The sequence below is a fragment of the Lathamus discolor genome, chromosome 1, assembly GCF_037157495.1.
Source record: "Lathamus discolor isolate bLatDis1 chromosome 1, bLatDis1.hap1, whole genome shotgun sequence".
In the NCBI taxonomy this organism is placed as follows: Eukaryota; Metazoa; Chordata; class Aves; order Psittaciformes; family Psittacidae; genus Lathamus; species Lathamus discolor.
Genome location: NC_088884.1, coordinates 3,321,047 through 3,465,225, shown reverse-complemented (window position 1 = coordinate 3,465,225; position 144,179 = coordinate 3,321,047). Strand labels below are relative to the sequence as shown.

Here is a 144,179-nt window from a genome sequence, read left to right as displayed (position 1 = left end):
ATATTAGATCTGTCCATTTTATATTGCTTTTGTGGCATCTCTCTTTTTCTCTCCTATATCTGAAACAAAAGCAGCAATGAAAGATTCATAGCATAGAGGATCCAGGGAGCAGATAGCATGAAGGCAGCTCTCTTCAGTTCAATAGTGTAATGGTCTGGACATATTTGGTCCAGTTTTGGTCCCTGGACTCTTCAGGATCACTTCAGCTAAGAAATCCTATGAGTTCCTCTCTGTTCTGAAAATAAGCCCAGTCAAAGGTGATTTGAATCAAACCTAATATTTGAAAGCAATAGAGGAAAAAGCAACCAGGAGATGGACTAATTTGGGGGGTTTTATCAGGTGATACCTGCAAAACTTTTGTTGTTATAGATATCTTAGTATGAGAGTCAGATTTCTCTATTGGCTTTTATACTGGCTATCGGATTGATTTTTACATGGGCTTGTGTATGTATGAACAGGGTTTTTCTTCAGCAGTGCCATTCATTTTAGGTGGAGGGCGCTCTTTATTAAGAAGGAAGAATTCTTTCTTAGGTTGACAAGAGAAATTGTCTAGATTGGAACAGTGCATACCTTGACATACACTCACACTTCTCTAGCTGGAGCAGCTGTGGCACCCTGTTTGTATTGCACCACCTCCCAGTTTTCAGTCTGTTCAATTGCTCTCAGAGTTTACAGCATACAGATTAAAATAGGAGTTAGGGAGAAGTGGCTCTGTAAAGCAAAAGCACTACAACCAGCCACATGTGCCTTGCTCTGGGGCACACTTGGGGATGGAGAGGAAGGCAGGGAAAAGCCAGTTGGCTCTGCAGCCCTGCAATGAGAGGAAATAAAGTGTTTGATTTTTAGGCAGCCAAAGTATTCCTTTTACCATCTTTTTCCCAGAAGCATGAAGCTTTCTATGGCAGAAATCCTTCGCTTTTTGTGTTCCATCTGCAGTAGCACACAGTGTTTTTGTATCACCTCCAAGGATCTGCAGTCTAAGTGTACATTCATCGGGGAGATCAGCACAGTGGAGCAGGATTATAAAACCTGTACAAACTCTTCTGCAATTACTTGCATTTGAAAAAGTACACATGAACTGAATTGGTTATCCAAGGCAACCACAGTGTGTGCTTTATATGTGCAGTGGTTTTGAACAGAAACCCCACACTGAAATCCATTGATGTTTCTTTATCGTGTTCCAAAATCTGTTCCTTTTCCTTGTACTTGTTTGGTGAGTGGGCTTGCTGGAGTGCAGAGGAAGCTCCCATGTAACAGCATCTGACTTCCCTCCAACAAAGTCTATGGCTCACACAGCTCAGCATTTGAGGAGAGGCAGGTGGAGGCTGTGCTTTGATTTGCAAACTCCTGCATGCAGCATTTGATTTAATAGTTTAATAATTAATTATTAAATTAAGGGAGGGAAGAAAGAAGGTATTTACAAAGGGCTGATAGGAAATTGATGGCTGGGAAAGCACATCGCTTCTCAGGGAGAAATAAGGACTGCATCACATTGGGCTGAGAAATACAAACCCTTGTATATGTAGAAAGAATGAAAGTATCCAGTCTCAGTTAGGAAAGGCCTATGGCTTTTTACCTTTGCAAGGAGGAGTGGCTGAAAACCTTTCTGGCTTCGTGAGGTGAAAAGAGGAGGCCATTTGGTTCTTTAGTGCCCTGCCAGCTAGTGCCAGAGGGGAGGCATGGCCGAGGTGTTCCTCTCCCATGACTTTCTCATCCTCCTTTTTGTGCTTGGTGTCCTCATAGACTGTTCTTTCCCAGGGATCCCATAAAGCAGGTTTCTTTAGAAGAGAAGGAAGACATATTCAGTATCTTCAGGAAAAGGATTATATAGAATCATAGAATAGTTAGGGTTGGAAAGGACCTTAAGATCATCCAGTTGCAATCCGCTGTCATGGTCAGGGATGCCTCACATTAGATGACGTTGCCCAAGGCTCTGTCCAATCTGGCCTTACTGCCTGTTTGTGCGCAAACCACAGACAAACCTCTCTAAACCAAATCTTTGCACAATTTGGAGAAGAAATTATTAATGAATGTAATTTAAAAAGATTACCCACAAACACAAAAGAAATGTCTTTATAATGTGTTCTGGCTTCTTTGCACAGAGAAAATGTGTTTATCTGACTCATTTGAGCATCTTCAGCTGCCTCTTGGACTGAAAAAAAAAACTGATATTGATTGTGGTTATGTAATTTTATCTATTTATTTTGCAGGTTTTCCTTCTAGTGGCACTTTTTGTGGTTAAACAGCAGCCAATGAAGAGAACACAAGAAGCAGTACCCTGGATTCACTGTCATTTGAATAAGACACCCAGCAGTCCATAGGCAAAAAAAAAAAAAGAAGCACCAAACTGTTAATTGATTTTTAAAGGAGAATTATGATGCTTTTAACAAGACACTTATCTTGCTAAGCTTTGTTAGGGTAGTAGTGTATGTTCCACTGAAATGGCTGTTCCACAATGTGAGTCCCTAATTGCTTATAAAGCACACTGTTTATTGAGTATTACCTCTGGCATAGTTGTTTATTACAGGAGTGTATTGCTTAATGCTTGTAAAAAGCCATCTAACTTAAATATGCTCTGCCTTGTCTCTTACCCTCTGATTCCCTCATGAGCACATGCTCTTCATCGCTAAGTTTGAAGAGAGGAAAAGTATTAGCAGCACCGTGCAGAGCTGGAGGAGGTTGCCTGGTAACTGTGAAGAAAGGAGTCAGCCTTGAGAGTGTATTGACTATATATTATCTCCTGCGCTCTGCCTACAATTAATAGGTCACTGACCCAATGAAACATTTCAGATGAAGTCAAACTATTAGCTGGACAAATGTGTCTCAAGTACCGCTGTATGCTGGTTCCATATGATTACGATACATTATGTGCGGGCAAAGTAAGCATGAATCATTAATACACTCAGCTGAGCCCACTGCATCCTGCAGCAGAACAGTCTTTCTGGTCCTGAGTGATGTCCTGCATTATCCTCATAAGACATGAAGCCTTCAGTTAGTGTGATCTACAGGGCAGTTAGTTTGCAGCAGGGATGCATTCGCTTTTCTCTTTCATGGGCATTTGTCATTCCTCTTAGTGAGATAGGTTGAATTTTTTCTAGGAGAGGGAAGGAAATGCTGGGAGAGGGGAGACAAGGGGACAGATATACTGATATCTGTTTGGTTATAGCTCCTGTTTTAGAGGAGGAATGACTTCTCTAATATGCTACTCTTGTGAGAAGTGAGTAGGTAGATTTACTGTCCCTTAGATTCTCCTATACAACTGAAGAAGGCAGATAGGAGGATGACCAAGTATGACACTCAGCTTCTGATTTCTCCTGTCCCATAAAGTTAGAAAAAACCTCTTCTTGTCAAAAGAACTGCCTGAACTGTAGGAGCAGCTAGAGAAGCGTTTTCTGGGTTCAACTGAGATTAGTAAATGGTGGTGTGGAATTTGCAGTGTGTGAACTCTGTAACATGTCTCAATTTGAAACCAAGACGTAACTCTTGCAATCGTATCTTGCTGCACCACTTGGTTGGTTTTCCTGAACTCCAGAATCAACTTGCATTGTGGCTGCGGTGTTCCCTACCAACGACTATATTCCAAAGCTCTTCAAAAGGGGATGTGGTCAGTCCCTAGTTGTATCAGATAGAGAGTGTCTTGCAGCACTTGATGAAAGAATGTGCAGTCGAGACAGATCCTTTCCTGTGATGGTCATGATGGAACAGGAAACAACTCTAGAGTGAAATGGAATTGATTTGCCAGTGCACAATCGAGTATTTTCCCACTGGAAATAATAAAAGTAATAGAGAAGGGATATCTTAATTTTAAAATCTGATTGCTCTAAAGTCAAACAGAAATGCTGAAATGCTGCTAACCTACCAGTGACTTGAACTCAGGAGTCTGGCATATGAATTTTGCACCTTAACATGAACTATATGCTTCTTGGAAATAGAGTTTCTCAATTCTTCTGTCCAATGAAGCTATTATACTACTTTGTTGGGAAAGAGAATGTGAGAATGATATATCAGATTCAGATTTAGAGGCATGAAAGTGGGGTTTGCAGTAGAGATTTCTGCTGTTGGAGATCTGGTCAGATCTTTGTTGATGAGCTGGATAAATTCTTACTCTATCATAGCAGCCTTCCAGTACCTGAAGGGGGCCTATAGGGATGCTGGGGAGGGACTCTTTGTCAGGGACTGTAGTGACAGGACAAGGGGTAATGGGTTAAAACTTAAACAGGGGAAGTTTAGATTGGATATAAGGAGGAAATTCTTTCCTGTTAGGGTGGTGAGACACTGGAATCGGTTGCCCAGGGAGGTTGTGAGTGCTCCATCCCTGGCAGTGTTCAAGGCCAGGTTGGATGAAGCCTTGTGTTGGATGGTTTAGTGAGAGGTGTCCCTGTCCATGGCAGGGGGTTGGAACTAGATGATCTTGAGGTCCTTTCCAACCCTAACCATTCTATGATTCTATGATTCTATGATATTCGAGTGCAAGATTTCCCTCTATGCTTAATCTCTCCAGCACTTTACTTATTTAGCAGCAGAAAATAATATCATGTTCCTTCATAGTAGTCTCCAGGGCTTTGTGAATCCTCTGAAAGATCTTTAAAATTAGAAATTACCAGCAAACCTCATACCACCAAAGATGTGTAACAGCCAGTTCCTGCCTGTCTGAAATTAAATACCATTGCCCCACTTATTGCCATGATTTGGATAAGTTGATTTCCAATGGAGCTCAGGAAGCCACAGCAACTTATTTCTAAGTAAAAGTCACTCTGATGGAGACTATTTGGGATTTCAAATGGCCTTAAATGGAAAAATCCAAATCACAGTAAAACTAAACAGGAAAGTCTCTGGAGATCATGGGTTTCAATGAGCTTCACTCAATAAGCTTATTAAGAAGAATGTCTGCAAATACGACACTGAAAAATCCACAGTGTATTTCTGCTGGTATCAAAAATTCTACAGTCCGAGACTACATGCTCTCTATTTGTATCAACTGTTAATTAAATTACACAGTATTAATTTAACTCACTGGGAAAGGTTTTCCTTTAGTATTAATATTTGAATTAAATGCTATGATTGCACCATAGAAGAAGCCAGATTACATCATTTATATACATACAGATACATATTTAGCTTTAGGTATATATAATATTTCACACTGCTATGACTGTGCTAGCTCAATAAACTGTGTTAAACTAAATGTCATCTTGCAGATAGATACCAATTCTTGATGCTGAAATATTAGCAGCATCATTTCAAGCACTTTATAAACCAAAACCCCAAGTATATGATAAGAACATGCACTCCCCAAACCCTACCTTTCAAACTTTCTAGTATTTATTTACACCTTTGCAATTTAAAGTTGTTAAATGTCTGTTCATTGATCTGAAATGCTTTGCAAGTTAGGCTGAATATGCAATCAGCCTGGAGCAGACACATCTGTCTCAATCAAGATGCTTCTTCCAGTACCTGCAACCAAACTAGTTGTCCAGACTACCTTTATAGTCATGGGAGGAAATAAACACTTTCAGAACATCTCATTGTAAAATAATTGCTTAAAATCAGTCACTTTAATTCTATACTAAAAATGTCAATTTATCTCTATTGAACTAAATGGGAGCAGACGGTCAACAGCTCAAATGGCAAATATTGCTATCCATAGGTGGAAGTTATGTAACCCTTACGTAACCCACTTAGCTTGTATATCTGATCAGATAAGCTTAAATCTATACCACCTGCAGCCACTGAAAAACAATGGCCTTCTTCATAGACAATCAAGTCACCATCTGCTGATGCAATTGCAGGTTGTTGCCTTGGCGGTTTAGGTCTGAAAGAGGAAAAGTAACATAAGAAAACAGTGAGTTATCTTATTGCTTGTCTCTTTTGTGTACTCTGGCCCTTATGCAGTCGGAGCAGTCCCAGGCACAGCTACGGATTGGGCAGAGAAGAGATTCAGAGCAGCCCTGCGGGGAAGGACTTGGGGGTGCTGGTCGATGAGAAAATGAACATGAGCCGGCTGCAGTGTGTGCTCGCAGCCCAGAAAGCAACCGTATCCTGGGCTGCATCAAAAGGAGCGTGACCAGCAGGGCAAAGGAGGTGATCCTGCCCCTCCACTCTGCTCTTGTGAGACCTCACCTGGAGCATTGTGCGCAGTTCTGGTGTCCTCAACATAAAAAGGACATGGAACTGCTGGAACAAGTCCAGAGGAGGCCACAAGGATGATCAGGGGACTGGAGCACCTCCCGTATGGAGACAGGCTGAGGAAGTTGGGGCTGTTCAGCCTGGAGAAGAGAAGGCTGCGTGAAGACCTCATAGCAGCCTTCCAGTACCTGAAGGGGGCCTATAGGGATGCTGGGGAGGGACTCTTCCTCAGGGACTGTAGTGACAGGACAAGGGGTAATTGATTAACACTTAAACAGGGGAAGTTTAGATTGGATATAAGGAGGAAATTCTTTCCTGTTAGGGTGCTGAGGCACTGGAATGGGTTGCCCAGGGAGGTTGTGAATGCTCCATCCCTGGCAGTGTTCAAGGCCGGGTTGGATGAAGCCTTGGGTGGGATGGTTTAGTGTGAGGTGTCCCTGTCCATGGCAGGGGGGTTGGAACTAGATGATCTTGAGGTCCTTTCCAACCCTAACTATTCTATGATTCTATGATCTGTACTGACAGAATCACTAAAGGCTTCTGAAGTGCAACTTAGATAAGCTTAAGAAGCTGCATAGTTGAAAGCATGTAACTACAAGAGTATTTATTTGTCATTAGTTAAGATTTTTTGTGATTAGATCAATTCCCCAGCTGCAAAGATATAAACAGCTACTAAAATACCTGGCTTTGCAGGTTATTGTCTGTGTTTTCTGAGTAACATTCTGCATTATTCCCAATGTCAAATACCTCCAGAATAACTTATCCTCATTACTTCTGCCACCCCCATCTCTTGTCCTCAGCTCCTTTTTCTGGACAAATCTTTGCTTGGACCCTGCAGTCATGTTTTGCTCTGAAGACGTAAACTGTCCCTGACTAGAACCTTCAATGAGATCACGAGTTAGGAAGGAAAAGGACATTTTAAGCCATTTTGCTTGCATTCAACCCAGTAGAATTGATCTGTCATTCTGTTTTGTGTAAGGGTGAGCTGAGGGAAAGAGGTCAAGAAATACGTGTTCTGTGGATTCAGATCAAGAAACACTCTAAGTTTGTGTAACATTGATAACATTAGTGCAATTACCCTTACATACATAATCAGAATCAGATGAGCAGGCAATTACTGGCAAAAAAAAATTGAATTACATAGATTTATTTGAGATATGGTCATAATGAACACTGCTATGTGATATGATTTAGAAAAAAAACATTACCTTAACAATGATGAATTAGTATGGGATACAGATGCCTACAGACAAAATAGGTTGAAATTATCTTCTCTCTGGATCTTACAACTGTAGAGTACCTGCAGCTTCTCAGTGGAGCCCTCAAAGTTACTATAAATGTTAGGAGCCCATGAAGTTTCTTGGTAAGCAAAGGAACATCTTTGTATGACATAAATATAATGGCAAGCTCAGAGGTAGGTACCATTTCATCTATATGTTCATGTTTTATTTCAGTGCATGGCAATACTATAACATAATACATTTCTAGTACTATCAGGCTCCAAACAACCTCTTCTCAAACAAATTCCTCTGTTCTGCAAGGTCTTCATGCAATGGAGCCTCCAGCCAAGCCTTTCCTTCTCATGTCTCATAACAAGTTGATAAAATAACTTGTTTAGCAAGTCTGTTGTCAAAATTGTGCTTTGATCTGTATTTTACTCTGCAGAGTTTGTATGGATGTAATCAATTTGCAAGAAGGTAATCATACTGCTTTCATTCTTTTCCTAAGGCTATGGTAGATCAACATATTCATACTTTGTGATAGCAATCTTGGAACTGTTTCTAATCCAGTATTAACTCTCCCACTGACCCCTTAGTAGTATTATTTGTAGTTTTCAAAAGGAGATGTTGAAGCCCAAATTACTATTACTTTCAGAAATGGCTGCCTAAATCCAGACAGGCACATCACTGAGAAGACCATGTGGTGGTCAGTGGAATTGGTCACAGCACAGGAAGGAGCAGTGGAATGAACACAGTGAAAGATGACACATATGTAGAAAAAATAAACCAAAAAACCCCACAACCCCATGCACACCCAATACATGGGCATTTTTAGATGCTCGCAGAACAAGTGGTAGGAAGGAAAGGACGCCTCCTGAACAGATCTCCAGCTCGCAAAATATGGTAGAGCCATCCTGAAGCAGCTGACACCATCTGAAATGTTGTCCCTATGCACTCATTTGTGTTTAAAGCCAGAAGAAAACTTTCGATTTACAAATAACAACTTTTATAAACACACTTCTCCAGTGATGGCTATTTTATTGTCTGACTGATGCACTGTGGGCAACGCAGTTCCAAGGTTTCCTGCAGGCTACATTTTTATGTTGCAGTCAGATGTCACGATAAAATTATGTAAGAAGAAATGATGATACAAATAAGACACTAGAGTGAGAAAAAATAATCAGCTCAGGGAGGAGGAAAACACATTTCAGCCTCCAAAACATCAGCAGAAACTCTTACACTTCCATTATGAAAATAGATGACATTCTTAATGTAAAGGCATCTCTGATATACTCTGTAATATTATATTGTCCTGCATATAGTTATTTTGTGAGAAAGCTGTATTTTAAATATTCTCCTGCTAAGTCTTTCCTACTATAACCTTATAAATAACTGGGATCTATTTGCAACTCAGTAGCTGTTTCGCTTAGCGTTGACGCATTTGGAGGAAAAATACCAGAAGAGTTCTTTATTCTCCATCATATTTGAGGGGTGACTTTTAAGTGTTCATCACATATAAAGGGAAATGCAGCCAAATTACTGAAATTCAAAGGAACTGCTAACCCACAGCATTAGGAAGGTGGAGTGCTTTTGGCTTACCATGTGATACTTAAACTACTTCAGTCCTAAGAACGAGACATTAACACTATCAAGTTATTAATCTTGACTTTTTACTTTGATTTCCAAGTATTCTATGAAGACATGAACACTAACTATCGAAAAGTGTGGAAAAAAATCACATCGAAATATGACATAATTTGCCTGAAAGTGTACAGGGGCAGAAGAAGACAACAGGTTTCCTGAAGTCTCATCTCTATTTCACCAGGAGAAAAGCATTGCCCAGCAGAAGCCTCCAAGAGCTACAGGAGGAACAAAGCAAGGCATAGGCTGCAAACTGAATACTGTTTGTGTGACAACAGAAATTGCTGAACCGTTTCAAAGGAAACATGGTTTCACCCTAGAGACCTTTGCAAAGCCAACATGATGGCACCTATTTGCTTGTATTCCAGCAGCAAGGTGGGAGACCAGCATTCAATTTCCTTGAACTGCAGGGCTTTGAAATCACATTCTTTGTCTCTTAATGAAAAGGATGACAAGTAACACAGGGAAGAGTGTTGCTCTCTACTCTTGGAGCCCTACCACATGTGTGAATTTCTTCACTTTAAATTTGCTCAAGGGAAGAAAATTACACATCTTGATAAGTAGCGTTCTGGAGCCGTGGACCTTGTGCCCCTGTGCAAAGCAAGTCTCGTGCTTCAGCAATACTTGTATGCTCCTACAGGCAAAGCCAGCCTGCCAGAGGGAACTACTGGAGGACGTACTGTCCCTTGGTGCTCAGGAGTCACTGCTCTCAATAGCATGTCTCTAGCCCCTCTCTAATGCATGTTTGAGCATTATAGACAAAGCAGAGAGATGCAAGTAGGAGAGACTGAGAAAAAGCAGATGCAGAACATAACCAAGTGTTTGCATCCTCCCAAGCAGAGACAAGCAGTGGACAACACCCAAGACTTTTGTAGTCTCCAAAACCTGAGCATATTTACACTAAGCTGGTCCCCTTCCTCCATGTATGAAGGACATGTATTTCCTATTGTTACAAATTACGAAGTTAGAAATAAAACACTTTGAGTGAAGCATTTCTGACAATTCATAGGAAAGTTTTGTTAGGTGCCCTCCAACCCTCTGGAGTTTATTTTTGCTATGAAATAAATAAATTATTTCCATCTTGAGTCAAGTTGAGCTGGATGTTTGTATTATCTTTAATTTTGAGGGAGGACAAGGGGTCAGCCCCCAGGCAGTTACTCATTCATTACAGTTATTCAGTAACAGGCACCTGGCATGAGTTTATAAACCAAAACAGTGGAGGCAGGTTATTGCGAGCCCTGTGTGAAAACCTGCTCTGAAAGAGAAAACACACATTCTACTCAATAAAAGAATAATAAAGTGTCAGGTAGGAAATAAATATTGAAACTAATTTTCCACCATGGAAATCTCTTTGCAGTAACTAATTTAGATGGAGAATAAAACAAAAAGGCCCTATATCTCAACCTGGCAATAACCTGTCACTTCTTGTCTGTGCTCAGACCGGATGCCTGGATATGAGAAGAAGAGGTGACAACTGCCTTGCTGTTTCCTTTATAAATCAAATCAAATAAACCATGCACAAAAAAAGTTTCTTGCAAAATAATAACAGTGCATTAGGGTCGCCTGGACAGTCTTGAACAGCAAAGAAAAGAAGTTAACGCAAGGTTTCTCCTCAAAATGCTGTCAGTAAATTGCATGAGATACTACTGCAAGTGAAGAGGTTGCTTTGGTATTTCATCAAGAACTCAAAATGACTGCTGCTGCTCAACCCAGGACACATGGTGAAGACAGAGACTTTCCATTGCTGGTGGTGGGTTGCTTCTTTAAACTTCTCTGAAGAGTAAAACCTCCATCACTGTATAAGTCCTCCTAGGATCCCTGAGATGAGCAACGTGATGCTGATGGCACAGACGGATAGAAGACATTCACTTTTGAAGCAATAGTCAGAGGCTAGGAAGGATACAGTGGGGAATCATTGATAGTGATTGGCACGTGTTTATATGCTTGAATATTGTGTTGACTATATTTTCTTTAAGATATTAACAAAAATATCCATATACAAATAAAATAATAATATTACTATCTTGATAAAAATATTAATATCCTTATAAAACAGCTTCTTGCAGATGATGCATGCCTAGGTTTCCACAGACAAAGAACAAAGCATATCCATCCAATTTGAGATAATTTATCTCTCTACAGCCTGAAACACCATTACGGAAAGTCAGGGTGCTCTGGAAGGGGAGGAAAGTAATTCTATTGTACAGGATGCAGCAGCCCAGAAGCGTCTATGAATGTACATGGAAACACCTACACTGGAGCTAGTCATCCAGGGAGCAATTCCACCACCTTAGAGTCCTGTGCCCCAGTGAACAGCCCTTTACATTCTTGAGCAAGCCACACGTGGTTGATAGCTATGCCATCAGCGACCATGGGAAATGGGGAATTAGAAATAGAGTATAATACATCTCATTGATTTTAAACATCTGAACTAAAGCAGGATAAATCATTCTATTGGAATGGCTGCATCTCTCCAGTGATGTTAAAGGAGTAGAAATATCCCTACCAAGAAGAACATGTCCTGTTCACTGGCAACTTCTTGAAGTCTAAGAGGTAATGCATGGCAAAAACAGTTCTCACTACCCTCGCAACACCTGGAGTGTGAGATTCATTCATCACGTTTGTCTTGTTCTGGCATCTCATCACTATCTCAACCTACAGGTACCCAGCATAAGGAAACTTGTCTTCCTGCCACACCTGTAAACCAACATGTAATTTTATGTGAATAGTGTATTAAAATAAATAACTGTATGTTTCTATGTCTAAAGGTCTCAAGTCCAGAAAATAAATCGCCCATCTCACTTTACAGCTTCAACATTGGCACCTTGAAGAAGTAGCTCATTAATGAGTGAAGGAGGATGCAGAAGGGGGGAAAATCCAATTTCTAGCTTGCAGTATTTTGCTAAAAATGTTGAGAACAATTTCTGCTATTAGTCTCTGTCAGAAATGCCACAGTCATTAATGAAACAGTGTGGCCAGAGGGCACCCTACATCACAGCTCACTGCAGAGGCTGAAACCTTTGAATAAACATTATAAAGCACAGCAAAACTGTATTTAAAAGTCTATGAGTAATTAAAGTAGTGCCCAGCTCTGTTGGCAGCTGACAGTCAAGCTAAAAGGAAATCTCACCTTCTGTTTACTGTCTCCTAGCTAAACAGTGTGTTGGGGTTCCTGTCCAGCCTGTACCTATTCAGGCTTTGGTAAGGTTGGATGAGCATGCATTTGAGTGTCTGACACAAGCCTCAAACTACATCCACACAGGGAATCCCTTGGAGCACACTGCTAGGATCCGTGCTTTGCATTGAGGTGGGAATTCAACAAGCATTTCCCCCTCTTTCTGTAATTACTTTCCTTATGCCAGGTACACGTCATGTGGGAGAGCTGAGTTCAGCTATACACCACCGTGTCCATCAGAAGACTCAGATGTGAAGACAGAACAGTGCTCGTAGAGCAAGAAGAGAGGCATCCACAGAGATGTCAATCAAGACATGCATTTCACAAAGCACAGTGATTGTAACTTAGCCAGTGGCTGCCTGTGTGCCTTCATCAGGACCGCATTCCTGAGAAGAAAAGGCTAAAAACATATCCAAATGTGCTCCCAGTATTCACAAACTAATGGAGAGGTTTGCTTTTTGTGTGGTTTAAAACCCTAGAGCTCACATTCCCCAATAGGAGTTGGGTACTGAAAGGACATTTTAAATCTGGGTTTACCACTGGCCTTCCTGAGCATAAAGGTATCTGTCAGCTGCAACATCCAAGGAACTTAGGACCTTTACTTCTAACTCTTCTCTGTACAAGTGAAGTAATGATTCACCTTTTGGCTTACTGAAAACATTAGTTAATGTTTGGGGAGCGTTTTAATGATATGAAGTGTAGTAAAAATGCTAAGTATTATTATTGTTCCACTTTGTCTTCCACTTAAATATAAAGGGGGATTATAAAACTACTTCCCAAGTGTCTCCCAAGGGTGTTTCTAAAGCAATTATGTTGGCTGAAACTGTCGAGCTTCAGAAAATGGAAACGATTCAGAGGCTGACCAATCAGCCCCTTTACCAGCAGATGAATCTGACGACTTCAAAGCTATTCATTAAGCAGTACTATGAATTGATTACATAAATTAGCATGCTGCTGACAAGGCAGGGAAGGGAGGAGAAGATGGGAGAGGAGGCCGACATAACACATCCCTCACTTGGCAAAGACAGTGGTTATTAGAAGCCCACAGCTAATGAAAGAGACAGATCTATTAGGCAAGCGCCAGTGTATGGTATTGATTACTCCCCCGCCTCAAAAAGGGATGCTCCTCTTGTTACTGGGAGAGTATATTTGTTCTACCTTGTTGATCCAGGGGTAACTGCCACATTTAACAACAAATTAGTTTGTAGAGAGAGAAAAAGAAGATGTTTCTGTGATAAACTTGCTTCAAAGCCAGTACTGAAATCTGCTAAGCCCAAGCAGTGCAAGGCAGATTGGTTCACTGTTAGAAGGGAAGATGTGAGAGGATGATTTTCTGTCCAAGGCAGCTATATTTGGGAGAATTGCAGCCAGAACTACTGGAAACAGGAAGTTTTTCAATGGAAAGTTTGAATGACAAAATCTGACAGACTCACTTGAAGCCTGCCTCCAATGAAAACTGCTTGTCTAGGACTAGCACGATGCTAAGTCTCACTACAGGCTCCCCTGAGCTTAGCAAACCTGGATCGGAGCTGAGAGGATCAGATCATCTCATGGAAAACCTCATCAGAACTCAGCGAGCCGCAGTCAGACCCCATCTGTCCATGCTATTGTTTGGAGCTTGCTTTCCCCTCTGCAGTAACTGCTACGTTGTCCCTACCTGGAGTCCCAGCACACTGTAAAATCCTTCGCTCATGTTTGGATCCATATTAATTTCAGGTGCGTCAGCCTTGAGCTGTCAACATCATCTCTTCAGGCAATGCAAGCATCCTTTCACAGTGCAACTTCCTTTCCTGCTAGCCAGAGGGGAATTGAATAAAATGGTTTGATTTCAACATTGTCTGTATGCAGCATCACTTCCTCATTCACTACTCTCTGGATAGTCCTGCCAGTTCCTCCATGTCTAGCTTAGCGCAGAATATGCCTGTGTGACACTAAGTATAGACAAATCCCTTGTTGTTTGTTTTTTTTTTTTTTTTGTTAGTAATAGGTTTTCCACCCATTTGAGTTGCTTCTGGCCCTGCATTAGGGAAAGATGAGTTAAGTCATCTTCCGTTGTATTGCAGCATAATTTGAGTTATTTCTAATTAGAGGTGCATAAGTGTGTTGCTCTGCTCAGCCCTTCAGGCCCTTAAGTATATGCTTAAATTAAGCACATGCTGAAGTGCTCTTCTGAATCATGAGCCTGAACAAGCTTGAGTTTTCTGCTGTATTTTGAAATGGCTGTAATTCATTGCTCCAAGTGCAGCTCAGGCTCTAAACAAAACCTCTTGGAAAAAGAAACTTTAAAGGAAAAAGCACACCTAATTCAGTCACATTTTACAGACAGCTATCTGTTTGGTGACTTTGGTGCTGCTGTTTGTCTAGCAAAGGTTTGCACGCTGCACCACAAAACACTGTTGCCCTTTTGTGATTGACCTTAGTTAACAAAAGATTATGCAATCTTTAAAGAAAGAATCAATCTTTTACTCTGCACTTTTATTATCAAAGGGGTAGGAATCCTAAATCTGATATCCATCTGGACTTCTTCCAAATTTGCAGGAAAAATGTTTGGATTTAAAGAGGAAACCAATCACAAGCTGGTGAGCGTGGTGCAGGGAACAGACCTCCCCACTGCTTCTGATGGCTTGCTGGTTTCCACTGGAGAAAAAGCTGGGTTTGATGAATCACCAGGAAAATCCGTTGTGGCAAATGAATGCTGATAGCAGCTGCACAGATTTAGAACAACAGACTTTTCATGTTGAAATACGAATTCAGCAACACTGGAAACTACCAGAGCATCCTTAAATGTGGGTATCATTAAATGATGGAGCAGCTTTGTGTGCAACAACAACTTCAGAGAGGATTTTTCTATCCCTCAGAAGTAAATTGGTGGATTTGTTACTAACCAAGAAAAAACAACCAGGATAGAGTGTCTTGCTAACTCAAGCTACCTAGGGATTACACAGAGCATGCTGCATTATGCAGTTGCTCCTTTGCATATTTTATTGACACAGGGGAAAACATTAAGATTTGGAATTTCCATATTGCCAGATTATCATGCCCTCTCCACTGATTGTTCTCTGTATATTTTATAATCTGTCAGTTTCCACACTATTTTAAAAGACAATTTGACTGCCATAATGCCAGAAAAGTCTCATAGGGTATTTTCACTTCCTTTTCTCTTCCATCAGCATAGGAAAGACTATTTTTATGACTAGAAACCAACCATTGCCATTCACTGAGCACCTTCCCTTGCCATTGCAGATGAGTTTCACAGGTTTTAGCCTTGAAAACAAAACATAATGAAATTTCAAATCAGCTCTCCGGAAGTCTTTGGTAAATATCATGTCACCATGGAGTGCCACATTCATTCAAAGTGTGAAATACAAGTGTGAAGCTTATAATATACCTATACCCTGTACTTCCATATGTCACAATATTTAGTTATCTGCAACTAAAGAACTCACAAGAGTGCTAAAGTTCAGTAAGCAGCATTCTGCACAGACAGAGACATGGAAAGATACACAAAGTAGATGCACTGAATGGCAGGAGGTAGGGCAGCTCCTCAAGTACATCTTTGTGAGCCCACATACATCCCAGTGCTTCCAGACATGATTAAAATCAGGATTAATAAGTTGGATAAGATAAAAGGCTTAATAAGAGAAGATGCAAGGCTTGGCAGACACACATGACATTTCTCCACAATAACTAATGACAGAAATTAAAAGTGGATTTGTTAGTTCCTTTTTTAAGCCTCAGCATCAATACTTGCTTCAAATGAAATGCCCTTAAATTTATTTACATAAGGAGCTACTATTGCAGGGACACAACAACAGTGGGTATCCTGAAGTACTTATTACAGTAGGTTCTGCCCATTAGACATCACCTTCCAGTTCTCTACAAGCTTGAGACTGATCTGAGCAAGTGTGGGATAACAAAAGCAATCACTTGCATTACCTACTGTGCAAGGTGCAGAGGCTTTCTGCAGATCAGGTAATCCTCAGCTAACCTGACAAAACCACTCTCCTGAGAGCAGGGGCTTTCAAGGACAGCCATAGAAGAAATGGGTCTCAAGACACATTTCTTCAGTTATGCTCTAGTGCTGCTGTCAAAAGACAAAAGGAAACCACAAAGTGTGCACTCCTAGAGAATAAATGGGATAAGCAGTGTGGATACGAAACCAAACAATAGCAAAATACTCATCATGGTTTGGAAGCCAAAAACTCTTCACAGTGACGTGCTCCTCTGGCATGGTTGAAGCCACGTGACAGGGTTAGATGCTCTGAGCATACTTCTAAACAAATGTCTGCAGAAAACTTACCCCTTTTCTGCCATAGAGGGGAAAAAAAGATGTAGAGCCAAGAAATGATATGCCCATTCAAGCTCTTTAAAGTTTTCATTAGTTCCTAAGGAAGGCTTTGCAGATGGAGGAGGCAGCAATTAACAATTAGCAGCAATTAACAATTATTCCTTCTGCTTACTTCCTGCTGAGAAAGGGAGACAATTAAAGTCTCTTATCCTGCCTCTACTCTTCTCCCTCTCTACCTTGGGAATTTTGATATCAGGGAACCATTTCATTTAGCAAAGTACTTGCTTTTGCTTGTAGCAAATAGTCACTGCCTTAGGGTCGGGTTTTCAGAGATGCCTGACGATACAGCAAAGTAATTCCTTCTGAAAACTCACAAGGTGCTTTTCTGTGTATATAAATGTGTGAATAGTTGGTCTCAATGTATGAGATAAGAAAGAACAGGAAAACCAGGGCACAATAATGGATTAAGGCATGCCAGAGAGGAATTAAGATTGAGTGTCAAAGAAATAGGGAAGGAAGTAACAGTTTAGTTACTTTGCTACTTTAGTTGTAGCAAAACCAAGTTTTACTGTCAAGACTAAGTCCATGCAGTATTTTACAGTCGGAGCTTCCAGGTATGTGTCTGGGATGTGGTTCTCTTTGATCTGTGTATTAGTGTTAAAGCAATGTGCTACCTTGGGAGATGAAGCCCACCTTGCAGAAAGGCTTCTGAGGCTGGTCAAGCACTGCCTTGAAACAGCTTTTCTCTGTGCAGCTCTTGCTGAGGATCTAAGACACAGCTGCTTGTGAGTCTTGATCATATAGACATAAGCTAAATAAACGAATCTTGTAGTTTAACGTAAGGAGTTGGGAGAACTGAACGGATCAAAAAGAGCAACAGATCCCTGATGGGACAATAAAGGAAATCTGTTTCTGCTAGGCATAAATCTGTGATGCAGAGAAGTCAATAGCTGTCCGAGAATGAATTGAATGGAGAAGAGAGAGTTACATGATTAGGCTGTAAGAAGAATTAAGATAATGTAGCATGACTGTCAGGGAACCAACTTGAACTGTAATCCTTTTGGAACAGATGACAGGACAAGTTCTCTAGAGATGGTGCTGAGACTGATGAATTGCTGTGTCTGGACTTGCATGTGGGCAGAAGCTCTTCTTAAAGGAAAAATATCTCCGTGAAAGGGATTAACATGGGAAACCACATCCTAGGTGCAGACTGGGAGATAAAATACTGCTTTGAGTATATCCCAAGTATCTTTGGTGTGATGGTCACTTGGGCAGAAAGTAGTGAGGCTGCTTAGGAAGGAAGAGCAAATTTGGGAAGAGCTTGTGGTAAAAAACTAGCCTGCAGTAAGTTGATTGTTTCTGTTAAGCAGAATGGTACATCAGAACTGGTCTCCAATGAAGATTCTTGATTTCGAAGTGCCCAGAGTTTCCTTATGTCAGATACGTAAAAACTACTTGGAATGGAACTTGGTGGAAAATATTAAGACTCTAAAGTCAACTAAATCAATTTTTATCCTCAAAGTAATTTTGTGGTAACATTTCTTTGACTTCAGGTTCCCAAAATTTAGATAAGTTGGCTGTCTTAGTTGTCCTCTGGAGACATCTGTCTCTCTTTGCTATGAAAAACAATTAATCTTGTCCTAGGTAATGGTCTTAAATAGATGAGATAAACTGCCCTCTGGAGGTGCTTGTCTCCTCTCTTTGCTACAGAAGGAATTTAGATGTGGTCCGTATGCCTGAAAAGCTAAAATTAAGAGATTTTGGTATACTATGGTGGGAAGAAATTATAAAGCCTTTGGGAGGGAAATGTTAGGAAATGCATCAATTAGCAAAGAAAACAACATCTCATGGTTATGAAAATTTAGAACAGAGTAAGAATGGCTACATTTCAGGTAAAATATATCAAGTGAAATATCTATCTCTATTTTACATACATTTCAGGTAAAATATATCAAATGAAATATCTATCTTTTTTTACATGTATCACCAGAAACTGCAGCCAGTAATAAAATATCTTTTTAACACAATTGCTAATATCAGATACATTTGAAAGTATTTCCTACCACCCTGTAGAAAACACCTCAAAACTCCTTCCAGTACTTCAGAGTTCAGAACTGTTTGGGTTTGTGCAACTGGATGGTTACAGAGCCGTGCTGATGAACCTCCTCAGGGTTTTGGGGAGAGGGAAATGGTGTTTTAAAATGGTAAAGATTCTTTTCTAATGAACAAAAAGCATAGTAAGCCAAGCTTGCATCCAACTGAAAACTGCTGGCAAAAGTGAAGTGAGGTCAGTAGAGAAAGACTGGTTAGCTTTTACAGAGAGAATATGGGCATGTCAGCAGAATGTCTTAGATTGAAATAATCTAAATCAACCTGGTCAAGCACAGAGTTACTTGCTTAGGTCTCAGAAACATCTTCTGCATGTCTCCAAACACAAATTCATTAGCTCAGCTTTTCAGTTCACCACCTCTGTGTGATTTCTTTGCACTGCTTCTCTATGTCTTTGAGGAATAGCTTGCAATTATGCTGTGAAATCGCTCATCTAGGATGGAGATCCGGGTTTGGATTGGTGGCAATTAGCTCAGCCTGTGGATGCTTGCGTGCAAGTTGAGCTGTGTGAGACACAATTCTCTTGTTCTCCATGTGATACAAAGAAGTGTCTGTCCTTGTCTCAAGAATTATAGCAACTCCCGTACCTGATTTTACTGTAAATCCATATGCAACTGGAAGAGGTGATCCTCTTCTCCTTTCTTACCTTGTTCCTACACATCCCAAAATACAGGTGGGATTGCTCATGCATCCAGGCAGATAGATGGACAGGAAAAATGAGTCATCTGAGCGGTAAGCTGTCTTTTTAATGTGGGTTACTCTTTAGCCACACGAATTTCCCTACTGCCAAAATATTGATTCCAGTGCAAGTGAGAAGCAGAAATGACACGGGGAGGGGATGGGACCACTCACTGAAGCAGAAAGAGTGCTAACACTAAGGTGATAGCATAACCTTGGCTTGTGGGGTAAGTACATTATTAAATTGCTTCATGTTTACTGTGGGCCACAAACCTGTTTGTATGCACTTCTGACAAATAAGTAAAGCACAAGAGTTCATACTAGCTCTTTCTCTCCTATAACTTCTTTAGACCTCTATGCTCAGAAACTACTAACCTCTCTACATCCAGAACAGACTGGGTGACTCAGGATGAGATATCGTTGAATAATACTGTCTCACTTACACTGATCTGTGAATATAAGAGATATTCTGCAATTAATCCTCTAGAAACAGGCAATTAATACTCCAAAGACTATAATATATTCAGCTTCTGTCAACTTTGTCATCCAGATCAGAGGATAAAAGATAGGGGTTGCAAGGATCTGAGAAGGAAGCAGCCCACAAATCTTCACTGCAAGCTCAGCAGTGAGAAAGCTAGCATTAAACTGCTCATCAGTCTTAGAGGAGCTGCCTGGACAAGTGTAGTTATCATGCCATGCGTGTCTCCAGCAACAGAAGAGGTGTGGACCTTGGTTGCACCACTAAGGCTAATGAAAGCCTACATGCAGGTGTGTGCAAACATGCCAGTGTCTATGACTGCATCTGATACAGTCAGTGGAGCCATAAAAGCAGATATCCAGGTGGGACTTGAAAGAGTTGACTCAACATCGGTGTCTACCACTGTCTGAAAGACCCCAGAATGCCACTTTTACCTGCTGCTCTGAGAGGGTTTGGTGTTTTCCTTGGTTTTGCAGTCCAATTCATGTCTTGGATGCCCTGGGGTGATCAGGAGCTTGAGCCCTGGCTGGAGTCAGGCAAAATGTTCTCTGTCCAGGCACCTGAAAATCAAATAACACTTATCCCAGTGATGCCCTGCTCTGTCCTCAGTGGCTGCAAGCCTCAGCCTGCAGGTTGCCTCATTGCCCCAGACTTCCCTGTTTCCATCTCCTATAAGACAAGCCAGATCTGACTCTTCTCTGGAGTCAGAAGGGATGAGATTTCTCCCATGATGCTGGATCCTCAAGACTCTTTCTCTACAGTCCCATCATCCAGATTTTACCTTGCCTGCTCTTCTCTGCTCTTCATCACATCTTAAAACCAGTATAGTCCTCACTTAGTGCAATATCTAAGGGAGGATATTACTGAGCTGAGATGTGTACTTTGCAAACTAAGATTTCCACCAGTACCAGTCTGCAGTGAAAGGCGGTGTCTAGGAAATGATTTATAACCATTTCTTCCCAGCTCTGCATTCTCTGAAAAGTCACCAAATTCCATCTTTATTTCAAAATCTAAAGCCCTTTTCTTTCCACTTGTAAATATTCAGCACTGGATTATCTGAACCAAACCTGTCTTCACACGCCTGTCAATAGTACTAATACATAAAAAAATGCAGCAAATGCTTCTTTGCCTCATGTCTCTAATGCTCTATCAGTAAGAATTAAAGATAGATTTGTCTGAAATAAGTTACAATTTAGAATGTCTTTTCCTATTCTACATTAAGGGGCTCATCTTCAAAGCAATCTGCACAAATCCCATTAACAGCAATAACAGAATTTGTGCGAGTAACTCCCCAAACACCACTTTAAACATTAAGCCCTTTACTTAATTCAATATCAGATAAAAAACGATCTAAGGAAATGTAAAGACTTGATATTCTGGTTTGTGTTTCACAATGGACTGCAGACTCACACACAGAGAAAAATGCACGCACATAGATACTGCAGCTTAACAACTGTAAATGGAAACAGAAAAGCTGATTCTTATTAAAGCAATTAGAAAGAAAAAAAAAAAAAAAGAAAAAGGAAAGAAAAAGCCCCCTGAAAGCAACTCCAAAATGCCTGTGCAGGAGCAACTCCACTCCCAGAAGAGAAAAAAACCTTGAAACGCATTTCTGAACATGTTGTATTCGGTTTCAGAGGAATCATGTCAGAAAACAATATCCCTTAACATTGGGTGCATCATTCCTAAGTTAGATTTTAGACCTCTTGTCCATTTTCCATCATCTCTCCTTCCTTTCCTATTGCCTGTCCCATCCTCACTTCCAGCTTCTTTTTACTCAAAGGAAGATTGTCTTCACTAGATCTGAACCAGATGCTTCCATCACATGCATCTCAAGCTGTGGTCATTGCTGCATCTGTGCCTCTTGGGGAGGACCTTCTTTGAGACCTGTGGGCACAATCTTTTCCTTCACCCACCTCATTATCAACAAATATTGGGGCTTGGATCAGTTTCTTTCTGCCCTCCCACAAGTCACAGCGTCCTCTTACAGAAATCCAGATTTCAGCCAGAAAAGCCATGACCAAGGCACCATCCAAACTGTCTTCCTAGGGACACATTGTTCCCAGCTACCTGAAAGAGATGGAATGTTTTACATTGGCATTTGAGGTGTATTGGAGACCCTTGAGCAGGGAGAATGGGGAAAAGGATTCCCACTTTTTCACTGCCATGCTGTGTGCTGTGCAGGAGCATCCTAGCCTGCCCCTTGTGTTAATGTGCTAAGAGAGGACAACAGGACTTTCCTACAGGAAAGAGGTGTATGAATTTATTCCAAGTTCTTGGTGGAAAATATTCTCATTACTTACTGGAGATGCACATTCAGGTTTTATCCCTTAAAAGGATGATAGATGATACTTTAGGGCTTTAATTCAGCCTACAGTAGGTCCTTGGACGAAGAGCATCCTCAGGTTGTTTCCCAGCTCTTCTTTTGTGCTTGCCTCTGTTATCTTCAAGACAGAGCATGAAAATGAAGTGCCAGTTGCCTGGCACTCAGAAGCACAGCATTGAGCGGTTGTAATTGGGGACCTGCTGTGCTGAAGCCTTCCTTGGCTAGGTAAATTTCCACTGCGGAGGCTGCAGTGTAGAAAGCTGCCTTGGTAAAATGCAGTTAAGGTCAACCACACATTCAGCTCAGCAGAGTTTGCAGGTTTCCTGTGCGGAGTCAAGATTAAAGCTTGGATGTTCAAGGGTCCTTCCAACTATGAACAAACGTGAACTTCAGAGTAATGATTGCATCTTGATGTGGTGATCCCCCAGCACACTCTTCCCTAGAGATATGTGTGATCTCACCTTAAACCAGCGAGAACAAGGTTCCTGACTGCTGCAGGGTCTCCAGGTCTCAATGACAAGTCTGTGAAAGTGATAACAACACTTTCCTCCCTTTAAAAGGTCCTCACCTTTCTCTAGGTTTCATCACAAGAGACTGCAAATTGCATTGGCAGGGAATATTTCCTGAGTTTTCCACGTGTGTGTGTGTGTAGGTTTATGGAGACAGGCTGTTCCTTCTATACATCTAGCTGATACAGACGGAAAGAGTGGGCTTTCCTACATGTGGACAGATTTCACATCCGAAATAGCAGCAGCAAACCCCAGACTAAGCACACACCAACAGTAGTTGCTCTACATTTGACTTAGTTATGTCAATCAGCTGGAAAAACTTCACAGAAATGGGTAAGTGCTGTGTGGGTAATGTAAGCAAGAGGAACAGAGTGATGTCCTTTACTCTTGTGTGAGGGGAAGGAGAGTCGTACATAACAGAGCAATCTGCACTTAAAGCAACAGGACTTTAACCTGTTATCTACAGTAGTCCAAGTATGATAAAGCCCATCTACTCCTTTTAATAGCAAACAGCTCTTTCCTGGCTCACCAACTCACAGATAGGCATGGCTGGTCAAACCCTGCTGTTTAGTCCCCGCAGCTTTGGATCTGACCTTCTTCAGCCAGCATGAATGTGGCTGAGCCACTGAGCTGCCAGGACACAAGCTGGAAACTTGGTATTACAAAGATTTATTGCCAGAGGTGACTTATGCAGAGACACATGTACAATGATGGCAGCACTAGATACTGCAGGGAAGTTAACTAGTACCAACATCTGCTGTAACTTTCAGATCATATGCTCCACCTCCCCAACTAAGGCCTTATGATGGAAATTGCTATCACAGTTGCTTATGTGAAATCTAATCCATCTTAACTGTGATTTTTCTGGTTTTACTTTTATTAACTGCTACAGCAATCAATAGTCATATTGAGCTTTTAAAAATGAAATTGCCATCCAATGGCCACATCAGCTCAGTGGTTTTGCCTGGGAATATCACAGCTCATCATCCAAACGCCATCACTTATTTTTATATGCTGCAGAAGTGCTGGGGAATCGCTTGTTGCTGGAGGTCTTATTTTGACACCCATCCGAAGGTCAGGTTAAACAAATGCCAAGTAGGAATAAGATTTGTCTAATTGGTCCTGCCTTGTAGAGGGAAAGCATTCGACACCTCAAGGTGTCCTGCAGCATGATATTTCTCTGCATTTAAGATTTTATGACTTATTAGAGAAGACAGTGTAATTACAACTTCAGCTGAGATGCAGTTATAAAATCAACTTAGGGTAATTGAGTACAGACACTATAGCAAGAGGTGTATCATTCTTAAATACTGTAGCAGGAGGGGACTGGGAGAATCATTAAACTTCACTGAAAGGTATGAATCTGGAAATCAGAAATGCAGTAACAATGCTGACAAAAGTAGCAGTAACAGCAACAATAGGGTTATTAAAAACAGTAATTATTTGTATTGAAAGGCTGTCTAAAAACGTTAGGAATGAACTATAACTACCTAGTTTTTATTGTTCATTCCGTATGCAGAAAAGAAAGATGGTGTTTCCTCAGAGACCTGAAAACCCAACCTCATTTTTGTATGTGTTTTTCTGGGGTAGTTGACTCCATGCTGGTGCTCATTCTAGTGCTTACATGAGTTCTTGGTTGTTTCCACAGGTCAGGCGAAGCATCTAGAAATCTTTCCCAAATGGATCGTGCATGAAAAACTGCAACACTAAAAATGGAGACGTCTTCAAAACCTTGGCCTGTGATGTCAGAAGCAAGGCTGGTAGACCTTCATTTCCCTGAGGTAATTCTATATTTCAACTACATTTCATGTGCTGATCATTAATTTCAAGGAGCTCAGTTGGAATACCTTGCCAGCATGTGACTAAAATCACTTTGTATTAAATTCCTGAAAAATTAGCTCTTTGCAGAGGTCTGAATATGTTTCCCCTGAGCAGGGGCAGAAGTCTAAAAACCAGTGTCTGACCTCTGCATTACTTTTAAATGACTGTGTAATAAGCTGCAGGGAGATACATGGATTTATTTTCACCTCTGGCTTCTGAAGAATGTCATTAAATATTCAAGCTTTCGCTCTTTTAGTTTTATGTCACCTTCAGACTTAGCTCAGAATTATTTCATTGTATAAATCCCATTCTCTACATCACCCTTCAGGGAAGACTTCTGTGATCTAGCAAGTCATACGTCAACACGCATCACTATATTGGGCTGATGCTTTATTTCTAAGGCTGTTTGGACAGGTCACTTGTTTGACGATCTCCGTTTTTGTCCTTTCCTCCCCAAAACGTTGGCTGTGGCTACAGCGTCATAATGAATAATACAGGAAAATTTCCATCTTAAGACTTTGTTGACACTGTAAAGAGAAATCTTTCCAGTGGTTTGATCCTTTTGTAAAATCACCCTAAACCCATTTGCTTGTCCATGCTTGCATTTTCGCCTACTAAAGAGTAGCCAGTCTTGATGAACTAAGAGAAACAGTGGGCCATAGAAAGAGCAATTTTGCTTCTCTGCTTTTGCTGTATCATTAAGACACATCTGAATGGGATTGATGGCACAAAAAAAAAAAGAACCCAAGGGTCGTATGAGTTCTTGTTAGCTAATTCTGTACACTCTCTGCTCACTTTCTCCTATGCACACATCAGTGGATGCGATAGTGCTGTCTCAGAGTGCACTAACCCCTTTTCATTTGGGCAGAGGGGATGCGTAAGGAGACCAGCAGCAAGTGCCCAGTACCCAAGCAAGCCCAATAAATAGAAACTTTCTGAGCAGGGCTCATTAAGAGGTCTGAAAGGTAGAATAACTCACTTGTAACACCGGTATTTATGCTAAATACAGCCTGTAACTGCAGAGAAATGTTATACATGGTGTTCCTCAGGGGTTGGTATTGAGACTGGCACTGTTTAATATCTTTGTCAGTCACATGGACAGTGCGAACAAGTGCACATGAAGCTGCATGGTGCATTTGACACTGGAGGGAAGGGATGCTATCCAGAAGAGCCTGAACAGGTTTGAGAGGTGGGACTGTGCAAACCTCATGAAGTTCAACAAGGTCTTGCACTGGGGTTGGGGCAATCACAAGCACACAGGCTGGACATACATACACTGGCATCTATAGAGGGTGAACACCAGGGAGTCTGTGTTGCACCTCCCTGGAGGCTTGGGGACCAAATGATGGTGAGACTGTTGTCCAGGCAGCTTGGACACATTCATCAGGGCTGGGGTGTGGAGCATGTGGAGCACATAGATGTGGAGAAACACTTCTGCTTCAACTGCCTGGAAGTCGTACCATTGTGTGTCTATTATGCTCTGAGGGATCCAACCACAGCTAATGTCTATCTATGCCCAAGCATTTAGACTGGCTACTGGCTCAGCTTCACCCTCTCTTTAGTATTGACTTAAATGAAGAGTTCACCTTTTCTAGATGTCCTCCAAAGGCACTGAGTGATTCAGTTTGGCCAACCTAAAGCTTTCTGCAAATGCTTCTATCTAGGGACAAAAAGGGAGCCTCCAGAAATCCCTCTGTAAGTGTCTAACACTGCAAGACACAAATCCAGACTGGCCTGTCCTAGAATATACATGAGGTCACTCAAGATGGAGATAAGTTCGTATGTGCAGTAAAGCCAAGCTGATGGCTTTCTCACCTTACCTCCTTAGGGATGAACCAAATCAAAACACAACCCTCACTGCCCAGCCAAGCAAAAAACTACCTTGGAGACAGATATGACTTATTGTTACTTTATTAACAATGTGGCTTACAATTGTTTGAAGTAAAAAGGGGATTTATTTCATTTTGAATAAAAATTAAAATATAAATCTGAATATAGATTTTCATTTATTTACATGAAAACATATATACAGAATAGAATCTTACAGCAAACTAACAACATGCCCTTTGCCCTGTGAACTTTAAAAAGTAAAAACACCAGCATTGATTTATATGTATATATAAACACACACATATATACATATATATACACACATACATATTTGTAACACACCAAAGGGATTATATACACAGAGTTTGAAGAAAATCTTCAGTACAAACTGGAATGCAAATCAATTCAAAGGTTTCCAACGTGCATCACCACGAATGGACCATAACTGCTGGTTATGTGGACCTAATTTCTGTTGTTCGTAAGAGACAGAAGGGTTTAAGTGATTGCCTTGTCCCACATGGTACATCCTGTCGAGGTCTGGTGGAACCGAGATTGGGAAATTTGATGCACTAATTTATAAACAGATATAAGGTCCATAATCTCCCACGAGACTGAGCAACAACAAGCAGGTGGGGTGACTTGGGGATGATCGTTTTCTTCCTGTCACATCAGAACACAAGAGTGTTTTGTAGACCTACAACCTGACCTCAGAACAATGTCACTTTTTCTATGGGAGAGGGCTCAGGTTTTACCCCCTGACATTTCCTATGGAGGTCTGAAAAGTGCAAGAGGAGGTTCTTCAGCCCCTCCAAAGCCAGAAAATGCACAGGAGTTTGATACAAGGAAAAGACTTATTTTCCCTACTATTCAGCCAAGTATAGACCCACCTGAGTTAAATCTCTGTATCTCCACCAGGAAAACAAAATATAAACCTTTCAGCATTGTATCTCTCAAGCATATTGCCAGCTTCTTTCCTTCATCTCATCTGGCCCTCCTGGGACTCAAACCATCTTTGCTCTGAAAGAGACTCAAGAGAAGCCTTCAGGAATGATGCTTATGGACCACAGCTGTGCATTCTCTTGGGAGAGGTCCTTCCCTACAAAGATATCTCAAGCCCTCCTTCCTTCCCTGAAACCCTACCTCCCTTCTCCCACATCCTTGGCAGGCATCAAGACCAGGAATATCTGTGGGTAAGTAGCCACACAGCAATTGACCTGCTGCATTAGGCTACTTGGGCTATGTGACCTATTCAGCAATAGCATCACTGGAAACATCTGTCCCTCCACAGTGAACTGTGGGGAACATCTGCCTTTCAGGATGCATAGACAGCTTCTTCAAGAAGGTGTGAAGCAATATCTCCTTGTCTCACCTGATCTAACTACTTGTCAACAACCATCTCATCTATAGTGTGATGATGGATAATAATGTATTTTGTTGGTGTGCTCTGTCATGGGCCATTATAGAGGCTAGAGTTTTACATTAGAAACATGAGACATTTTTCAGGGTAAGAATTAACATGAAAGACTAAAACAAGAGAAAGGCCATGAGAACTTAAAACTATGACCTGTGTTGGTTTTGTGCTGTTCACGCGTCATCTTCTCTAACAGAATTCCAGTGCATGGCATCAAATCACTGCAAAACCACTCTTCTTCTGTAGCACAGCTGACATTTAAATGACTACTGGGCTGTAAACCTCTCATCTTTGATTACTGGCTCATATTCTAAATGCAGCCATTAAGATCATTTGCACTTCTTGCTGGACTATTGCACCAAAGAATAAATGAGAATATTAAATGCTTCTGCTCTTTTATTGGGATTTCACAAGCACCTAAGGACACAAGCCCTCTCTTGTTAAGTTTGGCAGATTTCAGCTGGATTTCTGCCTGCTAGGAGAAGGAATCTGTCAGGGTCTTTCCACTAACCTCAGTTACTGCTGGATCCAATCCTGAGTAACAGATTCCTTTAGTTCTGGGTCAGCTGATGTGGTGAAGGATATTACTGAGGGGAAAATATACATGCACCCCCATTTTGAAAGAGTTTTTACATAAATATACTGTATAAAACATCTAAACTCCCATGATTGGGGGTTGGTGTATTTGTTGAGTGTATCTGAGTTAAAAAAAATCTACAGGCACATGAAAAGAAATAAATCATAATGCTTAAGATGTTGCAGATCACAGAAAATGTGGAGTAAAGAATCAGCTTCGTAATCCCAAGCAATGGAAAATACAGCATTGACGTATCTTAGCACCAAAATGGAGCCCTTGAGACTATATTTATCCACATATAATAAAGCTGGTTTTAATGGAATTCAGTTGCAGCATGTTCTTCTCTTTTGGCACTTAAATTTGGAAATGGGAAGACAAGTCCGAGTTCACTGATTTCCAGACACACTGCACCAGAAAAGCAAAAAGTATCTGAAGTGTCCTGATGGTACTGAGCTTGTAAAACATTGCGATGGCTCTGCAGCTCTGCCAAACCCAGTTCTGTGCCCTGAAAAGAGCAAAGGAGGCTTTTTACATGACCAAATGTTGATTATGGCATCCCAACAGTGCCTGGTTTGCCTTCAAAGAGCTGAGATGGTGTTTGATCCACACCACAGGACTGGGGACTGCTAAAGGTTGAAGGTTAAAGCCAGTGAATGGTGACTTCCCAGTTTAAGGCAAATTAGATGTTTACCCAGAGTGAAATATTGATGGGTTTTAGGTGTCCAACTTAGTGAGGAACTTAGTGAATCCTACCAGACATTTGAATACCTCTGGCAGTGTGGGTCAGGCCATCTCAGCTAGAACATGCATCAGTTAGATGCCTCACTAAGGACAGAGTGTGTAACCATCTACTGACTCCAGTGGTCACTGAGGGCACACTGCATTTCTAGGAGGTGTTCTGCACCTTGCAGGACCTATCAAGAGCTACTGCATATGGTTAACACGATGGAGCTGGAGACCCTGAAATCGTTCTTAGAGCTGAGAGGCCATCATGTCTCTGACAGGTAGAAAAAGCCAGGGTTTGGTGATGCTGGTGCTGAAAACAAAATGGGAGTGTGGATGGGAGCTGTGTTTTCAAGCTGGAAGGGGAAGAAAAGCTCTGAAGTCAAAAGACAACATTTTTCTTCAAGGTGGGAGAGAAGCATCCATGACAGCAGGAGGAAGGCAGGACAACCACACCAGGAATCATGGACATTCCTCTAAGTTAATGCTTTAAATTGAGTTTCACAGACTGGCACTGTGGGCTTGCAGAGTGGGAATTGGCTGATACTGTCAAGGTAAGTGCTGAGGGGTTTGGGAAGGGAGCAGGGACGTGTGCATGGATCTGTCCAACCTAACTGAGAGCAAGCTCAAAAGGAGCAGATGAAGATGGGCAAGTACCATACACTCTTCAACACCCTCCTTCTGCTCCAGAAATGCCACCCTTGGCCCTATGCCTGAACAGAAGGCAGCAACAGCTGCCTGCATACTCTTGTGGGAGCAAAGTGGTCCCTATTAGTGTGCTGAAGTTCAGCATCCAACAGCCCAAAAGCAACATCAAGGTTGCTCCTCAGCCCTGTGTAATGGTCTTGGATAACCACGAGTTCAGCACTTCACAGTGGTCACCTTTTGTAGCTGATAACACAACAAACTTCAGGCCTGGATTCCAAATTCAGAACAGGGGTGGGGAGAAGAAGTGGCATCACCAATGTCATCAGCGTATGTGAAGTTGCACCAGCTCTGAATTTAACTAAGACCAAAAAAGCCTTCCAGTGGCTTATATTTCTACATTGCAAAGTAAAGTGACATTTACCCTAGCAAGATCAGATTTCCAACATCTCTTTTGAAGCACATTATTCCAAAGCCTTTCTAATGTTCCAAAATTGAAATGAAGTCCAGGCAAGAGAAAACAGTTCCTTCTGATTTCTGCTCAAGCTGTAAGTGGCAATTCAAGCATACCATTCATTTTCCACTTGCTTAAGAAATTGTCTAAGAAGTTCAGCTCCAGCTTTTCTGGAAGGCATTCAGTGCAACAGACAACAGGAGCCTAGTCCCCTATTTCTTCCCAACCTGCAGACTTAAAGAAATAATAAAGCATTTATCACCCAAGGCAATTTTAGGACAAAGATTTCAGTTTATCATCTTCTCTGAAAGAACAGAGAGTAATAAATGAGACCAAACTGAAGAACAATAAATTGCAAGACAAATGGTGAGGAGAGAGAAACCTGAGAAAATAAAAAAAGCAGGCGCAAGGTAAAATTAAAACTCTTTTTTTGTTGTTTAATAGGTGAGTTTTAAATACGATTTAACTTCCCTGAACAAACAGTAAAGATTCCCATGTGCTGGGGTTTATGCTTCACCCATCCTTTGCTTGGCCACCATCAGAGCTGGTTGCTCTCAGAGTCTGTGGCTGTCTGCTCCCCGGCCGTACCTCCACGAGTAGTTAGCTGCCATAAGAGTATCTACAGGTACAAGGTTGACGAAGAAAACAATGATGGTTTTGTCCCAGGAAGTGTTAAATGTCTCTGACAAATCCCAGAGGCTGGAAACTCCAAGTACATCAGAGCAGCAAAGGAAGCTCAGAAGAAGGTGGATGTGCTAAGTAAAGAATCAGTGCTGGAATGTTGGTTAGAGAACAACCATTCTGCTTCGCTTTCTTGAATGTCCTCATATGCCAGTTCTCCTGAGAGCAGTCTTTTGGGAGCTGTCTCTTGCTGACAGATGTTGTACCAGCCATTGGAAGGACTGGGCTGAAGCAAGAGGGAACTGTGCTCTCATTTTCTGGGCACAATCCTTTTTTCTTCAGAGATGAATCAAGGAGCAACATCTTTAGCGGACCCTAAGATTGATCCAAAGGACTTGTCAAACCAGTTGCATGGACACAGTCCACTGCTACCATCAGTAGGAAATCCAGTCTAAAACCCAGTGTTTGAATGTCTGTACCAATAATGAAAACTTCTGGATTTCTGAGAAACAAAAGAAAACCATCTGATACAGAGGTGACTACTTTTGTCTTTAGCTGATTCAAACTCGAAGAACAGGATCTTCAGTACAAGACAACACCAGGAACAGATCCAGTCCTGCTGATCTCTCATGTTAGGAAGTTTCTGACGAAGTCTCAGGAGTTGGCAGGATCTGGCGCAGCCCGCAGCAGTTGCACCCATCACATTCCTCAGTGGAAAATAGGGAAACTCACTGAAAGACTAGAAATTCCCCAATGATGCATGGCAAATGGAGTCAGTAATTCTTGCCTAACACATGCTCTAGGGTGGATTCAGATGAAATCCAGCATATTTATTTCTGAGGCTTTCCCCCTTTAATCCCAAGAATTTAAGAAGGAAACTGATGAAGGAGAAAGCAGCAGCTATAGCCTGGTGTTAGTCAATAGGTTCTTCTGAGCACACAGGGGTCAGCAGGATTATCTGATCCAAGTCTGTTGTCACCATATGGCATGTGCTTGAGGTGGGAGTTATCTGGCCATAAAGAGTGTCTTCAGATTTAGAGCTAGAAATGAGATTTCTTTTTTAAGAGGTCTTCACTGAGTGGGCTTTGGCATCACAGCATCAGAACAGAGCTGTGTACAATTTCCAAGCTGAGTTTCCTGAGGCCAGGGAACAAGGGTCTGTTTATAGTTTGAGAACAACAAAAGTCTGCCAAAGTCAGTGGTTTCTTATGAAATCAGGCTAAAACTCAGGACAAACCATCCAACTAACTTCTGAGGAAGGGATCCACTTCCGCCTTAAAGTTAGAGCAATAGTCATACTTGGTCCCGGTTTGGTTCTTGCTTTAGGGAGAATGTTACATCACTGTAATGCCACCAACCTCTGCTGAGTTACAGCAAATCCAGGCTCAACACGTGGGACTAACAGGGTCATATATCCCTGCAAAGAAAACTGGAAATATTTCTCCTATAAACACAACTGAGGCGAACCCAAGGTGCCCGACCCATTTATTCACCCCCTCTGGTGCTTACCCTGATTGGCACGAAGCAAGTCCCCTGTTTTGCCATCTAGGGTAGCACTTGGGACAGTCTGGGGGCTTTATATAGACTGTGCTGGGCTGGGTCCTCAGCTTGTAGAAAGCACCATGGTGTAAACAGCCTGAAAAGACTGATGCTTTTTATTCCCACCTAGCAACCAGATTCATGAAGGTACAAATGAAAGCAGCATTCACCCAGTCCATCATAAAATCTGAATAGCCTTTTCTTTCACACCATGGAGTTCAAAGTCAGGTCTTTCAAGCAACTTGGATTTAAAGAGGATGGGCTTGACTATGGAACCTTTCATGCATATTCCTGTACAAGAATGCAGTACTGTACAGATCCCATCACAGAGACATTCAGCTTATTGTGCACAGCCAGCGTGGCTCAGGATGCATTACGCAGACTAGGTTTTGTTGCACCCCTGTCAGTTCACTCTAGCTTTGTTTGGTACCATACAAAGACTGTGGGTCAAGTCCTTTTTGATAAATCACTCAGGAATAACAAATAGCATATGACTGGTACAACTCTTTTTCCTTTTGTAAGACTGGAGAGGCAGGAGGAAAAAAAGCCCATTGACCACTAAAACCAAATTTGCAGTAAGACCCAGGTAAGGCTACAAATGATCACTTACATTTCAATATGAAAGAAGTGTGTCAGAGTTGGCTAAAAGAAACATTCATGTCCAGAAATTGGCCTAGACAAACTGTCATCATCTGGAAATGTCTGACCCTTCTCCTTGGGAATGCGTCTGTCACTGGTAGCTTTGTTTTAATGAATGACAAACCATCTATCTTAGACTGGATATAAGGAAGAAGTAATTTACTGTAAGGGTGGTGAGGCACTGGAATGGGTTGCCCAGGGAGGTTGTGAATGCTCCATCCCTGGTAGTTTTCAAGGCCGGGATGGACGAAGCCTTGAGTGGCATGGTTTAGTGTGAGGTGTCCCTGCCCATGGCACGGGGTTTGGAACTAGGTGACCGTAACTATTCTATGATTCTATGATCTGATCCATGCTGGCCTTGCACCACTGTGTGATGGGTTGGCGAGGCTCTTGAGGAGAGATGCCAGCAGTCTTTTAGAGTGCTTTACAAGTACAAAAAAATTAGTTCAATTTGTTGCTAGTTTTCTCTTGTAGATAATTGGGTTTTTTCTTCCCTACAGATTAATTCCCAGTCCTTCCAATTCCACATGTTCTTGGAAAAGAAAAAGGGAAAAAAACCAACCTTGAACAAGTTGAAATGTTAAAAAAGAGAGGGAACAAGAAGGAGAACAGAAAAAAATGGGGAAGTGCAGTCAGTTGGCGTATTGTGCATAGAAAGCAACTTTTACTCGCTCGATCTGGTGACACAGTTTGATGGCTGGACCAAGCTTCAGCTCCATGCATTCCTGCACAGTGGGCAGTGTCAGCAACAGAAGGGCCTGGCCATCGATGTCCTGGGGTAGAAAAACACAGTGAAAATGGTTTTATTTGTGGACTCTGGAAGGCAGAAAGCATAAGCAAGAGGGGAAGTTTGCCCCCAAAATTTAAGGCGGTTTTGTCCTCTGTGCTTTTCTGCTGTTTTGATGCAGCTCTCATCTAGTTTCTTTGGAATACCTCATGCTTTTTCAGAAGTTGTCTAGCACGTCTCCATAGGCCCACAGTTTGGCAAAAGCCTCTCAGCTCCTGAAATGTAGGATCAGCTCCTAAAGAAACTCTGCAGGGTCCACAGAGGTCTGATTAGTCCCATTTTATGAGTGAGGAACTGAAACAGGGCAGACCATGAGATACAGGAGGGAGCTGAATGGGGAAACTGATGCTGGTCTCTGCCAACTCACACCCTTCCACCACATCTGGCCCACGCTTTGCTCAGCACAGGTTTATGTCTGCCTTGCTCCGTGCCACGTTCCCTGGTCCACCCAGGACCTGCCTTGCTCCACTTGAGCTGCTGAATAATCAAGACGGAGGGTCCTGGACCACCCAGAGCTATTGAAATCTCTAATGTCCCAGAAGCACAGAATGGTGTAGGCTGGGATGGACATGTGGAGGTCACGTCCTTCCCTCAGTCATATCTATACACCAAACTCCATGAGCTAGCACCCAGGCAAAAGCAATTTTATTAGGGATTTCTGCTGGTTTTATGATCCTTCTCTTAATTAAGAGCTCAGGTCTTCTTTATTCTTTAACGGACTGAGAAGCAGACAAGCAGGCTACAAAACTCCTTTCTACCCCTTATGAAGGATCAGAATCTAAGCACAGAAAAAGCACTGTAACTCACAGGCAACATAAACTCCCCAGGACAGCCCTGGTTAGGTAGCATTAAGCACTAGGAGGATTTGCACACCTTATGTATGCTTTGATCAGGACTGTCCATGGCTCAGGTTCTCCCTCCACTGAATCCTGATGGCATGTCTCATTGCACCAGAGCTTCCTTGCAAATCATAAGGAAAAGCTCCAGTCATCTGTGTTTGATTAAAGTCCCCATAAAACCCTTTGGCAAAGGAGAGACAGGGTTGGCTTTCAGGCCCTGGAGTTACTCCAGGCTGATTAACAAATGGCTGGAGCACACTGTGACATAGAGACTACAGTATCTCACTATGGAGTGTTTCATCCTTGCTCTAGACTTCAACTTCTCCCAGTTTAAGAAGCTTTACTCAAGTACAGAGTCACTCATGGTGAAGAATCAAAGGTAGTTCAATGTGCAGATCGCCATACCACTGACTGCCATCGGCTATGGCCTAATTAAGCACTCTTGCTTCATCCTAACTATGATTTGTTAGCATTGCCCTTTACTTTCAGCAGTGGCTGTCACTCATTAACCAAAGAATGGCTGTTTCTACATAAATTTTACATGTTCACACTGATTTGAGATGAAGAACATTGGCTCCTGCTCCTGAAAATCTATCTGCTTACTGAGAAGATGCCTGGCATCTCCTAAAACTAGGTCATCCAAGGGCCTGACTGCCAGATCTCCAGAGGGATGTAGATGGGAAGCAGGTATCTACCTCCTCAAATTATTTAGGTGTTAGTGACAAAACTCAGGCAGCCAGTTGTGGGTTCAAGTAGAAGTTTTCTGCTGCCCAGGCTGATGTTTTTAAGGAGGGTGGAATCTATGTGGACAGGAGAGACAGCTTGCTATGTACCAGATACCCACTAACTGCTTCTACACTGAGATGCCACCTACGTGACACCAGGATGGCGCTATGGACCTTGGCATGAACTAGAGAGGTCTAAACCTCCTGCTTTTCACAAGGAATCAAGCTATGGGGTTTTTGGTCTCTCTGAGTATCTGGCAAGGCTCTGACTCAAGCTTCTAATGGTTTCCATGCCTTGCCAACTTGGCCTGATGGGATCTAAAGTCTGCTCATAATCTCTTTGTCAAAGCCCCAAGCCCAGCTACGAAGGTGGTACATGCTGCTCTGTTTTTGTGATGGGAACAGACACCACAGACACAAAGAGGTGAGTTATGAAGACTTCTACCTGCTCCTGAAATATTTTGGCAAGGGGTGCACAGTCGGTCAGTTTAATAAACCTCACAACATCAGTCACAGTCCACTCCAATGGATTACTGTCCAGGATGAGCTTCTCCTCCTCTTCTTGCTTAATCTCCTATAAAGAAAATCAAAAGGCTTCATAAAGAAAACTACCTTGTGTAGTACCAGGGCAAGGATGCCCTCCTCAGATGAGGAAGGCTTGGCACTGAAGATTGATTTAGGAAGAATCCTGCTATTGCAAGTGAAAGCCTATGGACATACTCACTTCCTTGACTTGAGTGCACTTCTCTGCCTCACTGTAGGAATGGGGTTGTGGTCTCCGGCTCCGTCGGGCTCTCTCCATGGGAGGAGGTCTGTCTGACTCAGTACTGCTCCTCAAGGTGACTGCTCGCCTGGGTCTGGTGGAGGGGACCTCAGCGGAAGAGGTATCCGTCTGGTCATCTCGGAGCTCTGAGCTGGTTTCCTCACTTCCTGTCTCATCCTCCACCACATCTGGCTCGTCATCTTCACTCTCCTGCACAAGAGCCATCAGAGAAACAGGATACAGGCTCAGAGATTAATGCAGCAGCAAATCAAAAGGTACTAGGTCAAACTGCATGTCCATCCCCATGCTGGTCCACAGTAACATTTATTTTAACTGAATTATCTTATTTTTATTGCAGTGCTAAGTAGATTAGCCCTCAATTTAGATTTGTAGAAGAAAAAAAAAGCATGATGGGCAAATCATTCATCTGTTTCTAACAAAAGGTCAACAGCAATAACTCATTTGGCATCAATCTGACCTCATAGCAGCCTTCCAGTACCTGAAGGGGGCCTTTAGGGATGCTGGGGAGGGACTCTTCGTCAGGGACTGTAGTGACAGGACAAGGGGTAATGGGTTAAAACTTAAACAGGGGAAGTTTAGACTGTATATAAGGAGGAAATTCTTTCCTGTTAGGGCGGTGAGGCACTGGAATGGGTTGCCCAGGGAGGTTGTGAGTGCTCCATCCCTGGCAGTGTTCAAGGCCAGGTTGGATGAAGCCTTGGGTGGGATGGTTTAGTGTGAGGTGTCCCTGCCCATGGCAGGGGGGTTGGAACTGGATGATCTTGAGGTCCTTTCCAACCCTAACTATTCAATGATTCTATTCTATGATTCTACCAACTGTTCCTGCGTTGGGCTGGTATCTCAAACTGTGGCACTGAAGATTGTGCATGAAAAGGGGAAATGGAAAATACTAAAAGGATAAAATGAAACTCAGGATGCTTGAGGTTATATAAAATCAGAAATAAGCTTGAATTTAAACCTCCGCCTTGCTTCAGGTGTCATGGGTGTCACTGGTATAGAAAGGCAAGAAATTTGGGTGCCTTTTAAAAATATCTAAGATGTACAAGTGCATATTTGTCCTTGACTCCTTATCTGGTATTTCTGTGAAGAGGATTTCACCTGGATTTCCCTACTTTCAGCCCAACACTTAACTGCTGAAGGTTAAGCACAAATTTAAATCTAAGGGATATTGTACTAAATTCTTGTTATTTCTGTCACACAGAGCCTGCAAGCACACACCAACCGATGGGCACTGTGTATTTGAACCTTGTATACATATATTTGAAATTTATATATATATATATATGTGTATACATATGTATATACACAATTGTTCAAATGGTTTCAACAGCTTAGCTCTAATCAAAGCATAAGCATGTATCCAAGCCATATCCTTAGGTCTTAAGTGAAAAAGCAACTGTAGACAAAGTTATTTTGGCTAAAAGGTTGAAAAACATGGCTGATGGTTGATTTAGGCTTAACATGAGTTAAAAATCTTTTGAAGCAGATATAATCTAAGGAAATCAAGCAGAACTACACCTAAATGATCAAGTCATGAAGATGCAAGCAATCAACTGAAAACTAACTAAAATATTCCCCTCCAGCTGAAGTAGAGGGAATTTAAGTAAATCAGTTTTATTTCACATTGCACAAAGCAGCAATCACTGGCACTCAGCTGAGGAAGGGAAACCACACATAAATGTTGTCATAACTATCATGGGAAAATCACCCAGGAACTGTTCACATAGAACTAGGTCTGCTCCACGTTGTATTTGGGCACAAATCACTGCTGAAGCTAGGACATACCACACAGCATACTGGAAAGACCGAGGCCTCGATTACTATGTATTTGGGACACAAACTATTTGCTTGTGTTCTAAAGCTTCTCAAACATCTACTGGTTGATGTTGTGAGTCAAAAATACCACGAATGGTTAATGAAAAAAATTTTGAAACCACAATGAGTTATTATTATTTATTATAGTTCTTAGAGATCTTGGACATGGATCACAGACCTTCACTCTGTGCACAGCACAGGCTCATCTGCCTGCCTACAGGCTTACAAGCAAGCAAAAGAAAACAAAGATACAGTATTAGGCAGCATGTTAGCTAGTGAGCCTTATGAAGGTGGGAGCAAAGCCTCTAATTGCTAACTCTAGCACGGACATGGGTAAAAGTCCCCAAAATGTCCCAATAAAAGCAGACTTGCTTTAGAAGAACAGAACAGCAAGGAGGGATTCAAATGTGAATTGAAAGTGTTAAGGTTTGCTAAGAAGCTCCCCAAAAGCAAGATCCAGATGGGAAGACAAAAAAGCACTAAGGGTCTATTGTTGATTTATCCCAGTGCAATACATACTTCTGCAGAGCCCACAGCATTCAAATCAACAGCTGATGACCTCCTTTTCTTCTGCACAAAGATGGATTTCCGCCTTTTCCTGCGTCTGGCTGGCTTGATGTGTCCACTTTTCATGTTGTTATTTTCCCCAATTGGTGGCTTAATGATTCTTTTCCTCTTCCCATAGTAATAAGCTGGAGAGACGGAGCACAATACCTATTAAAAACTTTAATACTAAGAGAAGGAAACTTCAGCTTGCTTCTTGCTACTGATTCAGTACTGCACTTCTAGGAGCACTTTTACAAGGGACGTTAAAAGACACTGATTTGGAAAAAATGTCCAGTTTAAATATGCCATCTTGGACTAGCACAGACAGCTACAGCTCTTGTGTGTACAGATTTACTGATGATGAGTTGTTCAGAGTTTAACAATAGGTACTTAGGCAAAGCTTCCATTAAGCTGAGCAGTGATTTGGAGGGAGAGAGGCCAACATGCTTCAGATTTGATCCAATATACTTCTGCATGAGTTATGTGCTACATACACTTTCAATTGCTAATGTTTTCAGCAGAGAGTGGATCGTATTAGTTTCTTGCAACCTTTGTGGAAGAAAGACAGCACTTACACAACTTTCTTGACCTGTTTTGGAATCAATAATACCAGTAACATTGACAACAAAAAACTGTTGAACACATGCCTAGCTTCAGCCTTCCTGAACAGGCAGGAATATGTTTAAATATTAAAAACCCTGAGAAGACAGTCAGTGCTCCCAAATCCCTTCCATCACCTCAGCATCGTGATACTGGCTTGTGCTGCTGTGTATGCCAGAAACTATTCACTGAGTAGGACAGGATTCATCTCACCTAACAAAGAGGTAGTTTAAATCTCAGCTGCAGCTTCCATTTATGTGCTCCTTATATTAACTTTACATGTGAAGAAAAGGCAAAACTTCCAAAAAATAATTACTTTCAAACAGAAATATTAGGATGAAGTGAGATGGAGATGCCTACTTCTCTGTATAGAATATTAAGGGAGTTTATGGTGGCCTGGTCAGGATTAAGTAACGGCTCTTAGATGAGATGAATCCTATTCAGTATTAATGTTATTACACAAATCCTATTCTCCATCACTAGCTAGTGCACAGTCTTCCACTGCTCTAACTTCCAGGTAGCAATGAGAAGCGTTTTGGCCAATACTCACTGTACTTAGTTTTAGTATGAATGGAGCAGTTCTCTGGGCAGACTTCAGCCACCAGCATAGGACTGAACAAGTTGGGGCAGCACTCCAACTTTGCACAGACTCTTCTGCAGAAATCTGCCACCTGATCCGACGTCCTCACAATCTTAACAGTCGCCCTGTATGTCTTCCCTCTGTACCTAGAACAGAGTACAAGACAGCCTCATGTCACCAACCAAGCGATGTCCTTCGATGAGCCGGACCAGACTCCTCTGTTAGGGAGATACCTTTCCTAATGACTTCTGGAGTGCCTCCCTTAGGAAGGCAGGATGGGTCCAATTGTTTTAGTAGCTCCGTTTCAGATGGACTTGAGGAAGGAAAGGCAGGGTGAAATTAATCAGACGTGTGGACATGATTTGTTAAGGAATGCATATACAGACTGAATATATATGTAGATGGGATGGAAAAAAACACAGTAGGCTTGGTGAGGACACTACACAGGACAGCAAGACTAAACTATGAAAGGATGTTAAGTTTTACGGAGGTAGATGTAGTCTCTCTTCACATAATGACTTGTGATGAGAAGCTTATATGCCTTGCAGAGCCCTCTGGTCACCACCCTGTGGGCAGGCTCAACTGAAGACCAATTCTGTAAGCCCCCGATACATCTCTAGTCTTCTCCATTGCCATCTTTCTTGAGACAGCTCTCATTTCACATTCCAGCTCACAACAAGCCCCCAGTTTCATTGTGCCAACTGTGGTTACTGGGATACATATAATGTGAAGAAGTATCTGAGTGAAGCTGCACTGTCTGCCATACTGGGACCAGATGACTTCACCAGTATGTGATGTGGGCATTACAAAACCCGAGGAACTAACCAGGAGTCTCTTGAGTTGTTTAACATGGCTGCAGCAACAGGCCCTATAAACTGATTCCTGCAGGGAGTGCTTAGAGCAGAAACCTGCACTGAAATGTTTGCCTTAAATTTGTTATCCATGTGCTACTAAAACATTTATTTCACTGTTTTATATGAAGTGTTTCTGAGCAATAAACGGCTAAGAAAGACACAGTTACATTCCTGCTGGAATACGTTGTAGATGTGAACTCTGAAAAACCAATTATCCCTATAATTTATTAAACAGCAGCACCGAGCTATTGTAAACAGTGAGATAAGGTTGTTGAAACATCTCTTACACATCTTAGGGAACATAACACAAGAGGCAGTCATGCAAGAGCCTGGTACTAAGGCATTATAAATGTGCTTAGGTGAGAGAAAAGTAACAGACACAAAAGAGGATGAAACAGTGGAAGAAAGATTACTGGATGGGAGGCAATGAAAGACAAAGATCCTTTCATGACAGTCATCAGGAAAAATGAGAAAAAGCATTTGTAAGTATATTAAGGCTCACATTTCCCCAGCAGGGAATCAGCTGCTGATAGTCAGATATGGAAGAGGAAGAGGAGGAGAAGGTGAAACAAAGGAGATGTGGCTGAAGAGCTAAAATACTCAGTATATGTCCGGACTCTATTCCCTCTCTGGAAGTTTTAATGAGGTGCACAAAGCAACTGAGAAACCACTTTTTGCTGCTTTCCCTCCCAAAAGCTCTTTCCTAGTGTACAGGAAAAGGGTTCCCAACTGTGGTATATGAAGTGTTATGAAGGGGTACCCAAATGAAACTTGGGTCTGAGGAAAGCCTAGATCAACCATTCTCAAGTCACAAAAGACTTGATCCAAACTGTTACCTCAACACAAAACTCCTTCATAACATAAACCAGCATTTCTGCAAGGCACCAGGCTCTAATAGCCCATGCGGTGCACAACCAAGGACCCCAGGTCATGGAGAAAATGCTGGATTCACTTGAATGAATGAGAAACTTATAAGCCAACACTTCATGCACCCCAACAGACCTGGACAGATGATGTAAAATGGAAAAAGTGTTCCTTCCATGTACAGAGCACTGTTATCCCAGCTTCCCTATGAAATAACAGCGTAGGCAAGCTAGCTAAAGAGGGTTTGGCAATAAACCTAATATCAAAAGAACAAATTCCATGGGCATTTAAATATATACTTCTAAACATTTTATATTTCTTTTCAGTGTGTTTGAAGAGATTTCTGTCCTTATTACTTCTACAGGAGCCACTAAGTTTAATGACAGCCTAGATCATTAGGTCAGCAAGTCTGACTCCTGTGACAGGCTGCAGAGTTTCAGTGTCTTACCTTCACCTGAACCCCAACAAAACATTGGTTGGACTAAAGCATCACTTCCAGAAAAGCACCAGCCTCCCCTCAAGGGTCTGCACACTGGAAGAATCTTGGCAGCAGGAGCACCTGTACCTCTGCCTCATGAGCCTGTGCCTCATTTTATGCCTGGATGTGTCTGGATTTAAGTTACATTTATTTGTCCTTGTTCTGACTTTCACCACCAGGATGAAAAGACTGCATCTGGTTTTGTTTCCCTGCAAAAGCGCTGTAATCAACTCTTCTCTTGATCTTCTTTCTTATAAGCTAAGAAAGCTGCCTGATGGGTATTATTCAAGGATGGCTGACTTTTTCTGTGTGCTTCCTATTGTGTTGGCTGCCCAGAAAGGACCCATTGAACTAAAGTGCCTGGTGAAAGAAAAAGATGAAATGAGGAAAATGAATAACTGACTGATTTCAGTCTGGTTTGAATGTAACACACATTGTAATTAATAGAATGAATGTCAAAATGGGAATCAACATGACTGTAGCAATCAGTCTCAATAAACCAAGGTGTTAGTACTGGCTGCAGTAATATTTCTCACATGGTTTTGGCCTTAGCAGCACCTCTTTCAACAATAAACCAGGTTCTAGTAATATTTTCCATATTCCTCACATACTAAAGATTTTTAATACAAACACCACCAAATGTAATCTGAGCTGTTCTAGGACAGCCATGTGGCAAGAGCTCCTTGGATATAATCAGAAAACCCTATTTCATTAGCATCACCCAAAGAATTACCTATTACTGACACTCCTATTGATGTTTTCTATCTTCCCAACCATTTATAAGCATTCACAGCATGGCAGCATAACATTTCCAGACTTCTCAGAAATCACTGTTCTTTTAACAAAGATTTTCCAGCTGAAGCAAAATCTTTCTTTCCTCTCCCCTTCCTTGTCCTCAGATACTCAAAACTGAAGAAACCCTTATGGCTGAAACTATTTCCATGAGAAATATCCTCAGAATATTGCCGATCCATGAGCAACAATATTAAGCTAATAGTACTTAGCTGGCAATATCATTCTTCTGTTGAAGCTCCTTTTGGTGATAAAAGAGATTGTGAGAACAAAATGCCTTCTAGGAAGGCTCTATTTAGGGATTGTGTGATGACAGCATAAAATCTTGTGCTGAAGACACTTCAATCAGCAAGAACACTGAGACTACCCTCATTTTCAAAAGTCTCTTCATAAGGATACATCCCACAGTTCTGACAATCTTTAAGACTAGTTTGAGCTCAGTAGCTAAAAAGCCTGAATTTCGTTTTGGGGAACTAAGAACTCCTATCTATTCCTGTGCAAGAAATTTCTGGTTTGCCTTATTAGCCTGAAGTCTGCCAAACATGAGAAGTTATCTTCCTCCAAATCATCCAGTGACATTCTGTACTCTTCAAGACAGGATTCAGAAAGAGACCTAGAATTGTTCTGGTTGTAAGAACAAGTCTCCTGCTGATTATGGAAAAAAAGGGTTTAAGTCATTCCACAAGGTTGTAATGACTTCTAGCTCCAGTATTTGGCACAGAAGACCACCAGTCCACACTACTTCATCTTTGCAGTGCCTCAAGAACTAAGTGGCAGAGCTGATGTGGAAGAAAAACCAGATCAAAATGAGCTGTAGCTTTGTACAGACCTTTGAGAAGCACCACTTATATGTGGCTGCCACCTGGACTTCATATAATTTGGGTTCAGTTGTCCAGTCAAGTTTTCCATCACCACACATGTTCAATCCACATCTCCACAGCTTGGTTATAATGACTTATGGGAGACTGCGTCAAAAGCCTTGCCAAAGTCAACATAAATAACTTCCACGGTTTCTCCTTCAACCATCAAACCACTTATCACAGTTAACACCAGGCACAACTTGCCCTTCATAAATCCATGCTGATTCTTGCCAGTTTATTGGTCCTGCATGTACCTGGAAATGTCTTCCAGGAGGATTTGCCTAATAACCTTTCCAGGAATGTTGCTGACAGCTTGTAGTAACTTGGATTCTCCTTCTTGCCCTTCTTGAGATGGAGGTATGATTTTTGCCTTTTTCCAGACATCAGGAAACTTCTCCGATCATCAACAACTTTCAGACATGACAGTGAGTGGCCTTGCAATGATACTGGGCAGTTCTCTCAAGCAGAGCTGGCTGCATCCCATCTGGTTCTACACTTGCGCATATCCAGTTTGCTTATAGTGTGTGTAGTTTCTTTTCCATTTACTCTGGGTAACACTTGACTCCCTCAACCAATAACAGGGACCTGGGAGGCCTGAGAGCAACTGTTGATAGCAAAGAACACCTTGAACACCTCGGCATCATCTATCATAAGTGAAAGGCTTCTAAAGCATCCACAGTGAACAGACTTTCTTTGATACACAGCCTCATAAATAAGCAATAGTGTCTGTGATGGGGTGGTAAACAGTCCTAGAGTTCAGCTACTTGACTTAGACTTGGGCAACTCTCAATATTTCATCTAATGAAGGAGTGCAGGAATACTCATCTTTCTTAATTTGATCAAACGGGCTTTATACAAGACCCAGGAGGTAAGTCTCTGCACACACCAATCCTGTTCATGTCCAAAGTCCTGCAAAAATAGGTAAGTTCAAATAGCCCGCTTACAGCCCTTAGAAACTAAAATCCTTAATAAGGTCCCTCAGGCATTTTATGCAAAATTGGGAAGCAAAATCTAGATGTAGGCACTTAAAGCATCAAAACTATAATGTTTGAATGCCTACAGCTGCGGTTGACCCTCATGAGAATTCAGAGGATCGGGCCTGACATTTCTAACTCATCATCACCAATAAATCAGGTTTGACTATTTTCACAGAGCACCAGCAGCACTGATGGGAAGCAACTGCCATCACACATTGCAGAAAAATCTCTTTAGACAATCTAAATTGTTTATCTTCTTTGCAAGGCTAGCATAATTGATTCCGCACTGGTCACTCCTGAGAGCAGAGTAAACTAAGCGCAGGTTGCCCTAGGATGGAGGTAATGCATTGCTGGCACTGCATACTTTGGCGTTTGGGCTGATGGGAAAACCAGCCTTCTCTTCACCATCCTCCTCCCTCTCCTTTTTCTCTACCCTCCTGCTGCCATCACCACAAACAAACAACAACATTGTCAAGATCCAAAGAGTTGTCAGTTTACATCAGAAGGAAGGCGGTGACACGACATGTCACATTACAGCACAGACGCTCCAGCTGGCTGTAGAGCTGTCATCATTAGCAGCAAGACACCATTGGGAGATGGTGTAGTTGCAAGTCGGTGTAGACAGGCGTTTGCTCATTACAGGTCTCTGTTTGAGATTCCGGAGCACAACTGACTGTCATATCTGATGTAACATGTCAGGTGTCATTTGTGCATCTCATTTCATGACCACGTTTTCTTTTCTGCTTCTGTGCAACTAAATGCAATTAAACCTCTCATATGCTTCTTGATGAAGCAACCCAAGCAAACTCAGGAAGGAAAAAAGAAGGAAGTCCAAGGGTAGTCAGACAGTCTTAGAGCACATCAGCCCTCTGTCACCCACTCTTTAAAAGTGCTCAAACTACCCGTAGGCAAGCTGGAATGACCACCAAGCACTGCTCTGTGAAGAGACCTCCAGCCCCAGAAGCCAGATAGCTGCAGCAAAAAGGTGCTGTCCAGCCTTATGAGCTCAGTCTCCTCAGGAGCCAGAGGATAATGCCACACTAAATGAGAATACATCGCTGTCCTCAGAAGTCACCCCAAAACTTGCTGTCCCAGCTCTGAGCCTGTAATGATTTATTCCATGGTTTGATGAAGTTGAAAGATGCTACTTGATTCACTAAAGAGCTGAGGTTGTTACCTCCTGGGGCAGCCATCATACGGGAACACCTACACAACCTGAGACTGAACAACATAAAACACAAAACCTCCTTGCTAGAAAGCAGTAGTATACTTTCACTTGGCAGGCTATATAGATCTAAGTTATATCCCAGCAGGCTGGCTGCCCTGTTAAATAGGTGGGAGGAGGAAACAGATACAATAAGCATCCTGGAAGGAAGTAACAGAGATGGAGGTGCTCATTAGTATGATTAGCATAGCAAGAAACAGTGAGGGAGGGCAAAAAATGATGTGATACAGATGAGTGACAGTCTTTAGGAGTGCGTGTGCTCATAACTAAGTTGGTCTTCCTTGCGTAAGCACATCCAGAGTCAACAGGCTGACTGGGGTCGCAGTAGATTGGGTTGTAGACATAGCAGACTATCAAGGACAAGACCCTCCTGCACTTGAAGGTCAGTTAAACGTTTTCATTAGAAACAAGGATTAAAGCAGCCTTAAGAATCAGACTGCTGCTTTTGCACGAGGCAGATCCCCACATTCAGATAAGAAATCCCAACAAAGTTGTATTTTGGATACTGCTAACAGAAAAACTGCCCATTGGTTCAATTCTTTGCAAGATAGGCTATTAAGATGGGGGACTACAACTGGGTTTCACAGCTGCTAAGTACCTGTAGGAGTGCATTATCTGACGGTTACTAGTACAAGGTGTGTGAGCCTGGAACCAGTGAAAATGAGGTCACAAACTATGATTTTTAATGTGTCACAGACACATTAAAAATGAATGTTTCATTTTTAGAATGAAAACCTGCATGCGCAAGGATGACTTTTAGATTTCCATCCACACAATTTCAATTGACAAACACAAAACCAGGACTTTCCACATGGGTGAAAGCAGCAAATTAAAACCAGGATTTTCTAGCAGCTTTTCATTTCTATTTGCAATCCTCCTTTAGAAAAGCAGTTTCCGAGTACACAGAACAAAAGGTTCTCAATTCTCTCCCTCAACCACAGCACACATGAACTTTCTGCAATATCTGCATGGCCAAAGAGCACATACAATAGCAATCAATAGTGCCATATTTGACAGCCAATCATTCCAAATAACCAAGAGAAAATTGCTTTTCTTTGAAAAGGAGTATCAGAGTTCAGTACAAAGGGTGAGATTCACTGCATTTAACTACAGTACTCAGAAAGTCAATGTGACCAAGTTAGTCAAAGAACATAGCTGTCTTCAAAGAACTGTTTGGTGACATACATCTGGGAAGTGGGAAGAATTGCTCTTTGGAGGGACTTGTGAGAGTGCTTAGGTGAGACTCCCCTCTTTTAGAGAGACAATGGCTGTTGAAATACATCCTAAGTGTAGTGCCCATTACATAAAGAAGATATAAAGGGGGAGATTTTAAAGATGGAAGGGAAATGGAGCATTTTATGGATACACAGGTTTGGAAGGTGTTGTTTAGATGAGAATTGAAGCATATATTCTAGAAAGGCCCCAAATTTTGACATGAATCTCAGATCTGTTGTTATTTTGTCCTAACACTCTCCTGCTCAAAAACGTGTCCTTGCTATTTTGTTTGCACTTATTTTTGTTCTCACCAGGGTTTTGTGCATTAGAATGACAGGTTCTTTATGAAAAGAAGTAATACTCCTACATTTAGAAAACCAAGAACTGAGTTAATTCAGTAGCAGCCAAGCTTATAGGAACAGCTTATAAAATTCAGGACTTCACTGAAGAACATGACATTTTTCATCAAAATCTGGATGGCTGCTTGGAGAAAGACAACAGAAATGAATCATTCAGGTGAGTATTTCATTGAAGTTGCTAGAGAATGAGCCAAATAATACAATGAAGCAAAATGATAATTAGAGAAGTAGAAATCTGACAATAGGAAAAAAAAAATCTCTTGTTCTCCCAAATAAAACAGCACACACTGAAGACTTACTTAGCTTTAAGTGTTTCCTCTTGGAAATTCCACTGAGGGTCTTCCACTAGCTGCAGTTCTCGTAAAACACTCCCTGGCTTGTAAGCTGCATTGATCACCATGCTGAGAACCTATTAAAGAGACAAAACAGACAACACTGATGGGTTTAAAAGTAGTCCCTGACCACAATGAATCGGAAACCAGGTGCTGCACAGGCAGGAGCAGCTCACAGGTGCCTATTTTGGTCCAAGGCTGCACAGGGTAAGTTCCAGATGCAGTTAGAGGAGGTCCCAGATTTAATGAATGTGCCAAACGTTTGTAGATGACACATCAGCCCGATATGATGACTGTATTAAATGCTGCTATCTAACTCCCAAAATCTCACGTTAATCAATTTTTCTTTGAGACAGACCTTCTCACTCAAAGGAGATTCCATTCACTGTGTCTATAGTTGCTCAATTTAATAAAAAACGAAAATACTTCTGATGGCTCAACCAGATACAGTCATGTACCATTACACACAGAACGCCAAAAGGGGAATTCACATACTTGAGGCCAGCAATATGGTCTTAAGTGTCTGAGTGGTGCGTGTCTTGACTGTATTAGCAGAATATTAATGAAGTCTGCACAAAAAGAGTTTGCAGGAGGTGTGCCTGAAACCCAGTGTGTGTCCACTTTTTACAACAAAACACATGTGCCAATCCATTTAACCCAAAGACTTTGAGAATAAAACCAATTCCTGCTATTGGCTAAGGGAATCCAAGCTTTAACAGTCTACACTTGGCCTACGGAGATAAATACAAGAAAAATAAATCTCTTAACAGCACCAGACCATGTGTTTGAACAGTCTGCATTGTATGTACATGAATGACCCCACAGTGAGTCTGAATTGGTTTTGACATAATTTAGCTCTTTACCTAATGCCTGTTCTTAATTCTCTGGAGGCCTGCAAATGATTCCAGCATGATGAGTGTTCAGTTTGCCCAGCACCCATGAACATGGTTCATCAGAGATTAAAAACTAACTAGGTCATACTGCAAAAAGCAATGTGCTTTCTGTTGAGTGGGTTCTGTTTGTTGTTGGGGTTTTGGGGGAGTTTTAGGCTTGGGGGTTTTTAATGATTTTTCTTTCCTAAGTTGTTGGTTTTGGGGTTTTTGTTTTGTTTTTAAATCCAGCAACCTGAGGATTCACTCACATTTTGAAAACCTTGGATAATTAATCATTTTCAGGCAAGGGCTTCACTTAATGCTGCACAGTACCATGGAAAACAGCAGTGGTTTGAGTTGTTTAGCTAGGTTATTTACTAGAAGCAAATTTTGACTTATCATTGGGCCCTTGAAAACATTACTCAAACCATGCTTCAAAAAAGTACGATTAGAGACACCTAAAGCAATGGCCAATAATAGCACCAATGTCTTATGTAGCTCTGATTATCCGTACATCTCGAAGCACTGTAAGAGGAATGGCAGGAGCACACTCCCTATCTCACATATGGGGAACCTACCACACAGATTTACCCACAGCTTTCCAGCTGGTTCCCATCTCCTCACACAGCTAGTCACTAAGTCATACAGATTCCAAGAGAACAAAAGAAAGCTGAGCGAGCCCATTCAGTTGCTCATCTGCATATTTTCTTGCCTGCCTCTCACCATACAAACTGATGGGCACTGGCTTCTGACACAGAGACAGTGAGACTCAATGTAAGGAAGCCAAAGGTGGGTTTTCAAAACCTGGGTAGCTCCCACACTCATTCACAACTCATCAGATGTGTTCCCCTCTTGATCAGCAAATCCAAGGAGTTATTTAATGCCTATGTAGGAGCTTGTTGGGAAAGGTCTCCTTAAGCATGCTTCTAAAACCACCCTGCTTGCTGGTGGGAAAGCTGTTTGTTTCCCACCAACAGTGCTGTCCTGCTCCTTTATCAGGGTGATGGTGTTTGTAGTTGTCAGAACAGCTAGGAAATGAGCAAGAAAACAAACCCCAACCCTGTAAATAACTGTGTGACCATGTCTGGACGTTATCCCAGACACCTAATCAACTCCAGGACTGGACACCAACAATACTAGGACTTTTCTCCAAGCTGGCTTGCCATCAGCAGGACTCTGTAAACTTTGAATCCAAGTTTTAAAGAGTGTTTTGTAAGAATAAACATTTCCTTTTTAGGGAAAATAAATTAATTTTTTTTAAACCTCTGGTTTTTACTCTTCTTGTATCTCAAACCAGTCATTGGACTTGGCATTTTAACCCACAGCAGAAATCCATCAACATCTTAACACTGTTGCCTTTGAACATTATTGCTTTATATTTCACACTATTAAACACTAGGGAGAAAAAAGAACACTGGTTCTTGTGGGAAAATTGCCTCGATTAAAGCAAAACCAGTGAAGAAACCTAGACTAGTTTCCAACTTTCTCTGGAGATGGAAAGTTACTTCACCAGATCAGGCTGGTCATATTTTGTTCTGACTCACAGAGTTCCGTTCATCTGGAGTGTGACCAGCCTGAGATTTTGGCAGTTTACTTCACCCCTCTCAATCAAGAGTGGTTTGGGTGCATCCAGCAGTGCCCTGGAGCAGGGGGGTGGATTAGACAACACCAGTCTTTGCTGTTATGCACCTGTGAAGTTTTATTTTGATGCTGCTGGGTTCAGTGGGTTGGAGTCATAAGCATGATCACACAGCACCACTACAAGCCTCCACCCAATCATATAGGCACACTGACATCTTAACTATGAAGTTTTCCACATCACAGATTCAAAAATGCCCTTTTCTGAGCATGTCTAAATGTGCCTGATCCACTGGGCAGTTCACCACCTTTCTTCTTATCATAGCTTCTTGGTATTCACACATTTCCCATCCCTACACCCCTCTTCGTTAATAGTCCCAACCCTGGATGAAGGTTTTTCAGGAGGTATAACTGAGAATATGCAGTTCAAAATACTATCATAGAATCACAGAACGGTTTGGGTTAGAAAAGACCTTAAGATCATCCAGTTCCAACCCCCTGCCATGGGCAGGGACACCTCACATTAGACCATGTCACCCAAAGCTCTGTCCAGCCTGGCCTTGAACACTGCCAGGGATGTAGAATTTGCCACTTCTTTGGGTAACCTGTGCCAGTGCCTCATCACCCTCACAGTAAAGAACTACTTCTTTGTATCTCCTCCTGTTCAGGTTCAGGAGCCCAGTGATCAGTATCTTCATGAGGAGAAACTCAGTTTTCCTCCTATATCAGAGCTATGAGCCCACACTTCCTACCTATCAGGAGAAATTCTACCTAGCCTCAGGCAGGAGAGCAAACAAATTATTTTACTTGGAATAATGACACATCTGTGGGATAGAAAGAGAAGGGAAAAGAGTTCTTTGGGATTCTTTCATTAAATGATCCACAATCTAAAAGTGAGCTTTTATCACAGTCAAGGTTGTAGCACTTAACTCTTGACATGCTTATGACAGTCCATGGCACTTCAAAAACATGTATGTCCACATGTAAGTTGGAGGAACTACTACAGATGAGCTTAAGTCCACAGAGCAGTTTAAGGGAGGATGTGAGCCCTCTTGCTGAAATGCAGTTTATCTCTCCAGACAATAGAGGTTTATGCCATTCCAACACCATATCCGATCACTAATGAACAGCCTGGCTCAGACACCTAAAGTTTCATGCAAGCTACTTAAATTTCTGAGTCTCATGATTTAATTATGCCAATTTTTCCTAAGAAGTCCTGCTGTGCTCCAAAAAATTCCAGCTGCCGATTGCAACAGCTCCTTGACAAATGCTGGCTGATTTCTCCTCTTTGCATCGGCTGGACAGTCACATTACCTCTAAACCCATTTTCTCTTTAAAAAGAAAAAAAGTGCCTAAAAATAGTAACAGCAATAAGCAATGAGGCTAATTAATCTTGACAGCATATTTCCCCAAGATATAGTGGGTTATAGATCATCTGAAGTCTCAAAAAGACACCTCATTTTGTTTTACAATGTTGCCGTGGTAAGTTGTTTGCATAGATTGAAGAACTGCTCACAAGTACTTTGCAGATATGCTGACCAAAGCACTAAATCTAAAGCTGACAATCTGTTTATTTTAATTCAACTTAAAGTTAGCATTACTTACATAGCCACTATAGGGTCACAATTAGCTTAGATGCAACTGTTGAATGGCAATAGTTGATGTCTCCACTTTATCTGGCTGCAAGTTTCAACTTTTTTTCCAAACAAATATCTCAGGAATGAGATAAGCTTTGCAGCTGATGTTAAACAAGAGGCATTACCACCTCACTTGCCTCTTGGGGTGAAAGAAACCACAATAAGCCACTGGTCCCAGCAGAAACTTGGGTTGGCACTAGGAATAATGAACAGCTAGGCTTTAAAAAGAAGTTTGGCACTAGATAGCGCAAGAGTTACTTGTCACTTGCCTAAAGCTTGGCATGGATGCAAGGATACAAACACACAGAACTAAAATCAGTATTTTTGATCATACTTCTAAATAAGTTGCAATTGCTCTCAAGATTTTGCTTGGAATCTTGCTCAAGGGCTGCCATTCCTGAAGGCACCCTAGCAGCTTCCTCCTGCAGAGCTCACAACCTCTGAATCCAACACTAGGACAAAGCAATGGGGCAGAAATCAGGGGGATGCAGTAACAATGCAGAACCCAAGTGTCTGTTCTGTTGGAAAAGAGGTGCTCCACAAAAGCAAATTTATCTGTGCAGTCTCCCTCCCAATAACCCAAGTGAGAACAGCCCACACTACTCAAGTGAAAGGCGGTGCTCCTACTTACTCCACACTACAATGGTATCTCCAGAAGCAAGCAGTACTGATCCATAGCTATCTCACTATTAGCATGCAGATGAGTAGCACCAGTTTATTAGGAGCTGGATCCAGAATGATGCTTCACTGCAGCAATGATGGAGGTAAGGAAGGAGATGATGTTGGGGGAAAAGAGGGCTGAGGAGCATCATGAACCACAGCTGCATGGCACTTTTTGATACAACACCCATGGTTGAGTGTGGAGGAAGGCAGAAGATGCACCCAGACCCCCTCCACCCAGACAGGAGAAAGGTCTCCCATTACATGGTGCTAGTGGGGAGAGGACATATCCTCTTGCTTTAGATAATCTAGGCTGGAGGAATGGGGCAGGAATTGGTTGTTCCAGCTGGTTTTAGTCTGGGGCTTCCATCAGAGCTGAACACAGCACCATTTCCATCACAGAGATTGCTGCTCACTGTGAACTAGCTGGTGACTGGCACAGATTTTTAACTAGAGCATCTCTAAAGGCAGTGAGTTATGGCTGGAGACCATAATTTGAAAGGGTGATTTAAAAACAGGTGATTAAAAAAGCTCTCACCAACTGCTATTGACTCCACTCTTCCTTCATAGTTGTTTTGTCTTTCTCACCCTCCCCTGTGTATTGTCAACGGAAAGCCCACGTATAATTTATCTATTCCATAAAAGTTATGCTGATGTATGATTTACAATGATCTGCAATTTCCCTATACACTGAGAGAGCGATCATTATAATGCGTTTGCATTCCTGGGGCCACATCAACAGTGGATGTAAAGCAAGACAAAGGCATCAAAGCTCAGCACCAAGACTCATTTGGAGGGATGGGGACCCTTGTGAGCTCTTCAGCTGTACAAAGCCTTGTGGCTGTGGTCTTGGGCTGGAGGAGGTATCTCCTGTACTATTCTCACCACACACCTTTGCAGTACTTTTGGGTGCTCTGGCAGATGCTAAAGATCATCATCTCAGTGTAGGGATGTCTTCTCTGCCTCTTCTTGCCTCTTCCACATGCTAGGTACCCTTATCCTATCTGAGCTGCTAACACTTCTCATTTTGGCAGTAGCAGATATGAGCCACATGTATCTTCCCTACAGCAACATCCTGAATGTCTTCCCTTCACCCTTTTCAGAACTTGGACTTGGTCCCCATGGCCAGGATGAGCTTGAATTCATCTGTAAAACAGCACTGACCAGTGCTGCGCCACTGCCATGGTTCCGCTCCTTGGGAAGTCATTCATGTCTCCAAAAGCAAGATGCCCATGTCTCTTTGACACTATTGCTCCTTCGGCAAGCAATTCTGTAAGGAGGCACAGCATGAGAAAATAGGATTTCTGTAGGAAATTCAGACTGGTTTCCACAGTTGTTCCCATTTTTAAGGAATTTGGAGAAGCCAGTGTTATCCTATGAAGCACAGCACTAAGATTCTAGGGGAGAACCTGGCACTGCTTATGTTTTCACAACCCAAATTCCAGGAAGAAAGGAGGAAGAAACATTAGCATAAGTATTGACTGTGCAAGCCTCCTGTTTCCCCCATGTTGCTTCTTCATTGCCTGTTTTTCAAGGAGCAGCAGATTGCTAATGCTCCCCATCAGCAAGCTTTCAAATTTGGCAGCTATCAACTTCTGTTCTGCATCATTTTATCCTGCTTTCTGCTGAGGGCTATTTTTGACTTGTTTCTTTGAGACCCAAGTGTCCCACTTGCACAAGCAGCTGGATTAGGCTCTCTCCATGGCCCAGCTTTCAACTATGTGAGACAGCCAGCAGTGCTGTTGTATAAAGCAGTGCTTGCAGGTGATGAGAAGTGAATGGGGACACAGGCGTCACTACAGTACAGAGGTGTTTTCCAAGTGGGGAGTGATTTGGGAGGAATCTCACCTTTCAGCTGTTTCTGTTAAGGGTTGGGATTTGTCTCTTTTCAGACAACTGAAGACATCCTGAGCTGGGCACTAAGGGTCTTACAAATACATCAGATTCGTAGAATCACAGGATGTTTTGGGTTGGAAGGACCTGAAAGCTCATTCAGTTCCAAACCCTGCCACAGGCAGGGACACCTTCCACTACAGCAGGTTGCTCCAAGCCTGTCCAGCTTGTCCTTGAACACTGCAAATGATGGGGCAGCCTCAGCTTCTCTGGGCCTCCCCACCCTCAAATAGACACCTAGAAATTCCGTGCTTTTTCACCAAGGGTAGATGGAGCTCAACTATGCTCCTGCATGCATATCAAGTGTGGTTCATATAGATACAGACCTGAAAGTTGAAAGTTCTAAATTTCTAGAAGTCCCCAGGGCGAAGTGAAGAGATCATGGTACTTTGCCATCCCTGCTGTGTGGAATTAACCTATCCATATTGAGCAAGAGCTGGGCACACCACAGCTTCCACTCATCACACCACACACACCTCTGCTTGGCTTTCTGTCCTGATCTCAATGGTTTGGGCCCCACCAGACCACTTTCATATATACAGAGGTGTCATCCACACTGGATCTGCTGGACCAACAGCATCACGGATGGCAACAACCACAGAGGTCAGCTTTAGGGACAGCTCCAACAGAACATGAATTCTCTTGCACACAGTTAAGACAAAACTTGCTCCCGACCAACAGAACTCCCCATGTCTCAAAAATGTCACCTCTTCCATTAAAACTCACAATGCACATATGACCCTCTTGCAGTTCTGAGTTATAGAAACCACTATAGAGCTCTGGGACAATTTTAGGTGCACTGCTCTCAAATTCTGGGGCTGGCAACCCATGCTTTCCCCCTGAAATCCCCCCAAAAGAGAGCTGAGCCATACCTCTTTGAGGACCAGCACACACTTGCCAGGCCCGACAGACTGAGGTAGCTCTGCTATTCTGCCTTTGTTTAAATATGGACCTGAGAAGCAGCGGTGGTTGATGTAGAGCTGGGGGCAGCAGTATCTCCCATTGACGGTGCCTGCAAGGAGAAAGTAGCATTGATGTGCATGTAGCACTTCCGTACAATATATCAAGGGCCCTTCTTCTTCCTCCTAGATGTGATAAGGAGGAAAGAAGAGTAAAGGAGGCACAAAATGTCTTCCTTGAGATAGAAGGTAGAGAAGTCTCTGCTACTTGAATCCATCCAACACAGAAAAGTCAAGTGCTTTTAATAGCAAATGATTTGGCTGCACACCCTACTGAAAGGAGACTCAGGAAAGGATTTAATTCATAATATGACCCAAGGCTCTTTCATAACTCACACTGCAGATGGGTGTGAGCGACTCAGTTGCAACTTGCCAGAAAGGGAATGTATTAACTTCTTCTCATAGATATAGAATCAACTCAAGGAGAAAACTCAAGTGGAGAGTTCTACAAACCCCTCTTCAGCTACTGTCCAACATAGTGAGCACAGCAGTGCCCTTCTCGTGACCTTACATGAGTCTACAGAGCAGTTTTCTTTGTCTGGGCTAATTACTTTGTGCTCCTTTACAGCCCATGGAGGGAAGTGGGTACATCTCAATGCAGTTCATCTACCATCCAAGTGGTTATCCAGTTTTTGGTTATCATACCCAAAAAAAGCCCATTTCTCCCCATTTGGTTGTAATGGGGCCCTGGGATGTTGGCTCAGATGTCAATTTGTGTCCTGCAGTCTGCTGGAATAAAGTGAGTTAAATCCTGCTGCGTCTAAGCAATTAAATAGATGAATACTGCACTCACAGAGCCTCCTGCCATTGCTAAAAGGGAGAACAATCTGCCTTTAGCAAAAGGACCAGCCATGCCACAGTGTCTTGATGCTAACACAGGGACCCATTAAGTCCTGGTGTGAGCATTTTCATTGATGCCAATTAAAAAAAAACCATCCATCTCCACCAGGGCTTCATTAGCCTGGCCTTAACTGAAGTGGGTAAGCTGCAGGGGAACTCAGATAGCCCCAGCAAGACACAGCATTCACACGTGGAGGACCAGACTTTCACATGCTGTACATCAGAGACTTCTTGCAGTGTGGGTGAGTCCACACCACTCCTACACCCCTGAGGATGTGGTTCCATCTCCCCACCCATATGACACAGTCACTGCCTTTTTGGGGTCATCCCCCCACATAGAAGCAATAGGTCCTTGAAATAAAGATCTTGCCACTGCTGAGCAGCCTTACCTGTGGCGTCTGGCTGAGGAACCGGGCAGAGGTCATGAGGTATTTTCTCAACAGGCACTGTGGATGATAACCTGTCAAACAGCATTTTGGTGTATTTAATAGTAGCAGACAGGACAAAGGGGCAGAACCAGTATTCAGGCTGGACAGAGCTGCACCAGCACCTGCCTGGGCTGAGGAATGGACATACCACAAATACAACCTCATTTCCGTATGTTTTATCGTAGCCCAGGGCCTGCATATTGCAAAAGAAAGAGCCAGATCCACGGCTCCTCCAAAGATATACTCTGGTCTGTAAGCTTTAGCTCAAATATTCACACTTAATTCCCTTAAATTCTTGTTTCTAGCAAGTGCAAAGGCTAGATAGGGAAATGCCCTCCTGGTACACATCCATCTTCCATAAGCATCCCTTACTGGCCATCAGACACTGGCTATGCAGTTCCAACTGGTAACAAACCTCAATTATAAAGACTTTCTAATATGCTCACAAATATTTCAAAGTATCCTCTTGTGGATTCTGCTGCAGTATCAGGGCAGTAGTTACCAAAGTCACCCTGTGTATTATCTCCCCTGGAAGACCTGACGCACCCCTGTAGAAATATCACCTTAAATAACAAAAACTTACTGCTTTTCTGGTTGCACAACTGCAATTCTTCTCTTCCTTCTCACTGCAAAAATGAAGCAAGGAAGAAAAAAAGCACACGTTTTTACCCTTCTGTCCTATAAAGTATACCCATAACGCATAAAAAGCTGTATTAATGCACTGACTATAAAATGACTTGTAACACAATGAAATGGTACTTAATTACTATCGCCATCTTTTCTCGGTATTTTTTAAGTCACTACATCATTAAAACCTACTTTAAAGATCTAATAACACATTTAATCCTTCCTCTGGAATGCTAATATAGTGCTTTATGGGATGAGGGTAGAAAAAAAAAAAAGATAAAACCACAAATATCTTTCCATACAGAAACACATATGGGTAAGATTACATTTTACAAGCATGATTACATCCAGCATCATTTATCCCTAGCTATAAATTGCGATAAGGCTGCATAATGTTGCCATAGCAGTATTCTCCCAAATTAGGCCCCGGCTGCCTGATTTTTAACTTAAGCATATTTAACTCTTCAAAAGGGTTGACACATTTTAAAATTTGCCTTTCAGATGTTAATTAATATAAACAGTGAGGGTAATTTTTTATCTGGTGGCTTGAGACTGGGGTTGGATAACTTCTGAGGGGAACAGAACAGCACCAAGCTACTGAGCGCACATGAACAGCCTTCAAATGCAAATGGAAAGGGAAGAAAATCATCTTAACACACACTGAAGGCAGGACAAAACACTATAAGGCTTAATTATGCTGGGAGAGATGTAAATTGAATACTAAGGAAATCTCTGAGCTGATAGGGGCACTGATATAACTGGGTAGATACCCCAGGCAGGAGCAGAAACCCCCTTGCAGGAGGTCAGCAAACATCTCTCAATTTAGATGGAGCAGATCCTGTTTTAGAGAGGAAGCAACTGGATGGTCTCTTTATGTCCATTCCACCCTACAGTTCATGGGGGTTTTCCCAGTTTGAGGTTCTATGTCCCTAATTCACTCAGCTACACAAGTGAACTTGGGTCAGCATGACAAAATCTGGTTTCACTCTGACAAACCCACCACAAACCCACAGCCCGCAGTCTCAATCCACGTAACAGTGCAATCTCAAACCACCTAACAGCCTTTCCTGATGCAAACAATCCAATTTTTTAGAGGGACTGATCACACAGACAAGTACAAATCACACAATACCAGTGCTGCAGAGTCTGGTCACTAATTAGACTTATTGCTCTTTAGTTACAGTACACTTACAGCCTGGTTACTAGTATGCTTGTTAGGTGGGTAGTTCTGAGAATGGGATTACGGACATAAGACAAACTCCCTGATATATATGTTGACGTAATACCTATGCTGTTTGAGGTTTCCATGTACTTACAAACAGCTTTGTGTGGTGGAGTTAGGTTATAAGCATTCGCTTCACACCAGCCAACGGGGAAAATGTCCATAGACTCTACATCAACTATGTACTCTGGAGAGGGCATCTGTAAACCTATAAACACAGATTTATAATGTAACTTAGACATGGAATACCAAGCTCAGAGCCATTGGAGCATTAATCATGAACCAAGCGAAGCACATGATGGAACACATGAAAATATATCTGCATCCCTGCATCAAAATCAGGCCCCATTTCATCTTCAATTCTGCACAGACAGCAATGACAAGGCTGCTGCATATACAGTGAAATGTGATTCCAGAGAAAAGCCCCATGAAGAGCACTCTAAGGGTATGCAGCAAAGAAGCCAAAAGCCAATGAGGTAAAACGTGTGACTTTCCCCAGCAAGATGGGCTGATCGACCCTCGGGGTTTTTGTAGAGTTCACAAGTTAAGTTAGCCAAAGTTGCTGGGTGCTTGCTCTTAAAGATGTACATAAGGCAATGTGATGATAGGCCTTTATGCCCCAGTGCCCCTCCCCTGAAGCATTTTTGTGTGGTTCTGCCCTTAAGTCACTGTTTTTAAGGGTGGGAGATGGCCATTCTTCTGCCTAGAAGTGCCATGAATTCTCCTAGGGCTCCTCACAGCACATGAAACATGAACTGATCACTCAACAGAGGAGAGGCAATATAAAAGCCCCAAGTGGGACACACAGACTAAGATCTTTGCCATAATACTAAATCCAAAATCCCGCTGAAAATCTCTGCTTAAAGCAAATACAGTTTGGTCATTATGTCTCCTTTAGAAGACATTCTCCTGTCTTGGTTTGTGTGGGTCATACTCAAAAGCCCATTGCAGCAAATGGAAATATTCCTGCTGGCTTTGAGTTATTCTGAAAACAACCCTGGCTCCTGAGCCAAGACACAATTTAATTACTCCAACTCAAATCCTCTTGCACTGGCACAGCCTGGCCAGCAACTTCACCCCCCTCTGCCATTCCCACCCTAGGACCTACAGCTCCAGCATCAGTGTGAGATGATCTCCTAATAAAAGAGACCAAAGGATCAGCAGCTTCCCCTACAGCATCCTTGCCTTCGCATCTGTTACAGCATCTTTGCCTCCTGCTTCAGGCAGCAGTGTTTGACTGTGCACAGCTAGATAACTACTGGGAGCTCCCCACTAATGAATGTTCATCAAGGGCTTGCAGTGTAATTGAAACAGTAATTGAACTTTGTGATGGGAATAGCATTGAGACTGAGATGCAGCATTTTGATCAATCTTTTTTCTAGTAATAAACATGGTGCACTTTGAGAGTGGCTGTATGAACACCCAAAGGAAGGAGGAAAATAGGTGCTGGTGCTCACGGTGCTGGAGGAAGTAATTAAAAAATGAAATAATGATGTCTGCATAGATTCATGGGTGTCTTCATGGTATTTTTCTGAGCCCTGCACCATGGTTAGACATTATACACTGAAGATAGAGTTTCCATTTCACTGGGATATGGCAAGGGGAAAGGATGGGATGAAGGCACAAGATACAGAACACAACCAATGCAAGGTCTCAACAGCTGGCATGCTCTGCAAAACCATTTCCCTCCAAGAGATCTCAGCTCAGTTTGAACCTGATGAAAGCTGCACCCTCCAATGGGCAAAACATTTTCACCTAACACCACAAATCCAGCCAAGGAACTGATGTGAGAACTACTGAAGTCAGTAGCAAGACATGCACCAAGTGAGCAAGGCATGGGTCAGGCCCTAAACAGCAAGAGATCAACACATTCCCCACTGAGATTTCACCAGATCTGGGAAAACCCACTCTTTTCATTACTGCAACTGTTCTGTGGTGTTATTCTGACCAAATAAACAGACTGAATGTACTTTCCTGCTTGCAAGCTACTATGGATGTGACATGAACATTCTGGTTTCAAAGTTTACAGCTGCACCCACCCTGAAGAGTAAGGAAGCACCATAATGTCTGTTCAGCTGTAACAACATTATTCCTCTTGTACGATATACTCAAGGCTTCTCTGTCCTCCTTGGCACTGCTTCTTCCCCCTGGCAAGTGATAACCCTTCCTTCCACTCCCAACATCTTACTGCTTTGTTTGGCCTCACTCATATAAGTGGAAAACAGCTTGTTTGAGACTCATTAGTTTCAAATTCTGCTTTTTATGTTGCCATCTTCTCAGACTAATAAATATCCATAAGGCTTGAGAGGTTAAATAGAAGAGAACAGGGAGACTGAGAACACAGTGAAGAAAACTTTCACGCTGCTATGAATCTTACAGGATGGGCAGAATTGAGCAGCAACTCTCAAAGGGAAAATTATGGAAAACCTCGCTGGAGAAGTGATTAACAAAAGGGTTTTCCTCAAATTCCTCGGCTCTGCAGAGAGTGAACATTATTACTTGTATAAATTTACACCAGAAAGCTTCAGCTTTAAAATCTAAAATGAACCAGTAAAAATTAACAATGCAGATGATCAGTAATAAAGCAGCAGAAAGTGATGGGATGCACACAGCATTGGATCAGCCCTATGCTTCTTTTCCAGCACAGGGTAACTCAACTGCTGCTCATTAAATGCTCACCCTGAAGTTTACAGAGTTTTGCTACTGTACAAAGCAGGATTTATTAAGCAATGTTCCCCTGTGTCTAACTCGATGCTGCTTAACTACTGCATACTGGTTTATGGCTGCAGTTTGGGCTGTCAAACAGGGCAACAATGAAAGCTTCAGATGCTCCCATGATAAATGGTGGGACCTGAGGCCTTCAGCGATGGGCTCCCATGGTAGCTGGGGAGTCTTGCTGCTACCAGAGCATAAATAATCAGTTAGAAACAATAGCGTATTAATGGAGTAAAAAAAAAACCATGCCACAGTTCAAGCCACATTTATTTTACAACTCTGCAAGCAGGGTTTGGGGTTTTTTAATGCCTGGCTTTAGCATAACACTGTGCATACTGAAGTCATACATTTCACCAGCAGCAAAGATTCCTCTTTATTTTTTATAGTCTTTTGCATCTTTCCCTTTTACTACAGTTCTATTCCTGGTATCGAGATACAAAACAAGAGCATAAAGCATCTATATATCAGGACTCAAAAGACAAGGAGATGCCCACAGCTATTTTTATGACAAGTTGTAAAGTCACCCTTTAACAAATTAGAAGTATAAAAGGCAGGGAGAAAAAGATGAGGGAGTGGAGCAAGGTCAGAGAGTGAGGCCTTCTCCCGGCTTCTATCCAGGATCTTGGAGGACTAGTTGATTTAAAGACCTAAGAAACAGCACTTCCTATTTACTATAATGGGCAAAAGTTTAATGAACACCAATTCCCTTTGAAAGTATTACAGCTTGGGGGGCTAGAAGGAAGAAGGATTCAAAACCCCGTAAAATCTGGATATAAAGGCACCTGGACATTTAAGAAGGGAAGTTGCCAAAATGGGTCTGATTCCTTGATCAGATATTCAACAATATCCTTACTAAGAACTGAATTTCCAGTAAGTGTTGATTCCAGTTCTTTACCAAACACAACTGCTCCATGTCCAAACCAGGCTGCAGATAAGCTTTTGCTACCTCGAGTCAGAAGGCAACCAGTTATCTCTGACAAAAAAGACAAAACCTGCTATTGCACACAGCTCTGCTAAAAGCAAAGATGCAAAGCCATAGCTGCTCTTCACACTGGAGACAACCACGGAGGAGACAAATTGCTCAGGGTGACAGCTCTATGTCAGGGATGGAGAAGGACGACAACCCAGCTCTCCTACATCCCAAACCACCTTTCCTGCATTCAGGCACATATCCGCAGCTCTGCTGTCACCACCTCTCAGCCAGTCCAAACCATGAGGCTCAGCAGCAAAGACACAAGAGGCATGATGGATTTGGCCTGCCAAGCTTTAGGTCAGGAGGAATTTCTCCTTTGGTAGGCATCAACTTATAAATCTGAAAATGGGATTTATCATGGAGGTGTCAGGAAGCCTCGTCTACCATATAAAGCTACTTCATAGAGCTAAACACCACTGAACATCTGCCTTTTTTACATACAGAGCAAGCTGCTGGCACAAATGAGGTACTTTGGATTCTGTGACAATGTTTTTACTAACTTCAAGGGCTTTTGACTAGAGACCTTTTCTTAGGGAGGGAAGGAGAGAGAAAAGGAAGGAATTACAGGGGTCAGATGATCCCATGAGAGCACGTTGGGAATAACAGTGGAAGTCTCAGCCACACAAGTGAGGCAAACATCCATTCCCAGGATGCAGGTCTATCATGTTGGCAGAGAGAAGGTTTCTATCATCAACAGAGATCACACTGACAGAATCCACATTGATGGAGGGATGGAAGGTCTTTGTGTCTCCTTTAGGGAAATATTATTCTTTATAACATATTATTGGTCAACGTGTATATGATGGAAAGGATGGAGAAAGCAGTTTTGTGCAGAGGATGAAGGACGAAATTAAGAGAGTGCTGGAGTGAACCGCACAAACACAAGAAGCCTTTACAGCACATACCTTCAAGGTGAAGCCACATTAACCGTCCTTTAACTGAGGTGACAGAAGCAACGCATATCTCTGCAGGGTTCCTGGGGTTCACCGCCTCCAGCTTCATGTTCTTAGTAAAGCCACGGCTGAAGGATGTCTGAAAGAGTCAAGAGCCAACACTGAAACATGGAAGTGCAGCACTGTGTGACTGGGAAGCATAAGTTTAGCATGGTTTGATTTTTACTCGAAGTGAAGGACACACTGATGAACACAAAGACATTCAGATTCAAAATGGAGCTGCACTGAACATCTGTATTGGGTTTTGGTAGTGGGGAATGCTACAGGGGTGGTTTCTGTGAGAAGCTGCTAGAAGCTTCCCACATGTTTGATAGAGCAAACACCAGCAGCTCCAAGACAAACCCACCACTGGCCAAAGCTGAGCCCAGCAGTGATGGTGGTAGAGCCTCTGGGATAACATAGTTAAGAAGGGGAACAGCTGATCACAAAAGCAACTGCAGCTGGGGAGAGGGGTGAGAATATGTGAGAGCCACAGCCCTGCAGACCACAGGGCCAGTGAGGAAGGAAGGAAGAGGTGTTCCAGGCACCAGAGCACAGATTCCCCTGCAGCCCCTGGCGCAAACCATGGCGGAGTAGACACCCACCTGCAGCCCATGGAGGTCCATGTGGAGCAGACAACCACCTGCAGCCCATGGAAGATGACATGCTGGAGCAGAGGGATGCCTGAAGGAGGCTGTGACCTTCATCCTTACCTTCTGACCCTTCCAGCATCCCCTCTCCTTTCACTTAGTCTCAGTCCCTTCTTCCATATCACCACCAGACTATCCCATAAAACACACTAACACACAGTGGCCATGCCATGGCTTCCTTTCCTTTCATTTTTCTCCTCTTTGTCCCACCTGATTTACAATACATCAGCTCCAAGTGCTTGCATCACTCTATTTGCACACGGTAGCATGACAAAATTCCCTCTCTTGGCTGAGATTTTGGCTAATAATAATTAGGATGGGTAGTAACTGTCACTGGCTCAAAATGGCACCAGCCTGTCATCCAGCAACCCCATGTGAACAACTGGAAGCCAGACTCGAATTCAAGCCTTCTGCTATGCATACAGCACCTCAGACCATGGGCACTTCACTGGGAGCTCTTTATGAGATGAAAAACTTCTGAATTTGATCTGCTGTTCGTAACAAGAATGTGCTGCTTGTCTGAAATGTTGCTTGGACTGTTGCAAGTCTTGCTCAGCACACAGATCAGCTTCACCCTAAAAAAGCTGCCAGTGGCTAGGACTGCATAAAAGCAGGCCAAGTTTGTTTAAATGCCTTTTATGTTGCCTAACAAGGAAATGTCATTTATCATCACATGGGCTCCTTTCATTGCAATTCAGTGCTGGAGGCTATTTATACCAAATCAATGGCAAAACAGTTAGCTGGGAGTTTATTTTACTAAGCATTTGGTCATGTCAATCCATTTCATAACTGCTTCTCCTTGTTAAATATCCACCCCCCTGCGGGAAACAGTTACAGCACATCCACTTCTAGCACCACATCTAGGTGGAAGATGTGCTTGCAATACAGCTTCTATCAAAGAGCCTCTCACAGCCATGCAACAAATGAACCGACCTGCCAGGGAGGCTGGACAAGCAACAAGCGAGAGATTACATCTCTCTGCAGAGAACTGTGTTATTGAGAGTGAAAGAATAACAGACACATGCTCATCTGATGAACGTTTCCTTACAAAAAATGAAGTAAAAGTGCTTAGATCTGATTTAATCTTTGGATGATATTACACAGAGAGTACTCTCAAGGCTGCCAGTGCTGAGAGCATAGATCCATTACTTGACAAAATGAAAAGAGATATAAAGAAGAGATGTGATAATTGTCCCACTCCATTGGTGTGATGCAGCATTGTCCAGCTTCCCAAAGTGCTTTCAGGAATCTTTGCTTAAAGTGCCTTGAGGCATAGCATGGCACAATAAATGCAGCAAAGAAATCCCAACTCTGATTTGATTCCCAAGCCAAACTCTGTTGATGATACAGGTCTTCTGAATTCATCAACAAAAAGTGTTCAAATTCATCAATTCATCATCAAAGGTCTGTTCAAGGCTGCTCTTGAGGCACCACCAATGAGGAAGGCCATGCAAACACAGGTCTGGTGTCTTGCGAGCCTGTCTCCATCCTGATTTTCATTAACACCCTGTCTCTCAGTCTTCTGAGTAAAGTGAAAGGCTATGTAATGCCTGAAGAACCTGCTTGCCCCCCATCCACACACCAATATATTTTGCCCATTCTAGGTACCACCACACTGTCAGCTCCTGATGGGATCTCAACTTCCATCAGTTGATGGGAGCATGAAGAGCAACACCAGGTTACTGGAAAAGGCAGAACGTTACATCTCTTTTTCACCAAGTGATTAATACATGTCGGATCAAGCCATACTGGACTGCCATTCCCAGAAAACAGCCTGCAAAAGACTATTGCCAAAGCTCTGAATCTTGATGGCCTCCAGCGTAAAGGTGTTGCTCATGCTCACATCCCTGTTGCTGTATCAAGGAAGCACATGAACTGTTGCAAAGACGAGAGCACCCATTCAGGTTAATCACCCCTCTCTTACTCTGAATCAACAGTTTCAACCTTAGCTTTTAAATGCATTTGGTTGGGTTAAATGTATCCCTCTGGGAAGAAGAGAGAAATGGGAAAAGGGCCAGATGATATCATGCAATTTTTTACCTAGTTTATTGTTTTTAATAGCATTTGAATTACTTATAATGGTCAGTTGAGATCCTTCTTGTGCTAAGTGATCAGAGAAGAGATGAGGACCAGGAAATCTAAATGAATCAGAAAAAGACAAGAGTAAGATACTTTCTCTTCTCTTTTAGGGATGGAGACCTGAAACACTTCTCCAGCTTTCTTTCTGTCATACTCAAGGTATCTGGGAGAACCTCTCAAAGCTTTGCTGCAGCTTGCCTGTAGCTTTTCTGTGCAAGCTGTGTTGTTTCACATGGATCAACAGGAGTGACACAAAGACAAAATGAGAACTTACGTTTCTAAAGCACAGGTGAGGTGCAGCCTCAGCTCCACACTGCTTCTGGTAGTCTGCCCAGTCAAAGTCCTGGCCAGAGTAACCTGCAGTGTGACAGAACAGAAAGTGCCATCAGCCACCACTTCACACCAGAGAGCACAAAATGAGCCCCAAGCAGACAAACACTTGTGTTCCAGCATCCCACCTCAGTGAGCTGTGCAGTGTCAGCAGGCACGTTCTATGGATGCCAGTTCATACACCATGAGAGCCAATGCCAATGCTTCTCAAGCCCTCACTCACACATCTTCTGTATTTTGCTTTGAAAACTTCAGGTATGTGTCAAAAGTAATAAAACATGTTTATTTTCCTTATTTTCCCTTTCCTGTCAGCATCTCCCAGGCTTTAATAAACCCGTAACTACTGAGATGTGTGTCTGTCCCAGTTTCCAGGTGGGACTGATCCAGGACTTCTTTCTCCTTCCTTTAGCTATCTAAAAGATGGGGTTATGGAGCTGGACATCAAGGGTCCCAACAGCAGTGGACTTGGAGAGGATGAGCACAGTCAGAAGCTGATCCACCCTCTCTTTCAAAGCATGAGACAAATTCTCTCTTCATGGATATGGATGTACCCTCTAATGCTGACTTTCCAGCAGCTCCGCATACGTGAGCTGAATCCCATCATAGTAAGCATGTTATCCAAGGCTGTACAGAAATCTGAAGCAGAACAGGAAAATGAATGCAGATTTCCAAGACTAAAGCCTCATCAAGTAGACGATCCCTTCAGCCTCTGCTTCTAGGAAGAAAAATGGGAAGCAACATTGATTTCTGTGAGCATCTCTCAAACAGTCTCATCACAGAAAGACAAAACAGAACTCTGCTCACCCACTCTTTTTACCTGGGTGTTTAGGAAAAAACAATCTCGGAAGAAAAAGGGTTTTCTTATTTGCTTTTGGGTTTTTTTTTTTTTTTTTTTTTTTTTTTTGGTCTGCCTCTTAGTCTATATTTTTATAGTTCTTGAAGCCAAAGAGTGCTAATCCTGTCCAGGGCCCTGTGATGACACTGTCAATACTAACACTATTGCAGAACTACTCTCAGTGAAGTCTCAGGACTTACCTAAAGGCCTCAGTCTCTCTGTCTGGCATCTCAGCTTGGCCTCATTTCACAGAACATCCCTTAATACCTTTTTCATTGATAGTCAAAAAGGGACACTCAAGATCAGATGAGAATGAATCATTTATCACAATGAAAATGATGACATTTTTGTAGGTAAGGACTGGAATACTGAGTGGAGTTACCTCATAGTCACCCAGAACCAAATCAAGAGGTAAAAATGATGAAAAGAGAGTCTTAAGCACCCTGCTACCATACAAGTGTATGGGATAAGATGAACTTCTAATCCTAACAAGTGCCTACATGACAAACAAATTAATGAGATAAAGCCTTGAGCTAAGATACCTGTCTCCGTGGGGCATAAAAGTGCATAACAATTGGAAAGCTAGGAGTAAACATGCACAGGACAGTAAAAAAAGGGCAGTTCCTTATAGAGAATGTTCATTTTTCATACAAAAATATATACCCTTTTATTGTTTTTTAACAACCAATTTCTGGAACTGTTTTCATCCCGCTTCTTCTTCCATCTCCTTTTTTCTTTCCAGTTATTTGTTTGCCACATACTTTTCAGCTTCATAAAATGTAATGGAAAAAAGGAGGCGAAATGCACATCATATCAGAAGGGGATGCATCTGATCACATACAGGTCATCTGATCGCATACAGGTGTTTGCTGTGGAGATGCCTGTAGCTTTACCTGTCCCCTGCGTTCCCTAAAGAGTCAACAGGGAAACAGGCAGGTCTGGACGTGATCGGTCTGTCCTCCTGCAAAAGGAGCCTTGTGAAAGTCCCTCTTGCTCCCTATTGACTCTGGAAGAAGCCAGGCTGATGGGCTCAGTTGTCTACATAACAGCTATGTAAGTTGTAGCATAGTTGTCTCCATTAAAACATATGGGGTCCTCCACAGCTGCCAGGGCACACTGACTTCAGGGACCCAAAAATCTGCACACAGCCTGCATGTTCTCTCATCTCTGATTTACACACCCAGCGGACAGGTTTTGAATCTTTATTGCAAGCGACACAAAATCTTGGCTGAGCGGATGGAAAAGGCACATTGACAAGGTTTCAGTGAGGTATAAACACTTGACTGTGTTGTCACCACACAACCAACCGTTGGCTTGGCCTGGAACCACTGAGATTGCTAGAAGACCCTTTGCTGTAGATTTCAGCAGGATCAAAACCTGGGAGGGCGGTTAGAGTTTGCCATAACTCACTTCAACAGCCCAACGAGGATGACTCCAAGATGAGCATGCTCAAGAATTAGCTTCAAACAAGTCTGGACCTGTATATGGCCTTTTCATGGAGCATCATGATATAACCTGCCTCCCTTAGCACATGGGGAGGTACTATGTGCCCAGCACCTCCATTAGCACATGATACTCACATACTATTATCCTTTACTGCTCAGCTCAAGTAATAACGTTTAAAACTTTGTATGATTCAACTGTGCTCCTCAATCATGTCATACCTCATAGTGTTTGCTCTCAGCATGGAAAAGCCCAGTGGTCTGATCAGAAGCAAATACAACAACATAAATATACTGGAAGCTTTGGAAGTGGCATTTCCTTGGTTAGCCTTATAGCTAGGAGAGCCACCAATATGTTTTTCCCCCTCTTAATAGCTCATAAAAAAGGAACAATAGGTGTTACTTTAAAGGGAAGTGGTCTATAAATTCAGCTCTAATAAATATAAACAGTGCTTGTTCAGTGTTTATACAGCAGCAGTAAATGGGTATTCATTTTTGGCACTGTACAGGAAAATACTGCTCTCTATTTCTCGTAGCAAATGTTTGCACCTCCTGTTCATGACTCATCTAGTAAATGTTTGGCTTCAACAAAGGCCTGATAGGGAAAAAAAAAAAAGGCAAGAGAATAGGATATCAGACAAATAAAGGACTTTGAACCCAAATACTGCAACCTGGCATGCTGTTCTGATGAAATCAAACCAGTTAATTTTAAAATCAGGAAACTTCCTTGCCAATCATAAATTAACCGAAAAACCCAAGTCCAGAATACAGCAAACAAATCCTTCCAAAGAAAAAGGACTTCTTCCATTGCCATCTTTTTCTCCATGGGACCTTCCTGGCTTTCAAAAGCGAGAACCATTCGGGCAACGCTAAGTGTTGTCAACATACTCTCTGTTAAGGGTGATGTTGGTTGGGAATGTGTTGAGTGCTGGGGAAGCAGGAGCCTGGTCAAATCTGGTCTGAGAAGGGGCAATTCAGGGTACCCAGGTAGAGCTGCCCAGTGATTTGGGTGGAAGTGGTGGGATTTCCTCCTTCTGCAGATCTGCTCATTAGCTGCCAGCTCTCACCACAGCCTTCTGCACCCCCACAGCATTGCAGCCCTCTCCTATCAGTTGCGGTTATTTCTTTATTCACAGTTGGTATTATTCTGCTGAGAGAAGACTGGCTACCTCAGTGTGAGCTCAGATGATTTCCCTGTGCTTTCTTTTTTGGTGGTCTGTGTTTTTTTGTTGTTTTCTAAAACAAAGAAATCATTCTAACATCTGATTATATTTTAGTGACTCAAAGAGCATGTCTGCCAACAGAAGAGGGTTTTGACACCAAAAGTGCTAAAATGCAGTTTGGGCACCCAGCCCTCTTACACAGTACGAAATACAGGCATATACAGCATGTATGTATCTGCCACTTGCTTTACGCCTTTTTAATAGCCTCCCCCCAAGATTTCTGATCTGATAGCAGAAACCGAAGTTATTTCATCAAGGGAATGAGCGGAGACTTTCTATATTTTCTGAGGAGCTCATGCGGACCCCAATCACCAGGCACCACACCAGATAACTACTTCTTTAGACATTACTGGCCAAGTTGAGAAATATCCATACAACAGATGCTACAGACACTTCTAAAAATGTTGGCATTTAAAGGAGAGTTCAGACGCAGTTGGCCCACAAAACACTATCTCAGACAGGCTTTGTATCAGCATGGATTGGAAAATATTGGGCCACAAACCCGTGAAATGTCTGGCCTACGTTCAAGGCCAGGTTGGACAGAGCCTTGGGCAACACAGTCAAGGGTGAGGCATCCCTGCCCATGGCAGGGTGTTGAAACTGGATGATCTTAAGGTCCTTTCCAACCCAAACCATTCTATGATTCTGTGCTCTATTTTAGTTAATTAGCTGGCCTGGGGGAAGCTGCATGTGAATGTGGGGTGGCAAAACCAACACATTCCACTGACTTTCCTTTGTAGCAACTTTTCTAGCCAAGTATCAGCGAGCAGTTACACAGGCATTATCATTCCAACTGGATTCAAGCAGGAGAGAGCCTGCATCCAGACAGCACATTTATTTCTGTAAAAGCAACAGGGTAATCATGGATGCACCGTATGCAGATGCACGCACAGGACTCCAGGACATTGTAGGGAATTTCAAATCATGTGTGTTGAAGAGATACGCTGGATACACATAAGAGGACTCTGAATCTGGCAGGGAATAACCCTTTGCTTCCCTGGGTCTGGCAGCAGCATGGTTTTTCCAAAATTAAGACAAATCTGTGTGTACAAAACTTAGTGTTTGGGGGTTTTTTGGAAGGTGGGGGTTGAGGAATTTCAGGGAGATGCTTGGTTTGCCTCTAGTATGATACGATTTTTAATGCTCCTTTTGCTCTCTACACACACAAAGCATCACTAACAGGCATTTCGCTGGAATACACTAGGTTTCAATGCAGCCTGATTCAGACTGCATTCTGAAGCAGGCTGCACATGGACATCAATCCACCAGCGAGACTTGCTTGCAGAGATGTTCATGGGCTGGTATGAGCCAGAACAGTTGCAATGACTCAACAGAGCTACTCTGGTTTCAGATACTTATGGTGATGGTCTGCAATGAACACATCATGGTTTTAAAGGCAATAATAACAAGGAAGCTTCCTTCATAGGAAATCACCAAGAAGGAATACAAACCCTTGGGAGGTGTGAGATTGACTCCGTTTTTAAGGCACCACTGTATTGGCAAGATCCCTAAGGAATCCGCATGGCAAAGCATTGAGATTTTGCTGGGTTCAGGCCTCAAGTCATCAATGGTCACTTGTAAATAATGATTGTTAAAAACCTAAGAGGTGAAAAAGAAGAAAACAAAACCAGAAGTTAAATTCTTTGTAACTTTAAGGAATGTGGACAGCCAGGCCCTGGAATCAAACCATTCATGAAAATAACCCATTCTAACCTAACACTTCGCATTAAAGTGTTTCTACCAAGGAAATCAAAGACTGAGTTTCAGACATGGGTAAACTGAGGCAAGGGGAAGCGCTGGGGTTTATGGTCACTCAGTGTGCCCATAGTTGAGCAGGGACTGGAGGCAATCCTATAAACCCCACAGCCTTCTCTTTCTTCTCTTTGAAAGTGTGGATCCAGCTACAGCTTCCATCCAGCTGCTTTATTTCAAAAGGCTTCCCAGATGTGCACAGAAAATACATATGCATGGAGGGGAGATCGGGATAAAAGAGGGACGTGATAGACGGACATGCCCATCCCCATTGGATTTATGTGCATGTAGTTAGCTGGTGACGATTGTGGGAAAGAATTAATTCATTAATCAGGAACATCCATGGATTTTTAATGTTGGCTGTTTTCATCCCTCTTTTCTGGGAACTCACCTTGGTCACTGATGCAGGACAGATATGAAATGGCTCCCTTATATTCACCGCCTCCAGCTTCATCCCCACAGTGAAGAAGTGGTTTCGCAAATCAGCATGGTCCTGCAGGAAGAGATGGGAAGAGAAGCACATGGTATGCCCATGCCATCCTCAAAGAAAAGGTCAGCATATCTATTTGAAATGCATCCATGTGGATTTTGTCCCTTAGCTGGTTAGGAGATTGACTCCCAACTGGCTGCTCCTGGTCCTGTGCTCTTTTCATGCCAACCCAGCCACAGAGAGGGAACAGCCTCACTCCTAGAGGACAGATCTGCAGGACCAAGCCCATTCATATTTAAAGCACAAAGTGCATCCATCTTGTCAACAGCATCTAACCTGAACTTGGTCAACAAGGAGATCACGCTCACCAAAATGAGGACCTGTCTGAGAAATCAGACTGGTTTGGGTTGGAAGGGACCTTAAGGAACATCCAGTTCCAAACCCCTGCCACGGGCAGGAACACCTTCCACTAGAGCAGGCTGCTGCAAGCCCCTGTGTCCAACCTGGCCTTCAACACTGCCAGGGATGGGGCAGCCCCAGCTTCTCTGGGCAACTTCTTCCAGGCCCTCACCACCCCACAGGGAAGAACATATTCCTAAGATCTGACCTCCCACAGGGTAATGCACAACATGGATGCAAACAGCTCAGGGTGGCCCTTATTTACCCTGATGAATGTTCAGCTCCTGCAGGGTACCAAAAGAAGGATCTGTGCTGGTTTCCATGCACTGCAAAATGGAAAGATCTTCTCTTCACCCAGGAGACTAAAGGTGGACTAGGGCGCAGACAATGAACTTAGACCCAAAATGTGGGCAATAACAGAACACATTGGTGAGACACGCAGCTGTGCTCAAGTGCATGCCCACCACAACATTTTTACCCAGGATCAAACCTGGCTGCACCCAGAAAACTGCACAAAGAGGGCTTCACCCCACAGCTTTGAGATGGCAGCAGGATACAGATGTGAAATGCAGAATGTGAATTCCCTGATTTGCCACCAGTTTGGCATTTAACATCCAGCAAATCACTCCATCCCTCGTGACCCTTGTCTAAGAGGCATACAAGCTGGCATCCTAATTCCAGAGTAATTATCATATTTTGTTTTCATTCAATAAAAATGTCCTGCAGTATTTCTAAACCATCTGTGCATTAGCCAATACAAGCATAAAAAGAGATGATGTTATATTTAACACACACATACAGACGACTCCAAAATGCATGCAGAAAGCTCGCTCTCTACTATGTGGTTAGCAATATCGTTCCTATCTACATTCATTGCTACATGTTGTATTCTTGTTCTAAAATGATTTTCTATTGATCCAAAATTGTATGTCATTGTGCTTTCTTTTCCCAAGAACTGTCTTCACTCGTACACTTAGCAACATCTATTTTGGGATCTTACATCACTGGTGCCATTAGAGATAAGGATTTTTACAAGCTCCAAGCACGATTAAATGAACCACTATTTTCATCTTACCAACCTGCAGTGTTAAGGAGCCTTTTCTGTGGGAACCAAAAAGCAGCCAAAAAAAATCATAATGGATTTAGTCTCAGAACAAGCACAAACTCACGGGGAAACTGAGGAAGATGGAGTGAAAATGGCCCAGAGCCCAGTGAACTAACGGCTGAGGAAGGAGTAGACATTCAGGAGTCTGAGCATCCTGCAGTGTAACATAACCATCAGGGATACTTGTGCTTGCTGGCAGTCACTTCCATACCACTAAAGCTCCAAAGAGACCAGAGACCCATTTCTAGCAGCTTTGCACAGTTTCATTGAATAGAAGCAAGAACTAGGGAAGAAAATCTGTCTCCTTGTACACAGAGGTTGCCTAGTACCAGCGATGCATCAAATGGACAGGTCACCAAATTGCCATCTTCGGAAAAGATGATGGCTGCAAAATACAGCCCTCACCAGCTCTGAACTTCAAATTTCCAAAGGTAAGAAGCATCTGTGCCAGAGGGCTGCCTCCTCCTGCATGAGACACCCGATGTCTCTTAATCCTTAAGGTGAGGTGGCAAAGAAAAGGCAGCACTGCAAAATGTACATGTGGAAACAAGCTCACCATGCAGCATCTTCCCACCAAGAAGTTGCAGTATAACCCAAGATCCACCAAAGTACATAATAGTGTTTATGTTTAAACATGTGAGTAGTTTCATCAACTTTTGAAGTGATTTGTTGATTGACACCAAAATATATCAAGACCAAACCAAATTACTTCTCATTTTTATTTGAATCTTTTTTTTTTTTTGGTTCATTTCCTGGTATTTGTTTTGGCCTTTTTCAAAGCACAAAAATAAACAGGTTGAGTAAAAAAAGAAAGCTAGTAACATTTAAAGCTATTTTACTTCAACAGCATATCCCCTTTTCTCCATGCACTATGTACCTTAGGATCAAGTCTCCCTTCTCATTCAGCATAGCATGTAAATATCTTCCCCATTAAATTAATAACAACAGTGAACTCAAAAGGGGAATTCATGGGATCTCAGGTACATCTCTCATTTGAGGGTCAAAACCCTCTTTCAAGCAGAAACGTACATTTGTTTGGTGAGGTGCTGTGGAAGTAAAAAGCCTGTCTGTGTTAAACATCATTTTTGAGATGGAAAAGCTTTCATGGAGAAAACACCTTTGTACCACATCTCTCTGGCAAATGGTCAGAGCCTGGATGTTTAATCACTCTCACTTATTTGCTAAAGAAAAGCATCAAAATTTACCAAAGCAGCCCTTTTTGCAGCCACAAAAGGAAAAGAAGATCCTGATAGTATTCACCAATTCCAGTGCTGGAGTTGCCTCGGCCAGCAGGGAATTACTTAGGATTTGGCATATGCTCCTCTTCAAAAGTCCAATTAATTTACATAATTCCTAAGAATAGGCTCCACAGAAGTGATGGTAAAGCTTTTAATTAGTATTAGGCTCAAAGTGATACACTGAATAATGAACTGCTCTCTCCCCCCTTTATTCACATTGACAGGGAAGGCGCCTGTTTAATAAAAGCAGCTACAAGAAGAGGAATGGAGGGGTGAGAGTTTCCCCTGGTCCCCGCCAGGCTCTGCAGCCAAGCAAAAAGAAATGCCTAAAGTGATTATGGGTGACAGAATCCAATCCTTTATCACTATTTCATGGCATTCAAAGCCACCTAAGAGGGTGTCACTAGCCATTATTTTCTACCAACATCTCCAAGTAAGCTTCAATTTTCGTTGAAATGGAGATGAATAGGCAGGATATTTTTGATCAGTTGGAGCATTTTATAGCCTTGTGCATGGTGAACCTTTACTCCTACTGGCAGCCAATGCTTCCCAGGAGCAGCCCCACTAACCACAAGGATTTACACCAGCAGATTGCCTGTCCTGGGCTTCACAAGCCCTATGTCGATGATAGAAATGCCCTCTGAGTGCTGAGGAGCAGTCAGGTAAGCTGGATCGACTATCAAGGATGCAGAAGAGTCCCTTAGAGCCAAGTGAAAAATCATGCCACAGAAAGCACAATGAATTAACATGGCATGAGCACTACAAATGACCGTTCAAAGGGTCACAATCTCTAATGTGATGGATCACAGCCTACGATGATGCTCACAGGGAACAAATGGAAAAGTGTATAACCCTCCACTGAGCTACTGTCACTTGCAGCCCAAACCCACTGGCAAAAGCCAGGGCTTTTGCAGCTCTCACTATGAAACAATTAAACCCAGCCCCACACTCATCGTTTTAGAGCAGTATGCATTTGTAAATTTGCCAGCATGCACAGGCTGTGACCCTCCAGGCCACCTGAAAGAGCCCTTTGCACCATTGTCTCTATCTTCATACGGCGACCCTTCTGCAAAAACACTGATGAGCTTTGCAGCAGCCCACTCCAACCAGCATCACCTGCAGGGCTAAAGGCTGAACATCAAATAACAAGTCAGCAATGGTGTTGGGAGGAGAACCAGGCTCCTAATTCCCAGCCCTCTTCTTTAGGTACTGAGATAGCCACTTGATTTTCTCCTTCACAGCTAACAGGCCACTAGCAGTGCAACTTTCAAAAATGATGCAAGTTTCAGGTGACTTGGGAGACTAAATTTCATTCCAAAAGAGATCCACAGACTTACGACAGCATTCAGACTCTTTAAGGATGCAGATAAGCTCTAAGGAAGTACCTGTGTCGGTGACATATTTAAGTCCTGATAATAAGATCACTAAGCATTGGCTTTAGGTTTTGGGCTCAAAAAGATGTACTTTAATATCATGATAGTCATTTGTCCTTTCTGGTACCTAAATATCTTGCTAAATCTGGCTTCTAAGTATTTCCATTCAACAAAGGTCATTTAAGTGTAAATAAACTCAGATTTGTCCATGTCATAAGAGTCGAGCTCAGGTAATTTTACAGTGCAGTGGGTAAGGCAGATAGAGCAGGGGGACCTTGCTAAGCTGCTTTTGCCCATGACATTTAGGAAGCTGTACTATGGGTTGGTTTCTCTAGCTGTGTCCACAAACCCAACGAAGGGCATCACCTGCAGACTGTGAAAAGCTCATTTTAAGCCCATTCTGCTCAAGATAGAACATTGAAGTCGTCTCATTTTAAACCCAGCAGCTTACAGAGAGTATAGATAAGAGGAAAAGGCTCTAACGTGAACTCTGATTTCCAAACACTCTAAAAGTCAGGGGTCTTTTGGTCCAGGATAGTCAAATTCACACCAATTATAAGACTGCAACTCCGTGCAAAATTCAGAACTAAGCCTGAATGCTGAAAAGCTGCAAAGTTGAGAGGCTGATGAGAAACACTGAGCACTTAATAAATGACTAAACTGAGCCTCCTTTAATCCGCACCAACTGTAACAGTGTGAAACACTACTGCCTTCAGTCACATCTCTCCTGGTTTACCCTACACTAGAAGACACAAAAGAAGTAGGCCCCATCTGCTATGATTGGAAACATATTACTTGATTCAGTTTCTGTTTTCAAAGAGAATCACTTCCCCCCAGTGTTTTTTCTAATTCTCTCAAGAAACTGGCTGTTTCTAATAGCCTAATTTTAATCACAAAGCTCATGTGTGGTAACCAGTCACAAACACAGTAATAGCAGTGGTTAAACTGCCTCTCCAGGAATGTGACATTGGCTTTTTAATTGAGCAATAAATAAATAAATAAATAAACCCTCTCAAATGCAACCCTTTGCATTATTTGCAGATGAATCAGTCTTGTTTGTGATTCAACTTCCTTGGCTAAACATGGAGTGATTTACCCTGAAGGCATATACGTTCTCTGCAGGGAGACAGAAATCCCCTGGTAACACACAACATGAGGAAATTGTCTCTTGGTTTGACAAGTGCAGTCACAAGAAAAGCAAAACACAGAGATATGGGCTGGGAAGTAAAGGAAAGGGTGCTGGGAGGGAGGCTTTAGAGATATAGTGTCCCAAGAACACAGCTACGAACTGCACCTACTGAAGAGCCCCTTAAAAACTGCAGATGCTTCTGCCTAGCATCAAATTTAGCCCTACAGACTGTAAGCTCTTCTTGTTGAATAAAAAATAGTTGCCATAGAAACAGCAACATTGCACAGTAGCCAGTCTAAATCCAAATACACCTTCTCCGTATGGCTTGGCCCGACACAGATGGCATTAGAGCAAAGATCCCCTCCTACACAGTGCCTGCTTAGATTTGCCTAGGCACTGGAAGCACATGCAGCAGAGGTAAAAGAGACAGATACGCATTCACCTGGGGTTTTTAGAGGGGTTTGGGTGGGGTTTCTTAATGTCTTAGAGCATTCAGGAAAGACACACCACTGCACAGGCGTTCACTAATGAATCCTGGTTAGTAGTCATGGGATACTAGAATCATTCTGGAGCATCTCTCCTATGAGGAAAAGCAGAGGGAGCTGGGTTTGTTGAGCCTAGAGAAGGCAAGGCTCAGGGGAGATCTGATCAACGTACATAAGTATCTGAAGGGAGGGTGTCAAGAGGATGAGGCCAGACTCTTCTTATTGGTGCATAGTGACAGGACAAGAGGATAAACTAAACCACAGGAATAAACTAAACCACAGGAAGTCCCACCTGAACATGACGAAGAACTGACTATGAAGGTGACTGAGCATTGGAATAGGTTGCCTGGAGAGGTTGTGGAGTCGCCTGCCCTGGAGATACTCAAGAGTTTCCTGGACACAATCATAAGCAATATGCTCTAGGTGACCCTGCTTAAGCAGGGAGGTTGGACTACATGACACCAGTGGTCCCTTCCAAACTCAACCATTCTGCACGGATCGCATTTCACAGGTGGAAAAGTCAAGTGGAAAGGAAAACACACAGGTGGGAACACCTACCTGAGTGGTCCACAGAGGTATCACCAGATTCATGTCTCCCAAGTGGCACATTTGACAGTGGAGACATCCTTGCTTCCAAGAGCCATGAAGGCTCTTTACATCTCAAGGACCTTTGGGGTATACACCTAATGATGGTCTTACAAAGATAAATGGCCTTAATGATCTGAGACAGGAGCAGGTCAAAAGGCAGATGAACGGAGGGATCAGGATGCCATGCATGTCACCCAGACAGGCAAACAGCAGTCAGGGAGATGGGCTGGCGAGTGCTACGGACAGGGAAGAACAGATGGAGTATAAATAACCTGGCAGCCTGCAAACAACATGGCTACTCATAGGTTATTAAAGCACAGCGTGCAGAGCAAAGGCCAGCCAAACCGTCAGTGCATGAAAGGGCTGGTGGGATTCGGCTTCCAAGTGAATGCAAAAGCACATTCATTTTAAGCTACTGTATTGGCATGTGCACATCTAGTGGGGGGGGGTGAAGACAGAAAAACCCTGATAGACTTCAAGTCTATTCATATAAGCCAGGTCAGGATTGCCTCTGAGCAGAAAGGAATCCTTGGGTTTCTGTATCTTAAGCTCCTCCAGAATACCAAATAGTGGAAGAAGACACCCTAAAGCACCCAAAGGGTTTATTAACTTTCAAGAGGTGTTGTCCTCCTTTTAAAATAAAACAATCAGAGGCTTGGAGCAACAGTCTGTCTTACTCTTTGCACAATTAATCTTATGGGAAAATTGTATTTTAGAAGAGGGGGAGGAGTCCTGTTTAATATCGTACTTCAGAGTGTAGAACTAGAATCATCATTCTGTCCTCAATTTCAGAAGGCAGTTCTTGCCTGGGTGATAGGTGGTCCCTCTACCACTCTCCTTAGGAGAGATATGTCCCAACAGATTCATTCCATGTCATTAATTTTGCCATTAATTAATACCATTACTGGTAACAGGAAGCAACCAAAAGCTCAAATTAGAAATAGTGTACAATGGGCTGGGCATAGTGTAGAGCTTTTTTTGACAGAGAAAGAACTATTTTGAGCTGGACGAAAACAATGACACCTTTGGGAAAGGAGGACCATAGAGTGGAGACAAGAGGAATGGGTCCAAAGGCTATCATCAGGAACTGCTACCTATCTTAGATAACACCTCTCCCTCCTAAGCATCTGTACTCTTCAATCTGTTTATCAGTTTGGGTTAGGGATGTGGCTGGTGACAGCTCCATCCAAACTAGTCATCGGGACCCACTTTATAGCAATCGGAGGGAACTGGGGATAAGATGCCCATATGCGACATCTACAGAAAGATGGTGAGCATCCCAAATCCAATCTAGAATTCAGTTGCCCAAACAGAGGTGTCTGAGGTGAGCTGAAAGACACCTGAAGATCCATGACATCTGCATAGGACCAACAGACAAGGTACAGGAGACCAGAGGAAGCATAATGGGATGTCAGAGAAGATCCCTAGGACATTATCTGCCTCTCTAGGAAACTAAGTCCCATGACCTGGGCTTTAAGCAACCTGGTCTACTGGAAAGTGTTCCTGCCCATGGCAGGGGGTTGGAACTAGAAGAGTTTTAAGGTTCATTCCAACCCAAACCATTCTGTGATTCTATGATCTGTGCCTAGCATTCTTCTTACACAAGCTACAGAGCTTTAACTCTAAAAAAATGCATTAATTCATAAATACTAGGGCTAGAATGTGCTGTGTTTGGAGTCTGGCTTCCTGTTGCAAGGCTTGGGAAGTACCAGCAATGCCATCGCTGAAGCAAACCACTGAAATTGTCACACTTAACTTGAAATGAGGCCCCAGTAATAGTTTCAACATCTTTATTAAGTTCTGGCTGGTTTTTTAGGTGTCCTCCGAAGCCTAAGCCATTTATGACCAGTACCAAGCATGGGGGATCCCTACAGGATGCTGAAATCAGAGCAGAAACAGCAAAGGACACATCTTCTTGGGTTGTGGCCTTTCGGGTGGTTTTGTGCTCCTAAACCATTCAAACACCCTTGAAAATCCTGTCTGCATTTTGCTTTCTTTAAGGCTCAAGATGTTTTCTGAACAGAACAGGTTGACAAAATAGCAGGTGTGCTGCAAAAAGCTTTTGTGAAGAAAAAACTTACTCCAAGATGTGCAGTTTGCAAAACACTATCTTTAGTAGCTATATAACAGCAGCCTTTTCTGGCAGTTGAACATCACGTTCCTTCTCAAAAGATCCTAAAGCATTTTACAAACACTTTCAACATATGGCCAACTGTAAAACAGCACCAGAATAAAACCAAGATCCTCTTTGCAGCCTTCCCCCTGTTTGCAACCAGGCTGGAGCCTCTCCTTGAATGCCAAGAAGGTATCAAGACACTTGTACAAAAGATTTTTGCATCTGCTGCCAAAGACCACCACACACAAGTCCATCTCTGTGCTGGTAATTCAGGCTCAAATCCATGCCTTACGAGGTCTCAGGTGGAACCCAACCCTGTTACACCAAAGCTAAGAGCATCATCACCAATGCCAACAATGGGGTGATAGACCCGCAAGAGGAACCACTTCTTGCAGTACATCTGCAGGTCTGCTTTCCCAAGAATAGCAGCCAGGACCACTTTGATAGCACATTAGTGACAATGTCCAGTCGTACACAGCTCAAAGGACAACAGCAGTTTAAGTCATAATCCAGTTGAATGTATAGCTGCTCACCCTTGGGACCGCTCTTGTCTGTGGAGCAAGCACACATTCTCACTAGCTACTCAGTGATGAATCTCTGTATGAAATGGGGAATATGCAGACTACAACTGCTTGGTGTGCAGTTTACCATGTCCAACAAAGTAAACATTTCCAGCTTTCCGGAAGATTTTTAACAGTTGCCAGCTGTCAAACCCTGTGTTTTACATCTCATCTAACACATGACAGTTACAGTAGCATAAAGCCCCAGGCACCATGTAGAAACATTACTTCTGTGCTGGGTTTGCAAAAAAAAACCCAATAAAGATTAATAAAAATGATTTTAAGAAGAGAAAAATTACAAAATGATGCCTTGGAATCAACACTTTTTGCTGGGACCTGGGATTCTCCTTGAAGGTCCCACACATAAATATTGGCTTATCTTGTAGATCAGACAACTGTACCCTCGTAGTCTCCTACAGTCTTTCTGTAATTCATGTTTAAGTCACTACCAGAGGAAGACATGCTCAAAGGCATGGACAAGCTCTCATATTTTCTCTTTAGTCAAGAGGCATAAGATAGGGTTGATTCACCCTAAATCGGCAGAATATTTGTGTGTGATGTCCACACACAAAATAATTTATTCAGCCTCCTGCCTTCCCAGCACCACAACTCAGGGGCTGGAGGTAAAACTAGACACCAAATTCAGCTCACCTTGTGCTCAGCTTTCACACTGCAAATAAAGAAGCCCTATTGACCTAATCCTGTCTTTTGTCACATTTCGCCCCAAAGCAACTTCCTCTTGGGCAATTCAAACATTCCACTGTTTTGCATTGTCTTCTAAGAAGAACATGTTTGCAAGCTCCAACCACATGGCAATGGCAACTGGGATTTGCTGAATTTAATTTATGACCCTCATGCAATAATTAAAGTAAGTGGGTGTAAGTCTGTCATGCTGAGAAGAGGCAGCAGAACAGCTGTTAGTTATAAACCTTAAAAAAAGAAGGATGTTTTATGAGCCTCATCAGAAACATTCTTCACTCTTTCATATTTGCAGCAATAAAATTTACACATTAGGCATTCCCTATTGCAATTTCATCCCTGCCCCACACAATGCTGATCTCCAAACTTTTGCAAATGCAAACTTTAATAGAGTTGGCAGATAGATGTGTTATGAAATACATGACAGAGAATCAAAACTCTCTGCGCACCACTCCCATCACAGCACAAGGCTGCTCAAACCCACATTCATGCCGAAAGCCAACACACAAATCTTCCCACTTCTCCCAGCCCAGCATAGCCTTCACACTGCAAGCAAATAAGCCACTGACTGGACCATTAGCAAATTAATGCATTCCCAAATTAATGTTGCTAATTCAAGTGCGTCTCAGCTGGGTGAGGAGCCTGGATTCTTCATGGGAAGCTGTTGGCATGTCCCTGCAGAAAGGGTGAAGGTGGCACCAGGGTTTTGAGGCATGCCAGGATGGGACACGATGACTGCCTTCTTCCAGTTGTAGGATGACAGAATCACTTAGGTTGGAAAAGACCTTTAAGATCAAGTCCAACTGTAAACCTAACACTGCCAGGTCCACCTCTAAACCATGGCCCTAAGCATCATACTGTATCAGTGTTTTGGGGTGCTCCAGTGCCATGATGCTTAGGCAGAGAAGGAACCTAGAGGCTCCCCCAGCTGGATGAGCCAGGAATGGTGGTGGGGATGGTACTGTGATCCCCCAAGTACCTAAGCCAGAGGTGACACCAGAGATAGCGCAGCAACATGCCCTTCAGCACACCTCCCTGAGCATCCTTTTGCCCATCACAGCAAGGATGTAACAGTTAGAAACCAGAGGGGCACAGCTGGAGTCGTCATGATTAACAGCAGCGCATACCTGGATGGGAAATTAAAACTGGTGCCTCAGGGCTGAAGCACATCTCTATTAAAAACCAAAGTAAGAAGGGAGAAAAAAAGAGGTGGGGAGACGACAAAATTATCTCCCACTTCCACTACAGATTCTTGAAGGAAGTTTCTCTGCCTTGTGGCTTGTGATCACATGAAAATTTAGGTGCAAGGGTCACAGAAATGTGTCCACAGAAATATGTCAACTTTCATATTTGTAGCTTTACAATTTCACTGTTGAATATAATACCTTTGCACAGGTCCAACAGAGTAAGACACATTGAAAATTATGTTGGAGCAATCAGTGCTCACCACCAGCCCCTAGAAAACACTGACTGCAAGAAATCAGTTCTCAGCGTGGAAAATTCACATATAAAACTGCGTTTTATACCAACATCTCATTTGTGACCTTTCATGGTTACATATAAGAGCAACAGCCCTTCCTGCAAAAGTTCAACATAAGTCACAAAACACTCTGTGATATTTACTCATCATGGGTTCTGTAAGCCAAGGAAAAACATGTATCTTTTACCTTGAACACTTCCATTGGAAGAGGAAAATTTGCTGCATCATTAAGGGATTTTTCCAGAGCGCATTTCCATTCAGATATTGTCTTCAAGGAACAGATATCTAAAGTGATGACAACAACAAAACATAACAAAACCAAGAGGTGACTGTTTGGGAATCAAACATTTTTGAAAGACTTAGGTTTTTATGTCCTGAAAATGGATAGTACAAGTGAAATGAATAGTGTGTATATTCCAAGCTGTACAGCGTGGATAAATTCAACACAAAAGCAACTAGCAGGGGCACATTTAAGGAAGATTGCATTTTATATCCTGGAGTAAAACCCAGGAAAATGCACATCCTTCATTTTCTGCTGAAGAAACAAGAACCATAACATCTTATTACTTGAAAATAACAAAAACTCTCCTTTGATTTTCAATTCTCAAAATACCTGATGTTTTCCAGTTTGAGCAGCCTCAAGTCTTCAGCCAGTATTAGTTATATTTGAACAAAACCAGAGAAACCTGTACGAAGCTTTCTGTTCATTGGGAAGTCTTTTCTTATTATATTGCAGGGTTGGAGGGGTTTTGAGATGGGTGAGGGTAGGTGTGAGAAGGAACATTTCTACCCAGCCCCATTTATTAGTACTGCCCTCAAACCAGAGCATCACACCAATTCAAAGAGTTACACTTATGAATTTTCATCATAATACTTCTAGGCAACATCTTTGTGCAATTTCACATTGCTTTCAGTGAGTTTCTTTAAATAGGTTTAATATTATTAAATCGTTATATTAGCAAGCCCTTTATGGTTCAGTGCAGCAAAATGCCTATGAATCATCAAAGGAAACAATGTAGAAAACAATACTATGATGAAGAACATTATATTGGATTTACTTCTGCCCTAGAAAACATATTATTATCCTGCACATAACAAGTTATTCATATCAAGGTCTTAAGGAGACAAGATAGGTAGATAGATTGCAACAATTATTAAAATGGAAATGAACATTTCCTCAGTAATAAACTTGAACCTCGATAAGCAGTGAACAGTGTGAAGCTTTCCTTTTGTCAGTTTGGCTTCACACACTTATATCACAGCTCAGTTCGGCACAATTTGCATTTCAATTCTGTACATCTAATAACTATATATATTTACTAGCTAGCAGAGATTTACCACTGTAGCTTACAATTGGGAAGGAGGAAATAAAACATGTGTACAAAAAAAAATGGAATTGGCAAGCACTGTTTTCACCTAGCACCAATAGTACAAGAGAATTTTATGCTCCGATTTCAACAGATTTAAGACCTTATCAAAATAGGATTTGCAGGATCACTCACTGGAAGTGGATGTACTTACACTTCCACTATATCAAACCTCCCTACTTCAGAACAGACATCAAGGATATGCATATGAATTTAAGCACACTTAAAGGGAAACGCTAACCTTTCACTTTCAATTCCTTAACTGTCTGGTTATTAATGGAAATATACATTTCAAGTTTCCGTTTACAGCATAGGCAGCAGTCAAAAGTGTTAAGAAGTGCACTCTTTACTTAACTGTTCATTATTTTATAGCTTTGGTGCTCCAGTTCTCTCTTACTTTCAGGAGCTCTGATCAGCTCCAAGAGCAGGGGAGGAAACAATCCACCTTGTTGCTTCTTCTTTGGTTTAAATGATACCAAACAAGGAAATAGTCAATAGGACATGATTTTGTCCCAAAAGTTGCAGCCACCCTGTTGTTTCAACTAACACAAAGTGTGAGTTTTGGGAAATGCTGTTGCATGCTTCCCTGCTCCCAGGAGAGAGTAAGCTGAAAACAGACCCTCATTTTCTACCATGATGGCAGTGATGCATAGGAAAGAATAACGTGGCATTTTTGCTGACTTTGTCCCAAATCAGTGACAACAAGCAGCAATTTCTTTGGCAATATCAACAAACTCCAAGAGATAAAGACAACTCCAATGGTTTCAATAACAAGCAAGCAGTATCATACACACATTTAATTAGTGGCAGCTTGCTTATGCTGGAGAGTTTATGGACACTAAATTGCATGGTTAAAAGAGCATAAAGCACTGTGTTTTAAGTGATAGGGTTGCAGGTAATTGAACAAAGTGAACTGTGTCGATTTTTATTTAGGTCAACAAGGAGTGAGCAATTAAAATGACTGCCAATTTGTCTTTAAATAGCAAGTAACATAAAAGGAGGCAATCTCTTCCTTCATAAACAGTCAAGGCAAGACCATCAGTGGCTCTGTGTCAAGCAGCCTGTGCCAATTTGCACTAGCAAGGAGGCTTACTGGATTCAGATACACCTATGAGGGGAAAAATGAGCTACGAGCCCTTGGCCTCAATCAAAAGGGCTCGCAAGACAAAGTCCCCGAAAGCTGCCACTTGAATACAGCCAGGACGCTATTTCCTAAGGACCCTCTTGCACATTCTTGTACATCAAGCGGGTGCTAGGATGTGGATGGCTTTAGAAAAGAGACCTCTCCACCCAAAATACTGCAGACATTTGGATCCATGGGTCTCCTTTATATGAGATGCTCTGCATCTAGAAAGACCAACCTCAAACTGCTATCCAAGGTGAAACCCATTCCGGCAAGTCCCAGAGGTGGATCAACACAATAAAATCACAGCCCAGACACACAAGGAAATAAGTAAATTGAAAGGTCATATGCAGTATCCAAGTCAAGGGTAGGCAAAGCACTGCCACAACCTGTCAAACTGATGTGTAACTCAACATCCTCATTTGACAACAGTTGAACATGCAGCCTTATACAGGAGGAGCTGCCTGCGCTCAGCATCTCTTCAGAGGAGATTCATAACAGTTTTTATATAAAGTCCAAGGCTGTTCCTGTTAACAGTCAAGGAGTCGCCTTAACTGGCTTCAGATGTTCAAATATTAAACAGCCAGGTACGTGTTCATTAGTTACAACCCACCTGAGTGGAAAAAACAGGTTTATGAAGATGTCATTTCATCTGACCTATGTTAGACATGTCTTAGGCATCCTGCAACCGTAAAGAGACAGCAATAGCTCATGCTGAACTGTCTTTCCTATGCTTGCAGGTGAATCTAATTCCTGATGTGTAAAGAAACAACATACTTCCCACTGAGTCTCCTTCCTAAGAAGGTCCATGCTGGGTCTTTCACACAATAAATGTCTTTCTAGTATAATCCTATATATTACATAAGTCACTAGGAAGCATGTAAGCAGGTAAGGATGCATTCCTGGCTCACTCTCCTGGCCAGGGGTCCTTAGGAAATTGAATCTTTTGACAATTTCTGGTTTAGTAGCTTCATCCCTGAGTTCTTTAGAGCTCTCTGCTGCCAGCATCTCATCCTGACAACATTCCTGTCAACTCCCTCAAAGATTTCTTTTGCAGACTCAAATTTGAACTTTGCAAATTTGAATTGCACTTTCTATCATCTTCCTCTGGATTAATGTCTCATATGCTTTATTCATCCATTGTGCTTTATGAATGTTATGACATTAGGTGGACATCAAATGACTAGATAGATAGTCCCCTATGTCGGAAGTGGAACAACCAGCATTCGTGCCTCCAGAAACTGTGTTTCTGCAAACTGCAAAAACTCCAGCCAACATACCTGCCTCATAAGATTCCCCTTTCTGACTGGCTACTCTCTGGAGACCAGAAGGGAGGATAAAAGAAAGATCTCTGGGGGCAATGTCCAGAAGAAGACTTGTGAGAAAATGGAAGGGTTCAAAACCAAAGGGTTGCTTCTCAGCAAACTCCTGTGAGACACAACTTTAGGAGATGTAAAGGAATGACGATCTATTTAAGTCAATGGAAGTCAGGAAAAAGAAGTGAGCATTGAATTCGTTAATAACAATGTTCATTAAAAAGTGACCAGAGAAATGCTGAGGAGACGAAACAGGTATCAGATGAAAACAGATGAGAAGAATGATGTCTTCATCCCTAGCAGCGTTCAAGCCCAGGTTGGACAGGGCTTGGAGCAACCTGCTCTAGTGGAAGGTGGCCCTGCCCGTGAGATTGGAACTAGATGAGCTTTAAGCTCCCTTCCAACACAAACCACACTATGATTCTATGATTCTAAGAGAAAGAAATTTTAAAAGCAGTTAGATCAAGGAGATGGGAGGAGAAACACAAAAAAACTTCAGCAAATAAAGCATCCAACAACCAGTTTAGAGAACCCATAGAGAAAGAAGCACAACTGGATAAAAGCAGGAAAGAGTAGAAAGAGAATTAAAGAAACAAAGAGGAAGCACAAATTTCATTTGGGCCATTTCTGTATTGATCCACCAAACCTATATAGGCCAGGAGAGTTCACAGACGGTCAATGAAAAAGTGTTTCTCTGGAACACGAATACTTTCTAAAGTAACAGAGTGAGTGATATTCATGCTCTCTAGCATTCGCATCTAATTTAGAAGTGATGTGGAACATTGATTCCTACTGATCAGTGAAGAAAAACACACGCTTCCAAAAAGCATCCAAGACCCCAAGTTAGACCCAAGACCCAGACTTATGAACACAATTGCTTATATCACAGTAACCACTCTGAATGGGGTGCAATGGACAGAAGCCATATCAGAAACTACCCAAAGGAGGGCTACTTTTCTGCTATCACTTGACATTAATGGAAAAAATTCACCCATAGCACAAGGACAATGAAGCACAGACCTGGAGAAGTTGTTCTTTTGCTCAGGAAAGGGTGGAATAGACCTGCTAGGCCTGCACATTAACAAAGGAAGCACCTTATATCTCAGTGTAAACTGTAGTCCTGGGGCATCCAGCCTGGAGGTAGAAATGGGGACCATGCTCCACAAGACATGGCCAACAGCTTTGTTGCCCCAAGTATAAGCCACAGATTTATGAAACATACAGATGGTACACGCTTTCTGCCCCAAAGAAGACCATGCATGCAACAGTCTAAGCTGTCATGTTTAACCAGATCCCTAACTCCAAGAGAAATCAAGTCAAACAACTTGACGACCACCTCAGCCAACTCCAGTCCTACCAATACAGAGCAAAACTCCCTAAGGAGAGAGATATCCAACTGCCCAGAAACTTTCACAAAGTTTTGACCACTATTATTGGGTAGTGCAGAAGATTCATCATCCCAGCCATTCCCCACTGTAATGGGATATAGCCTGGATGCAAGCGTATCTCCAAAGCCAGCTCCAGAACCTGCCAGTGAATGCCTCTGCATGCATTTCCCCAGGAAGTTTCAAGCAGCCCTGAGTCCCTACTGTGTGCTGTGGTTCCTAGCCCGTATCTCCTGCTTGCTAAACCTTAGTAATGCTTAGCTTTGCCCTATACCCAGCCTGGACATCATTCTTGCCCTGCCAAACTCAGTCCCTCTGGAATCTGATTCCAGCAGACTCTGCTCTTGCCCAGCCCCCTTCCCATCCTGCTTGTGCCTGACTCTTAAACTTACCTCCTGTTACTTGAACTTCTCCTACCCCTGGATTTGTGACTTCCAATTTATGCCCCCAGACTGGCTCAGCTGCAGTCCCTATCTCTCTCCATCCTAGGTGGTTCAAACACTAAATACAGCTTCTTCTCCAAATTGCAACCTGCTGATGTTGAATATGGTCGGACATACTGCAAAGACTTCACTCCCTTGGAGAAAACACAGGACAAAATCTGTGCTCTTTGAAATCTGGAAGACCCCATCTACCCTTACTCAAAGGAGTATTTTCTTAACTTCTAGCAACAGACACCCCAAAAGCCCTCAATGGGTAGGGCTGACATGGACAGGCAGACCAACCCAGCAACCTCACCACACTTCCAGTCTGGTTACATACAAGGCAGGTCTCAGTTGGTAGACATACAGCAGTGTTACAGCAGAATATGAAAAACTTGTGGTTAAGAGGGACTATGAGCATCCCAAAACACTTTCTCCACCCCTGGGAAATTTCATGGATGTCTACTGCTACTCAAAAGAAATGTGTGTAGCCATGGAAAGACAAAGGCAGAAGAGGTCTTTGGTTGAAGGGAAAGCAAAAGGAGTCTTGTATATGCTGAGAGGTGTCACCTAGGACTTGATTCTATGAGTTGGACAGCAGAAGACTGGCTCCCTGTGAGGCTTCCACAAGGATGCCTACAGCGTGGCCAGAAAAATCTGGCCACTAACACACCACTGAAAAGGGCTGAGCAAGCAGGCACATCCTTGAGCTCTGCTTCTTGGTGGAAAACTGCAGAAAACTGCTTTTATTGGACACTGCTTCCTTCCACGAATAGGCTAAGCTGAACAGAATTTATTTAATATATAATAGAGTTTACCTGACTTACTTTGAACACACCTTAGATGCCTTTCACATGGCAACTGTGTTATAGCTAGAAACTACTGTCAAAGCAATGTGAATGCTGGAGAAGAAAAAATGGGTTGCATAAGTATCTCAAAACATCGGTAAATGCCATAAAGGGTTAGTATTTTTAGGAGGCTCTTTACCTGCAGGTGGGTCCATTCTGTATTTATTCTCTTGACACCAACCGACTGGTCGAAGTCTGCAATCCAAGTAAAACAACCACTGGTCATAGGATTCAGTCTCCTCCAATCCCACATAGCGAAGGCGTAATCTTCCTCCAACATTTTCAACCACACTAACTATCCAGTACTGAAAGGGATTCTGGGAATCCTGCAGCTCTATTAAGGAATCAACTGTAATGAGGTCTACAGGGTTTTTTCCTCGCAGAGGCTGTTTGAATAGAAGCAAAACTCCTTATTTTAAACTTTATTTGAAGAACTTCTCAAGGAAACAGATGACAGCAGAAGATTATTTTTGTTTTTCACACCATCATCCAAGCGATCAGCAAACAGTCTGTTCTTCTTCTATTTTACCCAATGTCTTCCAAGTGCAAATTCAGAAGTAAAACAGAAAACAACAGTTGTGCTAATTTCTCAACCGACATCATCAACAACAACAAAGAAAGAATAATAAAAGGTGGAACAGCTCATAAGGCACATTCACTTCAAGATGCTCCTGAACAGCTCAAAGCCCAGTTATACGGAGGATTTAAAACCAAATTCTCATTGATTGCAGCTACAAGAACCAATCACAGGGCTGGACAACTAAAAGGCGACTTCTTTGGGCATGACCCTGAAATTGCCCTCTATGTGCTCATGTTTCACATCAAAGGCTTTACCTCATTCCTATTAGCAAATAGGAATATATTTGCTACAGACTCTATTCCTACAGAGCAAATTATTCCCCATGGACAAGAGTCCATGGTGCTTAATCCAAAGCCCAAAGCCAATGGCAGGCTCCCACCAGCTTAAGTGGTCTTGGGATCAAAGCCCAAGGCACACAGGGTTTGTTGGGTCAAGCCACCATGCCCAAGAAATCCCAGTGACTGAGGCTATTTGCTTGCACATAGTGTTTTCTGTGATCCCAGTTTTGCAACCATTTACACATGTGCTTAACTTTACACCTGCAAAGCTGCCAACTGCAAGCATTAAAAAACCATGAGATGCTTTGCAGAACGATACCTCTGGGGCTCAGTGGGTTTATTTTGCAGTTAGTTTTCTTCTTTTTTCTTATATACAAGTTCCAATTCTTATGCAATCTCTTCATTCCAGGGCTTCAAGAGCAGGACTAAAGAACACCGCAAGAGCTAGGAGCCCTGGTCCCCAAAGGAGATGCTAAGCACAGGCAGAATATGTTAAAAACAAAGTTTTCCAACCATAACTATTCTATGACTCCATGATTTTTTTTTGTCCTTAGTGTTTGTCCCATTTCTACTTAATTAAATAATATAAACCTCTCATAGCATATTTTTAAATATGAATTCTGTACATCAGACTCAGTCCAGGATGGTTCTTTTTACGGGTGGGTAGAAAAAAAAGAGAACAGAGGGCCTTACTTTTCATACAAGTTCTCTTTCCTGTTGATTTTTGAAAGCATTCAAAATCTTGAAATGCAAATAATTTTCACATCTTCGTTAATCCAAAAATGCAGCAACACAGTGAGAATTTGGTAAAAAATGTACTTAAAATTAACTAAAACCTTATCATGTATACAGTTTTAACCAGCCCTATGATTAATAGATATTTCTCAGAACAATGTATTTGCCATTATAAACCACTCCTCTACAGTGTATGCTATAAGCACCTGTAGTATTCAAGTACTATTTCATGGCAAAACACAGTGTCAGAATTTAATAATATAATAGAAATCTGCTTTAATGTTTTTTCTCCTCTCATACAACTGCTGCATGGCAACAAAACATTCTTTAATAGGAAATGATGGTGTAATGATTTAACTTCTTATAATAAATCCCTGGCTGTATAAAGCGCCTATTGCTTCTCTGATTTGTGTACTAAATTTTAAGCCAATGGGTTTGTCATTTACCCCCGAGAACTGAATGGCTAAGATTAATTAATGGTTTGCATGAAATATTAACATTTACCATGCAAGAACTCCCTATATGCATGGCTAGCATGGAAAACTAGATAAATAGAAGTACCACTATATATTGATTTAACAGTATGAAACAATCTGCAGCACTCAGGAGCAGGAAATCTGCCGACAGGGGGTCACATACATTGCACAACACAGACAGCACTAAGCACATATATTACATCAAACACCAGAAAAGGGTCAGAAACTGTTTCAGGCCAATACAATGTTTTCTCTCTCTCTCTGTATTTCTGCCTGGGGCTGCCTTTTTTTTTTCCCTCTGCCTGTGGAAAGGGACTGGAGAGGTTTGCGATGGCATTGGCATACAAGAGATGGGTGTTGGACACCACCAGCTTTCTGCATATGCCACCTGGGAGCGGTCCATGAATGGGGATGTGACAGACCTGAGGACGTGCATTACTTTAGGCGTGTGAGGGCTGTTCAGATAACAGACTGGGGGGAAAGAATCCCTGATGGTGCACTATTCATTCTCCCTGTCATGCAGCTTGCACTGCACAGGCACATGGAAAAAGGATGCAGCTGTGGCTGTCCCTCTGACCAGGGACAAAATGATCAAAACTAGTGCCTGGGTGTGTGCTTGCTCCCAAAAAGCCACTTTGCTTTTTGGAAGCAAGCTTACACGAGGTAACAAAGGGCTTACACAAAGGTAAACCACCTCTGTGCCTTCACCTTCAGCCTAAATACAGAGGGCCAGGGAGGATTATCTCCTGCAGGATAGACTGCCTCCTCCTCAAATGCCCACACAGCATTCACATAAAACAGGGCAGGTCCCTACGAAGAAGGTGCCCTGCTCCTGTGTTTTCAAGGTCAATATGCAGGATTTTTTGTCTGAGATCTCAAGGCATGCTGAGGCTGCACCTGGTGCAAGTCACCCTGTGAATATGATGCACAGACTGGGCTCTTGGCCATATGGATGCATCTAAAAAAACCAGACCCTTCTCTCCTGCATACTGACTGAGGTCATCTCACCCCACTTCCCTGCTAAATCTGTTGTGTTTAGGTGGAAGGAATGCCCCTGGGGGAGCTATTTGCATGTATACATAAACCCAATAGTGTTCCCCATGAACCTACTGAACCCCCTCTCCAATCTGTGTCATGTCTTGAAAGCTCAGGTCACCATTTTGGTGGATCTAATTGGGCACTGAAGGGCTGTGTCTTCTTTCCTACAGACTCCCTCCATGCTCTTCTTCCCCACCCAGCCTTTTTTGAATACCCAACTTTCTAAGTGCCACCTTCCAGCCTAAAGGCAAACCAAATTCCCCATCACTGGGTCAGGAGTAGAACCAGCAGAGTCAAGACAATCTTGCCACCAACATTTTGGCCAGCACTGGATCATTTTGCCTGCTTCTGACACACAGATGCTGTAAGCACACAGCCCTGCACACTGGGAACACTGCTGCAGCATGCACACTGTGACACCATATTGGATAGAAACTGCAATCTAATACATACGCCTTCCAGTAAGTTTGCAGGTGCAGTCCTGGCGCCAGTCAAATCGTGTATGAGAAACTCCGTCCAGTCCATGTATTTCTCTTTGATTGCTGGAGAGGGGGAGGAAAGAAAAGCAATACTGAGCACAGCAGACTGCAATGGACTTGCACATGTATCTCAGAAACATCTCCTTAGGGTTTGCCAGCTTTGAAATTTCAGGTACAGTTGTATTCCAGACTATGAGAAAAGCTGGTTTGTTGCTCCGTTCTCTTAGGCAACCCATTACATCCCAAAACAAAGGAAGGTGTCTCTCCACTGGAGTCACTGGCAGTGATTTACAACAGCGTTGGCTTATCATCTCCATCTCTCCCACTCAAAATTGGCCACTGCTTGTGTAACAGCTCGTTTGCTTCTTACCACATAGGCTCAGATGTGATTTATAAAGTCGCTTTGTACATTCAATAATGAACTCTGAGAAAATAAAGCTGTGCAAACTTTTAGTTCCTGGACAGGACAACAGAAACTGCAGGTGCTTTCCACCACACAGCAGAACAAGAATCAACCCCCAGAACATCATATGTCAGCTGCTGAGTCAATACTCTTGCAAGAAGAAAGACTTAATTTGTCGGGAACATCTATTTCATTTTAAAGCAGTTCGATTAATTTCTGAGCTAAACATTGGAAGCCTGTGTTACTTCATGATCTTTATCCACACAGTTTCCAAGATTTAAACTGAAATATATACATGCTGTCTTCAGGATTCAAATTCTGTTGAAATCAGGAAAAGTCAGGCACCAAAAGGCAATTCAGCAAATTTCAGCTTCTTCTCCAAATCCTGTGTAGCCAGTTCTCCCGAGAGCTTCCTCAGGGGGCCTATGTTGTCCCTAGTCTGTTTTTTATTTGCTATGTACCTGTAGAATCCCATTCTAATCCATTCACTTTCACACACACCAGGGTGGGATTTCTAAATGTTTTCAAAGCTCAGTGACTGTGACTTCTCAGTCCTTCCCAGAGATGGGTTTCAGCTACTGCACTGCCCCAGCAGTGCAGAACCTGATGCTGTGAACCTCTAAGAAGGTGCCATCTCAGTGGTTAGAGCAGGAGGACTTCAGACTGCAAATGCAACAGCAGCGTGGGCGCAAATATTGCTACCGTTACCAAACCTGAGCCTTCTCACAATGCATCCTCAAAGCCACCTGCTGCCAAGCACTGAACTAAAGAAATGCAAAGAGGGAGCACTGAGTTTGACCAAGGACAGTTATACAACTTTGACGTATAAACTGGCACAACAGCCCTGGGCTTCTATCCAGCACAGGCACTTAGCACACTCGGACACTGGCCCATGATAAATGTCTATCCTAATTACCTTACACAATCCATACATTTGGCCATGAACACACACAGAAGCTGTGCCCAGCAGATTTTGCATCAGACCTCATTTCTGAGTTATGGTCCTTCCCAAAACACAGTTCTCCAAACGTCATTGAACTATACATCCAGTTTATAGACCTAAATGACTTTAGAAGTGCATTTAAATGTATTTAAAATCAGCAAACCCTAAAAGTGCTGGACTCAAGCCTCTTAGGTCTTTTGCAGCACTGATTTGTGCATGATTTCCAGGAGGCTTATGAGCTTTACATTATTTAAGATGACAGAGCAGCCTGAGAAGAAATGGTTTATACATGACACTTTCTCTCTCAACATTCCTGTTGCATACACCTCATCAGGTCTGTCCACATACATTAGGATAAAGAAAACAAGCTTGATTTTGGCAACGGTGAGAAGATAGTAATTGCTGTAATGAAGGAGGATGCAGTCCCTCTATTTCAGACTTCTGCCTCTCACTGCGAACAGCACTGGGTGCATCAGAGAAAGGTGCAAGTTGAACTTCATTTTGGCTCCTACCCACAAAGTTGTCAGCCAAATTCTGAACGCCAGAGCTTCATTACTAAAGAATGACAAATGTGATAAAAAGAACACGGTTCGAACTTTCAAAGCTGGCAGGAGAGTAGGGGAAATGGGATTTTCGGAGTTGACAACAGATTTCAGGGGGCTTCATTTCCAGATGCCTGATTTGAGATGTCTTAACAGTGCCCAATTCACAGATCTCGCTGTCAGTCAGTTCCCCCTCTAATGCCTCACACAAAAACCCACAAAAAAAAACCCTTTCCCTTTTTAAAAGGCCTGCACCTCACCATTTTTGACACCCAAATAAGATGGCTCCTCTCCCACATTCAAATCTGGATTACAGGCTTCCAGAGTCCAAAACTGCCACAGTGACCTTTATTTTAGTCTTCTTTTGCAGTGTACATAAAGGGACTCTGAAAACCTCCAGGAGAGAACAGACAGCATTGGAAGTTTTAGGAACAGGGATCTGCACCTTCTCTTGTGTCTGTGAAGTGCAATCATCCTTCTCAGTACTACAGTTTAAGTCATTGCAATGCAAATGTTAATTTTTAGTAGTAATGAAGTGAATCTGGATCATCACAATATCTGCAAAAGCCTTCGAGGACCAAGCAAAATGCTAAACAAGAATATTCAAACTAAGGAAAACTTGCTGAGTAAATGAGAATAGCTGGTAGTGTAATGCACGGGTGCCCCACCTAAGCATTCGCTGGTGGATCTGGAGTATCAGGCTCAGTACCCTGCAGACTGAAGCACTGATTTTCAATGGCCAATTCACATGGCTAGCTACAGGAAAAGACCCAACTGAACCTCTTCTACTGCACAGAGGCTGGAAGAACTCTGCTTTCAGAGCCCACCTGCAGCTGGCTGGCCGACTGGTGGGATGGGAAGGTGGACAGCTCGACTAGTATTGGCACTTTCAAAACGATTTTTCCTTCCTTAAATAACCTCAGTGTGTCACGAGTGGTCCATAGGGCTCTAGATATCCATAGACAGATATCACAGATCTCATAGATATCCATGTTTTCTCCACTTCTCAATGGATCCATCTTCCCAGAAAACCTCTGTAAACTCTCCTTACCTACAACCTGTCAAGCTGAATGAACCTCCAGGATCTCAGTTAACTCAGTTAACGTCTGCAGCACCATAATAGGAAAGGGGAAATGCACAAGAATTAAAAGAAAAGAAACCTCCTCATCAAATCTTTTCAAAGAGAACCATGCAGGGAGGTAGGTCCTCCTACAAAAGCCACAGAGCTCCTTCAAACCTTCAAGTGCAAATACTCTTGACAAAGCCCCTCCAAACACAAAAAGTATGATGGGCACAAGCAGTAATTTACATGCACATGATTAATGTCACCTAATTCATGCCACCCCAGCTCTTACTGAACAGCATAGACTCAAAAGGCAGTAAGAAATATTCTTAATAAGAAAGTCCCTGGTACTTCTGCCTGGTTGGCATAGGAGGAAACATCCCTCATTCTTTGTAATGGGACCATCAGCCACACTACAACAGGACTTCAAATAAGCCAAATGACAAAAAAGCATTTTAAATATCCTAGTTACACTGAAGCTACTTTGGAAATTATATCCTAAGCAGTGATGGCTTGCTTCACCAAGACAACAGTAACATCACACTGATTGGTCCTCTAGAGCATGAGGCTTTGATGCTCCTTGAGGACAGAGCTTGAGTTAGAGTACCAGTATTGCTACGTGTAACATACCCATCTTAGTGCCAGTCCCATAGTCCTGCATAGGGTCCACTGTGCACAGAAGTGACTGATCTAAGATTGTGCAGTGGTCTGAGACCGTGGGAGCCAACCACCATCCAACTTACCATAGTAACAGGAAATAACTCAAGAGAAGCAGAGATACGGTACCAGAAAAAAAGACTCAGTTTAGTGATCCTATTGATGCAAAGGCCTGAACTGAATGATTAAACACTAGATAATCAAGACAGGAGACAGGTATTAGCAATACTCACACCATGGAAAAAGTACTGGTCAGAGCTTGTACCGGATTAAGACACAGCACAGCCCAAACATAAGGCAGGCATCACACAAAGCAATGCTCCCAGAACACCAATGCTCTGATAACTGCTTTTCTTTCCAGGTTTAGCAGGCAACACCACAGCCCCATTTGGAGCTGCAGCATGTGTACACAGATGTGCCTGTTTCCTTTGGATGAGGCTCAGTTCATCTTGGAGCCAGCATGGGTGGGCTGTTTTCACACCTCTGCAGCTTCAAGGCCAAAGGCTTTAAAGCATCTTCCTGCCATAAAAGTGCCACAGAACCACCTGCCTCAGAGAAAAGCATCCCAAACACAGAGGCCAGATATGCACACTTCTGGGCCGACGTGTATTCATATCAGAGCCAATAGCTCTGCTGCAGATTGCACTCATGCAGGACTAACTGCACAGAGAGGAAAATCCATCTGGATCTACAGAAAGACCTGAGAAAGATCCTACATTTCTCTCCCCAGTTCCTGAGGAGCAGTTGTAGTGCAGCAAACCCCAGACTTAGCACAAGGCTGGTCGAGGCTGAGCAAAGTAAAAACCAAGCATCCCCATTCTGCTGCAATCTCTGCAGCATACTACCTTTGTGCCTCCCGAAAGAAAATGCAAAACCCTCCTACCTCATTCAATGAAAGGTATTTATTTCAGAGAGCACCTTTTAGTTTGGCAGATATTACAGCAGATTCTTAATTTAGAAATAAAAGGCCTTTCCAAATTAAGACTATTTATTTCCACAGAAGTCATGGTAAAGGTTATAAAACTGAGCTCTCCTTTCCCAGGTCTGAACTCCATCAAAAATGGATTACACCCCAAATAATAATAATTCTTCTCACTTCTTTCTCTACTCAACTCACCCTGTCCCCAGCCTCTCTGACTCTCATTCCTCTCTCCTATTTCGACTCCCTGCCATTTACTCACTTCTACTCATTCATCTCATTTTTCCAAGCAAACAACTCCAGGCTGTGGCTGAACCTGATTGCCCCAAACCCAGGCACCATGACAGCCGCTCTGGTCCAGGCACTGGTGCAACCAGATGCAGGATGCTCAAAGTGCCATTAGCATCACCCACAGTGTGCAGATTTTCATCATCAGCTCCTCAAAACCAGCCCTTTCCCTTTGCACTGTGCATGCTGACCATGACCCCATGCAAACAGCAGTTGAAAAAGGCTAGAGGGCTGCACATCCTGCATCACCATGTCCCTGTAATCCCAATAACCACATGCCTGAGAGCCAGGACAGTGGCTTCATTCCCAGCACACACTCCCAGGCTGCCCCTACAATCCTCTAAATCTCTGTGCTCTTCCTCAGCCACAGCACCTAATGGGTTCAGATTTATCTGCCTCTCTAGAGAAATAAGAGATTAGAAGAACATTTACAGTCGCACGAAAGCACTGAGTCACAGACGCTCCGTTCAATGACTATTGAGATACTATTATCACACATTCTTTTTATCTAGTCTCCTCATAGTTGCCGTTTTTCTTAAAGCCACTTCTCCCAGGTCATGGATTTAGGTGAAAATCCTCATTTTCTTTCTTTTTTTCCTTTTCTTGCAAGAACAGCACACTGCAAAGCACAGGAAAAACTCTGAAATAGGAAAGACTGTGAAGACAATGGAAAGAAAATGCACTGGTTGGGTTTTTTGCCTTTTATGATTGTTTTTTTTCCCCAAAACCACTCGACTGACAAGAGCCAGACTCAGAAATCTGAACTGCTGCATTCAGTAAAACAAACCAATAGTAGCACAACTATCTTATTGGTGTAAGCACCTAAACAAGCTACTTCTCAGAAACACCTTTACATACCCGATGGATATCCTTGCCCTTCACAGCCATAAGGGAAGGCATAAGATGAACAATGCTTCTAGCCATCAGGGATCAACAAGCAAGTAGTGTGCCATTCAAGGCCAGGTTGATTTGGGCTTGAGCGACACAGCCTAGTGTGAGGTGTCCCTGCCTGTGGCAGGGGTTTGGAACTGGATTATCTTCATGTCCTTTCCAATCCAAACCATTCTAGGATTTTATGATTACTTTAAAATAATGCATGGTAATACAAAATAATACACAATGCATGACTGAACACTTATGCCCATCTATCTACCTACTGTTTGAGAGTACCGAGTACAAGCTTATAAGCATAAGGACAACCTAAACTAGTCCGTCTGAGAGGACCTGAGCTGCTGCCACCAGTAAAAGCATCAAAGACAAGTAATAATATCAAATTCTGCTCTTTTTTGTACTTGCAAAAACACAGCAAAAAATCCTTTTCATGTTGGGTTTTTGTTAATAATGCAGGATCACCAGCAACCTGTCGACACTTCTACTGGAGAATCCCCACTGGACCCCATCAACATCTAAAAAACAGAGTTTCAATTTTCTCATATGTGAAGAACAACATCTTAAACAGCTTTCTAAATGGATTTTAAATCTTTGGGATAAGTCTGATAAGTGACAACACTGCTTTTGGCAACTATTCTTATTATTACAAATTTAACTCCTTCCTGGGACTGCAATGAACAAAAACAGTTAACAGGAGGATTCATAGCTGGAAAGAACCTGAGCAGTTGTTGTCGCTCCATTATGAAATATACTAAAATATCAAGATCTCAGAAAAAAAAAATTACTTTTCTAAATAAGTTATTCAGGATGTTCAGAAGTTTATACGCAGCTGTTAGATATTTAAGATACACTAAGTTAAAGTTGCTGGAGATGGGAACCTCAATCCACCTCACTTCTACCAGTTCAATGCCACTGCCAGCAAGAGATGCTTAAAGCCTGGAGAGGGCCAGCCACTCTAGCCAGTGAATCAGCTTTACTGGGGAGAAGAGGGGAGGGAGATGTGGGCAACCTAAATGCTTCTAAGCAAACACATGTAGCATGGGGAATAAACAAGATGAGTTAGAGACATGCATATGCCTGAATGGCTATGATCTTAATGGCATCACTTGGGTGGGGTAAGATGGCTCCGATGACTGGAATGTTGGAAAAGAGGGAAATAGGCTCTTCAAGAAGGATGGGCACAGGAGATGAGGATGGGGTGGCACCCTCCATAACCTGCGGATGGATGAGGAGCTGACCAGTGGTTATAGCAGCTCTGCTCTGGAGCCAGGCTGAGAGAGCTGGGCTGGGGCAGCCTGGAGAAGAGAAGGCTCCTGAAGGGGAGACCTGAGAGCAGCTCCAGTGCCTAAAGGGGCTGCAGGAAAGCTGGAGAGGGGCTTGGGACAAGGGCCTGTAGGGACAGGCCAAGGGGAATGGCTTGAACCTGCCCGAGGGGAGACTGAGATGAGCTCTTAGGCAGAAGCTCTTCCCTGTGAGGGTGCTGAGGCGCTGGCACAGGGTGCCCAGAGAAGCTGTGGCTGCCCCATCCCTGGCAGTGCTCAAGGCCAGGTTGGACACAGGGGCTTGGAGCAAGCTGCTCCAGTGGAAGGGGTCCCTGCCCGTGGCAGGGGTTGGAACTGGATGAGCTTTAAGGTCCCGTCTAACCCAAACAAGTCTGTCATAATATGATAAGATATGCAGTTTCTGAAAAGGTAAACAGCATACTGAAAAAATACAGAAATCTTGTAATACTGCTAATTTTTTTTATTTTAAAGCTGTCACACATTTAATGCAATATTTATGTGTTATAAAAGTCTCAATGAATAAACGTTGTAACTATGTTATAAAGGTCTCAATGATAGAGTCAAAATGAGATGTCTTTATATCAAAATAACATAGAATGCTAAAACAATTTGTTTAGACTTCACCCATCAAAACAATTTGTCAAAACTGACATATCCTTACAAAATATTTCCGTTTTGATAAAACAGTATTTTGACAGAAAATGGTTCAATCCAAACACTTCATTCAGCTTGCTGAACTATATACGTCCTTGTGAACCAGACTGGATGTGAAAGCAGGATGGGGGTGTGAGTGTTGCCCCTGCTCCCATGCCCCTAAGCAAACGGCTCAGGCTGTGTCTCTGCTGCTTTTGAACCCTCCCCAAGTCCTTCAGGGCAGGAAACATCCCCCGTTGCATATACTACAAAACCAGATACCCCACTAGGCATTTCCAAAGTAAAATAAATGAAAAATACATTTTTAAAAAGCTCCTTAGTGATTTAACTGCATTTTCTATACAAATGACTCTTCGGTTTGGATTCTTTTGTGGGCTCCCTGGAAAAAAGTCAAATGGGGCTGGAGACATCTTCAAACAACCTTCTTACTTAATGCTTCAAACAGTTTTCTGTTCTCACACCAGCAGAGTTCTGCAATTTGAATCGGATCACAAAATAATGCAAAAAGGAACAAAAACATGCATCAAAAGCTGTTCGTATGATTTCCTAACAATGCAGCCATAAATATCGAGAGAGATCAACTTCAGAGCTCCGGCACCACCTTCTATGCACGTGTCTCAAATACGAAATCCTTCAAATTAAATATTATACATAGGAGATTTTCATGGAAAACAGAAGTTATAAGCAATAGTCCATCAAAGAATACATGTGCTCAGAATACACTCCTGGAGTCAGCATACAGAAACATAGAATCGGAGAATAGTTAGGGTTGGAAAGGACCTTAAGATCATCTAGTTCCAACTCCCCTGCCATGGGCAGGGACATCTATATATAATATTATATATAACGTGACCCAATACATATGAATTTACAAGAGGCTAATAAACAGATATTAGAGGAAGTATTAGAGTAGCTCTTGTAAACAGCTACATGCTGCTTTAAGCAATTGATTATGTTGCTCTCATAACTATTATTCAATACTTTTTAGTAAATAAAACTGAAAATGCTTAATCTTCAAATTAATGTTATTTGTTTAGCTCACAGGAGCTTCTTCATAAAATAACAATATCCTGCATCATTTCTTAATCGCCTTCAAAGTACTTGGGGCACTCTGTTTTCTCAGGCTACCCCAAAACACCCTGATCCCATTTCTAAGAGAAGACAACTCATTCTGCACTTTTTATGGCACTGACCCAATGCATACAATTTAATCCTTGCATACCCAATTCTGCACGCAAGATTTAGGAGGAAACCTTGATTAGAAAAAGTAGAGAGAAGTAAAAACAAAGAAGACATGACTTAGGTTCTCACCTTAAGAATTCCCTTCTATGTAATCACACTGAATTTCAGTATAATGTGACTGTTACCCTTCCTGCTGCCATTCAAGGTTTAGAGAAATGATCCATTTATATTCTCTTGATCAAAATACACAAGTTCACATGCAAACAATTGTCCCACTGTCCACAGGAGACTTGACTTCCTAACATCCTTTGAGCCCTTCACATTATTCCCCTAGGGTTTCTCTAGTCCTTAATTAACTGTTATCTTTCAATAGTAAAAAAGCAGCAGGTGGTTTGGGAGTTGCTTTTATTTTCCTGAAGCTTGCTCTAGCCTATGCAATGTCTTCAACTCAGCTGTGGGAACTATGGATGGAGGAAGAAAAGGACATGGATGTGGTATGCTGTGGGAGAAAAGCCTTAGTGTGTGCAGGCAGGGTGAGTCAATGTTATTCCACTGAAGTTATTGTTTTGAATCATAGAATCATAGACTGGTTTGGGTTGGAAAGAACCCTAAGATCACCCAGCTCCAACCCCCTGCCATGGGCAGGGATACCGCACACTAGACCATGTCACCCAAGGCTCTGTCCAACCTGCCCTTGAACACTGCCAGGGATGGAGCATTTAGCACTTCTTTGGGCACCCTGTGCCAGTGCCTCACCACCCTCACAGTAAAGAACTTCTTTCTTATATCTAACCTGAACTTCCCCTGTTTAAGTTTGAACCCATCACCCCTTGTCCTATCACTACAGCCCCTAATCATGCTGGATCTTGCACCAATTCTCTCCATTAACTCACTGCAGCTCAGGAAACCTTACAAGTCACTTTGCCTAGCAAGAAGTAACTGGCAGGAAGGTCACCATGGCATTTCCATGTAGCAGCTTCAGGTGTCTTCACCCCAAACACAACATTATGGACACAGACCCACTACTCTTCCTGATAGCCCACTGCTACAGCCTTCTGCTTACAAGTTAAACTGCTCAAGATCAGAAGAGAAATTTACCTAACAAATCCCAACAGCATGGTGACCCGTGTGCTGTTAACTTGGATCAGCCTGCCTTGACTGACTGAGTACAACAGCCTCTGGTATCCATCCTGCATGCAAGCTGCAGTAAATGATCTACTCATAAGTACTGTGATTAATTAGTTCCCTTCAGTCAAAGTCAATACTCTACTTCCACTGGGTTATTTAAAAAAGGGGATAAAATAGAGAGGTGTGTTGATAATGGGAAGCAGCTCTGCTCTGTCTTGGTGGTGTTATCTACCAACTGCAATCAGATTACGCAGATAAAGAACAGCAGCAAATTTATCAGCTCTATTTGCACTTGTCACATCCCTTGGCTGTAAAACTGCATGCAAGCACAAGCAGCACCACAGAGCCAGGGACCACCAAGACGCAGCTCCGCTCTTCCTTGGGAGCATGAAAGCAAGGGAGGATGGAGAGTGAGACACAGGTGGGAGATGGAGAGAAGTGAGAGGAACTCATCTCTTTCTACCTTCATCCTTCCAGGGACGCAACCTTATCATTCACCCAGTCCCTCGGCATCACAAAGTCACCTGCAGCCATCCAGCCCCAACAGAGTGGTATTCAAGGGTGAAGCATCCAACTTTTTAGAGGGCTTACCCTGCAAAACCCTATTTATTTATTTTTTACATTAATTTCCCCTGGAACATAACTCTGAAACCGTGTCATGCAGAGCAGGTACCAAACAATAGAAACACCCCCATTACACCACCCTGAATTCGGAAAAACAGCTGCCTGGCAACTTACTCGGAAATGCAAAAGATCCTGCAGATCCAAACATGTTTAATTGGGTCAGTTATGCGTGCTCATATCTGCAGGCATAAATGAAGGCTGATTATCTGGAGAGTGGCTTTTTACAAGAGCTTGTAGGGACAGGACAAGGGGAAATGACTTTAAACTGAAAGAAGGGAGACTGAGATGAGCTCTTAGGCAGAAGCTCTTCCCTGTGAGGGTGCTGAGGCGCTGGCACAGGGTGCCCAGAGAAGCTGTGGCTGCCCCATCCCGGGCAGTGTTCAAGGCCAGGTTGGACACAGGGGCTTGGAGCAAGCTGCTGTACTGGAGGGTGTCTCTGCCTGTGGCAGGGGTTGGAACTGTGTGAGCTTTAAGGTCCCTTCCAACCCAAACCATCCTGTGGGTCTATAATTATTCTGCTTTTCATTAGAGCATCCAAAATAGTAAAAAAGGGCCCATTTTATTCTCAGTTTTTTATACAGTAAATTAGGAGCAAACCTGATGCATAACTACAAAGGTCACGGTGTTTTACTCAGAGCAAGTGGTTTCTGCTTCTCCAGGATTTCTTACCTAAACAGAAATTGTACGCTCTTCACGCAGTGCAGTAACACTGCTCACTGCCCAATTCAATCCTAGGTACGAGGTAACTAAACTTTATTGTTATCAACAGCAGCCTTAGAAATTAAGCAGGAATGGCTAACTTAAATGGTCTCAGACATGTACACACACAGAGCTCCCGAAAGGTATTTCTGAAAGCCAGGCGATGCCCAGCATCCGCAAGCTCTGAACAAACCATATAACCATAGGGGTTCCTCTATCATTAGTATCAATGTCCATTAGGGTGACAGCTCACTGTGAAAATGAGCATCCAAACTTCACAGCTCCCACCACTTAACCCTAAGCCTCCCTGTATGTGCCTTGATTATTTTTACCTCAGCTTGCATTAAGCACCACGCTCAGTGCGCAGAGGAGATGCATCATGAGCGATGAGAGCTCCAGCTCCCAATCTTCAGACCCAAGATTCTTAATGAACACTTTGTCAAATCAGCAGTTCAGGATCATTCAGGGAGGGGGGAAACCTGGTATTTTGATTGTACTTCTCAATCCATTTTTATTCCATAAAGATAAAAGAAATAAATGAATAAAATTGGAAGAGCTCTGTTATCCAGGCAAAATCAGCATCTTAACCTAGGTGCCCAGGTAACAGATCTCAGACTGTGACTGCAGGAGATGGGTTATGAGTGCACCTATACAAGACGCTGGTACATACACCAGATTACCTGTACAAAACTGCACTTAGAGGCAGTTACTTCCAAACTATAGCACATTCAGGTGAAAATCAAGAAAGCATTTAGTCATGTCTGCAGGTACAGAGAACTGCTGTTGCAGGTAGGAAGAGATGCACAGACCCTTTGTTAATTCTTGATTTAAAAGTTTCAAAAGACGTAGAGAAGAATGCATGTGTGCTGCTTGCCCATCATCCACCCTGGTAAAGCCTACATATAGCAACTACGTATGCTCCCTGTTTACTAGTTCCAGAGATGTAGAAAGAGGAGAAAGGTATGTCTCAAAAGCAAAATGCAAAATCCTGGATAAATCCCCATCCAAGTTAGCATTCATAACCATAGCCAGAACTACTGCAATACAGAATCACAGAATTATTTAGGTTGGAAAAGACTTTTAAGATCATCAAGTCCAAGTATTAAATTAACGCTGCCAGGTCCATCACTAAACCATGTCCCTAAGCACATCTCAGCTTGCTTCACAGCCTGAATTAGTAGCTCTGACCACTGTTGGGCACTCACTGGACCATGCCAATAGTTGTTATGAATTAGTATAGGGGTCTTTCACATACTAGTGCACCAGATCTCTTTTGTGCTCAAAAGTGGAGTTACTGCAGGAAGGGAGGTCTGGAGGTTACTTGATTCTGATCCAAATGCCAAATGCTCTCACTTTTGCAAGTAGACACAAGAGGCACTTTTATGCCATATCTTTGGGATCTCATAGGCCAGTCCGAAATGGATTCTGTGGCATAACAACATCTAAAATTTATGTGCCATTCTGTAAGGGGATGTCATTGCAGTATAAATACTGTGCCCAAGGATCTGACCTCACACCTCCAAACTCTATCCAATTATCTCACATACTAAGTGCCTTTTCTCACTTCTAAATCCTACGGTCGCTTTCTGAAGGCTATTCTTTGGAGACAGCTCTGTAAAATGCAACAAATTCACTGTAGCACAATGTTCTTACATAAAGCATAAAACAGTTCACTGCACAATTACCTTTCTTAGCTGGTAATGCTGTCTACAGCAAATACCCACTATAAACAAAAGCATCAAAACATCCAAGATATATACAGGAACATGATACCTACTAGATGATCTTAAGGTCCTTTCCAACCCTAATTACTCTATGATTCTATGATTCTAAATACATTCCGGATTTGTTGTTTTTTTCATTTTCCATCTTCTGCAGAAAGATGAGAATGAGTGGGGATGATGTTGGCAATTTATTCTATGCATTATATTGTTTAATACACTACAGAAGGATCATTAAGACAGCTCTTTCTTAGCTCTGATGGGAAGCACCAATTAAAAATACAAAAAGGATGGAAGCTTTGGTCAATGCTTAAGGTTTTATTTTCCTGTTATCAAATTCAGATATACATGGATATAGAGAATAGCCAAAATCACAGTTTCTTACTTTTTCTGCCTTTAGGCTGACACTACAAGTCTAGATTCATCATACCCTACACCTACACCTGTTTAAAATGTATGCATCTAGTCTCACATTATCTGAAATTATTGGTGCCATGGCAGGTAAAACTGAAAGTCTCAAACCGTGTCTTCTTTTGAAGACAGGAGCAGTGATTTGAAAGAAAAAGCAAGCCATTACTCATTTCAGCCTGGACACCCAACACAAAGGCAAAGAAGCATCTCAGAGACAAGAGGCAGAGGAAGACCATGTAGGGCAGGACTCAGGCAGGAGACTGGTGCCATGATGCCCAAGTTGGGGAGGAACAGTGCTGCAAGGGACAGACAGTAAAGCAGGATGCACTAGGTCTAATTTAAGGATTTGCCCATGATTGTCCCTAAATCTCACTGCTCACATGCAGAGCATGGAACAGAACTGTCAATCTAATCATCCCCATGACCCAAGAGTGAGTCAGCACAACCCAAATTACCATGGAAATAGCTACAAAGCCTCATTCACCAGGACTTCACTTTCTGACAGCCCACGAACCAGAAACATGTGTTTAAGAAAGAATAAATAAAAGCAAACAAACTAATTTCACACTTTGCAGTGCATTCTGTAATTAATCAGAATTGCAGTGCCAGCTTCTAATGATCAAATCCCATTTAATCACTTTGGAGCCTCTTGGTTGTGTGATGCTAGCACCACAAATCAGAACCTAGAGGGCCTTATGAACATTCATCATGCACCCTTCCCAAAATTAATGGTACAGTCTAAGCACAGCCAGGCCCCATGAGGTGCTTAACATCCTATGCACAAGGTGTAAATTCATAATCATCATCATTGCGACACCATCAAAGAAATACTCCATCAAGGCTCATTTTGCACTTGCTAAACATGTGTTTTCTTCACTTGAAACTAGAAAAGGGCTTGAACTATAAATCCCAGGATGAAAAACAGCCCCCAGACTTTGAAGAGTTTAGATTTGAATCAGAGATCAACGTGGAACATTATGCAAAGGATCATCTGCAATGAGAATAACAGAGTGTTACAGGACTTGAAATGCCAGCAGCTTTTCCACAGTGCTCCAAACTTCCTTTGAATTCTAAAACTTCAGCTTCTCCATCACTCCGGATCAAGTTGACTGGAGATGATGATGCTGTGATGGAACCCAAATGCCTTCACTTAGAAATTAAAGGCTCCCAAATCTTAGTGCAGAGCCATGGTTCATTCAGCTGGTTTGTGAGCAACTAATCTCATCTTCATCACGTTTCCTCCAAAGTTTTTTGTGTTTCTAAAAGAATTCTGAGGTGTTCTACAGAAAGAGGCCTTCCAAGTGGAGCCACCCACTGAGGTTCAGGCTCAAGAACAACAGCAGAATGGCTAAAAGCAAAGCAAGACCCTATAGAACAGGTAGCTTCAGTAGTCAAATGCTCATAGTGTAGATACTTCACATGCACAGGGACTCTTCAGTGACCTTCCCAGGGCTGTTCAGCATGGGAGGATTATAGCGTTTCCCCTTCTATAGGCTGTATACTCCTCATAGAATCACATAATAGTTTGGGTTGGAAAGGACTTTAAGGCCACACAGTTCCAGCCCCCTGCCATGCGCAGGGATGACTCACACTAGACCATGGCAGAGCTTCTTCAGTAAAATGTGCAGAATACATAGCAGGATGGCTTCCAGAGTTTGGCAAAGTTTTTCCATGGATGCATGCTCTAGGTTAACTCCAGCACTTTAGGAAGTAGCTGCATTTTTACAGCACAATCTTAAAGTTCTGACTTTCCTCTCATTTCTTCATCCATTCCCAACAGCAAGAGTGTTGGAAAAATCTTTTTTTGCTACAAATGCAGGAGATGGATGCCCTGCCTCACAACACAAAATAAACCATCAATCAGGAAGGGTTTCAACATGTCCTTAAGCCTATACGCTTGTTGGTTTCTTGGTTTCATTTTTTCTTTTGTGACCAAAATCAAACAGAAATGAGAGCGCACACACACACATCTGGAAACAAATCATGTGGGAATTCAGAGCTAAAGCTTTCCAATGTCATGTAAAAGGGCCAGAACTGACCCATAATTTGGAATATGGGTTAGAGGAACTGGGTTTTAATTATTATCAGGAATATGCTTTATAAGAGTATTACTTAAATCTCTACACTGCATAACAGCTACCTCCATGGGCTCCAGGAGCATATGGTCTGCCTCAGGAAGCAAGCCCCTTCCACAGTGACTGGGAGCCCACATTATCATGTGTAATGAGGGAAAAATCCAGTGCGAGTCACAGCTGGTTCGGGATCATGCTGGTGCTTGCATCTGCCACTAGCAGCTTCCTGAGTCTTCTATATACATGCTCCTCACAAGCAAAATCTGAGGTGCCCCTAGGTGTATCTAAAGGAATGCTCTGCTGGAGACACAACACTAGATACCCTGGCTTGTCCTTGGCCTGAAAGAGAACAGAAAATCTTCTCAGTTCCAATAGATATGATTTAGTCTGATCAAAAGAGGTCCATTGAAGAAATGTGGACACCAACTTCAGAATGTGCTGCATCAAGTCCATTGTGCTATTTACCCTTCTATTTACCTTCCCAGCTCTTACACCAATGCACAGAAAGTCACCTCCTTCTTTGATACAAAGACCCAAAACTGTTCCTAACTTGGAATATGAATGGTAGGGGTTTTTTTTAAGTCTCCACAGATGTCCCCAGTGATGATCATTTAAGTCTGTCAATGTTTTACTTATTATATCACCACATATATTAACTACCTAGGCCTAGTCTTCTAACTGAGATGGCACTTCCATTCTAAAACTCCTCGGGGGGAAATTATGGGAGACTGGGGAAGAGAAATTATGTGTAATTACCACAAATAGCTACTTAAAATCTCTCAAACTAGTAATTTTAAAGAATATTTTATTAAAAAACTCATTCAGCAGGACATTAGTTGACTATATCAAACAAAGGGTGGTTTGCATACACTACTATATGCTTTCAGGGTCAACGCACTCATTTTCCTATGGTTTCTGGGCCTTCCACAGCTTTAGAGCACATGTTCCACACAGTGGTATGAGTGTGGAAGAACAACTCTGGATGGTCACTGCTGGATATTCAAGGTGCAGAGATCTCCAGAATCACGAGTGAGGTGAACACTTCAGGGGTATTTCCTCGAATAAGGACACTGTCGTCTCCTCAATGGCTACAAGTCTACAAATGGGGCTGTAATTATTCTACTTGACAGTGAACAGATTCTCAACTGTTCTGCATTTTGTTCTGTTCACATGGTCTGCATTAAATAGATAGCTGACATTAAATGGTTGCTCAACACAGAGCAAAAGCGCCAGTACTTCTATGTTACTGACTCCTCAATCACGTTTTTTATTAGAAGCCTCACTGGGACTTAAATTGTATAATAACTTACATCTTTCCCTCCCTTAGCACTTAAATGTCTTGGGAATAAGATTTTGCTGTTTTGTGCAATAGACGGAAAGCGGGTTTTGCAACAATCATCAAAGGGAGATTTTACCTGTAATGGTCTCAAAGGTACCTTCTGAAAATCCACCCTGTTTCACCTACTGCTAAAGAGCAACTTGTACTAAGTGTCAAGTCCAAAAGCAATGGTTTTGTCATAGCAGTGTCTGCAGGGTTATCCTGCAGGCTGTGACCAGAATTGCAAGCAGCAGAAGGCAAAGCTGTGGTGTCTCAACTGCTCATCTTTAGCCCTTCCAGCATCCTTAATGGAGCTTAAGTCCCACTGAAATGTTCTTTCTTTGCACAACTTCAGGGTGATCAGTCAACTATTGAAGCTCAGCACTACTGCAAGGAGTTTTGCTTCATCATTCTTCACCAGTGTTGAAACGTTTTGCTGTGCAAAGGGTTTGGGCTTTGATATACACAGACACAATCTCACACATTGCCTTATAACACTAAAAAATAAATTAAACATAGCTCTACATGGGTTTGGACAAACAAAGTTTCCTCAGTTTCTAACACAACCCCTCTTTTTTGCCACTGCCCATACTGTGACACAAACTCCATGGGGATGTACTCCATTCAGCCAAGAGGGATAAATTCCAGTTCCCAAAGCTGACCACTACACAAACAAGTGGTTCCAGATCAGTGATTGAAGTAGAAAAGAAAAAAAGATACAACTAAAGAACAGGAAGTACTTCTCCTTTTCACGGCAAACGAAGATGAGACATGCGCCATTCCATGCACTTGTCCCCAACTCCACCACCCCTGTGCAAAGATGCATCAGTCTCCAAGTTTGGGCCAATCCTCAGCTCATTGAGCAGCCCTGCCTTCAGTAGATGCTTTCCCAAAGTTAGCTCTACCCCTCTGATCAACCTTGCTTTTACCTCCCTACTGTGCCTTATTTGCTTCTCACTTGCATGGTCCAGCTATGAAAGAATCAATTGGCTTCAGCCCTGCTGTTCCTAAGGAAAAATAGGTCTCTCAGGACTTCTTTTTAAAGTATTGCAAAGACATGAAGCACAGAGCTAATACACATCCTGGCCATTTGTTATCACAGACAGCCATTAAGCAACAGCACCAGCACACCCGAGCCCCAGCTTTGCCAATAGCCTGAGCTTGAGGAACATTTTAATCTCTCTGTATAAATCTCTGCAATCCACTGCAGAAGTGTGTAAGCACCTCTGCCCACATGGGGCCAGACTACATGGCACTTCTGGATAGTTCTAGTCCTTCAAGCAGCACCAAACTGGGTACTGAAGTCTTCCAAAACCCAAAAGATGCCTACTAGCCTGTATTCAGAAATGACCCACATGCTCAAGTGATCTCCCCTGCTGGATAATGCAAACTTCAGCTGGGGTCCCATAACACCTACCGCTATGATGGTAAAGGATGGCTGGCTCCCCAAGCTTCAGGATAAGGAGGAAATCTGTGCTCTCTGCCTTGAAACCGCAGATGCGCACCACAGAAGAAGGATGAAACAAACCATTCCTTGATATTCAAGCACTTTCTAAACAGGAGAACAGGTATCAGGAGAAAACAAACAGATCCGAGTACAGGGCTGTGTACAGAAATGAACTAATATCAAGCTTGACTGAAAAAGTTGATTAAATTAGTTTAATTTAAAAGCCCAAACAAACCCTGAAGGAGGTTCTTTGTTTATTGCTTTCTACCAACAGCACACGTTCCTGAAGAAGCACCATGTGGGCATGAAATATTTATTTATTCATTAAAGCTTTCATAAAGCTCCACACTACTGGTTTCACTCAGGATATATTTATAACTCGTCAAAGTCCACGAAAATCACTGCTTTTCTTTTCCGCACCTCCACTCCCCCTCCAGATTGTTTGTAAAAGGATAAGGCTTTCAGTTTTCATTGCAATAAGCCTCATCTTCAGCTCCACTGTTGCTTGTACACAAGGTGCTGCTGCTTTAATCGTAACAGATTCATAGTTCAGCTTTCCCTGTACCACCCAAAAGGGATCGTGACAGTACTGCAAACTATACTGCTGCTTTACAGCGTTCCTGATAGCAGCATCATTCATTTATGGAGGAAGGCACTACGTACCAGTTGCAACACATGGAAAAAGAAGTCAGGACACAGACAGTCCACCCAAGCAAGGGAAAGGCAGTCAGAAAGCACATTCATTTCAGTATTGGTACGTCCAAGTTATTTGTCATCAAACTTTAACCCATCACTGAAACCCCTTCTTGAACCCTTCTTTGGCCATCAGCCAACCTACAGGTTAAACCCATGCTCCAAGTTGAGCTAATAACACACTAGCATAAACAGTGCTATATTATCCTCAGTGTTTGTTGTAAAACTATGTAATACTGTTTTACTAGGTTTACAGACTACATAGCTCAGTCCAGTACACGAACAAGGATAGGTTACACTTATAAAAGCAAGTACTTTCCAACCGTAAGTGGAAAAAATCCAGGACTTGCATTAGGAATGTGCAGGTACAATTGCATCAGTGAAACTGTCACCTCTCTATGAAGTTGCACCGATACTTAACCCGGGTGCAAGCTAAATCTGCTTTACCCACATAATTCTAAACAAACACCCTAAAATACATGCTGAGCAGGCACTTTGGGTGCATTGCAGGATGCCTCATCACTGCGTTCATCCCTACCTCGTTGGACCACCACTGTCTGGTCAGGCCTGCTCCTGTTTCCCTTATTCCATTTGTTTGTGAGAATAAATAAATAACTATAAATATAGCACAAGCAGATGTTGCTGTCCCTGGAAATGAGGCTTGCCGGTTGTGTTTCTGCTGAAACAGCTTCTTACTGGAAAATTAGGTTTTGATTAAAGTGTGTTCTTTTCTTGCTTTTAATAAACAGAGCCTACTTCATGTGCAAGCTTTGGGGTTGTTTTTTTACTGGAAACCTAATCATCTTGTACAGCTTTGGCTTTTCCAAATGCCTGATCCGCAGCAAGGGCTGGGTTCCCCAGGCACAAGAAGTCTGGAAGTCATGGAAGACATCTCAGGATGACTCCACAAGGAAAGACCAGACCCCACATGAGAGAAAGTCTAACCCTCCCAAAGGGCAAGGAGGGACCAGAACCCACATATGAATCCTATGAGGCATCGGTGCAACTCAAGTCAACGTTTTGAGTATTTAATCCCAGAAACAACTGTCCTGACATTTTTGAGGAGAAAAAACAAACTAGTTTTTGCCAAGTGAAAGTATTGAAGAGAACAAAGCAGAGGCTTTGTATTTATGATTTCTGTGAAGGGGAAGAACACTTTTTCTAAGACAGTTCCACCAAAAACTCGAGAAGCACAAGGAGTGACCCCAACTGATGAGGCTTCACCCTAGGGGAAATCTTCACCTTAGCAGAAAGCCCAGCAGTACCCTATGGCCATGGATCACTGCAGAGCCAAGGCTGTGAGCCTCAGGGTACGTCTGTTCCCTAAGGACCACTTCCACCACATTCCCAATAATTGTGAAACAAAAGGATCTATGTTTAAACAAACATTGATTTTTTTTCCCTTGATAGCCTTCATCACTTATGGCAGGGGAAGTTCAGGTTAGATATAAGGAAGTTCTTTACTGTGAGGGTGGTGAGGCACTGGCACAGGGTGCCCAGAGAAGTGGTAAATCCTCCATCCCTGGCATCCCTGGCATGGTCTAGTGTGAGGTGTCCCTGCCCATGGCAGAGGGGTGGAACTGGATAATCTTAAGGTCTTTTCCAACCCAAAACATTCTATGATTCTAAGACATGGCTCCTACTAGCCCAACAACGCCAGCTCTTCATCCAAAGCTGGAGTTATTTTTACCCCCCCTCCTCTCCTCTCTGCTGCCATCATTAGGAGAGCAAAGCAAAAAGAAATGTTATTTTTAATACGTTCATTAAGTGTAATCTGCTAAATGTTCTATGCCAATGCATGAAGCTGCCTACTATGCTAATAGAATATTTAATTGACATTTATTGCTGACTAGTTACTTATGCTAACGTCACCCCTGCATAATTAATGCCTGCTAAAGTTGACTTGAAAAGCACACATAAAACTCTGCACTACGAGCCATTTACAGTACTTAAAATAAAGAAATCCTGCAGTTTATTTACATTAGCTTAGTCTAAGCTTAGTATTGATGGAATAAGAGGATAAAAACTGGGCAAAGAACATTAAAAAAACACAAACTGTACACTACTTTAGAAACACCCACAGTCTTTGAGAGTACAACCTGACAAAGAAGATTTCTGAGTTTCATTTTAGTTGGCTTAAGAGTGCAGTTCTTAACTGATGTAAAACAGCATAAGCTCAGTGAACACCAACTGATTTTCTCCAGCCTCAGTCTCTTAGGAAGTAATATCTCAGGTGAGCCTTCAGTGAAAGAGCTACACAGGGGCCAGATCTGCTCTCAGTTACACCAGTAGTTAGGCTCATCTCAGGTAACTCTTCACAAAGACAAAAAAAGAAGTCCACCCTGCCCATCTGATCCCTCTACCTGCACTGTAATTACAACCCTGCAGGTATAGTTTAAGTGTTATTTCCTCTGGCAATAGATAACCAGGAGAAAGTTGGCTTTGGTTAAATAAAACTATTTCATGATCCCATTTCCTGAGAAGCTCTGGAAGCCCACATCCATTTTCAGAAATGTTATCTCTGTGTTACTGAAGAACCTGTGGACAAACTTTGTGGACACAAGTAACCCCCAAAAATGATGTTGAAAGGCAAGTGTATGAGGTGTGCCCCTTAAGAAAGCCTTCTGTGCCCCTAGGGAGTCTTAAATGACACCAAATCCACACCTGCAGCAGAAAGTGACTGCTCAAGGCTTCTTCTTCTCTTTGATCCTGTACCACCACCTCGCCTTACTGTTCCTGCTCCCCAATCTCTCTCAATCCCACTACTTTCTGCTGTAGCCCAGCACACCAATGTCTGTTGTAACCACTACACCCATCAGTAATACCACCTGAGCATTAAAACAAAAAGGAAAACTTGGCTCAAAGTTAACATGTCTTCAATCTACCTATTCATCTATCTGACCTCTTGCATACCAATCTGCTGTGCAACACAGCAGACCATCTTTCGACTATGCAGAATCCACTGAGTCCTAACACCGTTAAGTTTTGACATGGCCAATGAGATCTACATCTCCCCTCTCTTACAACCTCAAAAGCCACGATAGATTCAGATAATGATATTTAATAATAATAATAGTGATAACAACAACAACAACAATAATAATAATAATAATAATAATAAAAGCAACAAGTTGTCATCTGAAGGCAACCCAGTTTGCATGGCACAAGTTTTATCTTCTTTTTCATCCATACCCTCCCCACAATCAAATCTAGCACCGAGAATCTGACACTTCCCTCCTCTGGCCTGATCTAGGGTAAAAGTTAATCTGACCGGAGATACACATGAAAGCCTATTTCAAATAATGACCAAACAATGACATTTGCCTTCATGGGAAGCCTGGGCAGGAAAAATGCTTTAAGTCCACCACTCTTAATGCCATATTTGATGCTGAAGCTTGATAAAGCTCAGCACTATGCAAAAGGGACTAATTTCACCCCAGGATCAAGATTTTAAGCTTTAGTTCTCCCTATATCAGTGTAACAGAAGTAAAAGCTGCCTTCCTACACATAATCACAGTGTGATTGATCATCCTGATCTCCAAATCCAGGTATACATGGTGTTCAGAGGTTTTCCCGTCTGTACCAGATCATTATAAAGTCAAAATATAAACATGGTCCTCTCCCCACTGTATTTCTTCACATCTCTGGTCTCCTCCATCTCCTGGTTTACACAGCAAGCAGACCACACAGATCTGCACACAGAAATGCCCTATCTGAATTTCCATCTGTCAATAACATTAAAGCAGAACCACCACAGCAATTACAAGTGTACACAGTAGTCTTGTCACCCAGTGTCTTTAGCGCATCCCAGAATGCATTAAGATAGTGCCAGGAGAGATTCAGCTCTGTTGGCTCAGCTGTAAATCTGCAATCTGTACAAAAACACCCAAGTGTCAATCAAAAGGCGTTCCTGCTCTCCGCGTGGTTCACAATGCATAATTTAGCTGCTACGCTTGTCAGGTTCTCCACGCTGCTCTTCTACCCAATGGTAAATGTGTTCATGAACCCAACTGTCATCAACAAAGGAAAACAGCACATGGAAATACTAGGCTGAAGGAGGCAAGAGACCTCTTTTCCTTTCACAGTTAAAGGAATTGCTAGTAAGATAAAGTTTAGTTAGACTTAAATTTTTAATGCTCAGTGCGTAAAACACCCCGAGGGATGGAGGATGTTGCAAAACAACCGCATCGGCTCTGTGCTGAGAAGGAGGACAGTGTTTGGGTAAGACACAGGAGGAAATAAATACTGTTGCTGTATCCATGCCGAATAATCCAATAGGGAAGTTTTACTAACTGATGGAAAATCTGTTACATCTCATCCCCACAGTGCAGAAAGCAAAGCTTACTACACCACCACAGTATTGTCACTGTCAATGAACTTTGAAGCAGGTTGCCCTTCCTCATATGAATTACAATTGCTTCTCAGAAAGGATGAAAATCTCACACTTAGCCACATCAGGCAGTAGCTACTGATGGTTTACACCACAGTTAATACGCAATAAAAAAGAAAACTCTGTCCCAGGACGTGACTTTAGAGCTGACCAGAGGCAAAGCTACAGACCATAAGGACAGCTTCACACTTGACTCAGCTAGTTCATGAATAAACATCCAATTCATTCAAATGAGTTCTATATTAACTAATTTAAATAATTTTCATTTTGCTTTGAATGGTAAACAGATCTATTCTGCCAGGATAGCTGAGTTTGCAATTCAAATTACACACCGATTTGTAATGAGAAAAATATAATTAATGGCAAAGCTTGAAGTAACTACAATTTTACTCCTTTGATTTCCTGCAGGGAGGGAGGGGATGGAGGGTGAAGCTTGTAGGCACACACACACACACACACCACCCCTTGATAAGCCAGTACATTTTATTGCAAACTCAAGTATTTGGCTTAAGCACTCCTATTCTATTGCACTGCACCATAACGACATGGGAGGACATAACATGACTTGACATTTTCCTCACAGGCCACTGGCATCATGATGCAATACTAATGCCACCCAATAAATAACCATGCAACAGTCCATAAATTAAATGACTTCCTTCTATTGGGATCATAAACAATAATTATTTGGCAGCTGCCCCTTAAAAGCTCTGTGTGTGCATTAAATCAAGCTCTATTGATTTGCTAAACCGAGACAGTCTATTTTCTTGCATCTCTTTCCCATCTAATGAAATCCTTCATCCTGTCACTATGTACCATTCTTGTCTGGCATCACATTTATAAGACGAGCACTGATCAGTCCAATTCGGTTCGCAAGCAGAAACAGAGCATTGTCCCAGTGTTGGTATTTTGCCCATTAAACAAGCTCTTCTTGGCAGATCTTTTTAACCAAAGCCTTCAACTCCTGATTAAAATCAAACCCCAATGACAGATAACTGGCCCTGGCCATTCTGCTTGCATGGTCTTGCCAACAGAAATGCTCCTTATAATCAAGATGTGCAGAATCAGGCCCTCAGAAAACGGGTCCGTGCAATCTGAAGCTGTCTTTCCTTTCTTCCAAAGGTTTGACAACAAAATAATGTGCAATGCTAAAAAGGTAAAAAACCTCCATGGAGTTCACAGAGAACAGCAGCTTCTCTTTTTACCAATGCAAGACTGACCAGGCTTCACCAGACAGAGCTCTCAGCACTGCAGTGAAGTTTGGCTCATCCACTGATCAGCAACACAATTAAGCACAGGACAAACTTCAGACATCTGTGTAAGATAAGCCTAGTACTCACAAGCTACTTATAAACCCCGGTCAGAGCTCAGTTCTCCTTGCAGAAAACAAGGGGCACTCCTGAAAACTCAGCTTCTACCTTGTGGTGTCCCAGTGGGAGACACAAACCCACCTCTGACCACAGGCAGAACCCTGTTGGGCAAATACCCAGAGGAGCTCTGTGATTTATGAACACATTTAGGACCTCTCTTTTTGGCAAGTGAGAGGAGTCCTGAAGCCTCAAATCCTCCTGGGCATTTTAGAGGCCTCATTCCAAAATACATCTGAAGCTCTTAAACGTTTAAATCTCTTTTGAAATTCCAGTCCACACATCTATTATTTCTGAGAACTATACAAAGCCATATTCAACAGAGTTAATTCGGTGAGAATGGGAGTGGGAAAAACAAAACAAAAAAGGGCAGCTGCCCAAATTTAAATTCCTGGTATACAGTTACAGCACCCAGCCAGAGGAGAAAGGTGGTTTGACCTACTGCACATTTGCAGTCATTCAAGCAAGACAATTCACACAAAGCAGCCACAACCCAAGGAGCAGATTCCAACACTGCCATGAAAAGCAGTTGCCTCCGGTTAGAAGACAATCGTTATTTTCTGTTACAACCGTCAATAGGATCTCTTACTCCTTGATCCTCACATTTTGAGATTTAGTTTACAACACTCTACACCTTGCTGGTAACACTTATTATAACCCATGTAATAAAAGATAGTTCAAGAGACCTATAAAAGAAAATACCTAACCCCTCTCACATCAGCTTGATTTACTAGTGATAAACCAACAGATTTCTCACCCATATTTGTCTTCAAGACTTCTCTGTTTTTAAGCAATCAATCCTCTGTTTATTCAAAACACACAGACCAGAACAAAAAGCTCAGAGTTTAGCTCAGAGTTCACTATGCACAAAGCAGGAACATCAGCTCTGATTCACAGCCCATGTCTACAGCACGCTCAGTGGGAAGCCAGGCAAGCCCTACACCAGGAGAAATCACACATGGCCCACAATGGGCACATATGTTTTTTTCAATGATCACATAAAATAGAAAGTAAAAGAATAACTTTAGCAGCAGAACCCATAAATGAGACTTTTTCAATGCTTTTTTCAATGATCACATAAAACAGAAAGTAAAAGAATAACTTCAGCAGCAGAACCCATAAATGAGACTTTTTTAAAAGCATGCATAAGTTAGAGGCTACATATTCATCTCTTTTTCCCTTGATCCAGAATAAACGAGATATAGGGGAGGAAAATGCATGAGTAAGAGTGACAAGTAGCCCTCTGCTAGGAGCTACGTAGTGGTAAGGATACACCGTTGTTTTGCTGATGTACATACAAAAAAACCCAATGTTTTTCCTACACACTGGGAATCAAATTCTGTTACTAAGAAACTGTCCCACATGGGCCATTTAGTAACATACAGCTCTTGCATTCAGCTTTTGTGTACCTAAAAGCTGATAATCAGGACATGCTCTAACTTATGATGACCAAATTTTGCTATCTTTAATCATGTATATCTACTGTTGGAGTTAAAAGCTGCAAGAATCTGGCGATGGAAGGGTCTAAACTCTCAGGGCACAACATTTGAGTGCACAGCCAACTTCTGATTTTGGCTACACCCAAATTGATCTTGCTTATTTTGGTTTGTTCTCACTTTGAATGTCACCCTGCAAGAACAGGGCAATTTTCTCCCCTAACTGAAAATCACAGCTTTGCATTTCAACAGTCTTTCCTTGTTAAGACAACTTCTTACAGAAGCGCCTTCTGTTGTTAACCAACTAGGGTAAAAATGCTTTTGCTAGAGACCGACTGGCAAACTGAATCACCCATTGACCTGTGGGAACCTTACCCTGTCTGCATCACCCAACACCAACTGATGATGTGAAGCACCCATTCCAGATCATCTATAAGTCTGGAGATGAACCACCAGTCCAATACTGGAGCATGACCCGAACAAAACACATAGCACTCACCATCTGGAGGCATCAGGACCTTGTTATTCTGTGTACACCAGCCAACAGGGTGAAGATCTGCTGTCATCACATCACACCAGAAATCTGCCCTGCGGTCATCTCCATAGCCACAGTAACGAAGCAGTAAGAGCTGTCCACACGTTGTAATGATCGTAGCCACCCAATATGTGTCCGGATTGCTCTTGTTGGCCACTTCTAATTTCATCCCTGGTTGGAAACTGCTTTGAAGGCTGATTTCAACCTTACAAAATTAGAAAGGCATAGTGTTACCTTTTCTTCTTTGCAGGGAGAGCCCCCTCCCCAGCTAAGCAAGATGATGCTGTTCTTAAAGAGCAGCTTTGAGGTAGGACATGAGTTCATTGTGCTCCTTAATCCAACCACCCCTTTCACATTCTGTTTGGGCAGGACCATTCTTATTTCACTGGCATATACCCCATCATGCAACGTCTCACATGCTCCAAAGAGGCTCTCCAGCAGTGGTAACCTCAGTTGCACTACACCTGAGGGAGTGTGACTGGTACCCACGTTCACATCATAAATCTCACTAAGGCCTGGGAGAAAGGCGGTATAACTCAAATGAGGTTTCATTTCCCACTGCACAGCTCTGTCAGGCAGATCACAGGACACATGCAAGGTAGAAAGGCAACTAAGCTCCTCTAGGAGTTTAGCCCAACTACAATAATTAATCATATAACAACACTGAAGCACCTCTTGAGGTTTGACAAGCATCAAGGGCTGAATGCTGTACCAGGCAGACCAAGGAGAGTGCTTTCACTATATCACTCCCCAGCAGCTCAAGTCTCAACCATCTGCTTCTCCCAGCACCATTGTATATAAGATATGACCCAATGTTGAAAAGCAAATGGCTGGGGTCACTGTCCTGCCATCTGACAGAGGTGTCACTTCCATTTACCTCACCAGTGACACGTTACATGTAACTTGCCTTAAGACAATGAATATGTCAGCACATCTCTTCTAGGACAGAGCAGGGACCGCTGTTAAACACTAGGACCTGCTGTTGGCACATCAGAAAGTATCTTCCAAGGCCAATGGCATGTCTCTAGCTGTTGTTGATAAAGAGGAGGTAGATGCCAGTCCACTGGTTCAGGTGCCAGCCCTGTCTTCAGAATACAATCCAAAATGTAGCCTGTTACTCCTTAGGAGATGCTTAAGGAACTAAGAAACCTGTAAGAACCTGTCCTTATCTCCTGCTGAAACCAGAGAGATTATAGTCTGGTTTAAGACTATCTCTGATTAATATCTCATTTAAACACCAGGTTTAAATGTATTCTGTTCACAAACATAAATATAATATCAATCATCAGCATCAATGCCTGGAGTCAGGGTATAGCTGAACTGAAGCTGGAAGAGACCTTTGCAGATCGTCCAGATTGAAGAAGGTCCATGACATTTGCTACTTCAGCCATAAGATACGATCTTAGCTCTTTCCTCATGAATAATCCAGGATTCACATTCATTTGTAGTTTCACTCCTTGCATTCACTGTAAGTAAAGACCAATGTGGTATCCTGGAGGCAAGGGACTTGTGACTGGAAATCCCATGAAGACTGGAATCAGACAGCCAGATAATACTCTAACAACTTTCAGGTTCCTGGCCAAGCCATGGTTTTTTTAAGGATCACGTTTCAAATTGTGAAGAACAGTCACTAAGGATTATTCCCAACACTAACCTGTCTCACACTGGAATTCCCAGAACTGAGGTGCAGTGAGACACCACAGTCAGAAAGGATTATCAGGATGAGGTAGGCATCTCCACACTCCTAAAGACACCCTCAAGGACTCCATGAAGCATAGAATCACAGAATCATAGAATAGTTAGGGTTGGAAAGGACCTCAAGATCATCCAGTTCCAACCCCCCTGCCATGGGCAGGGACACCTCTCACTAAACCATCCCACCCACAGCTTCATCCAACCTGGCCTTGAACACTGCCAGGGATGGAGCACTCACAACCTCCCTGGGCAACCCATTCCAGTGCCTCACCACCCTAACAGGAAAGAATTTCCTCCTTATATCCAATCTAAACTTCCCCTGTTTCAGTTTTAACCCATTACCCCTTGTCCTGTCACTACAGTCCCTAATGAAGAGTCCCTCCCCAGCATCCCTATAGGCCCCCTTCAGATACTGGAAGGCTGCTATGAGGTCTCCACGCAGCCTTCTCTTCTCCAGGCTGAACAGCCCCAATTTCCTCAGCCTGTCTTCATACGGGAGGTGCTCCAGTCCCCTGATCATCCTCGTGGCCTCCTCTGGACTTGTTCCAGCAGTTCCATGTCCTTTTTATGTTGAGGACACCAGAACTGCACACAATGCTCCAGGTGAGGTCTCACAAGAGCAGAGCAGAGGGGCAGGATCACCTCCTTCGCCCTGCTGGTCACGCTCCTTTTGATGCAGCCCAGGATACGGTTGCTTTCTGGGCTGCGAGCGCACACTGCAGCCGGCTCATGTTCATTTTCTCATCGACCAGCACCCCCAAGTCCTTCTCCGCAGGGCTGCTCTGAATCTCTTCTTTGCCCAATCTGTAGCTTTGCCTGGGACTGCTTCTGGTATTTGGGTGCACACCTGGGACAAGATGCTCTCTACAGACAGCTACTGGAGCAAGGATAAACTCTACAATAACCGTTGCTCTGTAATTCTGCAGTATAGGGAATTACTGTCCTTCTTCCTGCAATAATGCATTGTTGTTGAAAGGGAAGTAAAATAAGGAATGGAAGATTGTATTGTTTTTTTCATATGTAGATGGAAGAGTGGATTTTCATCCCTGCAGCTCCTTGCCCCTTCAAAACAAGCCAAGAAATCACCTGAAGACAAAGCTGGTTTAATGGCATGACAGCAGCCATCTAAATAAAGACTCCTCTTTAAGTAGCAACAGGTTCTTCAGGGAGCTTCCCTCTCACTGAAGCACAGCTACATTGTTCCCAAAGGACATCTATGCCAGCAAACAGGCTCAGTGTAAGGCAATCCAGAATATCACAGCTAAAACCGCTCTCTTTCTGCTGAAGATGTCCACATCCTCCAGAGCTCACAGACGAGCCAAGTGAAGCTGGGAGAAGAGCCAGCATGACTGACGGGCAGCTGTAACAGAGCAGGCTGCTACATACATCTGATGGGTCTGGTAAGAGGATGAGCAGCATTATCCTCATGGGACTTGCAGCTGAGGACAAAGAATTATGACTTGTCATGGCTTAACTCAGTTGAAGGCATCACAACTTCCGAGTAGGTGAGCACAGTCTTGCAGTTGAATGACAAAGATGTCCTGAAAAAATCTAACCTGCACTCCCTTGACTGTGATGAAGAGCTCATACATGAGCTTCATTGCTGTCCCATGGCCTCATGTGACATCACATGGAGATTAATAGAAGAGATTAAGCAACTGGTGTTGGGTGAAGATGGTTCCAAACAACATCCTTGACTGTGATAGGCACTGCTGGGAGATAGAGTCCTTTCTTCAAAGTGTGCTATGATAGTCTTCATCAATGAAGATTTCAGACTTTGAATGCTAGTTGCACTAATATGGACCAGAGCCACAGACCATGCTGTAACTACCACAGCGGTCTATACAACATATGTTCACCCAGGAAAAGCATCACCTACACATGTACTTGGTTCTCATGCTTCTGAGACAGCGTCGCCAGGCAGGAGGCTTCCTATGGTTTCCTAGGATGGTTTCCTATGGGGCATGCTGGACACTAGTGCTGAGTGACCCGGGCAGCCAGCAAATAATGCATTAAGAGGATAGCTTTGGAGAAGTTAGACACTCCTGTGAGATGAATCTCTACAGGTTGGGATGAACAACAAGGAAGAAATAAGAAGGGAAAATAGATGACGCGAGAAAAGTGAGCAAATATATACAAAAGGAAAGCAATAAAAGCCCTCAAAAAAGGAAAATTAGAACCAAAGGCAGAGGACAAGGAAACAGCATAGACACAATGCTCTGAGCTGTGATCGTAAACACACTAAGTTCCCCTAACACCAGCTGGGAGGCAAATCCCATGCAGGCTGTCACATGCATGGAGGATGATTCCTCCCCAGACCACACTTCAGTTCTCCAGGACCCACATGAAATCCACACAAGGGAACACTTACAACACCCGCGAGGCTCAGACAAAGCACATACGTGTTTGAAGGAAGTGTGGGGAGCAGCACTGGCTCCTGTTTCCTCCAGGAACTCATCCCAGTTGAAGTCTGTGTCCTCAGTGCTGGAACCCTCATCTGTTGAAAAACAAAGAAAGAAAAGCAGCCTAAAACACAGCCAAAGAAGGGAAAAGTTGTGGCAAAGGGTTCAGGGTGAGAATAGCAACCAGTATAAACATCAACACAACAGAAAAGTGAAAGCTTGTTTTAAAGAGCTGTGATTAACTGTTTTGACCAGCTCTTGCTATGCTTTCAGCAGACTTAGGGACTTTAGCAGCCAACACTTTGAGACCAGTAATTCCTCTGCTTTCATCGTAATGGGGGAACAAGCCCATCACACTGCAAAAAGCACTTGCGCTCTTTCATTTTTTACTTGATGACTCTCTTGCTGTCTGTCCACTATCACAAGAGTGCAATGGCCCTACTCATGCTCCAAAAGTGGTCACGCAGCGCTGTTAATTACAGCGGTGTCCTAGTGATAGTATTAGAAGTTGATTATGTTGGCTGAGCAATGTGTAGAGCAAACACCCCAACCCTTGGGGCTGGGGAGCCCCATTTGCAGTCCTGACACCCTTTCCTTTCCTTCCTCAGCACCCTTCCACCCAGAAATCTCAGCTGAGGCTCCCACGTCTCTCTCTTCCCTAAAGACTACCAAAATCCCCCAAAACCTCTCACCAGACCGCTACTGTCTTCTTGGTTCCTGTGCTTGTTCTTGCCCCACTTCAGATTCAAGGCTCTGCATCATGCCTCCCCCATCCACACCACTGCCCCAGTCAATCCTCCCCCATGGTGAAGGACCTGACTTTATTCCCCTTTCTTTTCTCTTCCGAGTAGAGCAGAGCTGAGGCCTCAAACCATTGCTGAAACACACAGAGCAATAATTAAAAATAATTCTTCTCTCACTTACAGAAAATCAGCCAAATCTGATTGTTTTCATTTTGTTCCCAGGCAATCTTGCAAACCCAGTTCCATCCCCAGAGCACAAATATTTACAGTCGAGCAATGAGCTCTTTGCAATAAGCATTTATCAGGCAAACTCTGCAAGACCCTTACCTGCCCAAACATTCATCAGCGTGGTCATGATGGGATTAAAGTGACTCATGACAAGCTGAATTAAGAAACCTCCCCAGACGGTTTTATGAAGAAAACAGCAGGGTTAATTTATTGCAATTATTGCTACAGGTCTCCAGTTTTCAGGACCAGAAAATTATGGTGTGCAAAGGGAATGTCTCATTATTTGCTGCCTATGGAGCCAGACATACATAGGAGAGGGGGGAAAAAGTAGATAAGAGGGGTTTTGAGGCAAGGGTGGTGGAGGGTGAAGATCTATCTGGGAGTTCAAAGAGGAGCACTGAGCTGTCTGTCCTGTTAAAAACTTTGCATCCTGCTGCATCAAATCTGATTCCCTGCCTTACACTCAAATAACCTGCTTAAATATGAAGCTGTAAGTCAACATTTGTTCCCATGATAAAGTGACTACCAGTTGACTTTTCAGCTCAGCAAGACAAGAAGTAACCCAACCCCATGACTGCAACCTGAAAATAGTCAAATTCAGTGTAGAATAAGGTATGGACTTTCTTTTGCAATCTGTGTAAAAAGCAGCCAGGCACAGAAGCTGGCTCTACTTGAGATATTTGACCCAAAATCAGAGGTTTGTTCATTTCTTACTGAAAGGTGGCAGCTTAGCCATAAGGTAGAAGCTTGGTGCAAAAAATTGCTGTTTCCCTCATCTATACTATGCAACTCAGATGATCAGGGATATTTTCAGCCTTAATGTCTGCAACTCTGTTGAGTTAATGCATTAGAGAAGAGCCAGGTCCAGAGATTTCCCTGGATGAGCCTCTAAAATAGAGTCTGTGAGCAGATGGGCAGATATGGTTACCCATCCCAGGTTAAAATTACTCCAATGCTTAAGCAACTTTTTACCCTGATCACAGACAATCCCCATCCCACTAACAGGCAGAAGCATCTGACGTGAAAAGCTAAAAGTGCACCCCCTCTGCCTCCTTGCTTCCTGCTTTTGCTTCCATCTGGGCTTGTGGTGTTGGGATGGGCTGCTCAACAACCTCAAAGACTTCTCTTCACCCCAGGACATTTAATATGGTCAGGATATTTCCAGGTCAGCCATCGGCTCTCTTCTTGTCTACTCAGATACTTCCATTTTAGATCATGACATACTTCCCTCTACCCATGAGGCTCTCTATATGTTCTCAGATTTTATTCCTGCTTTTTGCTCTCACCTGCTTGGTGAGTCCAGGCACGTATCTCCTTTTCTCCAGCCTTCTTTGGTACTCTTATAGGAAGGAATCGTTCCACAGGGCTAGTGGAAGCTGAGATTTTTAGGCAGCTCAGTATATAACCTCCATCCCCTACAGGCAGCAATGTCTCCAGGGTGGCAAATTATTCTCCAGAATTTGGCAACAGCACTTTAATTATATTAGCATTGCAGATGCTAGTTATGGATGCAACAAGCCCTCCTGTACCTCATAATCTTATTACCCATGACCTTACTCTGCCACGTGCCAACACAGAGAGACTCACTGCCTCCACTGTTCCCACAGCCCCACTGGAAGGTTCATTCACATGCAGCACTGGAAGCCTCACAACAGCATCTGTTAAACAAAGTATCACCCAGATCTCTCCTTTCTAAACCCAATCAGAGAGGCTTCAAGACCCCAGTATGGGGCAGGCAGCGTTAGAGCTGCAGCCTTCCCTCCTTGTCAGCTCATTTCTCTCTGATGCATCACAGGTCTGACTCCTCCACTGTGTTTTATCTGCAGACTTTATCAGGAAATTACTTTTACAAGGCCTGTAAAAATAATGTCAGAGTACTCATTTATCACAGCTCCAGCCTTTTATTTTGCTTCATTTTATCACAAAGGATTTTGAAGGGACTGGACGTTTCCAAAATACCTTTTTAAGGGACTTTGTTCCCTTCTAGAACATCCAGAGCAGAGACACTGTGGTCCACAGATGAGATCAGCCCAAGGGAACCAATCCCATCTATGCACATAATGGGACTGTGCACAAATCACCTCATCCATCATATCCCTGCTGCTGAGGAGCAGAGGACACCTCTTCCCAAACTCCCTCAACTGCCTGGAGACCCCCCAAATTAAAAGGTAGACAGAGAAATGCGACATCTCTTAATACATGACAAGGAAGATTGTGCCTGCTTGAGAAGCAATTATTCCAAAGCTGATCTCTTTGTCATGCCTCAAGCCACGCGCTCCAAGAACAAAGTCCTGGCTATGCTGGAGAGATGCAAAATCCCAGATGCCAACATTTCACAGCGCACCCCCTGAGATGATAAATGTGGCACTGGGCCTACTTTACATATCCTTTCCAACTACTGTTACTCAGGCCTACCAGTCTTCCCTAATGAAAGAGTCAAGGCTGGCCAGCCTACAATACAGTGATGTATAAAGAAGCCCAGGACAGCAAATAAAATCAACAAGTCATTATCTGTGAACCTCTCAATGGCTTTAGAGTGCTCATGCATGGACACTATGAAAATGCAACTGTTCCAGCTGTTAACAGCCTCCTGGGATGCTTTGGCTATGGGAAATAAAGGCAATAAAAGAACTAAAATCTGTGCCTCCAGTAACATGGACTTTTCCAAGGCTTCACTGAAGAAGAACCTATTTGTGGCAGATGACTTAGCCATCTTAGTTACAGCACATACATACATTCAAGACTTTCTGAGATTCATCACTGCTGAGGGCATCTGTTTCCATGGAAGTAGACTTCAGGTAGCCCTTTAGAAGCACAGACTTTCATCGGCCATTTATACCTCAGGATCCTTTTGTTATAGAACAGCTCTTACAGAAATGCAAGCAAAAGCATTCAAGTACCTGAGCACCAACACAAGTACCACAATGCAAAGATGAAAGCTCTCGTACACATTAACTGGCTGACAGCTCAGTGTTGTTCTCCACAAGTCCATCAATTTAGCTCTTCCATCCAAACACAGAGCAAGGATGAAGTTGCAAGTTATAGCTGAGCCACATTAAGCAGTTTACTACCACTGGGAGAAATCCCATTCCCACCAACATGTGCTCTTCCCCCAGCCAGTTCAACTCACAAAGCTGGCAGAAAACGATTCACTTGTCTTTTTTCTGCATTACCTTTCTGCTGGGTTACTGAGTTGACTGATTCAGCCCAAGCCATGACGGGCAGCAGAGGTAATGCCAGAGAAGAGGCGGGATAAAGAGAGGTCTCTCATTCTGTCATCAGAAAGTAGATTGGGCCTAGGCATAATCTGCAACTTCACCACACAATAGAGTCTCCTCCTGTTAAGAGCTAGATACGGGAAATTGAAGCACCTAATTCCAGCAGAAATCACCAGAAGGTAGCACTTTTTTTTCTGTGTCTACCACCGTGATGCCCAAATCTAGCACAATGAATGCTCACCTTAAGGCGCCCATCCTAGAGCATTACAGAGCATCCAATCATACCCATCAGCACAAGAACAACATGGAACCAGCTCTCCACTGGCTGGTCTAATGTTTGTGAAGCACTCTCACCTGAAGCCCTCAGAAAAGTTGTGAAGGAGACGAGGGTGAAGGTCAAAACAGAGAAGAAATGCTGTAATTCCTGAATGTTCATCTCTCCTCTCTAACCACAAAAATTCGTTAGAATAAAAAAGGGTGGGTAAACTGGAAGAACATGGTATGATGTCTTGGGAAAGGTTTTCCATTGCTTTTTGTTTAAATTCTGAATAGTTGCTATGTATTGTAGAAGATATCCAGAAGAAGAAAAGCTCAGATTTCCTAACCCATCAACCATGGAACACTATCCAACCCATAAGACTCACAAAGGGCCTTCAAGCTGTACAACCATTCCCAATGCTCCCACAGTGACATGTCCCTACCTCTACCAGTTGGAGGGCTGTAACAGTGAAGACAACCTATGGGGGTGAATGAGAGCTCACCTGAATCAAATTGTTCCCCGTTGCCATTGGCCGGGCTCTGACCCTTCTCTGGGGAGAGATGCTGGGTCTCTCGCATGGTGGCAATGAAAGATGCCCTTGTCTCCATGGTTTAGAGGAAGAGGCTTTGCCTTCCTAATTCATCCTGCAGTAGGGAGTGCCTAGAGGACAAGCTAGAAGAAAGAGAGAAAAACAATGAGTGATTTGTTCTACCCACATCAACCCATTCCCTCATCCCTTCCTAATAGTTTTCAAGTTATTCCATGTTGATTGTAAACCTCCAGTCCTGGTCTCTCTTCTATGGTGAAGCTACAGTTGGATAAGGAGACACAACAAAGGACCTTAGTGGCAATAATATCATATCAGCAACAACAATAATAACAACAGAGACAATAGTGAGGTAATAAACAGCATCCACAGGATTCACATCTCAAAGTTCTGTCCAGATCCTTGTACCACCAACAGAAGGGGAAGTACCAGCCCATAAGGTGGCACAATCCATGCCAGAGAAAAAGAAAAGGCCAATTCAACCATCCTGCAGCAAGTCCAGCCCTTGCCTTCCAGCTTTTTGCTGGCTGATACTGTATGTTAGCCAGCACATACAGTGTGGAATAGATCTCACTCCATAAAGATTCAAGCTTCCAAAGGGGGAAATTTCTGAAAATGAAACAGAGGAAGCGCTGAAGGGAAAATAAGGAGAGCATGAAATAACTAGAAAATAAAGTTCAGCATGCAAAATGCAGACACCCTAATGAAACAGTGCTGGCTACAACCGGTTTTTGAATGAAGACTGACCTAATGTAACTGCAGCAGTTAGTGCCACGTACAGTAGCAAATATTAACTCAGGTGTAGATCGGGTTATGTTGGCAGAGGAGATTCTTCTAGAAGGAATGACCATAGTAAATACAAAGTGGAATAAAACCATGCAGAGATGAAAAGTGATATAGAAAGGAAATACAGACTGACTAGATCTTGAGTCAGACACCAGACTAAATGAGCACTATATTTCCAGCTATAGTAAACCACCAGACAAGCAATATCCAGAGATACACCTTCAGGAGTAGATTAAAAAGAACTCCAAAGTGAGCTTTTCGTAAAACTCTCTGAGATGGTGATGAATTACAAGGTGTCAAAGGAGGACTGAAAAAGAGAAACCAAGAGATCAGGTTATGAGCACAGAGGGAACCAGCTATTCACACAAGATATGCTAAAGCAAAGACAGATAGTAGGGAAAGTGTGTGTCCAGAATATATGATGTGCAAGACTGGTCTTGCTTATTAGTGGATGCCTCCAAGACTGGCATGAGGGAGAGGACTATGCTGGCAGCACCAATACCAAATGCTCTGCAAAAAGTATGACTAAAAGCAGGAACAAAGTTTACTGCCAGAGGCCAGGCAAAGCAGGAAGTAATAAGACTGTAAAAATATTATGGGATTTTTTCAACTTTTACTACCCAGAAGGCATATTCAGAAAGACCAGATACGGTGGTTATAAAACAGAAAGAGGAAGAGTGTTCTGTCATAGATTCTTCATTCCCAGTTTTTAAGGCTGTTCCAATGAAAACTGCAAGGAAGAAATGCACATGTGTGAGCAGTTTTAAGATTAATTGAAAACAATGAGGAGCATGCCCAGTGCAAGTGTGATATCCATTAACTGAACCATGGTAGGGCAGTCTTGCTGGAGTGATCACAATAGCACTGGGGTGGCTGCAATTAAACCATGCTAAAATCACGGGTGTTTCACTGGTAGTGAAACCAAGGCAGATGATGCAACCCCCAACCAAAGGTTGTTTGGGCAAAGTTAGACCCATCAACTATGTGTGTTCCCCACCCTAAAGGCACCTGATAATGAAAGGAAAAACCACTTTTAAACAAGAAGACCATAAACCAATTCTCTCTGTGGAGTCCTTAGTATCCTTTGAGCACTTCATAAATACTAACAATCACTTCCCACTGCGATGGCCACTACAGCTTTTCATCTTTATTACTTGTCAACAGCAGACTCACTAGTGAATTAAGTGTATTATATACGATGAGTATTTCAAGTGTAGTTAACCTCAGAACATATGTATCACAAGGCCAGGTGGGACAGGGCTTGGAACAACCTGGTCTCGTGGAAGGTGTCCCTGCCCATGGCAGAGGGGTTGGAACTGGATGAGCTTTAAGGTCCCTTCCAACCCAAACCATTCTGCAATTCTATGATCACTCATCCCCAGTGTATATTAAGTTTCAATTATGAAACTAGAAGCAATCAGCCTACTGAAAATCAAAAAGTACTTCCCCTTTGGTGGGGAATACTTCTGTAAATATCATTAATAATAAATCGGTTAAGTATCAGGATTTTACATCAAGCTTCTTAAACGTGAGAGGAAGGGAGGTGTCAGCTGAAGCTAAATCTTGCGTGGATTCAGCTGTTTTCATTTTTTCCTAGGACTAGACAATGATGGAAGGCAATCTGGGTCCATTAGAAAATGACAAACAGAGAGATCAATTTAAACACAACAAATCAATCATCTTAAACAGAACTCAGGGGTAACAATATAAACACACCAAGAAGAAAGATAAACCTTGTGGTAGTGTACTTAAATCTTGTGATGCTCCTATGAGGCTGATAAGACAAAGTTATGAGCTGATAAAAAACTGAAGGTGTCTTATCAGATGATGACAGCATTTGCAGTCAAGCTCCAAATCTGACACCAGACCCATGAGAAAGGCCCATTCCCCTGCACCAGGGAATTTCCCATCAGAAATGGAAAATGGAAGGGAAAACCTGCAGAAACCTGTTTAAGGTGTCTGCAACATGGCTGGGATCCATCCTAGGCGGCTACATCTGGGGCTGGGCTTGCTCAGTTGAGCTCAATTCAATTAAAAGGGGGCACTGCAGAATGTCTCATCCAAATTCAGCAAAGTCATCAACATCTTGTTTGCATGAGCTATGGAGAACTCACTGGTTTTGAAATGTCATGCCGAGAGCATCCACATCCCAGGAAACCTGGATGTGTCAGAGGTTAAAGCTTATCTTCTTATTTTGGGAATAACTAGGTTACCATTTATTATAAGAGAGCATTTAAGTATCTTCCCAATACAACGTGACAAGACCGAACTCTTACACAAACATAAGCTTCAAGCTAGCTCTGAGCCTTGGTGTTGATATAACTAACTAGCAAAGAAAGCTGACATAGGGTATTAATTTTTCACTTCTTATTAATTGCTGCTAATTAACACTTCAAACAGAGTCCCCAGCCATACTGTTAACAGTAGCATGCTGAGTGGCCTGCAATCATCAACATTAAACAAGCAGCACACATTGATGTACTCTGATTTCTCTGCCAGTCCAAAGAAACCAGCTTAAGGACCACAAAGCCACATTGCCAGCCTGTAAAGGAGGGGATGGGAAATAACAGCAAAAGAGGCTCAAGGTGACACTGCACTAGGCAGGAACACAAAGGGAAATATTATGACATGCATTTGAAAGAGCAGGGAGGGGGAAAATTCCCTGGTTTCATATCCCTTGTTCATTGTTTCTGCACAGTGGTGGTTCAAACTGATCCAATTCTTTCCCCACGCAGCTCCCATTTCCCGGGTATTTAAATTCATATCCAGACTCTTAATTCACAGGCAGAAAAAGACAGACAACATAAAAAAAGGTATCTCTCTTATTTCCTTCTTCCCACGGCTGTCACTCTCAGCCACACCATTATCTCAAACACATTGCCTTGTCATCTGTACCAATACTGGTTTTATAGAAGTGCTGGTGTTGGCTTCCATTTTACATTTCTCATCTCCTGTCTTGGTTTTGCCTCCTTCGGAGTAAGCCCTGTAAAGGGAGGTCCCTTGCCCCACACACACAAATCCAGCACCCTAAGGCTCTCCCTTAAGACTTATTCCTGAAAAACATACTTTCTCCCTCTAACGTATGCTTGGCTAACTGGGATTGACAAAAAAAGTCAGGCTAGTGGAACAGAAGATGTAAAAAAATCCTGCATCCTTGAAACCTCCTGCCTGGATCAGTTGTGCTGATGTACCGCTGAGTCCTGAATGGTAAATGTCTGCTTTCCAAACAATCCAGGCCCTGCCTCCAAAATCTAGTAATATTCATTGACTTCTGATGGTCCCACCTCTCGGAATGGAGCTACCTGATGAGTACAGCAAGGCTATAGTTGTACTGTATGGCCCTAGGTCCTTGGTGAAGAGCTCCTACCAGGGATGACGACAGAGGAAGAGTGGGTCCATGAGCTCACTGAATTCCCAGAGCTTGACCCTGTGTACGTTGGTCTGTAAGAAATCCACGTCTTTATCCAGCCAAGTTGGAGGGAAGCTGAACTTGGTGTGGCCTCAGCACTCTTTCTTGGTGAATTCACCTTCTGATTTCAAGCAGTCGCCTTAAAGCTGGGTGTTACCACAAGCAATTTCATGGAGCCTTCACCATCTTCAAGCCTTCTGCAGGAGTGGAAAAGCCACTGCAAAGTGATTAAGGAAACCGTTTTGGAAAAGTGAGAAGATCCACATGCCTGAGCAGTCAGGAAACTGAAGCAATTGGTGCTGATGCTCTCAGGAAGCAGCATAGGACTGTGCTGAGGCCTGCCCTACCTCAACCCAATCCCAGAGCTGGGATGGTCACTCCAGTTACCCCCTTTTGCATCCTGTTTCCAGAATACATCAATTTTTAATGTCTTCACTAATGTTGCCCACCTGGTCAAATGGCTTTACATTGGTAAAAAGGAGGCACCTGGGCCTGAGCAGATGGAGCAAAAGCCTAGGTAAGACACAGGTGATACTGGACCACATCCTGGCTTCATGGCTCACTTCACCTTGAGGTTTTCCAGCACAGCAAATACCCATTAAAGAGCACTACAAGAAACAAAGCCCACCCATCCTATCCACCCCAGGTGCTCCACCTGGTCAGTCATTTGCAGCTAACCAAGAGAAAGCATCTCCAAAGGACAATTTGTGGGTTCCAAGTCAGACACCCAAAACTTGGGTGAGATTAACTTCTTTATTGTGAGGGTGCTGAGGCCCTGGGACAGGCTGCCCATGAAAGCGTGAATGCTCCATCCCTGGCAGTGTTCAAGGCCAGGTTGGACGGGGCTTGGAGCAAGCTGCTCTAGTGGAAGGTGTCCCTGCCCATGAAAGGAGGCTGGAACAGGATGAACTTTAGACACCCCAGTTTTCCAGCAAACAAACTGAAGAAGAGAGATGCTCAGATGCCATATGGCTCCAGCCCTGTATGTGGAGCAGGACGAAGGAGGACTCAGCCCTGTGGGACTACATCTAGGATGCACTGCAAGTGCCAGCCTGCCACAACATTTACACCCCCTGAGCATCTGCACAATGCAAATGGAGGCTCATTTGGAAGGGCTGTTGAATACATCAAGGAAAAGCTTTCACCTTGTAGAAAAAGAGCCTCTCTTCTCAGACGCACCACTTGGAAACCTTTGAAGGATCCCTTCTTCCAAATTCCTGCCCTTCTTTTTTATTATTATTTATTTGAGAGCCTTCCCTCATCAAACATTTTCACTTGTATCAAGTGACAATTTCTCTTTCATGCTGCACATCCTACCACTGTGTTGGTTCAGATGTAGTCTAGGGTGGAAGAAACAAATCCCATCTTATCTGGAGAACTAGGAATGTTCATAATATTCAAATATATAAAAACCAGCTGAATAGAAAGAGTATAATGTTTTCCATTTTCCTGATGAATTGAAGAAGGAGGGTTGGATTTAAACTGCAGGAGGGGACATTTGATTTGGGCATATGAAGAAATAGCTAATAATGAATATGGTAGGATAAACTGCAGGATGGCCACAGAGCCTTGCTTTTGGAGGTGTCAGGATGCTGATCAGTCCAGAAACAGATCTTGGTACAGTTAATCCTGCCCTGGGATAAGAGATGGGCAGTGTAAGCCACGGAGGTCCCTTCCAGCCTCCTGCTCCAGCCACTCAATAGGGCTGAACCTTCTGCTCTTGAAGTCAAGCATCAACATCATTTTTGCAGTGGCACAGAATATAAATTACTAAGCCTGGAGAGCAAACATGCAAAACTGGGGAACTAGGAAAACATCACATTAGGGACAGTCTGGACTGTCCATCCCAAAGGGGAAGGGCAAGAACCAAACTCCTCTGAGGACACGTGGTGGAGAAGGGGTTGTGTGAGCTGGTGACAGTCCTCCATAACTCAGCAGGTCCTTGCTCTCCTCCTCTCTTGCACCAGTGCTGAATAACTTACACTTTATGCCAACAGATACAAGCCTGTTTCACAAAGCAATTTACTCATCCTCCCTACCTGGAACACCCAGCGTCCAGGATACACACAGTGATAAAGGGCAGTAAGATAAGATAACAGAAAGTCAAATAAACTTAATTACAGAAACTGACTTGTTTACAGCAGAAAGCCCTGCAATATTAGGCAAATATATATATACACAGATGACAGACAGGTACACAGACTTAGGAGTGCATCCCACTCTTAGCTTGCCAACAGCAAGGTCCAGCCCCAAACCCCCACATAGTGTTGTCACAGCCAGGCAAGGTGAGTGGGTGCCTCTCTCCTGCCCTGTGTTGCATTACTGATGCTCATGTCGAGCAGCTCAAAAATCCCCTCCTGTCACAGCACTGACATTTTACATCCTCCTTCCATAGATACAAATGTCAAGATCAGGTGGCAGGCCAGGGAAAGGGAGGTCGCCATATATTAAACAATCTCATTTCTATCTGCTACTAGGTGTCTGTCACCATCTCCATTATTCAACAGACAATTCCCATGACGTAGCCCCGCAACTGGTACCTCTACCCATGCTAGGGACTCAACACACACAGACAACTTCGGGAATACAGCGTATTTAAGATCAGGCATCTTCTAAAGCTCTCAGCTGAATCAGGACCATAAAGAAGACCTAATCAACATCCCCCATACCCTTTACAACAGATAAAAGAACCGCAGGGAAGAAGCACAGCAGCAGCATCAACCATCTGCAGAGCCCTTCTCTTGCCTCTGTTTGAAATGGAACTGAAATGAGGAAGCCTTTTAGATGGGTAACTTGAACACAACTTCTTATCATCCTGAAGTATCTCATCTCAAAACACCAGCCAGACCCCCTGAATGGGACCTATGAGATGAGCAGTAGAAGTCACCCAGCAGGAAACACAAACCACTGTTTTCACGGACTTCATTTCGGGCACAATTCACAAGTCCCTCATCAGCCAAAACTCCCATTGCCCAGGGCAAAGAGTTCTGCAGCAGTCAGAGCCATTCTCCAAAAATAATGTGAGATGCAAACCAGAATCCAGGAAACATCTACCTGTGATTCCAACTTTTTTCAGGAAAAATGACATTTTAGGTCTTGGCACCACTTGGTTCATTTGAACAGCACAGCAGATCAGCGTTTGGGCTTAGTCCTACACGCACTCACATCCCTTTCAGCGTTTTACATCCAGTAGCAGCTTCACTCACTGGTAGGATCTGCCAAAGAAAAAGATGCAGCCCTTGCAGCCACCTCCTGCTACCCCTTGGTACAGCAGCAGGATGAGGAGGATGCAAGTGCATGTGAGGGCAGCCAGCAGACCCCTGTCAAGGTCTATCCAGAACCATATTCCACAAGACATTTTAACTTAAAGTCCGGCAAGTCACATTTACTGGGCTAATTCCACCCCACTTCTCTAAGGAAAGACAAACTGGATTCCTTTTTATTCCACAAGCAGCTTCTAAGAGATGCCATGGTGAACAACGTGAGCTGCTCCAGGACATTCAGATTTAATGCTCCACCACCACCCATACAATGGTGCATTGTGGAGTCCGGTCTTACACCTGCACTGAGCTCCCATCCTGGACCTTGCTCAGAACACCTTCCAAGAAACAGTTAAATATTATTTTGTCTTGACCTTTCTTTAAAGGGAAGTTCAGTGCATCCAGGAAAGCTACTGCTTGCCAACCAAGTGACTTAGAGCTCCTTACAGTTTAAGGATCCATGGTCATCTTGTCTCATTACCTACACTGCAGGGGCAAGAATAATGTCACCTCCTGGATCTTAGCAGAGGGACTTCATCTTCCTTGCCAAGCAAATGGAATACAAAGCTTTCCGATACTATTCAAACTGGGTCTCAGGACTTTACCCAAGCAAACAGGACTCCCTTGCACACCCCACCCCAATGATGTGAAGAGTATTAATCATGAAAGCAAGAATCATGAGTGAGAGTAAAAATAGCAGGGATTCAGCACATACCTTTTTGTAAGCCTCACACCTACTCGGACCCGATCTCTTTGTCAGCTCTCAAGAACTGATTGGGCTTTTTTCCTTCCTTTCTTTCTATTACTGTTTAATTTTAGAGCAACCGTTTCTCATGCATGAAAATGGAGTCACTGTGACCACATTTTCCAAAGCAGAACGCTCTGGTTACATCTTGCAAAAGGCCAACCTCAAAATAAACTTGTTCAGGAGTTCTTTTAAATGTCAGTTAGAACTTTTGTTCCTATTTCTGCATCCCCTGTTTTGCAACCCAAACATGTTTCATTGCTGTGGGAGTCATACCTGAGACACGGACAATAAATATAGCAAAAACCCCATAGGATGGGTTTGGTTTCATCAGAGAAGGTTGCCATGCAAAGATCAACAGTTTCAAATTATGACTTTTAAACACTGACAAAGTACCTTTGGCTTCTCTAATCCTGAAACAAACCTGCTCCTGGGAAACAGCACATTACAATGACAGAACAAACTCTGTATTTGCAAATAGCATCATTATTAACAACAGCATCAGCACTGAGGACACTGTAGCACCAGCTGATATACTCTGTATGTGTTACTATTCGTAGTAAGAAAATACCTCTGACACCTCCATAGCCTTCAGGTCATATAAAATGTGGGCCCTGTGGTCACCACATTGATGGTCTCTTTGGGGTCACCACACTGATTGTCATTTTGCACCTTCAGAAACATGCCGTTTTCTCCTCTGCTTCAAGTTTTGGCTCCTTGTCCCAGGTTTTGGAGCTTTCCACAACTCCTTTACTTTGCCACTTGGACACAGGGAGGGACCAGCATCTCCTTAAAGCACCGTCACCACCCTTGAAAACCTCCTTGGCCACTCTCCATACCTTCCCTTACTCCACACCAACATGCCAGCAAAAAGTCCTTGAAGAAACACAACAAGCATCTTCTCTACCGTGTCTTGCCCTTCAGCAAGTAACGTCACATCCCCTCATTGATGCATCCCCAAACAGTGACTCAAAATATATACATGCATTTCATGGGCCAACAGCATGCTCGGCACAAGCCAAGGGTGAGGGAAAAGCATCCCCAGCCTAAAGAGTTGATGGCTGTGTTGTTTTTATTCTATTTCTAGTAACACTACCATCAAGCTTTAACAAATGCTTCATTAAAACAACTGTCTGTCCAGACAGTCAATTACCACTTATAATCACAGCTACATAGCTATATACTGTCTTCTACAGATGTTCTTACATCTGTGTGAAACACACTCTCCACCTCTGGAATGTCCTTGTAGCATCTGCTGAGTATCTGTAAATGTTTTCTCAATACATAAATGAAATGATACTGCCTTGCTTATAATGCACCTCATGTTCCACTGCCCAGTGTGCCCCTTAAATCATTACAAAGGTATTTCCTTGTTGTTTACAATGCACTAGTCTCTCGATAGCTCTTTACTGTATCTATTTAAATGGCTTTTAGATTTGCACTTAGTAACAGATTACACTGAGCCTCCATCTTATCACAGGAGTTATTAGGACCTAATCCTTTTTAAGCACTAAAGTTATTAGACTTGTGAGAATATTTTCTTCCCCTCCATAAATAACTTGCTGGAGGCACAAAGAATGGAGGGGGGGAAAAGCCACTCGTATCCCTGCTCACCCAGGCAACAGTCCCAGCCCCAGAGAGAAAACCTGCCTACTCCTAATTTGCCCCTAAGCAAAGGAGATCAAATTTGTCTGTACCTAAAGGCTTCTTGCGAGGAAAAGCAAAGAACATCAAATCCTGGCCCTCACCCCTCTGCCACTGATGGAGAAAAGGAGGTTTGCCTGAAGGGACCAGAGCTAACCCTAATGCAGCTTCACTAGTGCTGATGGAGGGGTGTGCGGCAGCTTTGTGCATCAACAGGACCCCCTTTGAGGGAGACAGAATATAGGGGGAGAAAAGTGGCCCCATCAATACAGACTCTTTGGGTGACGTGGGTGCCCCACATCAGGGACAAGGCTGATGAGGCTGCACATTAGGCTGCTTTTCCCACCTTTAAGCAGATTCCTCCAAGGCAAAGTAATAAAAGAAAATCAGGGGGAAAGGGGGGAACATCCCCCCAGGTACAGAGGGATCCCCAGAGACCTTCAGAACCCCTCTTCATCCCCATGGCCACAGCACACAACTACGCACAGCTGCTTCTCTGCTCAGACACCAGGGCACTCTGCAACACCACTTTCTTCGCCAGAGCACCAGGGGCACAAACTGATGTTAAAAGTTGTCCTGTCCATGGGGCAGCAAATCTGGGGATGGAGAAATGCACGGGGGAGAGGAGGAAGACAGCTTCCCATTTTGCAATGGCTCCATCCCTTTCTACCCCACAGGCTGACACCACTCCACTGCAGCTCTTGGATTTTGCCACCCAAGTTCCGATGCCTTCCAAGCTGCTCTGCTTATAGTTAATGCTTTTTTCTGCTATTTTGATAAGAAATCCCAATCCTCCTCCTAGCTGGTCTTCTCCTTTGCACCCCTCCCCACCACTATGCTCTGAAATACAAGTCTGCAAAGCCTGGTCCTGGCAGAGGCTGCGATCTGGAGAAAGGCAAGGGGGAAATGGGTTAGGAACATGGAGCAGAGCCCTTTTGGAAGCAGAAACCTCTAACGTGTGTGACAAGGTGTGCAAACAGCATCTCAAACTGCTCCTGCTGAATTAAAGCATGGTGGGTTTCTGGAGAGCACCTCTAAGAGGTACAAGCAAATGGACAGGCAGCTCTCTCCCCCTACATCCAGCATCCTTCCTGGCTCCATCCCCACTGAGGCACAGCCTGTGATGCTGAAGCATCCCATCACCTCCCACAGCTACAGACCACAGACGCTCCAAAGTTAACATCTTGCCACCACGGTGAAACAACCCCAGAGCAGCAGCAATGAACTACTCCCTGCGCAAGAACAAGGAAGTTTCTCTGCCTCTGAGGCAGCCTCACTCCTCCTCTCCCCTGGAAAACACATTTGCAAGAGGCAGCTGAGAAGGGCACAAACAACTCGCTGAAAACTCCTCTCCAACTCGCTTTGCAAGAGCTGCGTTTCGCCTCTCATCGTGGGCTTTTTTAGGGTCTCTCTGCGAAGAAGAAAGCTGCAGCACTTGCTGCAGCAGGAACTGGGAAAGTCACTTGTCTGGCAGCCAAAATCTCCATGTGCAGCTATTTCAGAGCTGTTTGCTAAAGAACAGAGGAAAAAAAGAAACCAAACCAAACCCACATCCCCAGCTGACTGCACCGAGGGAAGCAGGGAAAGCATGACAGCTCCAACAGGACGTCTCATCCCACGACATGTCTGCTGCTGATGGAGAATAAATCACTGCTGTGTCTCAGCATACTACTACTACTACTACTATTATTATTAAATGATTATTACTATGGCAAGTCTCCAATTCAAAGGCAAACCACCCAAACTCTCACCTCCACATGTCCCTTTCTCCGGGTTTCTTCCCAACACACACAAATAACCCCCTTCACTTTTCCCACCGCTGAGTCCTGCGGGGGGAGACACTCCGAGGACAGATCCCACTCTCCCCCCTCCTCACCAGCGCACCAGTCCGAGCAACAAGCGGGTTGAGCCCAACGTGTGACACCGCGTCTCTCCTTTCTGCCTTCCCTCAAACTGTTTATTTTACAGTTTTTAAAGACACCTTAACCCGCCATGTTGAGCTGACAAGCTTTATAAATATTCATTTAGCGCAGTTCGGGGAGCGCTACGGGGAAAACACGTATAGATCGGGGCTGCACATTTTGGCACAGCTGACGGCTTTCTTTTCTACTCTTTCTTCCCTTTCTTTTCTTCCCCCGCCTTTTGCAGCCGGTTTTTTCTTCCTCTTTCCCTTCTCCTTGCAGATTGAGAAGAAACGCACCCGCACACCCAAAATAACTCTTTTTGAGACGTGGATCGGCGTAGGAAATGGGAAAAGAGGTTGCACACTCCTTTGAAAGGACAGGGAATACTTTAAATACATAAAAAAAAAAATGAGGAGAGAAATAAAGAAGGAAGAGGAGGGGGGGAAGGAAAGACATCTAAAATGCGATACGATGAGGTAAAAAGAACCCCTCCACACCGCTAGGATTAAACACCGAAACATCGCAAGCCCTGCCCGAGGTAACTCCGGCGTGCCCAGCCCCAGACACCGGTCCCGGCCGGGGACATCAGCCCGAGCCGCCGCCCGCCAGTACTTCCCGGCAACTCCATCGCCGCTTTTCCTCCCCTTCGGATAAGGGGCGGGGGGTGGGCTGTGGTAAGGAAACCCACACCAGCTTCCCCGCTTTAAAAACATAATAATTAAGCCTTTTAAATATTTAGGAATGCGGGAAAAGACCCAAAAAGGGCAAAACCCGATATATAAAATAAAGGGAAATACCCGCTGGGTGTTCTTTTGGGGGGCGCGGTACCTTACCTGGGTAAGTTTGGGGGGATTTTTTGAGGGAAAGGGTGTTTTTTCTTGTTTTTCTCTTATTTTATCCGCGCCTAAGCAGCGAGCCCCCGCGGTGCGATGCGCGCAGCCCGGAGCGGAGCCGAGCGGAGCCGAGCCAAGCCGAACCGAACTGAACCGAGCCGAGCCGAGCCGAGCCGAGCCGAGCCGAGCCGAGCCGAGCCGAGCCAAACCGAGCCGTCCCTCCGCCCGCACCCGCGACACACTCATTCCAATATGGCATCCGCGCAGTGCGCATGCCTGCCGCTCTTTTTAAGGCTTTTTTTCCCCCCCTTTCTCTCCATTTAGCAGCCAACTCCTTCTGTGACCTTTTCTAGCAGTTTTTTAAGGAACAAAATAAATGAAAAAGCAAAGAAAAAGAAGAATCTCACACAAATTCCAACCCCCATCGCCCCGCTGCGCGCCCGCGCAGCCTCCTCGCCCCGGGGCCGTGAGAAACGCGCCTCAATAAGCCAAGGGAGGGTTTGAGAACCCGTGAAATAGATGCCGCGGTTCCGCGGGGCGCGCAGCGATAACGCCGGTGTCGCGCTCGACGCGATCAAACACCATCTACAGCGTTTTCCACCGGCGGCTCGGCATCCGATCTTCCCCTCCCCACCGCGACCTTTCGTTTCGGGGTTTTTCCCCCTTATTTTGAGTAGGCGAAAAAGCTTCCAGGGAGGGAGATGGGGAAAGAAAGGGACGATAAAATGTCCCGCGGCCCCTCCCGTCCCCTCCACTTCGCCGGGCTCCTGCGTTACCTGATTATTCCCTGGTGCAGCAAATAAATACGAAATAAATAGAATTAGGAGCGAAAAAGCAGGCGAAGGGACAAGGCAAGATGCGAAATCAACTGGTGCAGGCACGGGAGCAACTTTCTATCGCTCGCTCGTTAGGTTATTTTATGATTATCTCTTTCTTTAGCGGCTGCAGGGGGTGTGTGCGGCTGTGATTGGGGAGTGGGGTTTGCACGTACAGTCACACTGCGGGATTTTCCAAGGTTTTCCCCTGATTTTCTTTTTCCTTTCAAGGAAAACAGCCCCGGTGCAAGGGTTGGACCATTGCCTGTGCCCCCCACCCCCTGGTCCTGCTCCTGAGGGTTCCAGGAACGTCCTCAGCGGTGGGATGAGGCTAAACCTGCTTGCCGGGATTATTCGGGATGCTCCGGCCGGTGGTACCCGGGGCTTTCCTTGCCCGGGTATGCTCGCAGCGAGGCTGTGGGTGTATTCTGCAGGGATTTCACTCCCTCTCTGCCCTGCTCAAGAGCCATAATGCTTCTTAGTGGGGGAATTTTGTAGCCCTAACTCCCTTCTCCTCCCAGGCAGGCGGCAGCAGCATCCCTGGTACAGTTGAGGTTGCAAGAGGGTGTTTTTGGAGCATCCTCTGGGATAGGGGATGGTGCAGCACACACTTACCCAACAGGTCTGGAGGAGAGCAAAAGGAAGGGGTATCACAGCCACCAGTCTGGACTTTGTCCTGTCCACCTTGCAGTTCACCCCAAAAGCTGGTTGTGTCTGCTCCACACCAGGGCTGTCAAACTTGCATCTCACCCCACAGGCTCAAATGCAGTCGCTGTCTCCGCTTGCTTTTCTCCTGTCATTTCTGAGCTGAAGTTTGAAGTTTACAGGTGATCTCGTGAGCATCCCTTCTTGCAGGCGCAATGGGATGCTGCAGGGAGAGGTCTCACACCTTGGAACACGTCAGTGATTTCCCGCATGTGGCCCCAGCTTTCTTCTACCCTACTGCAGTCACCAGCACCCTTTACACTGGTTCTTGATAGGGATTCATTGCTGAACCTCCCCATCCCCTTTCTCCTCCACTCTCCCCATCCCCTTTCTTCTCTACCGGCCTCTCACAGCCACATTAGCGCACCACTTTGGTGCAAGAAGACAAGTGAGGAGTGCAGTAGGGTTGTTTGAAGAAAGGTGTTGGTTTTCCTTCATGGAGAAGATACTGAAGACTGGAGGAAAGAGCAGATATGGCAGACAGTGGATTTCTTCACCACTATCCACGTTCTTACCATTCAAAGCCCATCTCTGAAAGGCCATGGAGACAGCTTCAACCCCTCCTGTTCCAGGAGAGAAAACATACAAATCAAGCAGTTCATGTTTTCCAGGCTTTGGGTTGGATGGGATTTCAAAGGGAATACTGTCAGAGCTTCAAACTAGGACCAAAAACCCAACAGATGCCAGGAGAGCATTGAAGTCCCGTTCTTCCAGATGATCTTGAAAGCATCTGGCATTTTCAGCATGGTGACATTTAAGCTTTTCAACATATTTTTGAAGGGAAGATGCTCCGCAAACTCAGTGTCTGTGTTCTTTCTTCTTCTAACCTGTTCTATATTAGGTTACACTGAGATTCCTCTCACTGCAGCATCTCTTGATACAAAGCTGGTGGCGAGCGACATTTCCATCGTCCAGCCCAGGGGCACAACCACCGTAGCTCCCACAGCATGTCAGATGTTTCTCCATCTCCTTTCCATTAACACCAGGTGCTTTCATGCTTGATTTCCGTTCACACTTCAGCACTCTTTGCAGGAGCTTTGGTTCCACTGACGTCTCTGAAGCTTCTTCTTCCCTCCTGGCCTTGGTTTTCTCTGTCCTGGCCTCTATTATTTAGAGGCTATTTCTGAAGCACTGACAGTGCAATTGGCCCTGTGCGTAAAGATGTAGAAGAAAGCATTAACCTTGTCCAAAGAGTTTGTGATCTAAATTAGCTCTGTGGATGGTGTCCAAAGAGGTGGAGTCAAAAGAAATTAAAATAATCAAAGCTGAGGAAGAAAAACCCTTTGGAATGTCTTCTAAGTGGCTGCTACAACAAGACTTTCATGTCTGAATGAAAAGGTGCAGATTTATATCAGGTCTGATCTGAAGATGACTGTAACAGCCCCTGTTGACAGCAAAGACTTTGGATCTTGCTCACAGCTGAGAATACAGATTGGTTTAGTGGACATGAAATGCAGTAATAGCTGAGAGATTTTGTTTTAATGCTACTTTTCAGAGCATCGCTGGGAAAAAGAAAGCACTTTGAGATATACCGAATTGTCCTGGTGTAGTATCTCAGGATACAAAACGGATTTAGTCCCTG

General features: G+C 43.1%; 1 protein-coding gene across 1 annotated transcript; it reads right to left on the bottom strand.

Annotated features, from left to right (window-relative positions):
• Window positions 1-26,325: 26,325 nt before the first annotated feature.
• Window positions 26,326-141,100, bottom strand: SFMBT2 (Scm like with four mbt domains 2). The gene is made up of 21 exons (XM_065669378.1): window positions 141,078-141,100; window positions 128,452-128,621; window positions 123,502-123,596; window positions 119,369-119,609; window positions 92,713-92,801; window positions 89,292-89,538; window positions 82,879-82,976; window positions 71,481-71,582; window positions 70,789-70,936; window positions 65,782-65,864; window positions 62,752-62,878; window positions 58,253-58,366; window positions 56,893-56,935; window positions 56,271-56,341; window positions 54,955-55,094; window positions 47,410-47,519; window positions 39,457-39,632; window positions 38,280-38,452; window positions 35,886-36,134; window positions 35,607-35,735; window positions 26,326-33,583 (listed from the first exon to the last, which is right to left on the bottom strand). The coding sequence occupies exons 2-21, from the start codon at window positions 128,555-128,557 to the stop codon at window positions 33,443-33,445; spliced, it is 2,682 nt and encodes an 893-aa protein (XP_065525450.1). The 5' UTR covers window positions 128,558-128,621; window positions 141,078-141,100; the 3' UTR covers window positions 26,326-33,442.
• Window positions 141,101-144,179: the final 3,079 nt, after the last annotated feature.

What these genes read in the sequence shown, in the direction of transcription:
- SFMBT2 (XM_065669378.1), bottom strand. Translation starts at nt 128,557, where the DNA reads ATGGAGACAAGGGCATCTTTCATTGCCACCATGCGAGAGACCCAGCAT. An exon ending in CAGAATGGACCCACCTGCAG is followed by an intron (nt 82,977 to 89,291) that starts GTAAAGAGCCTC and finishes TCATCACTTTAG; the next exon opens with ATATCTGTTCCTTGAAGACA. An exon ending in TCATACTAAAACTAAGTACA is followed by an intron (nt 38,453 to 39,456) that starts GTGAGTATTGGC and finishes CCGTCTCTCCAG; the next exon opens with CTTATTACTATGGGAAGAGG.